Source organism: Artemia franciscana, chromosome 2 (assembly GCF_032884065.1).
Source record: "Artemia franciscana chromosome 2, ASM3288406v1, whole genome shotgun sequence".
Taxonomy (NCBI): domain Eukaryota; kingdom Metazoa; phylum Arthropoda; class Branchiopoda; order Anostraca; family Artemiidae; genus Artemia; species Artemia franciscana.
Window position 1 is genome coordinate 44,384,257 of NC_088864.1, and position 102,538 is coordinate 44,486,794.

The 102,538-nt window shown below is 34.8% G+C and overlaps 3 protein-coding genes and 1 long non-coding RNA gene across 6 annotated transcripts in view; 2 read left to right on the top strand and 2 right to left on the bottom strand.

Annotated features, from left to right (window-relative positions):
• LOC136042405 (putative inhibitor of apoptosis) overlaps window positions 1–12,131 on the top strand; it is a 96,303-nt gene extending 84,172 nt beyond the window's left edge. For all 3 annotated transcript variants that reach the window (XM_065727388.1, XM_065727383.1, XM_065727395.1), the window contains 2 exons: window positions 8,874–9,137; window positions 10,782–12,131. In XM_065727388.1, coding sequence (XP_065583460.1) covers window positions 8,874–9,137; window positions 10,782–10,995 — 478 coding nt within the window. In that variant the 3' untranslated portion in view covers window positions 10,996–12,131. The remainder of the gene's footprint in view (window positions 1–8,873; window positions 9,138–10,781) is intronic.
• A 19,345-nt stretch (window positions 12,132–31,476) lies between these two features.
• Window positions 31,477–52,524, bottom strand: LOC136042448 (transcription initiation factor TFIID subunit 12-like). Its single transcript, XM_065727415.1, has 4 exons — window positions 52,430–52,524; window positions 36,191–36,356; window positions 33,420–33,653; window positions 31,477–31,794 (listed from the first exon to the last, which is right to left on the bottom strand). Exons 2-4 carry the CDS (start codon window positions 36,354–36,356, stop codon window positions 31,667–31,669), a joined length of 528 nt encoding a protein of 175 aa, XP_065583487.1. The 5' UTR covers window positions 52,430–52,524; the 3' UTR covers window positions 31,477–31,666.
• Window positions 52,525–52,561: 37 nt separating this feature from the next.
• Window positions 52,562–74,212, top strand: LOC136042470 (uncharacterized). Its single transcript, XR_010621317.1, has 2 exons — window positions 52,562–52,658; window positions 73,442–74,212. It is a non-coding gene; the product is annotated as an uncharacterized LOC136042470 (long non-coding RNA).
• Window positions 74,213–74,958: 746 nt separating this feature from the next.
• LOC136042459 (arrestin homolog) lies at window positions 74,959–102,288 on the bottom strand. The gene is made up of 8 exons (XM_065727422.1): window positions 102,138–102,288; window positions 98,887–99,008; window positions 93,393–93,524; window positions 84,286–84,486; window positions 81,393–81,581; window positions 78,514–78,702; window positions 76,942–77,104; window positions 74,959–75,176 (listed from the first exon to the last, which is right to left on the bottom strand). Exons 1-8 carry the CDS (start codon window positions 102,178–102,180, stop codon window positions 75,031–75,033), a joined length of 1,185 nt encoding a protein of 394 aa, XP_065583494.1. The 5' UTR covers window positions 102,181–102,288; the 3' UTR covers window positions 74,959–75,030.
• Window positions 102,289–102,538: the final 250 nt, after the last annotated feature.

Consider the following 102,538-nt stretch of genomic DNA (forward strand, 5'->3'; position numbering starts at 1 on the left):
GATATATATATATATATATATATATATATATATATATATATATATATATATATATATATATATATATATATATATATATATATATATATATATATATATATATATATATATACTGATATATATATATATATATATATATATATATATATATATATATATATATATATATATATATATATATATATATATATATATATATATATATATATATATATATATATACCGCTTGCCCAACAGTAAATAAATTAGATTGCAACAAATCATCCCTAATCGTGGAATAATTGAGGATGTTAGTCCACCTGTTCAGAAAAGAAAAGGGTATTGAAGATGATACCCAGGTGTTGGAATTCTACTGTTACTTCTGCTCTATGATCAAATTTCTATGCTCATAAATCTGTCAGTTAATGGAGGCTACTATTGCCAGAAATGGTTCCAGTTATGATAAATTCAATAAATTAGCATTGGAGAATCAATGTTTGGATATTCGTAAACTCTGTAGTTTTGATGTTGCAAGTGTTAGATCTGGATTTTTTTTTTCTTTTTTGCAAAACTTTCTAATGTGATTTATTTCACAGTAAAAAAGGAAGACAAAAAAGGAACTCCTATTCAGTGGCGTAAATTAAAAATTTTGTCCTGCCAGTTGTTTTTCTATGCATTTGATAGGAAAGGATTTAAAGAAAGAAAATAGTGACTAAAATAAGATGTTACTAAATAATGAAGTTAAATGATGTATCAAAAGTGTTTTTTTTTGTGGATAAATTTCTCTAAAAATAAGTGGGATCTTCGTGTAGACTCTGAAAGTAAAAAGTATCATTTGTGTTTTACTGAAAATAAACAAGTCATTTGCTGAAATTGAAAGTTTGATTTAGCTGACTGGTTTTCTAAATAAGTCGAGGAATGTATTTCAAATGAAGACATCATAGATGAAAATGGATTAGCCTACAAAGTAGACTAAGTTGATTGCTGCAAATATACTAATTTCTAAGAGTTCCCGGAAGTTAGGACAGAATGAAATTTAAATATTACGATAAATGAAAAATTATATTCGAAAAATTGATTTTATTTTTCTCTAAAGCAAAAATGATATTCTATCCAAAAGGCTAAACTGTCACTTGTATGGGCAGCAACAAGTATAAGGGGCAACAACATCACGCTTATTTCTCGTAGTTTATGTTCATCTTAGTCATGGAATGTAACTGTCGGTAAGAACAAGGAACTATACAATTTATACACCCAGTTACCGCAATGTATTTGGCAAATACATTTCCACATATATCCAAAACCTCCATCGTTTATTTATGTTCTTTAAAGACTTTCTGAATAGAAATTGTTTATTTATTCGTAATAGATCAATTTATTTTGCTAGGTAATTTAGAGCGATTAGCAGCAATAAAACCGCCAGTAATAGTTAAGGACCCACGATTAAGAAAGGTCGCTAGAAAATAGTTACCAGGCTTCAACGAGCTAAAGAAGGTCTGAATTGGGAATCCAGGGCAGAAACAGGCACTGAAAACGAATATATGGTAGCGCGTTCAAAATTCCTTGCACTATTGGCAAAAAGGTTGTATCTTCAGAAATAGGAAAAACATAAGATTTGGTAAATAATTTTATTCTGGGGAGTTTTTAACCATTTTTCATTTCATTTCATTCATTTATTTATTAAATACTAAATAAACTATACAGCACATAATATACCATGTAAAAACAAGATCCCATGAATTTAACTTGTTGGGAGATCCATTACACTTAACACACTATATCAAGGATAGATAAACAAATACACATAACAAGGACATAATAAAATTAAATTCAAATGACGTGTTACATTAATTCCATTAATGGAAAAAACGTCGGTAAATAGCCCGCAGTATAAGATGAAGAGGCATATCGGATGGCATTAAATTCCATAAAGAAATAGAATAGTGAATTGGGAATTTCTTAGCAGCTGTGGATGAACACTTTGGAGCAGATAACTTTCGAGAAAGACTATGTAGCGATAAAGGGTATCTACTTGATGATGATGACCTGAGAAAGTACCGCTGGAGAACTTCAGGTAAAAGACCATTGAAACCTGTAAAGGCAAGGCGAAGGTTATTTTTGGCAATAATGGTATCAAGTGTTTCAAGGCGTGTATCTGCACAAAGGTCGGTAGAAGGGTATAGACGAGGAAGGCGAAAAGCAGCCATTAATGCTCTGTTCTGGGCTCTCTGAAGAGAGTGAAGTGCAGATTTGTTGGTATTTCCCCAAACTGAGCAGCAATAAGAAAGGTAAAGAAATAGAAAAGCAAAATAAACATTAAGCAGCTTAATATCAGATGATAAGACTGAGTTGGCACGGTTTAGTATTGAAGTTTGCCTTAAAGGAATGAACGCATGTATGCTATATGGGTTTTAAATGTCAAAAAAGAATCGATGAACACTCCTAGGAACTTAACTGTAGTAACCCGGGGGATTTCATCCTCACCATAAAATAAATGGATCATATCGCTGGGCTCCAACATACGATATGGCATTTTAAACCTCATAACTGCACTTTTTTTTACTGTTAAGCACCATGCCATTAAACACACACCATTTTTTATATTATCAAGAAGATTCTGAGCTTTCCGGACTGCCAAACTAATGTCGGAGTCTACAATGAAGAAGTTACTGTTATCAGCGAATAATACAGGGTGAATAAAAGAATCAAGACCATCCAATAGATCATCAATATAAATAAGAAATAAAAGGGGACCTAACACTGAGCCTCGGGGAACTCCCTTAAAAACTGGTAAAGGTGGAGAACATGTAGTATTAATGGACACATACTGGTATCTTCCTGAAAGATGAGATTTGAACCAATTAAGGGGAACGTCATGCACTCTAAAACGAGTCAATTTAGATGCCAATAGAGAATGGTCAACCATATCAAAAGCCTTTGAAAAATCTAAAAATAAGTCAAGTACACACACTCCTTTATCCAGATTAGTACGCACAAATTCAGTGGCAACATTCAATACTTGCGAAGTAGAAAAGGTTGACCGGAAACCATACTGGTGAGAAGTTATTAAAGGCTTTCTTTCAGTAGTGTTGATGCTAAATAGGAAAGAAGAAAGTTTCTTATGAATAACTTTTTCCGGGATCTTCGAAAAAACAGGAAGGATAGAAATAGGTCTATAGTTAGATATAACATATACATCTCCATGCTTATGCAGTGGGATGACTTTAGCTACTTTAAATATATCAGAAAATGCACCTTAGGAGAAAGACAGATTTGTGAGATGTGCAACTAGAATAGAGATAAACTTTGATATCTTTTTAACAACATTAGTACTTAAGCCAAAATGATCAACTGAGCAAGAATTAGGAAGAAGGAAATAACTTTTTGAATTTCTATTTCACAACAAGGAGTGAGAAAAAAAATCCTGGCAATGGGGGTGTTACTTACGACCTGGTAACCAGGAATGTACTGAAGGCAAGGTAGTGAAGTAGGTGTTGAATTTGCTCGCTGCTGATTCATTATTGATGGGTGAGGTGTCTGTGTTTTTGTAATGAGATGGAGATCGATGTGACTTTCTGCGGGAAAGTACTTCATTAAGGCCTGACCAGACCTTGCATAAGTTATCTTTGCATTCATCAATCCCATTTGCAATATATATTTTTTGCAGTTTTTACGGCAGACGTGAGGACATTTTATATGACTTATACTTTGCTAAATCATCAGGGCACTTACTATTTCATGCATTTCTAAATATCGACGCTTTCTTATATGTGCACCTAACTAGATTTACTGTCATCTACGGGCACTTTGGGGTCAGACATTTTCGCCTTTTTGTACTGGGAAATTCTTATCCACCAATAGTTCCATACGCTTAGTGAAAATTTTGCTAGCAATATTAACATCTTTATCACTAAGTACCTTCGACCAATAATTTACCTGAAGGCACGAGATTAACTTAGAGATATTTGTATCACCGTAATGTATAAATAGGGACTCACCATGCTCATCCACAGACTGCTTTTACTCTAGATATTGGTATAGAAAGACAAATGGGAAAATGATCAGAAAGATCAGAAAAAATAATTCCAGAGGAGAATTTTTAACTAGAAGAAAAAGAAATGCAAATGTTGTCTTATAAGGGTAGCTGAATTTCTAACAGGGTCAACGTGCGAAGGGATATAATATAGTTGGCAGAAGTCCTGATGAAGATAATATATCAAATAAATGGTATGATTCTTTGTCTGCTCCAATTTTTAACAAATTACGGTTCAAGTCACCAATAATACACCCACATTTTTTGGGAGAATTCCCTACCTGAGAAAGCTCATTAAATAGTTCCCGAAACAGGTGTGTAGAGAAAGGAGGGGGCTTATAAAATAAACATAGTGTCTCACACTTTATCATCGGGTTAATTATATCAATAATCAAAAGAGTAAACCATTCTACTATTAGATATTGATGAAAAAAGACCTTCAAGGTCAGGCCTTCTGACAAACTGATGCATTGATTTAATAAACAATGAAACTCCCCCTGAACACTTTGTTAGCATTCTTGAGATATGAATAGCAGTGTAGCCAGATAGGTCATATTCTGCAAGATCATTACTTTCTGAAAGCCATGTTTCAGTTAGTCCCATTACATCAAATGGGCAACATTCATTAGCACACAGGAAAGACAACAGTGGTTCCCATTTATCTCTTAGATCTCGAATATTTACGCAAAATAGGTTAAAAGCACTACTAGAACCAAGAGAGGGCAGAACATTATCACAAAAATCATAAGTAGTATAATATTTACAGCTGGACTTAGTTAGTTAGACATTCAAGAATAGGATCCGCAGTTTCTATATCACTTCTAGCATCACAACTTGGTTTATCAAACACAACTGAATCGAGCATTGAGGAGCCCATCAGAAACGAAAAATCAGAAAAACTCATGAAGTAAGCCTAAAAACATATAAAGAAAAACACCTGAACCGCATTATGGCAAGAGGATTAGAAGAGATTGTCACAAACACACATACACAGCAATCTAAGCTAATCATGTGAGGATCCACTTTTTGTAGCTAGAAGACCATGGAATGTGTCAACTTCATTAGTGCTTTTTAGCTTTATAGTCTTTCCATCAGTTTTGAGAAATATTTATCCACCACTGGACCACACAGATTTCATGCCAAACTTGGCTTTAGCATAGTTCTGAACTTCCAGCCTTGTCTTGGTTAAAGATTCTGACAAGAACACACCATTACCTTTTAGATGTCTGGTAGAATATTCCGCCACGAGTACAATTTCAGATCCAGTTCCACTAATGAGGGATTTCAAGAATAGAGGGGTGTATTATCTATCCACTCTACTTTTCACATTTACCTTACCTTAACTTGCACTTGCAAGCATTAAGAATTTACGAGTTCTTCAAACGATCGACATTTTGTGAAAAGCTATATTCTGTGCAATACTAAGTATTTTTGTTCTCACCCCTCCCCCACCCTAACTCCCCGATGTGACCCAGATCTTTCCACGATCGGACATCCTCTTCGTGCTACACTTATGCAGCTAGCGGAAATTTTACGGGAGTGCTACCTAGCAATGCGGTCTCATTGCTCCAACATCAATGTCATCACTTTGTTGATAATCGAATGTTTTAAAGCCAACGAAGGACTCCAGCACTAACAGCTAATTAGATTTCAGCACCAACAATGGATTGAACAACGTAAAAATATTTTGAGCTTGAACTCGTTTCATATGCTCGTTTAATTTTCTAGCTCAGGGATTCTACGTTGGCGCTTCGATGCGGTGTTAGGTCTACCGTGCTAGACTTTCTGAGAGAGGCCAGTGGCCTAAGTGAATGGCCTGAAAATCGAACTTCGAAGAGGAACGTTGCTTGTATGAGCGTAAAGCCTTTGTTATCGACTTCATGTCACTGGTTCGCCAAAAGGCACCAGCTGAACATGAAACCGTCGAAATCTGTGCCATGCCGTTGCTCAAAGCCGTGTTGAAAGGGATACCTGAAACAGGTTCCTCCTACAGAGGCAATGCTTGTAATTATACGCGTTGTAAATTTTAAGCGTTCTTACTATCAGCTTGCAATCTGGAATGCATCATTGACAGCAAGATCATGTCTGCCAAGCTCTTTGAGTTATGGATGGTACTATTCTGAACAGAGAAGCAAATGTTGAACTCCCTGACGTTCATTCACAGTATGTCCGGGTGTGACACAACGAGTTACTATTTTTCCAAAGGAAAATAAACATTTTTAGCGTCCGGCAAGAAGAGCGGTCTGTACGTGGAGATTCAGTGTGCAATACAGAAGTTGAGAGATGAAACCTTCACTGAAGCCAGTATGTTTTCACTGAAGCCAAGATGTTTCAAGAAAGCTGATAATCAGTGTTCATAGAAGGAATCCTAATCAGTTTTCCCTCTGTGATTTACGAGAACACTTGTACCCTCGTAAGAAGGAGCTGAAAGCGTTGTAAATTGTAAGCGTTCTTACTGTCAGCTTGCAATCTGGAATGCGTCATTGACAACAAGACCATGCCTGCCAAGCCCTTTGAGTTATGGATGGCGATATTCTGGACAAGATGTTGTTTCGAGCGCTTCCTCGCTTCCGTTGGGGTATTTACAACTCTTTTTTGAGTGTAGCAAAAAGTGCACCAAGAACTGTAAATGATTTTGTGAACTGTAAATGCCTTCCTCGATTTTGTGATGTTTTGTGTGCTTGTGCCAGAAATTGTAAATACTATTTCTACAGCTAATTTTTTATTTTGGACATAATTCTGTCGAGGCTAGGATTCAATATCTGTGCACTTTAATTTATTCCAAGTGGTGTCTTTATTCCAAAGGTGCTGTCTCCTTCCTGTGCAGTCCCAATTGCTTTGATCCTCCCCCTTTGAACGTAATTCTAATGCAAATATAGGAAAGTTGGTTTCTGGTGTCACCACTTAGGTATGTTTTAAGAGTATGCAGTTAGGATAATAGATCTGATTATGTTCATCATTTTTCTTTTCTCTATCGGTACCTTATTCTGTTCCACATTCTAAGTTTAAACCTCTCATTTAGGTCGAAAAAAATAGAAAATATAGTTGATGACATCATCGATTATGCAAATTAGGTGATATTTCCTCTGGCACACAACATTTTCGTTGTGCGCTTATATTCGTTTTCAGCAACCAATTCTACCCCTGATAAATACCTCAAACCTTCTTTGAAGCCTGTGATGTTAGAATTTTGTTGGCTGGGTCCCTGACTATATTATAGCCTTCTCAAAGTTGAAGTAAATATGTTTTAAAATTTCAAAAGTGTTTGCTGAGTTATATTGAAAGAGAGTATCAGCAGGGCAAAATATGTTTAATCACAATTTGATCCTCCTTATCTGCATTACCCTACTGATCCTCTCTTTATGAGTAGTTCAGCACAGTTACATTGAAAGAAAGTATCAGCAGGGCAAAATATGTTTAATCATAATTCGATCTTCTTTATCTGCATTACCCTACTGATCCTCTCCTTATGAGTAGTTCAGCATAGTTTCTTGGCAATTACCTTATTAGTGTGAAAATGTCAGATACGACCTTTAGGCGTAACACCGACGTTATATGTTTATGTTTTACTAGAAATAGTTTATATATATATTGATAATAGTAATATTGGCTAATTAGCTAATGCACAAATGACCGTCAATAGTAGACTCATTGCAGTAATAGTCGTGGTAGGAGCGACCACAGTGATTCTATGTTTCTATATTGCAAAATTAGTCTCGAATTTGCAGCCAATAGCCTCTAAAGTTCTTAAATACCAATTTTGGAAAAAATGAAACATTTCTTGTGAATTATTTACTTAGAATGCTTCCGTTTTGGGCCAATGTTGTGCACAATTCGTCTTGGAATCTTATTCACCAAGATAAGAAAAGAACCTTAAAGGTCATTTTTAGTGAAAATCGGGGAGGCTTAGAGTGTCAAAGACCTCGTCTCGAACTCTCACTGTATGAACCCCAAATAGCTTAGTAATTTGTAATTTGTGTATGGCAAGTTCATCAACCTTCAACAGGTGATTTGAAAATTCACCTCTAGTCATTCGCAAAATGTGTCAAAATATAATTAATAATTATTTTTAGACACATATATATATATATATATATATATATATATATATATATATATATATATATATATATGTATATATATATATATATATATATATATATATATATATATATATATATATATATATATATATATATATATATATATATATATATATATATATATATATATCATCTGACTTTTTAGTTCAGAATTTAACCGAGGGTGGATTTGAATCTTCTTTAAATTTTAGTAACTGTTAGTCTGCCTACCAAGCATCTCAATCTTTATAGCTCATATTTTGGCTGAAAGTATCGTTTATCTTGTCACTGGATATGTTAATATTGACATCAAGCTGTAAAAATACGAAGTTCAAGGTTGGTTGTTGAATAAAATTCACTGAATTCACAGTTTTTTGTTATTTTCACAGCTTAGCGTAAGACAAGACAAAGAGAAGTGACAGAATAGATGGACAACATTTAATTTGGGCTTCATTTTTGCAGATTAGGGTGGGGGGAGGGTGGGTTAAATTATTTGCATAGTGTGAAGTTAGAAAAAATTTCTTACTACATAATATGCAAAATGGTTGTACCTAACACATCAGGCATGCAGACCCGCTAAACTTTACCCCCCTCCCTCCCTAATGTGCAAATATATATCCCAAATTTGTTTCTAAAGTATTATATTTTTATCTTACTTTGGTATATTTCCTTAGGATTGAATGTCAGAGAAACATATTTGAAGAATATTAGGTAGGGGGTATATCATACAAGTACCAGAGTTTGATCTCGCCTATTTCATTTGCTTTTTCCCCTTTTAGTGGAACAGAAACGAGTTTGTCTCGCGATGTCTCGGAAATTCTCCAAGAGCTTGGAGAATCGGCACTCCAAGAGCAAGAAGCTTCAGAACCCACCAATTTGCAGCAGCTGCCAGAAGAACCCGCCATTTCAGCCTATCCTCGTTCCAATGCCGAAATTGGTGAGGACGTCTCTCCCCCGTGGTATGGGACTCCCGCTCCAGAGCGAAATGAGATTCCACCTGGTGAACCTCCTGTCATATCAAATGTCGTCTCTCCGAGAAGAAGGTATGAAGAAAGCCTTGCTTAATTGAAAATCAGTTAAATCTACTCTGTATTATCCAAAAATATATTTTATCGAAACCAGGAAGGGTCCCCCAACCCATAGCAGGAATTTAGACTAAAAATAGTACTAACAACGTTCAATTTATATTGCTGTAAATATTGTCAGTTCGCTGAAATCCGTGGAACCATCTCCGTTCTTAGAGCGTTAAAGATTTAGAAATAGTGCTTTTGTTCAAATTTTGATAGTACGAAAAAGTCACAAAATATTAACCCATCTGTTACTTAGCTTATCAATGACGTAATGACTAATAAGTGCCACTGGTGAAAAAATAGAAGTAAGAAGCAAAAAGGAGAAAAAGAAGGGATAAGTGCTTATAACTAGCCTCTTATCATGTGCGGTAACTAATATTCGATTATGGTGAAGACGAACATGGGGCTTTTTAGACCACCTTAATACATATGATAGAAATTTAGAGTTCACTTTAGAAATTGAAAATGTAAATAAAATACTGTTTTTAGATGTGTTAATTATCCATAGCAGTGACAAATTCAGATTTTACTATTTACAGAAAGTCCATAAAAGACATAGATATCTTCATTTTAAATTTAATTATCCCTGACATGTTAAAAGAAGTATTGTTATTTCTTATGGAATTTTTTTTATAAAAACAAAAAATCAAATTATTATAAAAAAATTTCTTATAAAAAAAATTAAATTTTATGAGAGATATTGTTTTTCGAAATGGTTGTCCTATCACTTTTATTAGTAATACAATTAGCCACAGGATGAAAAGACGTTCTTAAAGTCAAAGACCCTTTATCACGCTAAGCTCCTAATAAACTTTTAGATATAATCTACCTTCCGAACATTCCATAAATTACTAGGAATTAAAAAAAATAATTTGCACAGAATGTAATATATATGCAGTCTTTATTAGTATTTTAAAAATCATGAATCTCCTAAACTCTGGTAAAGATAAGAACCCCAATTACTCGCTAAAGAGGGGTTTATCAAATACCATGTGACGGTGGTAATTACTATGTGGGTCAAACCCATCAAAGTTTAAAAAAAAATGCCTGTAATAGCATAAAAACGATATTACCAAGGCATTAAATTCAAATATAAAAAGTTCATTATTCTTGTATCCTGTTCTGAGCAGCCATATTTTTTAAAACTCCAGCCATGAAATTTTTTTTTGGAAACACCTTCTTCATTAGCAATGATTTGGCAATTACACAAATTTTACGTGTGGCAATCGAAGTTAATCTTAAGAAAAATAATAATATTTCTTTATTTAGGGATTTGGGAGACTACTCACTCAATGCTCTATACGCAAATCTAATTAAAATTGACTTAATAAATTATATTAAAAAATCAATAGTTGATGCCTATGAACCAGTTACAAAAAAACCTTTTAGGCTAGTTGCTGAAAAGGCAAGATTACCATTAGAAACATGTTCACAACTTATGCTTGAATAAATTGGCTCATTTTGTATGGTTTCATCTTCAGTCCTTGTTGAATTTTGTCATACTAATGATTCTGGGACTATTGTAATTTTTCAATTTTAATTTTTAACATTCCATATTCTCGGTTGTTTTACATGTTGTTTTTAATGTGCAGCGTCAACAGTTGTTTTTTTTTTCAGTCTTGAAGAAGCAATGGACGTGGACATACAGGACAAGTTTGAGGAAGCAATTGAAGAACGATATAAATGTAAAGTATGTCTGGACAAGCGAATCGAAGTCATATTTTTGCCATGCGGCCACCTCGCATCTTGTTCCAGCTGTACTTCGGCCTTAGCAAACTGCCCACTCTGTCGTCAGGTTATTGGTGGCACGGCGAAAGCATTTCTTCCTTGAGTCAACTTTATTTGGGTATAACCGATTATAATATTAATTACAAATCTGATACTATTGAAAATGCCAGATTTGAATTTTCGTTTTTCAATGTTTTGGCTTGGCTCTCTCAGGTATAGAGCGTGTAGCTGTATAATATTTTCAAATTTACGTTCCGCAATTTGTTTCGAGAATTACGGTTTACAATGTCTATTTCGGTGATCATTCATCGCTTGGTCCGTATTCATTAGTCGAGTCGAGTATCCATATTATTGTAATTTGTTAGTGTTTACCTTACTTCTGCTATATGCTGTATGTTTTCTGTTGTATGTTAGAATTTGTAAAAAAAAATGTATTTTAATTTAGATATAATTGATACATTGTGATACTTAGTGGTTTGATCTAAGTAACTGAATCTCAAAGAAGTAATTGACCAAATCCGTTGAATCTCTAAGCGTAATATTTTTTAATCTGTGCAATGCAATACGATCTCGTTTACTTAGATTTACTTTGTTTTTGAATTCCTAAAAATCCTTTAGCCCGCTGAAAATTTTAAGATGAGAAAAAATTGATTAACTATTTATATTAATATCAATACCTTCTTTTTTGAAAATTTGTCAATGGATTCTTTTTCTGTGGTTTAGTTACTTAGAACAGACCATTTTGGCTCTCCTATTTCATAACGTATTCTCTGTAATGTATTATTTCAGAGAATGCCTTATGAAATAAGACAGCTATTTTGACTTTGTTGGTAGGTACCACGATTCACCTCCGGTCTTGAATACGAATTTTATTACTGTTATCGGCCACGTATCATAGATAACTTTGTATGGTGACGATTTAATTATTTAATAAGTACAAAAATTTCATACTCGAATATTTACGCTAGAGAGGCCGAACCTGTTATTACATTGCTATACTGTATTCTAAGTATCAACAAATAAAACTGTAGCATTTCTCTTTTTTTTTTCGTCACATAAGCTTGTTGCATAATGATTCGAGAGTTTTTTTTTGCAACATTTGAAAAAAAAGTGTTTGATTTTTTCCAATGAAATTAGTTTTCTTTTTTATAGCACCAAATGCTGTTTGTTTGTTTGTCCTTTTTTTTCTATATATTGATAAACAAAATAAAAAACGATTCAAAAGATATTCCAGTAAAACTGTTTTTACTTAAATTGATTATATTTGTTACTCGGCGACAAGAGGGATCTTTCCAATGTGAAAAATAAAGAGCTTTGTGGATTTTTTTTTTCCTAATATATTTATAATTAGAGGAATGTCTATTTATCATACGAATTTTTTTTCTATTGCTGACGATTGCAGTCAATATAAGGAAAGCTTTTTGAAATAAAGTAAGAAAAAGAAATAGGAATGCAAGTGAATATGTTTTGTAAAACTGTTCAGTCCATGCCACATCATCCAATCTGCGTGCCGAAAATTCCAATTTCACAGAAATAATTTTCATTTTCTCTCCAAATTGTGTATACTTGCTTGAATTTTTCGATTGCCAGTTTTCTGAGAAAGAAAAAAAAAAAAAAAACACAGAAAAAAAAGAATCGTAAAAACTGCTCAAAAATTCGTCTTAGCAACAAATTTTATGCCTTGCTAAGGTAGGCTTCAATTCCTTTAAAGGAGGCAATTCATATATATATATATATATATATATATATATATATATATATATATATATATATATGAAAAAAAAAACACAGAAAAAAAAGAATCGTAAAAACTGCTCAAAAATTCGTCTTAGCAACAAATTTTATGCCTTGCTAAGGTAGGCTTCTATTCCTTTAAAGGAGGCAATTCATATGTATATATATATATATATATAACAAGGGCTTAGTATCCAACTTGCTTTTAATTTGGGTTTGTACCCATGGGTATTAATAAGCCCATATACCATGTATCCATGGATTTAGTACACAAACTTGCTTTTCTTTGATCTCACTGCCCGTGTTTGTGGTAAGAAAAGTGTAAATGTCCCTAATTTAGAATACCTCTGTAACACCTAATTGGCAACAAAACAGCAAGGGAACAAAAAATTACTTCAAATCTCGGCAATTTTTCCCAAAATGGAATCTGGTTACGAAAAAGATTAAAAAAAAAAATCTTGTAAAAAATAGCGGAGAATTATTTCCTGCAAAATTGAAGTTTCTAGCAAAATCCTGATTAAGTAATTGAATGTAGATTTACCGGGAAAGCATCATTAAATCATGTGGACTTGGGCTAAAGATATATACAAAAATGTTTTTTAAGCTGGGTCTGTTGACTCCTTTTTGAAGCCAAAGACCGGATAACAAATTAACACCATACTTAAACACATTTCAGAGGCCTATAATTTGAATCAACTTTACTGTTTTCCCCTGAATAACGATGTTGACTTTGTTTCTTTACGGAAGTATTTGTCAATAATATATCTGGCACATCCTAAACCACACATCAAAGACTATGTATGTGTAGTGGGATACTTCTGTGTTTATTTTTTAATGTTGAATGAAATCAACTAGCGGTCCAGTCATTGTTTTCGGAGCTATTTTGCCAAAGCGATCAATTTAAGATATTTAGTGAATTGCTAGGGTTTGTCTATAACAGATAGGCTAATGTGCAGTTTCCAAATTTATCTCGCAAGTTTAAGAAGAACAAAAACTGAGAATTCTAGACCTAAATAATGTTTCCGAAATGTTCTATCTATTTCGTGTTTGTCCCAACTAAATGCTTACTTTGGAGCTGGTAACTGATAGTAGTATTTGGATTGCAAAGTTATGAATATTTGAAAAGATTATATTGGACTTACTAAGTGGGAAAACATTCCTACCTGTGTTTTTATTTTAATTTTTTCGTCTAATTCTACTTTTGCACGAATTGTAAAGAGTGCTATTTGATGATAACTTCTTTTTTATTTATTTAAATTCTGATTCTATTTTATAATCTAATTATATATCGTCAGTTGGGTATCAAAAAGACGTATCTCCGTAATTATAAATTTTCAAAGGAGCAGAAAATAAAGCCTCACAACTTTTTTCGTTTTACCTTTATCGGAGGGGAAATGAAACAGCTGTAAGGCTTTTTTTTCTGCTCTTCTGAAAAATTACTATTATGGAGATATGTCCTTTTGATATCTGACTGACGGTATACTCTTTGCCTCATACATGATTGTATAGAAATGCATATTTCTTTTTAAGCTTTTTGCTGTAAGGTTAAAGGTGTTGGTAAATGTTAAAACTGTAGACCTTGTGCAAACTGATTTTTTGGCGTAGTATGTCGCAACCACTATTATACGATAAATGATTCCTGAGACTCCATTGCCTTTCCGTTTCCAATTGAAACGAAAATATATTAAAAATGGGGAAAAAATCACTGTCATTTAACAAATTTACTGGTTTTTCATATATTTTCACTTCAATATTAAAATAAAGCATATCTGTGGTGCTCATCCAAAATATTTATAAATTTTACAAACTAGGCAGTGTTGACTGGTACTTTTTTTTCATCTGACGCTAAATTGAGCTAATAAATTAATTTGGCCTTGTCATCGTCTATGCTTTGCTGAATTTGTCGTGTTTTGAACTCTACAGTTTTCAAATGTTGCTTTATCGGTTTTTCAAGGATACACAAGGTATAAAGTTGATCTTGTTCGTCCTTTAAATAGGAGTAATATTATCCATGTAATCTTCATTCCCTGATTACTTACGCCTGATGGACATTATCCGTCGTAAGCATTTGTTTCATGGTTTTCAGACCATTTAATTTATCCTTATTTCCCACCTGATTTAATGTTAAATCTAAATAAAAATTATGTCTTTGAATAAATGGGCTATTTTGTCTATGTCTATATAATTTTGCTGGCCTTTTTTTGTTTGTTTTATTCTGGTTTTTCATGAGTCTTTTATTTTGCGACTTCAACACTTTTTTTGTTTTATTCAGTTTTTACTCCGAAGCAAAAAAGCAAAAGATTTACTAAGAATATTCTGGTTTTTGTTAAAAACATTTTTGACTTCCTGTTAAAATAGCCTATTGTCTTTACTCCAAGTACCATTTTCCCTATTTGTTGCTAGGTGTCTAGACTTGTTAGAAGAAATCTGAGTTCTGAAGGGTAAAAAAAAACCGAAGGTATATATGCTGAGCGCTCTCCTAAATGTTCGTGTTATATTGCTTATTTTTGTTCTTTGCTGATATCATAATTATACACTGAGGTTAAATTCAAGATTACAATTGTGTTTAAAATTTAATAGAAATTGATGAAGAATAGTAATAAATCCATTATCCTGCAAAATATGAAAATAAATGCTTCTGGTAAATAATTATCAAAAGTTAATAATTATGGTATGCCGACTATGGGGAAAATGTCCTCTGTATTTACTATTCTAGGGTTGTAAAAAATAGGCTTTTATCCGGTGTGTCGGATCAAAAGTTTCTCAAAATTATGTTTCTTTTGTATCTTAATAGCCTTAAAATACTGGGACATATTTTTAGCAAAGAAAATTTCTAAATAGGCATCGCTTAGGTACCTCGTATCAGTGTTACCACTCTTATATGTTCAAGGCCCCATCCAGTTTTCAGTAATATTCTGATCAGCCACATCTTCATTGACACTTTCAGGCGAAAGTTGGCCAAGTGCCACCAGGCAAATCAGTGCTTGGGATAACACCCTTTTTAAGTGCATCCTTTGCACCCTGATTGGTTACTTATTTTTACGTAACAGCCCTATTCGCCCGAAAAAGCCAAGTCAAGACAAGCTATAGTTTTGTATCCCGTTTATAATAATGTGAAAAATTAATATATACGAGTTTCTTTTTTCATATTCTGGTTGAGTTGAACCATCTAGATTGGCGGTTGAGTCTGGTTGAGTTAAGAAAAACCTAGATTGTCAATCTCAAGTCAATCTAGGCTATGAAACAAATAGCCTAGATAGCGCGATTTAATTTCTCTTCACTATATATATATATATATATATATATATATATATATATATATATATATATATATATATATATATATATATATATATATATATATATATATATATATATAATTGTCGAAAACCAGTATGCATAAAATATTCAGATTGGTGAAACTCCCGTCTACGACGGACTAATTTAATCCAAAGACAAAATTTTGTTGTTCACTTTTGTATATTCTGTTCTTATTTGAATTTAAATTCAGACTGTTAACGTGTAAAGTTGAATGTAAATATTTGTTCATTTGTTGAATTACTTTTATTTGTACGTATTTGTTTTTGATAAATTACCGTTTTTGTTTTTTCGTTTTCCCTAACCGACAAGTAATGATTTTTTAGCATTGGAGAAAAGGAATATATTGTCTGGTATGTGTAGGCCTATGTTACTCCATTAGACTGTTTTCTGAATATTATAACTGAATATTTCAAATAAAAAATTCCAAGGTATTTTATTTTGCTAATATAGTGCAAGTCCATAATGAGAGTTTTTGGTAAAAAAAACGAACCATCGGAAACTGTCTGTCGAATTTGCGTTTTATAAAGAATAACAAAGAAAGAAAAAAGAAAACTTCAAAACAAACTAGTCAGAAGCATGGTGAAATCACCAACGATATCCACCCTAATGTAAAAAAGGAAAAACAAGCTTCAAAGAGAAAGTCGAAACGCTAAAATTGGGTAAAAATAAAACAAATAGGGACGAAAAACCAAACATGGGAAACCACGACGACTACAAAAGGGTAACCGAAACAAAAGAAATTGGAAGGGGCGAGATTGACTCTTAATCAACTTCTGATGAAGCTTATCGATGAATCTAGGGTTTTGCTTGATTATGATGCATGGGAAAACTTCTCGATTTCAGTAATTAACTAAAGCAGTATTTTGTGAAATTTTAGCCAATAACTGCTCCATCCTTTTGTGTGCATTACTGAGTGTTTTTTTAAGATTTTCTAACCTTTTTAAGGTATTTTGATGTGCCAAGATGTCCGACAGGACAGGTAACCTAAAACAGAATAATGATGTAATAAATGATGTGTAAATATCCACTGTAAACGAAGTTAGTGGAAATTATACGAATGCAATATCCTACTTTATTAATCGTTGCCACCTAAATCAAAAGCCATTTTGCATGTCGCAAAAATAAGAATCAGCCAAGCAAAATTAAAATGGATCCTGTTCAGTAAAAATAACCTAGTTGATAAAAGATTTTTGATAACGGGTAGCTTTCGATCGAGCTTAGCTCCCTATTGGCTTTAATCGGATATCTGTGTTTGCTTGTTTTGTGTGGTGTGTCTAAGGACAGTTATACATTCCCGTTTGACTGTCCATGTGTCAAACAAAAAGCTTTGCCGAAAACTCAGTTCTATCTACTTTGTAGTTGTGTAACGAAAGAAAGGTTATGATAGATCACGTTTCACAAATGAAAGATGACAAATTGCCAAAAATTCTTTTCTTCGGCAATCCATCCGGATCCAAACGAAAAGCAGGCCTTCCCCTGATGGGGCGAGGAGAAGTCATATGGAAGGATTTAAAGTAAATAGGAATTTATGGGGAGGGGGTAAAGAGTAAGGCTTTGAATAGATTGGGATGGATGAGGAATGTGCAGAGCTGTGCTGGCTTCAGGCGGCTTGATGCTGCAGTGAGGTTTTCAAGGAGGCACACTCGTGCCTCTTTAAAGAGGCGAACCACGACAATGTTAAGCGATCTTCGGTTCCAGTGGTCGCAGAGGGATGGGGAGGGATGCATTTCGTAGCCCGAGCTCCAACTAAGAAACCTGCCAAATTTCATCCCCCTCCGACTTTTCCTTCATGGGGAAAATCTGGCCGAAAGTTTCGACCCACCAACCCCACCCCCTCTTTAACGTTGTCCGATCGGGCTGAAATTCACAAGTTAAGGTCCCCTAGGGCCCAGGAGCTTATCCGCGAAATTTCAGCTCGATCCGATAACTCCTTCCCTGTTTTCCAGAAACCACGCATAGCCACATAATGTTCATGTTCTCCTTTTGTTTTTTTTCTGCCACGCCTACAGGTCACAGCCGACATCGGATCTGGGTGTACGAAGACTCATTCGACGCGGAATTCTCCGAGTAATTTTCCTGGAAAGTTTCGTCGGAAAATCTTAACCCCCCGATTTTCTAGCTTAGAAAAAACCCATTTCCCCATAAGAGCCCATGTTAATTTTTGAAATTCTTAAAAGTTATATTTATACACATGCAGGTATTTCGACTTCAAACATGCCCCGTTAGCTCTGTCGGTAGAGCGCGGGACTTTTAATCCTAAGGTCAAGGGTTCAAGTCCCTTATCGGGCAGTTTTTTTTCACAAAATATGAAAAAAACTTCGTTTTCTTAAGGAGTTAAAGAGGCTGCGTCCCAAAGTCGAACCTTAAAACGTACAGGAATTAGGAGAGGCAGTCCTAATTCCTGTACGGGGAGTACAGGAATTATTAAATTACATCCACCATGGATTGTAGAAAAACGTACAGAAATAATATGAAAATAACTTCGTTTTCTTAAAGAGTTAAAGAGGCTGCGTCCCAAAGTCGAACCTTAAAACGTACAGGAATTAGGAGAGGCAGTTGGGGGGCTGCCGCCCCCCAAACCCCCCGCTTTTAAAGACTTTTGTACAGGTTTTTTGTTTTTTTAATTAAAAGAGGGCCTTTCCGAAGCCGAAAAACCTGAAAAACCAAAAAAAACCTGTACAAAAGAGTCTTTAAAAGCGGGGGGTTGGGGGGCGGCAGCCCCCCAACTGCCTCTCCTAATTCCTGTACGTTTTAAGGTTCGACTTTGGGACGCAGCCTCTTTAAGTCTTTAAGAAAACGAAGTTTTTTTCATATTATTGTAATAAAAGAAGGATGTTAAATTAAAAACCTTTAGTTAGGTGAGTAATCGTTGGTTTTGAAAAATTGTATGAAAAATGACGCCAAATATAGTATTTTAGACATAAAAAAGAAGATATTTACCGGCTCCTCAGACGCCATCAATCGATGGAGCAGGATTAACTACCATATGTATGGTGCATTCAACTATGCACCCGTTTTTTGTAGGGAATGCCCTAATTTTAGACGGATTAACGTTTACTTTTTTTCCTTGTTATACATTGTATATGCTGAAGAAATAAGCTAAACAAAGAAGAAGGGAAAAAAATAGTTTTAACTTTCATGTTTGTGATTTTTTCCTTTGTTTTTTCAATGCTACTTACTGCAACTTGCGGTCAAGAGAAACTAGAAATCAATTTTAATTGTAAATTAATTGATAAAAAGGGACCAACCTTTTTTTTTTCAATTGAGTGTCAGGACAGGTACAAGTTCAAATCGCAGAGTTGGCCTTGAATTTATTTTGTACCTAGTTGCAGCCAGGTAATTTTATTTCCTAAAGTTTCTCGCAATATTTTAATTTCCTATAAAAAAGTCTAACAAAGATCAGGTTAATCCCACCAATAGTAAAAAGAGATCTAATTGCACTTAAATTAGCAGTAAGACCTTGCTTTGGGGGAGTTCCTTGTCCTTTCAGCAGTCGAGTCTTGAAAACGCAAACTTTGAAGAATTCAAATTCCTTAATGATTAGAATTTTTCGTTTTTCTTGAATCTCATAAAAAATATTGCCCGACATTAAAGTAATATCTCTTAAAATCAGTGGCGTAATTTCGCCAAAATCCTGGAGGGGGGGAGTTGGAGCCAATTTTCCCATATCAAGTGGAAAAGACAGAAAAAACTAAAAAATAAGCCATCTGGTACCATAAAGGTACTTTTTAGTACTATAAAAGTAATATAAAGGTACTTTATAGTACTATAGAGATAAATTTGTAATAAAAAAAACTGATCTGTTTCTGTTGATGCTTGAATTATGCAGGTTTACCATAGTTTTAACGAGATTTGGAAAGAAGCTAAATTTTAGATGGGGGAAGAGGGGGCGAACCGATGTCTGAGAGGGGCAGGTGCCCCTCTGCCCCATAACAAATTACGTCCCTGTTTAAGATACCTTTTATTTGAGCCTTCTTCAATTCGTTTTTACCAGCTAGGATTCTTGGGTATCAGCAAAAGGCATTCTTCAATTCGGCATTCTTCATTCTTCAGCCTTCTTCAATTCGTTTTTACCAGCTAGGATTCTTGGGTATCAGCAAAATGCATCCAGAGCGTTTTCCTCAATATCTCCGAAACTGAAAATCTTTTTGAGATATTCTAAAAACTCCTTGTCATCGGTAAGTTCATTGGTCTTTTTTGTGAAAACCAAAGTAAGATTCAAAAGACAGTAAGTAAGATTAAGAAGACCAAAATCCTGATGAATGGAATCGATGTTAGATTCGATTTATACTTCACTAGTTTTCCTAGACCAAGAGGTGCATCTTGATAACATTCCTTAGGTTGACATAACATGACATTGGAGATTCGAAATTTACCATTGTTGGCCTGGTGAGTCATTAACGAATGATCTGGTGACAAATGATTTAGTAACGGTTAAGTTTTTAAAAAAGGACCCTGAAATGTGTAATCATGCATATGTTCTCAGGACCTTTGCACGGAACTTAGATCACGTTCCTTGAATTTTCATGGAATAGAAAGTTTTACAATTTTGGACCCATATTATCCAACTTGGGGAACGCCACCCCTTCCTTGAGTGCGTGTATATTTTTACTGGTGCCGAATTAAAAATCTAGGGGTTTCTTTTAATCGGTTGTTAAGTGGATAACGAGGGACATAGAATTCCTACTTGCAAATGTTGTCTCATTACTTTGTAAGAACATCTATTTATAAGTATATCCTTAAATTCATTCCATCAATCTACACTGGATAAACAATTTAAGTTTTTATTCTTTGTTGTAGACTTGTATCGTCTTCGTCCTCTGGGCGAAAGGTATGATCTGATATTCCATCGTCTGCTTCATTTTTCCTTGAGCTGAAGAGAATTTCAAGGATTAGACTCATTATCAAAAGGTGATATGCGTCGTCTATATAAATAATATTGAATGTATGTTTGTGTGTCCTGTATGCATTACCACATTTGACAGCCAAGAAACTTCAAGAAGCTAAGGAGTGCGTTTTTAAAAACGTTTTCGGTGTAGACATCCCCCCTCCATCAAGGCCTTCTTAATACTTTCCGTGCTGACTGAAATTAGAGATCCCTGAGCACAAATATTTAACAGCTGCTCCCGTTTACATTTTCATATTTTCTGGATGTTACTCATCCAACAATGCCTGACGAGTAAGCTAATGAACCTGACCTTTTTTAAAATTAGAAATGTAATCGGTATTTTAAATGTGGGAAAAATTTTTCGAGGGGAGTGAATCTCCGCGGAGGATTTTTCAGCAGAGGTGAATTTTAAATAGTTTAAGATTTGAAGATACGATCGTTATTAGCACACGGGGGAATTTTTTTTCGAATCCTTTTTCATTCAAGATCCCAGTAACGCGCGAAGATTATGCGAGGTTCTATATCAAATGACCTGAGATAGAGCTCAGGATATTTCAGAACGAGCAATCGACTGGTATTAATGTCCTGTGGTGGCGTAGTGGGATTGATCACTGCTTGGTAATACGGCACCCTCAGATCCAGGAACCCACCGCAGTGACTGGAATTTGGTTCTGGTGATGAGATTATGCAAAAGCGTTTCCATATTAAACTGAACAAGAAAAAGAGTCGTCTAATTAAAGTATTTCTGAAACTTTGTGCAAATTGGTTTGTGCACTTTTAGTTGATAGCCAGAATCTTTTTTCTTGTGATTTTGTCATATAATCTGTCAAAAAGTGCCCTTTGATTAATTTTCAAGTTAAGACAACCATCCTCCTAAATTTCTGCCATCCAAGATTTTAGTCTGTTTGTGACAGCGCTTTTGAGTTACTCGACTTTGACCAATTGTCAATATTAATCCAAAGAACTTTTTTTCTGTCTGTATTAAGGGATGATAACCACTGATATCTGTGGAAGATGGAACATTCACTTGAACTGTTTCAGCAGTTCCTTTCTCGCACTTTTTAAGTGTAGTCAATCTGCCATCTCTGAATAAGTTTTACTTGTACAAGTTCCAATTTATGTGTGCTTTTAATTTTGTTTTCTTAAATAAAAGCCCATACTTTAAAAAAAAAGCTTTCTCTGCAGTCAGCGCAAATTTTCATGATCAACGACTCAGTGGCGACTGCAAGGAATTTTATTCGCAAAACTGAATTCTAAAACTCACAGCACATCTGATGGAGATTGTTAACTGCATCCCATATTTAGAACATTACTATGGATGAACGAAGCATGGGTATGCATTTAGTTGTACTTTATCAAACGTGCAGCTATATGGCTTTAAGGGATGATTCTCGCTGTCACAAGAGAAATCCCGCTATTCGCAGTACTTTTTGCGCTGCACATAAACGGATCTTATTTACAAATAAATGAATGAAAATTCAAATGGGACATTTGGGCTAATAACTTTCTGCTCTTAACAAGGAATGACTTGTCTGTATTGTTTACCATACCACTAGGGCCAGATTTTAAAACTTTGACGGTCATAGGGCTAAGTGTTTTTGCCGATCTGTTTTTGCGATATTTTAGGGGAAGTCCCTGATGATTCATGTATAGCGGAAGCACTGAACAGAACGCAACTAACGAGCCAAAAGTAATGAAAGAGAGAGGTGATACCGAACTTTCAGCTGCTGTTCTTGGGAAAAATCCGACAATTTTTAAGTGGCCATGGAATTACTGTCTTATTTTAAAGTCACTTTTTGGTGAATAAGCTGCATGGCAGCGGACTGCACCTGGCACTTTGACGATAAATAACACTGGTCCAGGTTTTGTTAAAAAAAAAAAATCACTCAGTGATAATTTAATGCGCCCCTTGGCCCGGGCCTGGAGGGCCTATTGGTAAATCCAGGCCTGCTTACAGATTTTTATAGATAGCACTGATCTAAATATTTGCTTTAGCATGTGCGTCTTTACAATAACTAGATATTTTTTGAAGTCAGTCAACATTGTTGAAGTTCAACAAAACATTTGAAAAGAGATTTTCGATACTTTTTATTCTCAGAAGGGCAGATCGACAGTAATTATAGGATGTCAGTCAGTGAATTTCAAAAGCAAGACTTGAGCAGTTTTCCATTTGAGTTTTTTCTCTGAAATTTCATATGGAATAGTTTGTGCAAGCTTAGGAGCGATATTGAGTAGATAAGTATATTTAGTAGAAATGAACCAGACTTTCCTGGAAATATATTTGAAATATAAAAAAGCTCCAAAAAACAAAAATAGTAGCCCTGGATAGAATCTTGACAGTGCCACCAATAGGTAGGAGGTCATTTGTCACTTATATTTTTCCCCTCCCCCTAAATTTCAAAAAATACTTTTACCCAATTGTCTTCAAAGTCCTGTAGAGATGGTCAGTCACAAATCTTTGGAAACCTTTTACTTGGGGTCTCCAATTTGCTCATAGAAACACATACGACTATTTGAATTACCCTTATTTTATGACCGTCTACCTTAGTTATGTCCCAGGATGGATGGATGGATGATAGACTATCTATCAACCAATTCCTTGAATAATAAAAAAAACAAATTGTCACCCCTCCTAGATTTTGAAATCTGCTTTGCCATAGAATTATACAGCTAGCTTTAAATGGTAGTAGTTTCCCAGCACTACTACTAGTGGTAGTAGTTACCCAGTAAACAAGTGGCAGCCAAAAGACAAAGCAAAATTTTACTACGATAGATTTTCTTCTTGAATTCTGTGAAGGGTTATATTAAACCATTTTCCTCTATATAGTATTTTAGGAAACTGTTTAGTTGTCATTTTATAAGTTTTGTATGCTTTTAAAGCAATGATTTTTGAGGCAACCCCCAATAATTTGTATTAATTATCTTCCACTACAGGGATTGGAAATCACACACATGCTTTATTTCAAATATATTCTTTAACAGTCAGTCTGATCTGAGAAAGAATATAACTCTAGCAAAAGGGGAAATTCTGAAAAAAATAATTATGAAGAATCTTGTAAAAAATACAAAACAAAATATGAAAAGTACAAAATATTACGAGAAAATCAGAAATCATAGATCAAGCCTTGCAATTTCTGTGTTTTAAAATCTGTACAAGAGGGGGAAGGGTCTAAAATTAAACCTTTCCTCCTGAGGAACCACAGATTTTAGGGTTGTATTTATAATATCATTTTTACGACATTAAAAGGGAGGGGTGACAGTTGTAGAAAATCGATTTTTACGCAAAAACACGAGTAAAAATAGAGCAAAAGAAAAGTTAAACTGGAGTGAACCAAGGACAAAACCTTTTGGAACGCCTGAGCTAATTCACACGAAAACGAAAAATATTTTAATAGTGAACTTTCCTCCTGTTGGGCTTGAATAATTTCCATACACAAAAGTTTGAGTGGTTATTTAGGTTTATGAATTTATTTTTATTTCTGTGTTTTACCGTTTATCATTTTTCTACTATTACTTTTTTTTAGCATCACAAAATCAATGGATATGGAGTTGATTGAGCAAGAGTTCTACAAATGAGAAATTGGAAATCTCTCCTGACAGAGCAAAATTAAATTTTCACCAAAATTTGCAACAACTAGGTCCAAATCAAAGGAACAAATTTACAACAAAGTTCCTAAAGTTCATTATTGAGTGCCATTGCTTCGTACTTGACCTAGTAGAATTCTAAAAGCCCTTTAAAGAAAGAAAATTTGTCTAAGAACTGAATGCATCCGCACTAAACTTTTTGTTTCAACTGCAATTTTTTGCATTTTGTTTTACTGTTCTCCTACGGTTTCCATAGATCAATAAAGAATGACAATTTTGGTATCATTCTATAACTGGAATTCAACTATATTCATCTGTCAAATATAGTTTTGAAACTCGGCTTATGGTCTGTAGAATGAAAATTGGTTAAAACCATTAAAATAAAGACGATTTTCCATTTTTTTTTAAAGCAAGTTTAAATCCTTTCACAAGAGAAGTCTTAAGTAATATGATAATTTTGGTGCCGATAATTTTGGCATTCCGCTGTCTTATAGAAAATTTTCCCTATTGTTCTACTTAAATTTTGTTGTTTGTGATGGAAAGGCAGCGTGGTCTTCGTCGCTAAGTATGTAAGACCACTTGTTTCAGAGTAAACCTCAAGCAAGTAAGTAAATAATACTTTCTCTCACCGCGAATTAGCCAAAGGATGCAGCCAGTTTAATACTATAAACCCAATCACAATAAATTAGCCCCTAATGTACCCCCACAATTCATCCCTTAAAAAATAAGTTACTGGTTATGTGCCTGATCGTAAAAGAGATATGACCCAAAAATCTCTACACACCTCTGAAAGATCCAACTTACTTCCTTTTGAACTATAGTTTTCAATTCATTTCACTTTTACTATTATTTCTAAAAATCTCCCAATATTCGTCATAAAAATAATCATACACTTCTCAAGTTCTGCCGTATCGATCAAGTATCTATAGTCCCTTTTTTATCACTACCATCTTCACAATACATGTCGAGTACCTAACGTATTTTATTCCGGTGCATTAACTAATAATTTAAAAAAGCAGGACTTTCCATCTCATCGACCCAGACAAGGTTCAAATCTGAGTTGCGCTGTTAAGCATTCTTTCAACTACTGTGACCAGGACCATTGATTTGATATTGACTTTGGCGATCTTGGTTTGATTTACTTAGTACACGATGTTCTGTTTATTAGTTCGAGCTTTTCCACCTTACAGGCAGACACTGACTCGGTAAATTCTGGCTATAAACTTATATGACTTTGACCTCAGTTTCTGACAGAAAAAACTAATTATGAGGGTTTAAAAACGCCAAGAGACGCCAAACTCTAGATGGCGCAGATTTTGGCGCTCTAATAATTTTCCCACATTCTTCGGTCTATAGTACGAAAATTGAATATCTTATGCCCGCGACAAACCTCATCATTATCTATTGTAGCTGCAAATTACAGCAATTATCTACTTCGCTAACGTATCTCGACTTCGTATATCGTCCAGATAAACATAGTACTCGTGTACTTATGGTAGGAAACTTTAAAGCAGATTTCCACGCTAGGTAAGCACAACTTGCTGCGCTTAAGTACAATTATAATGCGGGTGTGCCCAGTAGATTGTTCCCTGTGTCTACTACATGCTAGGTATATGTCGCCGTTTTGGGATTCGCTATCTAAAAAAGAGCAGCTGAAGTCTGTTCGGTGTTTTGAAGGGAACTATACAGAGCGTGACTACCATTCTAAATTGTTTGTTTCATCTTCTGCTATTTAACATTATTAACGAGTGGTGTTTTTGTTTGTTTAGAAGTTATTTTTTTTTTCATTTCCTTTTTTTCCTTACTACTCTCCTTTTTTTTAAACATTGCAATTAATTAAAAAAAATCAATAAAATAAACAAAAACAAAGTAAAAATAAAACAATAATAAATAGAAATAAAATAAATAACCTCAATTAAATAAAACAAATAACTGATTTTATTCACCTATGCGTGCGTTTGCATTTGCTAGAGCCGTCGGAAAGCCATGTGCATGAAAGAATCGAACTTAATCAGCTGTTTGGTATATTTTGAAGTGCTGGTCAGCATTAAAGATGGCACCTAATATGAAAAAGGCATCGAAGCTTATGGCAAATATGACAAGAATGCTGTCTCACTAAAAACAATCTCAATGGGTTGTTTATTTTTCATAAGATCGACTTGTTGGGTATTTTTCAGTCAGCTTGTCAAATGCTTGACCGACTCAAAAGTGCCAAAGCTCTGGGGGAGGTCGATGTTGGAAACTTTGAAAAATAAAATTCCATACCTGATAAAAACAAGAGCTAAGAACTCATATGGCACTTGTGACGAGGTTGGAAGAGCGAAGAGCTAGTATGGTATGAGCTCTAGCAAAATTCTAAAAATCAATAGATTGCTTTAAAAGGAAAATCAAAGGCTTAATGCCGGTCAGGATTTAAAATAAGAGCTCTGAGTCACGAGGTCCTTCTAAATATTAAAATTCATTAACATCCGATCACACACTAAAGTTGAAATACCTCAATTTTTCCTCTCCCTTCAGCCCCCCCCCCCAGATGGTCGAATCGGGGAAAACGACTATCAAGTCAATTTGTGTACCTCCCTGACACGCGTACCAATTTTCATCGTCCTAGCACGTCCAGAAGCACCAAACTCGCCAAAGCACTGAACCCCACCCCCTAACTCCCCTAAAGAGAGCGGATCCAGTCCGGTTACGTCAATCACGAATCTACGACATATATTATCGTTTTTCAAAATTTCAGTTTCCTCTTCCAACTCCCCCCCAATGTCAACAGATCTGATCGGGATTTGAGATAAGAGCTCTATGATATGAGTTCCTTCTAAATATCAATTTTCATTAAGATCCGGTCACCCATGCTTAAGTTAAAAACACCTCAATTTTTCCAAATTAACAACCCCCAGTTCCTCCAAAGAGAACGGATTCGCTCCAATTATGTCAATCATGTATCTATAACTTGTGCTTATTCTTCCCATCAAGTTTCACCCCGATCTCTCTACTCTAAGCGTTTTCCAAGATTTCCGGTTTCACCCTCAAACTCCCCCCAATGTCACTGGATCTGGTCGAGATTTAAAATAAGAGTTTTAAATCACAAGATACTTCTAAATATCAAATTTCATTAAGTTCTGATCACCCGTTCGTAAGTTACAAATACCTCGTTTTTTCCAATTTTTCCGAATTACCCCTCCCCCCAACTCCACCAAAGAGAGCGGATCTGGTCCAGTTGCGTCAGTCACTTATCTTGGGCTTATGCTTATTCTTCCCATGGAAGTTTCATCCTGATCTCTCCGCTTTAAGTGTTTTCCAAGATTTCAGACCCCCCCCCCAATGAGACTGGATCCGGTCGGGATTTAAAATAAGAGATCTGAGTTACGAGGTCATTCTAAATATGAAACTTAATTAAGATCCGATCACTTGTTCGTAAGTTAAAAAATACCTCATTTTTCTATTTTTTTAGAACGACCCCTCCCCCCTGCAACTCCCCCAAAGAGAGCGGATCCGTTCCAGTTATATCAATCACGTATCTAGGACTTGTGATTACTCTTCCCACCAAGTTTCATCACGATCCCTCCACTCTAAGCATTTTCCAAGATTTTAGGTCCCACCCCCAATGTCACTAAATCGGGATTTAAAATAAGAGCTCTGAGACACGATATCCTTCCAAACAACAAATTGCAATAAGATCCCATCACTCCTTCGTAAGTTAAAAATGCCTCTTTTTTTCTAGTTTCAGAATTAACTCCCCCAAAGAGAGCGGATCCGTTCCGCTTATGTCAATCATGTATCTAGGACTTGTGCTTATTTTTCCCACCAAGTTTCATACCGATCCCTAAGCATTTAAGCGTCTAAGTGTTTTCCAAGATTTTAGGTTTCCCACCCCAACTCCCCCAAATGTCACCTGATCCGGTCGGGATTTAAAATAAGAGCTCTGAGACACGATACCCTTCCAAGCATCAAATTTCATTAAGATCTGATCAACCGTTTGTAAGTTAATTACAAACATAAGTTTCCGAATTAGCGGGCCCTCCCCCCCCCAGATGGTTAAATCGGGGAAACGACTATTTATAATTTAATCTGGTCCAGTCACTGATAGGCCTGTCAAATTTCATCGTCCTAGCTTATCTGGAAGTGCCTAAACTAACAAAACCGGGACAGACAGACCAACAGAATTTGCGATCGCTATATGTCACTTGGTTAATACCAAGTGCCATAAAAACTGCAAATTTCCACATTTCGCGCATCTTTGTATTAATTTTTTTTTGTGAGGCAGAAGGAAGCAATATAATGAAAACGACTATACAAATATATTTAGTTAAATATTTAACTCAATCATGTTTGTCCTTATTTAATATATATTGATGACAATAGCAGGCCGTGGTGCATAAATTATTGATAAAGAAAATGATAGCAGTTAGGTTCAAATTTTATCCGAGGCCATTTCGTCATGGTTGTAGCAGATCTCAAGGGCACAAGAAACAATTAACATTTTGGTGATTTGGACGACTGAGGAAATAAACACGAAACGAGCACTAATATTCTTGCTAAATTTTACTTGCTGCTTGCTTATGGACTAATAATAATGGACTCGTAATAATTTCCTATGAACAGTTCCAGTATCTCGGCGTATAGTTCTGTCCACGGGGGGGGGGATTAAATTTTTTTTCACAATGTCTGGTCAATCCCATTAGGAGGGTACTCGCGTTGGGATAGGAAATAACTATAAAAAATGGCGTTATACACTGTGTTAACGAGCACGTGCACACTCGAGGGGTTGATGCTCGGTCGGGCCCTGACCTTCGCAATGGCACAAGTGGCAAAATTAGCTGGAGTCTTCTTAATTCGTAACTCTTTCCTGTTGAGTACGAATGAGCAAACAATTGACATTTCGGAGTAAAAATAAACCCAACTGGTTCAAATTTGGAGCCATGCTTGATAAATAGCTTCGTTTTGATTGAATTATAAATGAGAAACGAACCTGACTAAGTTAAATTTTTAGACATAGGAGATTTTAGTGTCAAAGCAGTATATTGGCTCTTACCTTTATAAAACCAAGGTTAAATGCCAAAAACAATAGACTTCTTCCCAGACAGACAGGCATTGAATATTTTTTTTTCGACAAGTTAAGCTTAGTTTGCTCTACGGGTTCTTTGTGCCTCTTCTTTCATTAAATAATATGAAAAAAACTTCGTTTTCTTAAAGAGTTAAAGAGGCTGCGTCCCAAAGTCGAACCTTAAAACGTACAGGAATTAGAAGAGGCAGTTGGTGGGCTGCCGCCCCCCAAACCCCCAGCTTTTAAAGACTCTTTTGTACAGGTTTTTTTTTGTGGGGGGACTTCATTGTTACTAATTACTAGTTTCGGCGCAATGGTTCTCCTGTCCTCTTGTGTTTAACATTTTTCGAAGTTATTCCATTATTCATTCATTTCAATGTTTTGTTAATTAAAAGAGGGCCTTTCCCAAGCCAAGAGCGGGGGGTTAGCAAAAAAACAAAAAACCTGTACAAAAGAGTCTTTAAAAGCTGGGGGTTTGGGGGGCGGCAGCCCCCCAACTGCCTCTTCTAATTCCTGTACGTTTTAAGGTTCGACTTTGGGACGCAGCCTCTTTAACTCTTTAAGAAAACGAAGTTTTTTTCATATTATTTCTGTACGTTTTTCTACAATCCATGGTGGATGTAATTTAATAATTCCTGTACTCCTCGTACAGGAATTAGGAGAGGAAACCCCCCCCCCCCCGCTTTTAAATCATTGTATAAAATAGAAAAAAAATAGATAGGATGACCGAAATGTTTCTTTTGCTCATAAGAAGCTAATATTCTGTTATCTCTCAAATGATAAGCTGTCCAGGTTTTATCAAAAATTTTTTGATGTTGTGAAAAAATACCACCCGTAAGGGACTTGAACCCTTGACCCGAGGATTCAAAGTCTCACGCTCTACCAACTGAGCTAATAACTTGCATGTGTGTAAATATAACTTATCAATAAATTTTAAAAATTTCAAATTAACATGGGCTCTTATGGAGAGAAATCCGTTAATTGATAGCTAATGCGTGGTTTCTGGAAAACAGGGAAGGAGTTATCGGATCGAGCTGAAATTTCGCGGATAAGCTCCTGGGCCGTAGGGGACCTTAACTTGTGAATTTCAGCCCGATCGGACAACGTTAAAAGGGGGGGGGGGTTGGAGGGTCGAAACTTTCGGGGGGTTAAGATTTTCCTACGAAACTTTCCAAGAAAATTACTCGGTGAATTCCGCATCGAATGAGTCTTCGTACACCCAGATCCGATGTCGGATGTGACCTGTAGGCGTCTAGGAAAAAAAAAGTAAATTAATTTTAAGTGGCTATGCGTGGTTTCTGGAAAACAGGGAAGGAGTTATCGGATCAAGCTGAAATTTCGCGGATAAGCTCCTGGGCCCTAGGGGACCTTAACTTGTGAATTTCAGCCCGATCGAACAACGTTAAAGGGGGGGCTGGGGTTGACGAGTCGAAACTTTCGGCCAGATTTTCCCCATGAAGGAAAAGTTGGAGGGGGATGAAATTTTGCAGGTTTCTTAGTTGGAGCTCAGGCTACGAAATGCATCCCTCCCCATCCCTCTGCGACCACTGGAACCGAAGATCGCTTAACATTGTCGTGTGTCGCCTCTTTATAGAGGCACGAGTGTGCCTCCTTGATGAATACCAAGAAATTCTAGAATGTTTTTCGTCTATCACGTGATTGGTACATTAAAGCAAAACCATAAAAGGATATTCTTCATGGAATTCCTTAGCTATTTATTAAAGAGCTTGGTTCACGGACAGTTCAGATCTATGGAGGCTTGCTTTGGTTAGAAGTCTAGTAACATTACCCAAAAATGTATGTTCAACTGAAACCCTCGTTTGGTTTTAATAAGATTGACGAGCCCCTTCAGAACTTTTTTCTAGAAAGACCGAGAAAACTACAAAAAAATTATCAGTGGAAGCAATAATTTAAAAACGTTTCCCCCTTAGTTTTACAATTGTTCGTGTATTGTGGAAGTCCCTACTACAGACAGATCACGGTAATTTTTGTAAAAGCATCAAAAGACAACATTTGCATTGATAAAAGTTATTTTAATTTTATTAGGAAACAAGATACAAAAAAGCACAGCTAAGGAATATTTTTAGAAAGACTTTTTGTGTTCAACAAGAAAATAGAGGCATAGCTACTGTTATTCAATTTTTCCATATATAAAATATTTGTCTATGCAAAACAGAATTTGAAATCAACAGCAGTTGCGAATTAGTACTTTTTTAAAGTCTTTCGTATCAGCGCCATGCGCTGTCGGTGGGCTTCCGCTGTTGGGGCTTTCTTGAAAGTCCTAAGCTCATCAGTTCCATAGCCAGGTGTCCACATATTGTAATTTCTCTCTGAAAAACACAAAACTGTTTAAATTCAACGCTATTAGCGCACACTTGTCACAGCCTTTGGTTGGAAGAATTCAGAGAAATCATAATATATTCAAACACGAGGAAAAATAACTGCTAAACACACAACTACCATCCCCACATGAAGTCTTTTCATATAAGTTAATTACGTAATTTTTAGCTGAATGAAAATATATATACAGATAATAGTTTTTCGGATTTTTTTATTACTCATTTATTAGTATTTTTTTTAATATTCTCAAAATAACTTTTGTATTTTATTTCTTATTTATGTTTATATTATATAATAATAATATGTGTAGTCAAAATTAATTGAAAACAATCCCTTCTGTTTATTAATTTGACCAAAGCTCACTCCAAGGATTCTTTACTACAGTACAGTGTAATGCCACTAATACTGTATTTATGAAAATACCGTAAAATAATTGTGATGATTTTATTATTTAACTTTATCAACTTTCTAATACAAAGTTCATTTGGATTCAAACATACCACAATTAAAATGACAATTAACTTCAATATCTTATTTGTACACCTTGCGAAAAGAATATAACCCACGTTGAACATTCTATAAAGCTTGTTGCTGCAACGATGTTATTAATGTACGGATGCAGAAAGGAGTAAAAGTTAGTCAGCGATTTGGAAGCAGAACAAAGAAAATGACAAACGTTCTATTGCCCGAAACGAAGAGAACAAAAATCAAACGAATATTTTGCCCCTATGAAAGAAGACATCTTCAGCGCAGAATTTTTATTCTGCGATAAAATAACATAAATAAAAACGTATATAAAACGGACTAATCATATATATACATATATACTAGCTGGGGCCAGGCGGCAAGCCGCCTGGCCCCATCTAGCGGCACGCTTCTATATATGGATTCTCATTGTCCCTTGAATTCTAACAGCAGACAATGCACATTACTTTTGTAGTACATCAACACGCCTTCTTTTTTACTGTCTCTTTCAGCAGCAAGTCTGGTTTCGCGTTGCTCTGGTGGTTCCTCGACACGTCTTCTTCTTTTACTATCTCTGGCAAATGCAAGTCTGGTTTCGCGCGCTCTGGTGAATCCTTGACAAGCGTTCTTTTTTTTTTACTTTCTCTTTCAACTTTAAGTCTGGTTTCGCGTTGCTCTGTTGGTTCCTCGACCCGTCTTCCTTTTTTACTTTTTCTTTTAACTGCAAGTCTGGTTTTGCGTTGCTCTGGTGGTTCCTCGACGCGCATTCTTTGACATAAATTGGACATTGCTAATATTGCCCTTTCTCTTTGAGCTGCAAGCCTCGTTTTGCGTTTATCTGATGTTTCCTCCCGGTGTGACCTTTATACATATAAAGAGAGAGAGAGAGAGAGAAAGAGAGAGAGAGAGAGAGAGAGAGAGAGAGAGAAGTGAAGAATTTTAACTTCTTAGACCACATTTTTTAGACAACTCCAAGTTCCCATTTATAAACAAAATGAAGTATATAGATATATAAACAACATGTAAAGCTTATAATAAGACAGTGATAAATAAACTAAAATAAACAAATATCCTATTTTCATGTTCAGAAGACACATTTAAGCATTTACGTATTTTCATTTTATTTGCACGTAAAGGAAAGAAGTTTTACCTAAATGAAGCAGTAAATCCTTGGCTTCCAATATATTAGATTTTCTGTGCTTGGCTAGGTGACATGCAGCATTTACACTCGATTCAATAAAATCATCAGCAACAGCAAGAATCAATTCTTCAAGCTCCTCATCCAGCTGCAACGTAGGATCAACTTCTCTAGCTAGTTCTTGTAATTTCTGCTTACTTAAGATCTGGCCATGATCACTAGCACTTTGTGAAGACTGCTGTTGCACTAAAAAAAGGGCAATATATATAAACAAAGCATTAGATGCATTTGATTTAATGCATAGCTAAAAGCTTTAGCTCTTTATACAAATTTAGATAGGAATTTGATTGAAGGGACCTTCCCATATAAGCTTTGGTCTTGTGTTTGGGATGCTTGGAAGTAAATAATACAGATAAATATTGCTGTCTAGTTTGGCCAATCATCCACTAAATACAAGCCTAGTAAGATAGGTTTATGGTTGTTTGTAATGGTATTCTCCTATGTTTTAACAGTCTTGCTTTTCTAGACTATAGGTACTCTCAGCAATAACCATCAACTCCCCATTTATCAATCAATTATTGTTTGGAATTCATCAAGATTGATCTACTCAAGCACAGGCCAAGATTCACAAATAGGCCAACTTTGCCTGGGCTTAGAGGCACACCATACCAGGGGGATGCTACAATAAATTATGAATGAGTGATTCTTTCTTAAAAAAAAACAAAAAAAAAAACATTGCCTATTCACAAAAAAAGTGATTTTAAAGCAATGCAGGAACTCCATGGCAACTTATAAACTGTCAGATGTCTCCTAAGAATGGCAGTTGAGAGTTTGGTATCACCTCTCCTTTCATTACTTTTGGCTCATCAGTTGTGTTCTGTTCAGTGCTTCCGCTATCCCCCGAATTGTCGGGGATTCCCCCCCAAAAATTTCGCAAAACACTTGGGCCTAAAAAGGTTAAAGCCTTAAATCCGGCACTGCCCAAGCACATCTCAACAACAATCCAAGAACTTGTTTTTTCTAAAAGTTTGAAACAAGACTCGTAATGAGTTTTATTGTTGTGATTTTTAGCAAGTTTCTTTCTTGTTTGTCTTTGTTTTGCCCAGTATTTAATACTGTGTGTCTCCCTTTTACTTACTTGCAAGCAATGTTTTGTGGGGCGAAATTTACTGTTTTAAATTTGTAGTGACTTATATTTCAGTACAATGAAATGAATTGAACATTTAAAGCTTCTAAGCGAATGAAAGCAAGGACATCAGTGAAAAAAAAAAAATTACTGTAATTTCAAATGAGGGCTCATTAAAAAGCTCAGCCAAATTTCTTCACATAACACAACAACCTATATAACTAAAGTTGCTTTGGTTCCCAGATTAGTCACTTTTCATGTCAATGCATCAACTGCTCAAACACTATATTAAAGCACTAATATCGAAGTTCGAGGTGGGGTGGTGAACATTTCTTGAAGTTACTGCATGCTTCATTAATCACATTGGAATTGCTTTTCCTTTGAGCTGTTTCTAAATCTCAAAATGAGTAGAAATGGTTGGATACAAACATATCCAATATGGTGGACAAGTTAGTATTTTGGCTATTTAGTGCCCAATTCTTCAATTTGGGACGGGGGTCAGTGGCGTGACTCTGTAAGCTTAGCCAGAGTCGCCCCAGCTCTAAATGGGTACCTGGAGAAATCTGGGGAAGGTAAACAGGAAGGGTGTGCGAAAGCACAGGATGGCTGGCCCCCAACCCCCCATTGCACTTCCTGGCTGAAGGGCCAAGAAACGGAGACCAGAACCGCCGGTAGGACTGTAAAGTCTAATGCCGTATTCTTTACCTTTTTTTTTAATACCTTATCCATGGTAATATAAGCAAAATTAACAAATTCACTTTGTTGAGTGCCTGAAGTTTGTGAAACCACAGCTTCAACATTAGTGTTGATGACGTCAGTAATGCTGCACTCTTCACCTTACACAAAGCTTACTCATTTGAGAAGAGGATGCAGGCGTCCCACAAAAAAACAAGGGTTTTTGCTTCTACAATGACTTTGGCTCATGACCATTCAAAACAATACTAGTTTTTTCTCTAATAATTTTTGGGGGAGTTGCTTCAACCTGACGTTCACTCCAGAGTTAATTATTTCTGCTTATTTACAATATTTTTGGGTTAAATCGTATAAAAGCTTATGTTCAAGGCTGCCTTATCTAGTGATTTATCAACAACTTCACTATGTTTTGTAATAAGACTAGCACGCCCCAAAATAGTAATTTGAAACCATCCCAAACAAAGTTGTTTCAGCCTTTTACAATAAGACTAGCACCTGCAATAAAAAATACACTGGAAACCATCTAAAACGAAAACAAAAGTCAGTGTAAACCTTATGAACGGTTCCTAATTTGTACCAAAAAAAAAGAAAAAAGACAAGCTCAATAGGTTTCCAAGTTTTGTAGCCTTTTCTCTTAAATATATATAATTTTTTACCTGGTAAAAAGTAACAGAATAATATCAAATGGAGCCAGCTATTCAATATATTTTTACAACATATCTTCCCTACTTTTTTTTATTATGGACAGATGAATCTTTCTGTTTCATTTCTCACCTGTAAACTATTCATATTGTGAATATACAAACAATCTAACTATAAGTTAACATATTGGAAGATCTAAACATACAACTGAACAATGTAAAATCATAATTTTCTCAAGACAAAAAGCAGCACAAAACGAAATGAAGTGAGAGTTTACAGATAAAATGTTTAGCTGATCAATATTGCTAGAGTTAATAGAAACCTGGTTGAACAGATGAATTCCATTGCTGCTGGGGTTGAGTCTGTGAAGCACCAACTGGTTGAGGCATCACAGGTCTCTGAAGAGCTGCACCTAGGACTGAAGAGCTTTGAGATCCTTGTATGACCCCATTTTGAAGGCCTCCAATACTTCCATTATTATATGCCATCTAAAAAATGATTTTCTAAGAGAGATACAGGATACTTAAGCATTATACTTGCCCACAGCTTGAAAACCAGAACATTTAAGAACATCTGAATTCGTAAAAGTAAACAATACATAGATTACAGCAATCTGCATACTTAAGCAAAACAAAAAAAAAGAAGGAAAGTTCTTTTTATAACTTCATGAGGCATTTTGGCCTAACCCGGTCCACAAACATCTTACCCAAACTGAAAAAAAAAAAAAAATCTAAACTGAATGCACCAGTACTCAAGCATACATGCGCACAGTTTATACGTGCTTTGGCCAAAACGCCTTGATTTTTGTATATAAAAAAAGAGAAGAAATTAACCTTGGTTAGTTCTTTGCATTGAATACCTATCACAAAGATTATAAATACCTACACAGCATATTACGAAATCACAGGTAAATTCCATGTTAAAGGTATCAAGGTATAGGGCTACCCTTTTTTTAAGTTTTTTTTTTATTTTTTCCTTTCCACTGTCAAGATCTTTGCCACATTAATGTATACAATCTTTTAGTTTCATCACAAGAAAAGAAAAGAGAAGAAAAGTAGGAATGGAGTTTTATAAGGTTAACAAAAATACTGGATACACGTAAGCGGATATTTTGAGAAAACAACTGACTTCCTTCTTCAGTAATATTATAGATAGCTTAGGAAAATCAAGTTCACATTCTTTGGGCGAAAATACAAACAACTAGACCAAAAAACGAAACAAAAAAACATGTAGCTCAAAATGAAACAAAAAACCTAAATTGGAAGAATTTAGAAGGTGACAAGATAGAAGAAAAAAAAAATTCAAAACAATTGGCTAAACTTGAATAAAAAAAAAGTCAGCCACTTACCCAAAATCTAACAACTAATAATGTTCTCCTTTAGAAGCTAGACAAGTTCAAGTGAAATAAAATATCGGAACAGAGAACTAAACAAAACAAATACTTTTTTGCATGCTGACCAACGGTCTGTATTGTGCAGGTACCAATTTCCTGATTCAATGCCTTTGGATGGGAGTGCAATGTGCGGTTGGGGGCAAATCATCTGGTGCTTCCCGTGTTTTCCACCCATATTTCTCTAGGTACCCATTTAGTACTGGGTCAACTCGAGGCTGATTTTACAATCAAAAAAGTCAGCCACTTATCCAAAATCTAACAACTAACAATGTTCTCATTTAAAAGTTAGATAATTGACTAGGATTCTTTCAAGTGTAATAAAATATCAAAGCAGAGAACTAAACAAACAAAAAACTTTTTTGCATGCTGACCAATGGTCTGCATTGTGCAGGTACCAATTTCCTGATTCAATGTTTTTGGCTGGGAATGTGATGTGCGATTGGGAGCTAATCATCTGATGCTTCCCGTGTTTCTCCCCCAGATTTCTCTAGGTACCCATTTAGTACTGGGTCAATTCGTGTCTGAATTTCCAATCAAAAAAGTCAGACACTTACACAAAATCTAACAACTAACAATGTTCTCATTTAGAAGCTAGACAAGTGACTAGGATTCTTTCAAGTAAAATAAAATATCAAAGCAGAGAAAAAAAAAAGCTGTTTTACATGCTGACCAATGGTCTGCATTGTGCAAGTACCGACTTCCTGATTCAATACCTTCGGCTGGGAGTGCAATGTGTGATTGGGGGCAAATCATTTGATGCTTCCCATGTTTTCCCCCAGATTTCTCTGGGTACCCATTTACAACTGGGTCAACTCGTGGCTGAGTTTACACAGTCACATCATTGATCACCATTCCAAACCAAACAACCTGCAAAACCAGGACTTGAGCCCCTGAACTCAGGATTTTAAGTCCAGAGTGCTAACCACTTGGCTAGGATGGCTCTAACACTACATTTGTCTATTTTAAATAAAGTTCCTTTAGCACAAGACCTTTTAGATCTGACGAGTAAGGAATGAACGATTTATGAGATTCTTGCTCAAGGAAATTAAAATAAGAGTCATTTATTTTGAAAGCACCCATATCTCTGTTAAGAGCCAAGCTTAAATTTTGTTATTTATGTATTTCAAATACATCTCTGCATTGGTGGATTAATCACTTGTCATGAGAAATTGAGCTAGCCTGTTCAAATAAAATACTATTATGCAGTTGATCATAGATATATTCAACAAGGATTGACTCATAAATTTTAGGTTTTACCCTCTTTTTGAGGGCACTATCATTGATAGAAGGTGCTGGGATGTTCAGTCTGTAAGGTGTTGTTCTGTCCTTCTAATGTACCACAAACTGAAGGAGCAAGGAGTTCTGTAAACACCAGGATTATTGAGCTTAGAGATAGGGTATTTACCTCTGATAGATTTTTAATCTGACAGTTTTCCCAGTTTTTTTTTAATAAGTAAAAACATTATTTTTCCTTAGATTTCAGGCAATTTGTTCTGAAGCTCCTTGTATGTAAGGAGGACCAAGATAAACTACACTATCCTTTTCATCTGAGCTATCTTCATCTATTTTTGTAAACTTTTTAATATGCTTTTCAATTACCGAATTCATTAAAGAGATTGGGAACCTATTCCCAAGTAAGACTCATCTAGTGTGATTAACGATCAAACTCTGAGTCAAGAAAAAACAGTGAATATATTTATACTGCTCTATTGACTAAGAAAGTCATAACCCCTCTTTTTGCAGCAGAAGAATAATTAGTTGTGTAATTTAAGTACCAGTCACTATGTGTACAAGGGTAGATCTATAGAAAAATATTGGGAGGGGCTGAATATGACAAGGTCGCCAATAAGTAAAATCTAGGGAAGAGGGGCAATGTGACAAGAGTGCTAATAATTGACCAAATTGACAAATTTTATTTTAAAAAAGAGTGAAAAACAGGGAAAAACAAGGAATGAGGGCACCAGAAAAATCTTGAGAGGAGCCCTGTCCCCACACTGAACCCTGGATCCACCACTGTTTCTGTAAGTCTCAAACTCAAAACCTATGATCATTTCAGTGATAGGACATCTAGATAGGACATCTAGAAAAGAAAGATCCCTATTCATCTCTGAATGTTTAGTAAATTTAATTTTCATATCCACAGAATTATGCAAATCATAGAATGATTCTAGAGAATCTTCCCATTGTTCCTGCAAATAAAAAATATTGTCTTTGAAACAACCCAAAGATTTGGCTTATCAAAACTTTGTGGGATAGAATATTCTTCAAAATTTTCCATGATAAGGTGAAAGGGAGACACCCACTGGAAGCCCAAATTTTTATTTGTAAAAAACACCTCTATAATTAAAACAACAAGAAGTTCTGTAATAAAGAATTTAAAGTGAAATAAGAGTCTGATTTGTTATTGTAGATTTATTACAGACAAATAGATTATCATTAAGTTTCTCCTTCAGGATGAGTTTGGCCTTTTGAGGATCATAACTGGTATGCATAGATTCCACATGAACCCTACTAATTCTTCTATCCAGTGCAGTCAAAGCTTGTTTTAATTTTGAAACAAAATTGCTCGACTTTTTTATGTACAATTTTTGAGTTTGAAAAAGTGAACAAAATGGATTAGACAAACATTTTCCCATCCTTGTACCAGGAGTCAAATGAAGAAAAATTGGCCAGAGAGAGGAAATCTTCACAGAGAGAGGAAATACCAGAATCATGGGTGTCAGCTTATGAATTTTAGGAAGGCCATAAAAATAAGGAGCCAATCATTCCCATGGATAAAACCTTTTATAAGGCTGATCTGCAATTTCACCTTTTAGTTTTCAATCAGGAAGCTCTTTTTCTCACTTTTTTTTTGTTCTACTTGTCTGAATCCATCACAACAACAGTGCTGCCTTATCAGCTTCTGTAACAACTTTAGAATGATCCTTGTAAAGTAAATGAAAGGTTAAATGTTCATTTTCGCTGAACTTCTGGAAATTGAGATTATCAAAGGAGGGAGGGTCCCCCAAAGTCTCAACAAACTTTGATCTGACCTCTGCAATCTCTTAAATTTCTGCACAGGTATCATGCATTGTGCTTTCTGTATTGACAATAATTTTGCTATAAGGGATATATAAGGGTATGATACAAAATTTTAGTCCTTTGAATAGGATCTAATTTTCTTCTGTTTTAAGAATTTTAGAGCTAAGATTAATCACAGCCAGACTAGGATATACTTTCAGGATGAAAGGAGGGCTATTAGTGGATTTTAAGAGTCTCAGACAGTAGAATTCCTCAGAAAGCCCTTTTTTTTTAGAAATGTCAAAGTTTCAAAGAAAATTTCAGTAGAAGCCTTAGTTTGGAGAAAGTTAGTGTAAGAAAGTGTGGAAAAAAAAATTCTAGCTCTAATCTGAAAATGACTTGAGTCAAAATATTAAAATTTACACATACTGTAAACTGACATTCATTGCATGTGTTTAAATGAAATGAAGGCTACATTGACATGGATAAAACATGGTTCCTTTTTAAATTGATGGAGAAAATGTTGTTGATTGAGCAAATTAGCTTTCTTTCTAGCAAGAGATATTGATATAATAACAAACTTGGTAGAATTTTCCCCATAAGAATGACAAAGATAACTTTGTAAACCACACTGATCTGCCATCTCAAAAAACAAAAGAGAAAAAAAGCAAGACTGGGGTGTTACAAGGTCAACCAAAATACTTGATGCAACAAAACAGATTATTCAAGAGGAAGACTGCCTTCCTTGATCAGCAATATTAGAGGAAGTCTAAAAATATCAAACAAACATTTTTGGAGCAAAAATATGACTATTTAGACAAAAAAAAAAAAAAAAAAAAAAAAAAAAAAAAAAAAAAAAAAAAAAAAAAAAAAAAAAAAAAAAAAAAAACAGAAAAGATCAGCCACTCCCCAAAGTTTAATGATAAACATTGTTCTCATTTAGAAGCAAGAAAAGCAACTCAGATTCTTGCACATGAAATAAAATAAAGTAGAAAACTAAAATACATTTGTCTAATTTTAAATAAAACTTGCATGCCATAGGATCTAAAAATCTGAGTGCTAGGAATTTAAATGTCTTGTGAATGCGGAAGTGCCATAGAATTTATTTTTGGGATGAATAAACTATCAGGTTCTTGTCTGAGGAGACCAAAATAAGACCTGCCTGTTGAACTTGGAGATAAATTCATAAATATATCTTTCATATTCACAGAACTAATGTGCTCAAATACAAATCCTGCTATTACCTGTAAAGGTACTTGATAGAACTAAAAAATTTAAATTTGGGAAAAAAGTATACAAAAAAAAGTCTATGTCCTCTCTATTTTATAATGAGCATTTACAATTTAAATCAGAGGTTCCAAAACTAAACAAAACAGGAAAAAGATAGCAAGAGCATTTTCATAAAAGCAGAATTTCTCTTTTTAGGCTGTGCAAAATTTCCTTGAGAAAATAATGAGTATCATTGTAAAGTGTATCACATCACTGTAGATCAGAATTCAACATTTTTATTCACCAAGAAATTAAAACTTTAACAACACATTTACCTTAGGTTTGAGGTTTTAATCTTTCCTTATGAACTGGACCAAACATGTTAACATAAACAATATTAAGCTAAGCCTTTTTTGCCCTCATCAAAAAGTGAAACATACCTGACTTAGACTAAAGATAGTTGAACATAATCCACTTTATCATGGGTGCTTTTGGTTTCAGATTTGTCTTTGGGTATGAAAACAATTGAAATGACCTTTGTACAGAATCCAAACTAAATAGGCAAGACTTTTGTCTGTTTTGGGCCTTAGTATTTATGGTAAGATTAGGTCTTCTAAAAGCATCACAAAGTAAGCTGCCTAGAAATGATTTCTTCTTGGCACACAGACACAAAAAATATGAAAGAACTATGATTTGAAATATTAAAGGAGTAGGACATCAAATAACTGACAAAAGTTATAATATTCATCAAAACACCAAGGAAAGAACAACTCTAAGTCCAAAACCCACCACCCCAACCTTGTCAAATGAAAAATGTCATGTCTAGATTAATGTTAGAATCTTTTCAATATATGTTTTGCACTGAAAGTTGGACAAAGCTGAACACTAGATACATAATAATATGGGTTGTGAAAATTTGTTGATACAATACCCAACAAGAATCTAAATTACTCTTCCAACAATGCATAATTTTCATTAATTGTGAACTTGTATTTTTTGGCATATCCTCTTGATATACTTCAAATTCAAACAATCAACACACTAACCAATTCAAAACTGATTATAAAGATGAAATTTTTTCTTTCTATTTCATTTTGTTTAAGCTGATTGATGCTCTATAAGTTTAATTCAGAACAATTTACTCAAAAGAAAATATTTGGTACTTTCTCCAAATTTATCCTGATTTATGCAAATTAGCCATTGTTATAGTTCCAAAACCACATGTCTTCAAAGTGTTCTTGGGATTCATTAAATATCATTACCTCAGACATTTTTTTTTGTGTCTTTTTCTTTAGCCCAGCTCTTTGGACCAGTCTTATCATGTTGGAAGGTTTTAGACTTTCTAACAAAAAAAATTGTCAATAGGATTTTGCATATTGACATTATTTGTCCTGGAATTCTGGACATTTGACTGTAAAGCTTCTACTAGGCATACTTCAAATTTACACTTCCAACACATTAAGCAATTCCAAACTTATAACAAAGGTGACAATGTTTTCCAATCCTTTTAGTTGATTGGTGCTCTGTAAATTTAATTTAAGATTATCAAACTGAAAACAAAGTTCTTTTGCATGCCTACCTAAATTATCCTGGTTTGTGCAAATTAACCACTGTTAAAACTCCAAAACCCTATAAAGAAAAAGAATTTTGCAAAATGTCATCTGCTATGTTATAGGAACATAAGTTCAATACCATGATCCCTAGAAAAACACAAAATTTCGAAAATGTGTGACCTACTCAGATCATTTTTGTCAGACCAGAAAATGTTAGTGTACAAATTTTCAAAACAATAAATGATTGTTTGTTCAAAGATTGAAGCTACAATTAATATATAGCTATAACTTGTGCTATACATTTGTCCATTAGGGGGGGGGAGGGCAAGGGTAAAGTGAAACATTCAGTATCTAGCCCTGAAGTTTTGAGTTTAGAGCAGAGGATATAAAGAATGTACTGACAAATCATCCATTGTGCCAACAAGTACAGACACATAAGCTAAATTAAGATGCCAGGGATCAGCACTGCATGCTGCCACCTTGGAAATTTGGGAAACTCCCTGCCCCCTTAACTGTACCCCTGGCCTAGCCTAAAAGGATTGATCCATAGCCTCAGCCAGAACTTTAAAATATCTGAATGTAGATTCTAGAATTTTATAATGTTTCCTTCAAGAGAATGCGAGCACTAAACTGATAGCTTTCCTTCAAATGGTTGATAAAATTATGTTTAGAAAAACTATTTTTTGCTATGTTTGAAAGGGATTAGATTAGAAAAATGATATTTTTAATGAATCCAGGGGTAAAAACATATCCTGGGCAGATACTAATATGTCAATCATCTAGTAATCCTGATATGTTAACCCTCTTCTGAATTCTATATCTTAGAAATTTGCCTACTTGACAAGTTTATACACATTGAAATTTTGACAAAACAACATTATACCTTAATTTTTAGGGTTCAGTTTTTTTTTCTCTGGTTTTGGTTATAAAAAATGCAATTCCTGTAATTTGAGTAAAATTTTAAGGCTTTTTATTTTATTAATTATTTTCTTATTTAGGAAATGTATTTGTAGATCTTTGAAAACTCATAAATTGGGATTGAACAAAGTAGTGAAGCTGAAAACACTTTTCTTCTACTTCATTTTAGCAGACAATCTATTTTCAAGGTTTTACTTTTATAGCACAAAGATTTTTAAAGGTCATCAAAGGTCAGTGCCTCTAGAGGTAGAAGGAGTGGAGATAGGCACTCCAAGATACCTTCCTGGGACACACTAAGTCTGTAGATCCATCCCTGAAAAATCATTTTCCTAGCCTAGCCCCCTCCCAAGAAAGCAGAAAGGGTAAAATTATGGTTTAGGTACTTCTTGCCATCTTGGAGAGGAGCTAGGTTAGGAAAATAAAACTTCCAGGGATGGGACTATAGACTTGTGTATGTCCTGGGAAGGCCTTTGGAACTAACTACCTCCTCCCCTTCCCCTTCAGGAGGGCAATAACCATCAAGAGGGAGAATCTAAAGCCTTTGCATCATAAAAAATGAAAACTTCTGAAATAGATCTTCTGTTTAAATGAAGTTCAAGAAAACTGTGCTAAGCTTCACAACTTCACTTAATTCCAATTTATGAGGTTTCAAAGATTTACAAGTACATTTCTTAAATTTATAAAAAAAAACCATTGATATGGCTAAAAAGTCTACTCAAATAACAAGAATTATATTTTCAGAACTAAAACCAGAGAGAAAGAAACTGATAACTGGAAATTAAGGTAAAATATTGGGATGGTCAAAATTTTAACAGGTAGGCAACATACCTGTCATCTTGGCAAATTTCTAAGACTAGGAAATCAGAAGAAGGTTAACATGGAAGCTCAGCAATACATTCCCATAGTAAATTTTTGGCCCTGGATTCAGTACTGAAAATTTCATTTTCCTAGCCTAACCCCTTTCTAAGATAGCAAAAGTAGCTAAACTAGAATTTTATAGCAAAAAACAGATTGCCTAGAATTTTAACAAAATGGTACTAAGTCATTAAGTTTAACTAAAACTGGTTATCTTTGTAAGCTAGTGTTAATGATTCCTGTTAAGACTCAACATATGGTAAATATTGAGGAGTTCATATTATTGATCAGTAAATAAAGTGAACGTACCAGTAGATGCCATTATTATCTTCTTATTGAATATAATAATTTTTTTTTGCAAATTCGCTTTTAAGCCTTTTTTTGAATCCTTGAAAATGATAAAATCTCTCTAAAACATTGGTTTCAAACTTACTATTTGATTATAAATATATTTTGTTATAATCTGCAAGCATTGATTTTTCAGAATTGATTTGGGTAAAAAAAAAAAAAAAAAAAACAATTTCTCTATTTAACCATCTGCCATGTTCCTTCTGTTGGCTTGGATATTTTTTGACATATAGGTGAAATGTCAGTTTTAAAGCACCCTAACAGAACAAGAAGAGGTAAAATTCTAGTTAATTGACTTCTTGCTATCTTGGAAAGGGTTTAGGTTAGGAAAGTGAAACTTTCAGGGATAGGTCTACAAGCTAAAGTATGTCCTGGGAAGGTATTTTGAAGTACCCACCTCTACTCCTTCTCTCTCTATAGGACCCTGACATTTTCCTACATGACAGGTTACTTATTGAAATTTTGACAAAACAACATTTTACCTCAATTATCAGTAAATAGTTGCTTTTTCTCTGCCTTTAGTTCTGAAAATGCAATTCCTGTTATTTGAGAAGAGTTTTGAGCCATATCAATCTTTTTTTTCAAAATTTAGGAAATGTATTTGCATATCTTTAAATCCTTATAAAATGGAATTGTGCAAAGTTATGAAGGTGAAAACAATTTTGTTGTACTTCAATTGGTAAAATTCTAGTCCATTGACTTTTTGCTATCTTGGAAAGTTGTTGGGCTAGAGAATTGAAACTTTCAGGGATGTGTCTACAGGCTAAAGTATATCCCGGGAAGTTATTTTGAGGTCCCTAACTATACCCCTTCCCCCCTCCTCTATATAATGCAGCTTTTTGTGCATTACGACTTATATTTTGGTAAAATTTGATCCTATATATTAGTATTAAAAGTGTAAATCCTTGCTTACCTTAGAAAAATTCAACTTTTCACTGTTTTTTAAGCTACTATATTCCATAATTAGTTCACCAGCATTGAAAAACAATTATTACCTTTTATGGTATAGTTCAAAATGGAATGTAGGCATTTAAACACACCCCCTGTTTGAAACGTCTTATCTTTAAATGACTTTTCACAGGGGTAATACAGGTAAGACATTGAACTTTTAAGGGACTTCTCACTCAAAATTATGATTTGTTGCTACAATTGAGTAAGGCTTATATTATATGTGTGTCAATAACATCTATTTTGTAAATAATAATGGCATAGAAAAAGTCAATTTCTTCAAGAAGGCCCAATAATGATTCTTAGAAACCCGAAGAGAGGCGAAACAGAAATTTTGTGGGAAAAATAAGCACAAGTCCTAAACACGTGATTGACATAACCGTAACGGATACGCTCTCTTTGGGGGAGTTTGGGGGGGGGGATAATTCGAAAAATTAGAAACAAGTATTTGTAACTTACAAATGGGTGATCAGATCTTAATGAAGTTTATATTTAGAAGGATCTTGTGCTTCAGAGCTCTTGTTTTATATCCCGACCAGATCCAGTGACATTGAGGGGAGTTGGATGGGGATACTGGATATCTTGGAAGACGTGAAAATTGAGGTATCTTTATCTTGCAAATGGGTGGTCGGATCTTAATGAAACTTGATATATAAAAAGATATTATGTCTGAGATGCTTAATATAGATGCTTATACAGAAGTTACTCTGTATATGAAAGGGGTTTTTCCTCCTGAACGCCCTGCTTTTTACGCTAAAGTTTGACTCTTTCTGTTAACTTTACTTTTTAAAACAGTAAAAAACTTTAGCGTAAAGAAAGGGGTGTTGAGGAGGAAAAGGCCCTTTCATATACGGAGTAATTTCTGTTCATTCTTAGTTGTAATGTAGCTCCTTACTTTCAATTAAAAGCACTTGTTTTTTTATTTAATTTATACTATAGTTTTATAAATATATATTTGAAATTACCAAAGTAAACCAAAAATAAGCCCTTAATAAACACTAATAACAACACAACTATCCAGATAAGAAGTTTTACAAAGGAAAGTAAAGAACCATACTAAACTTAAGACAAGCTTCAACACATTCCTATAATATTTAAAGCTCAATGTTTTGTGAGAACCCAGGAAAGGAAAATATGTAATTAATGAAAAAAGTCATATAGTTGAGAAAATGAGAATTTTGTCAACCAGTAGCAAAATATGAAGACGAAAATCAAGCAAATGCTTCGACAAGGACCTCCAAATAATGGAAGTGTTTTCAAACAAAATGAAGTGGTGAGGGTTATTGTGCACGTTTGGGCCAAGGCAGAATCAAAATTCTTGGGCCTTTGGTGCAAATTATGACTTTGTTGATTGAATATTTGCGTTTCAACAGTCCCTTCTCCCAATTGTTGGCATTTTACCAATATAGAAGATTTAGAAATTTTAAACACCCCTTAAAATTTGAAAACTAGTTTTTTTCACATTTCTAAATCTCTTTCTTAGGGTGGTATCCAGGAAATTTCCAGGGGGAAGGGGTATTAAAGATTTTTTTGAGGAATGTTTATAAAAAAAACTATGAAACACATGAAACTCCCCAAACTCCCATTTCGTTACGTTTTTACGAGTCGGAGAAAGGTTTCATACCCTTTAGCTCTCCTGGATACGGCTTGTTTTTTCCTAGCCTATTTGAATTTAACGGGAAAAGATTGCATTAATTTTCTCACAACCTCCCACATTTTTACATTCTCATTAAAACAAACGGTCTTCTCAACATTTGAACTCCACATTAATTACTCTTTTGAATACCGGATGACACATGGAAAGGTAATTACAAGTGACATAACAATTCCCCCGGAAGCCAGAACAGCTTTCCAGGATTTGAAAGGAGCTTTTGATGAAGTTATAACTTATTCTCACTTTAAGGAGTGGTAGATTGGTTAAAATGGTGAAATATTGGAAGAAAATATTAGACTACATAGAGTTTGGCTTCTTAGGTCAGCGTATTTGGAGAGTTTGAAGGACTGTAGACGGGATTCATGGGCAAATCAAGTCAAGAAAATACTGGACATTTTGGGCCTTTCAGAGATGTGGAATGAAGGTAAAAGACCAGTGGATGGAAGCGTTTCAGTATGGAAGGAAGTTCAGCAAATCCTAAACGACCAAGAAATCCAAGAGTGGCAAACTCAAAAGGACCAATCGGTGTCTTTGAGGTTTTACTCCCAAGCTAAAGAGTGTTGGGGAGAGGAAGTTTATTTTAAATTTGAGTTGGGTAGGGAGGACTTGAAGAATTTGTTGTTGCTAAGAGGAAATAGTTTAGATTTAGGTATCAGAACGAAATAGTTGGGAAAGTTTAGGCAGGAGACAGGCCCCTACTTTTGCCCTATGTGTGGCGGGGGGAATGAAAATTTAGTTCATTTTGTATCCAAGTGTGAAGAGCTGTCTGAGTTGCGGAAGGAATGTTTTGGACAAGTGTTGGGGAGTGAATGCTGGTTAAAGGAGCAAATGGCTGAGAGGAATGGATATGCTATTAAACACTTGTGTAAGTTTCTTTGTTTAGGGATTAAGCATAGGGAATCATGCTTGAGGAGTTAGCTTGGCAAGAGTTTATTTATGGGTGTTTCTGAATTCATAAAGTGTTTGCAAGTTTGTTTGCTTGTTTAAGTTGTTTGCAAGTTTGTTTGCTTGTTTAAGTTGTTAACCAACTTAGTTATTAGGTGTTTGTTTAAAGTTGTATGTGTTTGCTATGGCCTGAAGGCTTTTTTGCAAATAAAATCTTATCTTATCTATCTAAGATAATTTAGCATTCTTATTTTTAATATATTTGTGAAAAATGATATCCAATTTTGAGTTTAATATTTTCGGAATTGTTCTGTAAACCTAATTGACCTGTGGATTGGTCTAGATCTATTTTAGTTCCATTTTATAAAAAAAGGTGATAGGGCATTGCACAGTAGTTATAGAGGAATTAATTTGGGTTAAAGCGTAAGTAAGCTTTTTAGCAAGGAATTGTGTTCTAGGTTAGACAAATGGTTAGATTCACAAAGTAATATGATAGATATTCAGGCAGGGCTCAGGAAGGATTATATTTCAATAAATCAACTATTTATATTGCAAGTGTTGTTTGGAAAATATACAAAAGGCATGACAAATAGGTTACATCCAGCTTTCCAGGATGTGAAAGGAGCTTTTAATGAAGTTGTAAGGTATTTTAGCATTCTTATTTTTAATATATTTGTGAGAAATAAAAAAAAAATTAACGTTACTTCTTTGTTTTCACTTGAATAATCCATTTTATGGCACTTGATATTAACCAAATGACATATAGCAATTGCCAATTCTGTCATTCTGTTGATTGCACTCAATAATTATTCTTAAAAACCTGAAGAGAGGCAAAACAGAAATCTGAGACCAGTGGTGTCAATTACAGGAGGGACAAGGGAACAGCCCCATACTCCCCCCTCTAAATTTTTTTTATATTTTCATTGAAAATGCCTTTATTTATGTTTTCTTTGAAAAAGAACAACACATTTCCCCCCTTCCTCCTGGTATATTTTCAAAACACATTTTACACCTCCTAAATTTTGTGATTCAACACTGCCTTAGATGAGATCTCTCAACTCAACAAACACAAAGAAGACTTATGAACAACTTACAGATTTGTTAGCAGTCTTTAACAATATTTCCATCATTATAAATTTTTCACAAATATATTAAAAATAAGAATGCTAAATTACCTTATAACTTCATCAAAAGCTCCTTTCAGATCCTGGAAAGCTGTTCTGGCTTCCAGGGGTATTGTTATGTCACTCATAATTACCTTTCCATGTGTCATCCAGTATTCAAAAGAGTAATTAATGTGGAGTTCTAATATTGAGAAGACTGTTTGTTTAAATGAGAATGTAAATATGTGGGAGGTTGTGAGAAAATTAATACAATCTTTTCCCATTAAATTCAAATAGGCTAGGAAAAAACAAGCTGCATTCAGGAGAGCTAAAGGGTATGAAACCTTTCTCTGACTTGTAAAAATGTAAGAAAATGGGAGTTTGGGGAGTTTCATGCATTTCATATTTTTTTTTTATAAATATTCCTCAAAAAAATCTTTAATACCCCTTCCCCCTGAATATTTCCTGGATACCACCCTATGAAAGAGATTTAGAAATGTGAAAAATACCAGTTATCAAATTTTAAGGGGTGTGTAAATTTCTAAATCTCTCCATATTGGTAAAACCCCAACAATTGAGAGAAGGAATTGTTGAAACACAAATATTCAATCAACAAAGTCATAGTTTGCACCAAAGACCCAAGAATTTTGAATCTGCCTTGGCCCATATGTGCACAATAACCCTCACCACTTAATTTTGTTTGAAAACACTTCCATTATTTGGAGGTCCTTGTCAAAATATTTGCTTGATTTTTGTCTTCATATTTTGCTACTGGCTGACAAAATTCTCATTTTTTCAACTATTTGACTTTTTTCATTAATTACATATTTTCCTTTCCTGGTTTCTCACAAAACATTGAGCTTTCAATATTATAGGAATGTGTTGAAGCTTGTCTTAAGTTTAATATGGTTCTTTACTTTCCTTTGTAAAACTTCTTTTCTGGATAGTTGTATTGTAATTAATGTTTATTAAGGGCTTATTTTTGGTTTACTTTGATAATTTTAAATATATATTTATAAACTATAGTATAAATTAAATAAAAAAAACAAGTGATTTTAACTGAAAGTAAGGAGCAACATTAAAACTTAAAATGAACAGAAATTACTCTGTATATGAAAGGGCCTTTTCCTCCTCAACACCCACTCTTTATGCTAAATTTTTTTTACTGTTTTAAAGTTTTTACTGTTCAGGAGGAATAACCTCTTTCATATACAGAATAATTTCTGTATAAGCATCTATATTAAGCATCTCAGACATAATATCTTTCTATATATCAAGTTTCATTAAGATCTGACCACTCATTTGCAAGATAAAGATACCTCAATTTTCACATCTTCCAAGATATCTGGTTTCCCTATTCAAATCCCCTCAATGTCACTGGATTTAAAATAAGAGCTCTGAAGCACAAGATCCTTCTAAATATAAACTTCATTAAGATCTGATCACCCATTCATAAGTTACAAATACATCTTTCTAATTTTTTTGATTAACCCCCCCCCCCCAAAGAGAATGTATCCATTATGGTTATGTCAATCACATATTTAGGACTTGTGCTTATTTTACCTCTCTTCAGGTTTCTAATAATCATTATTGTGCCTACTTAAAGAAATTGACTTTTTCCATGCTGTTATGATTTGCAAAATAGATGTTATTGACACACATATAATATAAGCCTTACCCAATTGTAGCTACAAATCATAATTTTGAGTGAGAAGCCCCTTAAAAGTTCAATGTCTTACCTGTATTACCCCTGTGAAAAGCTATTTAAAGATAAGATGTTTCAAACAGGGGGTGTGTTTAAATGCCTGCATTCCATTTTGAACTATACCATAAAAGATAATAATTATTTTTCAATGCTGGTGGACTAATTATGGAATATAGTAGCTTAAAAACAGTGAAAAGTTGAATTTTTCTAAGGTAAGCAAGGATTTACACTTTTAATAGAAATATAGGATCAAATTTGACCAAAAATATAAGCTGTAATGCACAAAAAGCTGCATTATATAGAGGAGGGGGGAAGGGGTATAGTTAAGGACCTCAAATTAACTTCCCTGGGATATACTTTAGCCTGTAGACACATCCCTGAAAGTTTCAATTTTCTAGCCCAACAACCTTCCAAGATAGCAGGAAGTCAATGGACTAGAATTTTACCCTTCAATTAAGCAGAAGATCTATTTTGCAAGGTTTCACTTTTATAACACACATATTTTAAAAGTCATCAAAGGTCAGGGCCCTCTAGAGGGAGAAAGAGTAGAGGTAGTTTCTTCAAAATACCTTCCCATGACATACTTTAGTCTGTAGATTCATCCCTGAAAGTTTCATTTTCCTAACCTAAACCCTTCTGAGATAGCAAGAAGTCAATTAGAATTTTTCCAAAACAAGTGTTAAAACCTATTTTTACATAATAAATATAGTGAAATTATTATTTTCAAGGATTCTATAAGGGCTTAAAATTGAGTGAAAAGCGATTATTATATTCAGAAAGAGCATAAACATGGCATCTTGTGGTAAATTCACTTTATTTGTAGGTTGATAGGCCTAATATGAACTGTTCAACACTTACCCAACATATTTCTGAAGCTTTAGTTGGAGAATAGATAAAAAAAGGTCTTATTCAAACAACTTAATTCACTACTCCTTTTTAGGTAGAGCTGAACTTTGTCTAAGCTATATAAATAAAAATAAATCTACAAACATCAAATATTTCCAACTTTTTTTTATTTATTTCTTCTTTATCTCGGCATACGCATGAAGGAATCGGATCAAAACTCGACAAATTCCTGTCGGGGTTGCCAAAGCAACACTTTTGCCGTTTTTTGACTCATTTAAGCGCGAAAATTCAAACGTGGTTGAAGTATGTGACCTGCTCAAGAGAGTTAGAAAATATTTTTTGATAAGAAACTGAAGCAAGCATATAACTGCTGGTAAGTAAAAGCTTAAGGTGTTTATGACTTGTAGTCTACAGAAGTATACAGAGGTGCGGCCTGGATAGTAGTTAGTAGCAAACTATTTGATCCTGATCTTATTTGCTGCTGTTTAATCATTTTTTGGATGAGGGTGAACCTCAGTTGATATCCTGAATTAAGACATTAGGCTTTTGGTAAATATGCAGTTTAGGTCATGCATTTGAGAGGGTAGACCCTGTCCCATATGGGTACAGTCTAACCCACTAGAAAAATTTCTGGTAACTGTCAAGAACATGTAGGCTTATACTGTCATAGACTGAAAATCACATCCAGTGTACCAAGCACTAACTAAAAAAAAGTGCTTTTTGTCTATAATGATGAAAGGATGCAAGAACAGCAGTGAAAACTGTTTTGCTTTACATGCTGTAAGCTGTAGCCTACAACTAATCTTAGCTGTACTCCAACTTTTTTTTACGTTCCTGTAACATCATAAACCAGCACAAATTATTCAGAATCTTCTGCATTTCCAGTTCCAAAAATTTTAGGGAGGTATATGGACTAACAACAAGTCCTTTCACCTCTTTGACTTCTTCTCCAGAATAACTAGCCACTGAAAGCACTATTCTGCTCCAGTCTGCAAACTATGAATATATGCAATTATGAACAATAATACACTGTTATTGATTGTGGGAAGTGCAATACCTGAGCTACCCGTCCCCAGCAGTTTAAGGCCACTAGGCCCAGCCAGTACTAATATGGCTCTTCCTACTCATTCCTGCTCTCTTCTGCAAAATCAAAACTGTAGATAAATCATGTCCTTTTAAAATTGACTTCTTCAAGCTTTAATCTTTATTAAACAATATTTCTCTTCTTTAAGATATCAATTGCTGCCTTAAATATCTTACGGTCAATTTCCCATGGCAGGTTAAAATCCAGGATAACTGTATAAGTATTTGGAATCTTAGCCAAGGAGCATAAACACTTGAGAGTAACAGTCTCCTCACTCTGAGCCTGGCAATCAAACAATATATGCTGGATTGTTTCCTCTGCTGAAAAGCAGATTTAGCATAAAGGGGAATGATATAGCTTCTAATTAAATAACAAATTACTTAGAAGTAGGGCACCTGATTTCAGCTGGTAATATAGCACTGTATTTAATCTTGTAGGAAATGGAGATAACATTAATTTACTATGATTAACTTTGGATCTTTGCCTGATAATATCTTGTGAATTGAGGTCAGAGGAAGGACTAGGAAATAACATGGAAGCCTTTGCTGCTAGAGAATCAGCCATATCATCATATTTGATGCCTTTATGACTAGGAACATGTTGAAAATAAACTTCATTTTCTTTGATCTTAAGATTAAGAAGCTGTCTTCTAATATTATATAAATCCTTGTCATTAGCAATTCTATTAATATTTTGGATCAATAGTAATGCTGATTTAGAGTTGGAGAGACAGAGTATATTTTCAGATTCCATGTTATAATTTGTAAGTGCATCCAAGGCCAGGTGGATGGCACATAATTCAGCAGACAAGATAGAAGATCCCAATGGGAGAGGAGAATATATGTTCAAATTCAGGGATGGGATACATGCTCCTGCTCCAGCTCTTTCCCTCTGGACAGACCCATCTGTATATAGTTTTCTATAGTTGGGGTAAGCCTTTGAGATGTGTTCAGCCAAAATAGTCTGGATCTCGTAATTAGGAATGAAATCTTTACTAATAGATATAAGTTCTACTTGACAGCTTGGAGGACTCATTTCCCATGGGGGGAGGGACTCAGTTAAGGGATATGCATAAAGCAAATGTTGATTCCAGTTTGGGACCTCCAGTTGAAACTGATTCCATGACGAATGGGCATTGGGACAGGCTGACTTCTCAGCAAAGGTATGTGCATATACAGCATGCTTGGCTCCATAAGCCTGGATTTGCGAGAAATATTTTATCCTTAGACTGGATGCTTTTTCACTTAAAGACAACAATCCCGACAGTATTCTTAACTTTGACAGAGGAGTATGCTTATGCACACCCAAAGCTATTCAAATAGCAGAATTTTGTAAAGATTCAAGGATTTTGAATGAGGATGGAGGACGAGGTGAAAAAATTTGACTCCCATATTCTACATTTGAACAAACATATAATTTGTAAAAATCCAAAATAATTTTTGGGTGACATCCCCACTTACTTCCAGCAAGTCTCTTTAAAATACAAAGTCTCAGAGATTTGAAACAATAAATATGTTCATGCCACTGCATTTTAGAATCCATTAATAAACCAAGTAACTTCACTGAATTGCAATATGGGATCTCCCTTGAGAAAATTGTCAGTGGATTAGGAGGATCTTCAGTACTATTAGTAAATATAATGGCTTTTGTTTTATTGATTGAGATTGGGAAGCCAAATGCTAAAGAGAATCTCTGGACTAAACTTATATCCTGTTGAATAAGGCTTTGAAGAAGGCCAATATCCCTTCCTGACTTCCAAATAATCAAATCATCTGCATAAAGGCCAAATGATGCATGAGATACATGAAATTCAGAAACTTACAAGTTGAATAGAAGAGGGCTCAATATTGCACCTTGAGGAAGTACTCTTGTAATGGGACATTGCTCACCTCTAGACTGATTTACTTGAATGTAAAAATATCTATAAGTTAGAAAAGACTTTATAAAACTTATAAAAGAATACGGGAAGTCAAGATTTATTAGGATTTCCAATAATTTATTGTGGACTACGTTTCCATAGGCATCCGACCAGTCAAACAGAACAGCCATTGTGACATGTCTTATTTTAAGAGAGTTACAAACATCAATTTCTAGCTGGGTAATGTTGTTTAAAGAGCTATGTCCTTTTCTGAAACTTGTTTGTTCACTAGGAAAGAGATTGTTGACTTCAGCAAACCACTCAATTCTTGAATGCAGTTCCTGAAATAAGACTGCACCTTTGAATTCTTTGCCAAAAATGACAAAAATGAAAACTGTCCTCCAAAAAGCAGCAAAGCCAGCTCTGGTGCTGGAAAATGCCATAATAAAACAGGGCTTTAATGAGTTTTCAAAAGAAGAATAACTAGTACAGACAAAGGTTCAATATAACCTGAGAAATTGTACTGAATTCTTTTTCTTCTTTGCGCATTAGGTAATTTGAGGTTTTACATGGGATTTTACTTATTTAAAGAACCGCTTTTCTTTTACTTTAAAAAGAAGAACATAAATCTGGCCCTGGAATTGTGAGAAAACCATTTAAAACCTTTTTTTTTTACTTTTTAAACATTTAAAATTTTAAAGTATATTGGCTAATTTTCTAGGAGGACACTAAAAGTGTCCCTTTTTTGCAGAATTTGACACTTTAGTCACAAAAAGTTTTGGCAATCCTGATTTTTGTTGTAGAACATTGGGAAAATTGAATTAAAATAGATTGTTCCTCCTCTCTTCCTGCAAGGATTCAGGAGGCTTCTTATACTATAATCACTTTAACACTTGGTTTATATAAGATCTATCCAATTGATATCCTTTAAAAACTTGCATATCAACTTAAGTCCATCAGCACAAACCCTGTTCACTGTTCAACTCTGCTCCACTTAGTATGTCACTATTCTGTTGAATTCTTTTTTCCCTGATAGATTGCCTAATATCCTTCCTTCTGTCTTCTGTTCCTTCACATTCAAATAAAAGATGTTCTACCATTTCCTCATTTCCACAAAATGCACATCTCAGATCTTCATTATAAAAACAGGCTCTATATGTCTGAATTCCTGCATGACCTGACTTTAGTTTAAATATCACCCTGGCTTCAGATTTACATAGTGCTCCATATATTTTCTCTTCAAATTGTCTTTCTTTCTTTTGTATGATTAGTTTATTTGTTGAGAAGGCACGAGTGTCCTCAAATGTCCCTGTTTTCAATTTTTTCATCACTTCTCCAATTTGATTAACCATCCTGGGTGTAACACTTGCAAATGGTTGCCCATCTTTTATGGATGCTGGTTTTACTGCAGTGTCAGCCATTTCATTTCCACTAATGTTTGCATGTCCAGGTGCCCAATCCAATGTGATGGTTACTCCTTTTTCCAGTAGTTTCTGTAATTCTTCATGGCAATAAATCACTTCGGGAGTTACTTTATTTTCTACATAAATATTCTTGATTGCTTCTAAACCACTCTTTGAATCCAAATAGATTCTGTAATTTTCACCTATAGATTCAGAATCTATTAAGTATCTCACTGCTTGTACTATTGCAACTACTTCTGTTTTTGAAAAACCATAGTTATATCATTAGTTTGACCAGTTTAACTATATTTTTAGAGAGGATTACAAAAGCAGCCACCACTTTATTGCCCACTTTGGATACATCCATGAAGATATCTACAATGTCAAGATATTGCATCTCTTTTGTCATCTTGAATGATTGATCACAATCTAGATTATCCCACTTTTCAAATTCAGTATTGCACTGGTATAAAATGGATTCCCAGTGAGGGGTTATGAACATATTGGGCACTCTCAACATTGATGTCAGCTGACAATCCGTTTGAAACTCTTCCATTATCTCCTTTGCCCTCACAATACTAAAATGTTTTTTCCATGAACACCACAATCTTTTAGCATTCTTGATTTAATTGGGTTTGACTGGTCAGCTATCCATGTCTTCCACAAAAACTTTAATTTTGTTGTGTATCTCTTGCTGCCAATTCCACTCTTTGACTTGAGAAAGCTCCATGGAGTTATCTTGCTTGCTCCAAAAGCTGTCCTTAAAGCACTATATTGAATAGTTTCCAGCTCCTTTAACAAAAACTTTGACGCTACCATATAAATTATTCCTCTGTATTCCAATTTCGCTCTTATGTATTTTATATAAAATTCTATAAAAAATTTAGGTTTTGGGCCAAAATTTGCTCCACATAACATTTTCATAATATTTAATCTTTTGGCACACTCTCTCTTTAACTGTCTTATATGAGTTTTAAACGTCGAATTTCTATCAATTGTAATTCCAAGCCATTTAAATTCATTCACGTTTTCGATTTCCTCCCCATCTAGAAAAAGGAGAGGAGCCGAGTACTTTTTTCTTCATGTGATTACCATTGCTTTTTTTATGGACTGAAAACTGCGCACAATTTATCTTGTCCTCATTTCCGCTAATTTTATTTTCTCCTGGGCCACCCGTTGTCCCTCTTCAATACTATCACACACTATCCACATTCCATTATCATCAGTAAAAATTTCAGCTCTATCCTCTTCTGTATCCAGTGGTATATCAAATTCATTTATGTTTTAATAATTGGGCCCCAATGAGGAGCCTTGTGGAACACTGTGTCTTCTCAGTACCTTTCTTTCCAAATATGTTTTGCCCAATTTTACTGTCACTTCTCGCTCTTGTAGATAATCATAATCCTTCAATCCTTCTAGTATATGTTGATGAACCATACTATCAAAAGCACTACTCACATCAAAGAAAGCTGCTAAATAGATTTTCTTATTTTCCAAACAATATACTGCGTCATTTACACATATTTGTAACACTTCTATAGTAGATCTATTCTTTCTAAAACCTCATTGAACATCTTTCAAAGTGTTTGTTTTTTCCATTTTCCATGTAAGCCTCTCCTTAACCATTCTTTCATAAACTTTTCCTAAGACAGGTAGTAGAGTAATCATCCTTAAGTTTTCAATTTTGAATTATCTTTGCCTTGTTTAGGAATCATAGTCACTAACCCATCCTTCCATATTTTTGGAAATTTTCCATCTTCCCAGGCCTTGTTAATAATTTATAACAATGTTTTTATTCATTTGTCACTTAAATGTTTGATATATGGTACTGTGGTTAAATCATGTTTAAACCTGGAGCTGTTCATGGTAACTTTCGAATCACTTTCTTTATCTCCTCTACTGTAAAATGTCTATTTGTGTGCAATCAAATCTCCTATAGTCAATAGTTTCTCCCCTCCAGGCACTGCATCTATAATTTTTTCTTGACCACGATCACTTAAGAGTAAGTTACCGTCTGGTATATAAACATTGAATATATTAAGCTTTATTTTTAAGATGTAGTTTACATCCAACAACCTCAATTTGATAATCCTCCTGCATTGACAAACAATTTGGGATATAATTGATTCCTTTATTAATTCCAATAATCACTCCACCTCTCTCTTTATTCGATCTATCTAATATCACCATTTTATAATCTCTGAATGGTGGATTTAAATATGGTTTCAAATAAGTCTCTTGAATGCAAAACATATCTATATTATTCTTAATGCAATAGTCTAGTACTAGATCCTTATTCACTTTAACCAATGATCTTGCATTCCAAGACATAATTGTTATGTTTGATTTAACAGTCATTTATTTATACACTGATTCAAAATAAGACTGGTATTCATAGGCATGATTCCCAAACTTTCAATAAAATTACAGAGTTTATCTACTTTTCTCTGATAGGCAGGTTCTCTATGCATAAAATTTCTTGTGACGACACTAGACCAATCATAACCTTATTTAGTATATTACTCATTATTCTTTGCTGCATCTGACTATTTTCATTATCCCTAAAAGACACGTTTATTTTTGCTTGTTCTTTATATACCTGTTTGTTAGTCACTTCAGCATATGACCTATAAACTATTTCAGCTCTTCTAAAACTCATTTGATGACTTTATGCAACTATTAGAATCTTAGTATTGTCTGACAATATTGATATAAACGGGGAGTTGACACGTCTGCCATTCATGCTTTTTTACGATATGTATAACCATCTTGCTGTTGTAATCAAGCTACCTGATGGGACCATAACACGTTTCGTTATTCCAGTCCGTCGAGGCGTCAGAAAGGGTGCCCTTACCTCTCCAGTTGCCTTTAATAACTGTATCCTGAACGCCCAATCCAGCGCAGTTCCTTCGTGTATTTTAAAAGGGATTGATGTGTCACTAATCGCTTATGCAGATGATATTTTTAACCCCAGTCGAACAGTACAGTCGTTCGAAAGAAATTTTGCTATTTTAAGTAAAGAATATGCTAAGATTAACCTTACATTCAATAGAGAAAAATCGGACGTGGTTCTGTTCAACTGGGTTGAAACTCGAGCAGGATTTACTATTAATCTCGACGGCGCGCCAGTTTTCCCAAAATCACAAATGAAATATTTAGGACTTCCTATTGGTGACACTCTTAAAGCAACTAGAAGGCTCTTGATCCTTCATTTCCAACGTCGAACAGCAACTGCATACGGAAGCTTGGTAGCAAACAAACCGCGACTCAACCGCAAACTGCTAGCGAAACCTTACAATGCTTCTGCACTCCCGAATTTCCTATACCTTGCACCTTTTTGGCGTACGTTTACGATAACCGAGACGAAGGAACTTCTGCGAATCTATTTCCGGTATGCCAAATACCTGCTTGCCCTTCCACCATGGTCAAGCAACTCCTGGGTCATTCAAAGATACGGCATCATAGACCCGAATGCTTCAATCAGAAAAAGCATAGAAGCTTATAATAGTAGAATCGGTCGGCACCCATGGAGCGCTATTTTGATTCAATGAATGTTTCGCTTTTGTATGTTTTAATTGTTTTTAAGTAAGGTGAAGTGTTGCAAAGTTTTTTGTGTAGTTTTTTAGGTCATTTCCGTTTTCCTCTTTTCTTTTATTCACATTATACTCCGTTTTTCATGTGTATTATAATGGGTTATAAATAAATTCGATTCAATTCAATAATAATGTTTTATTTTCTAGATTGTTGTTCTTCATTTGACACAGTCCAGATGCATGCTTTCCAGCACATTGTAGGCAAATTTCTTCTTTAGCTGGGCAATATTTCTTTTCATGTCCATATCTTTAGCACTTTTGACATTGTAGCAATTGCCTCTTACGTTCATGCACAATCCGCCTCCCCCCCCCATCCAGACCACTAGAGGAAGCAAGTTATTTTCAAATGTTATCAATATTGCTAGACTGTCTTCCATTTTTCTAGTCTCTCAGTTAAATCTTTTTTGCCTTGTGGCCCCAATTATTGTAATTAGGCTATCTAAACTATCTAAAATATCATCTTCTGAAACATCAAGGGGTATTCCCTTAATTATCTCTCTTACTGTCCCTCCTCTTCTTTGGCTTTTATTGCAAAACCACACATTTGACTTTGCTTCAAAATTTTCTCAGCTGCCACCTCATTTTTCACAAAAACAACCATTTTCCTTCTTTCATCAAAAACTTCAAACTCAAACTTGTTTTCTTTTAATAGTTCTTCACCGACGGAGGGACCTTAGTAGTCAAGAAGCGTCGTTAATCTGATACAATAATAGTTCTTCATGCACTTTGAGAGTCTGAAATCTTCTGGGAATCTTCTTGATTCCTCTTCCTCCTTTACTTCAATGACCATTCCAATCTTGAAAAGTTCTTCTTCTGGTATTTCAAAATATTGTTTACTATTAGTCAAGAAGCGTCGTTAATCTGATACAATAATTGTTTTTCATGCAATTTGAGAGTCTGAAATCTTCTGGGAATCTTCTTGATTCCTCTTCCTCCTTTACTTCAATGACCATTCCAATCTTGAAAAGTTCTTCTTCTGGTATTTCAAATTATTGTTTACTATTTAATTTTGTTGACACCCACTGTCTCTGGTTTGGCTCCATATTCACCCCTTCCTTTCCATCTTTTGGAATCTGGGATTAGAGTACAACCTTGTTCACTAAATTATACTTTTTTGATTGAGGTTGTTGATACTCAGTATCCATAGCTCTTCTTTTTGTAGCTAATTTGTTATCTATTTTAGTGTTCACACCTTCTAGAACATGAAACATGTCTATTTCCTGTTCAGCATTTGCTTCTCTGCTTCTTGGTAAGGGTGGATACTCCTGATCAAGTAATGGGCTGTATCTGTTTTGTGTGGTTACCATTGGTACATAGGATGATAAACTGGGCAAGCACATGTTATTAGGGCTATTAGAAGATTGGGTTGGTATAAAAATTTGCCCATACTGGTTAACTACAGGTACAGTTGTTAATCCTTGCATATTTTGGTAGCCATAGGGGATTTTGACTGGAGCCCCTGATGGGTCCATTATTGTCCACTTTCCTCTTCTTGCAAAATATATTCTTTAAGTCTTTCCAAATTAACAATATTTTATCTCCTTTCACACTAAAACTCTAGTCCGTCCTTTTCAACTCTGTGACGATTGAATTGGATAACTTTGAAGTCTCTAAAATTCACATTCAATAATTTTCTTGTCTGTTGGGAAAATTTCACTGTTTATTCCAGATTTTCAAACTTTTCCAAGGGCGCCGGTAGAAAATATTCCAGGGGGGTAGACACCAAAATAGGAGTATTGGTTGGGTGACAGATTAAGTGGCTTAGGGCACCAAACTGCGACTTTAGCCTCAAGAAGACGAACTTGCGATCTATTTAAAATCTTGAGAGGCCAATTAATTTAAAATCATCAGTAACTATATTTAAGATTTTACAGTTTTTTGGGGCAATTTTCCCATTCAGGTGATTTCTTCTAATTTCTTATAATAAGAATTTAGGAAAAATTATCATTGAAAAAATGAGAACAGTGATTCAAACCGGTCAAAACGTTTGTATAGCTATGTGTTGACATACCTGTCAAGCATTATGAAGAACACAAAACTCTTTTACTTCCTCACAATCAATCATTGCCTGCAATTTGAATGCTGTCTTATTACTAAAGACTTTAATCAATTCTATACAGAGACAATTTACCAGATAAGAGGGGGGATAGGGTTAAATTAATGAAGATAGGCTGTAGTATAGGGCAGAAATGATGCAGGAATATGTACCAGTAAATTATATTTTGATCAAGATTTTATCTTTTTTAAACAGGGACAGCAGACTCGCAATCTTGGACTTGATGTGACTGTCCATGGGTTTTGATAAGTAGGACTAAGTTAGTTGGGATAGGTTGGCTACAATCTTGAAGACATTGTTCTTGACATTTAAATTTTGGCAAAAATTAGGCCTATCCTTACAGCCAAGCCTAAGATTTAATTTCAATTATTTTGCTCCACAATAACTGTCTTAGATCAAACCTGCCCAAGATTTTGTTGTTTTCTTTTTAAGGATTAGGGCAGTATCTTTTGGAGGGTGGGAAGGGATGATTTATTTATTCATCCAATAGCTTATAAGCTAAAAGGCTTGTAAGCATAGCATACAAAATGAAAATCAAAACCGGCAACTGCTAGAATATTTAACAAAAGTCAATGGTAAACTTATGTTTGACAATATAAATCCTGTAAAAAGTGGTATTTTCTAACTCAATTTTAAAACTAGGAACAGTACAAGCAGTGACATGACTATCAGGTAATGAGTTCCAAAGTTTTATTAATCTACTTACAAAAGACATCTCACCTATTTTGAATTTTGGTGCGGGGGAGGGGGGTTAAATTTCAATGCGTTTTGCCTGGTTGATGTATAATGGCTTCTTTGAAAGAAATTTCTGAATCCAAATTTACAATGCCGTTTGTAATACTGTGGACATTGAAAAGATCAAAACGCTTCCGATGGAAGTGAAGACATGGCAATCTTGACGCCTCTAAACGTTGTGAATACGACAAATGCCACGGGTAGGGAATTAGCTTTGTTGCAGATCTTTGTACTGATTCAATTTTCTTCCTATCAACTTTATCTATAGGGTAGCATACCAGAGAGCAATATCATGTGACAGGAAGCTGCCACATCTAGTGCCATTTCTAATAACAAATGTATTTAAAATATTATTTTTTTACAAAAAACTGCATTTTCATGTACAAGCTTTTTCTATTTATAACAGATGAGACAATGCATCGATTTTCCTGTTTTCTAGCCCACTTTGACTACAAATGTCGAAGTGGTACTCTTGGAGTGCCAGGAACCAGCGTGTTAAGCAAGCGTTGTTGCTCCGAGCCATATTAAACAGTTGAAATGGGTTATGATCAGTTTCGACGATGAACTTCTGGCCTTCGAGGTAGTACCAAAAACTTTCCACACCCGATTTTAACGCCAAAGCATCACGCTCCACTGTCGAATAGCACTGTTCCGCTGGTGATAGATTCTTACTTTTATAGGCAATGGGGTGCTCGTCTCCGTTGCCTTGAGTCATGACTGCTCCAACCCCCATGTTCGAAGTATCCATTTGAAGCACAAACTCTTTGGCAAAATCTGTACTGCTCAGGACAGGGGCGGTCGTGAGTGCGGTTTCGAGGCCTCGAAGGCTACTCTCTGCTCCCAAGACAGCATAAAGTGGTTTGTATTTCGTTTCTGAAGAAGATCTGTCAGCGGCAACACAACAGGAGAGAAATTTGCGGACAAGCCTCTGGCAATATGCAGCGATGCTAAGAGATGATCTTACTTCACTTTTGGTGGCAGGCTCCAGAAAGTCTTCACAGCTTCTATCTTGCTTTCAAGCGGTGTGATTTTGCCATTTCCCATTTTGTGGCCCAAATACTGAGCTTCATCCAGTCCAAACTTGCATTTGTCAGGATGAATGTGAAGACCAGTAGCTGCTATCCTTCCCAAGACCTCCTTTAGATGCTACTCGTGATCTTCCTAATATTATAATATTAACTATTAGCGTTTACCTTCTAAGCTTATATTTCTTTGTTCTTCAATTTGATTTTGACTTGTTGTAATTGTCGTTTTCGTAAAAATTCTAGCCCCACATTTCTTTGTTCTTCATTTTTGTTTCGCACTACTTCAGACATTTTTCGATGCCCTTTACCATAGCTATTTGGTTCTATCTCGATGAGCGTAAAACCAACAAAAATGGAAAGAACCCTTTAAAGAACTGGTAAGTAAGAAAAATTGCCATTGGTTGCTGATTTGGGAATGGTAAACCTTGTATAAACAAATCTTAATAGTAAAATGTTATTTTGAATACAAATTAAATGGAATTTCAAAAAATATCAAAAACCCCGAATGGTTCCATTCCTTTTAATTAACACTTACGTAGTTTAATGGACCTTTATAGGTCTGTACTGGGTTGTGTGCCACAGTTTGTTGGCGTCGAAGATCACTTCTGGATTTTGCGCCTAATTTAGTTGGCGTCGAAGATTCCGATGGCGTTGTTCTAATCTATATATATAAAAATAAGTTGTCTGTGTGTGTGTGTGTGTCGAGTGACGTCATGTTTGTGTGTCGACTGACGTCATGTTTGTGTGTCGACTGACGTCATGTTTGTTGACTGACGAAATTACAGACCGGGACATTAGGACACAAATGACGACCGGGACATAGGGAATATAAATGACGACTGGGACACTCAAAGAGAAAGCGACCGGGACACAAGGAATGTTCAATTAGCAATCACCATCAACAAAGCACCGGGACACAAATGACGACCGGGACACAGGGAATATAAATGACGACCAGGACACTCAAAGAGAAATTACAGACCGGGACACCGGAACACAAATGACGACCGGGACAAAAATGACGACCGGGAAACAGGGAATATAAATGACGACCGCGGCACTCAAAGAGAAATTATAGACTGGGACACAGGGAAACAACAACAACGGGGACGCCAGGGGGCACAGGGGGATATATAAATGACGACGGGGACACAGGGAATGTTCGATTAGCAATCACCATCAACAAAGCTCAAGGGCAATCATTAGAATAATGAGGTATAGATCTGAATACAGATTGTTTTTCCCATGGACAATTATATGTTGCATGTTCAAGAGTCGGTAAACCTGACAATCTATTTATATGCACAGACAATGGGACAGCCAAGAATGTTGTATATTCGCAAGTTTTACGTAGTTAAATATATATATATATATATATATATATATATATATATATATATATATATATATATATATATATATATATATATATCTATCTATCTATATTCACAGGTGGGACACAGGGACACAACTACAATGGCGCGTAACTAATATGGCGCGTAACGACTTACGCGCGCGGGGGGGCTTAGGGGGGCGCTAAGCGCCCCCACCAACTAGGTGTTGGGGTGGCTCGAAGCGTTACCCCAATAGCTAGTAGTGTAATATTTCTATCTACTTCACTTTCCTTTTGATTTTTTTCTGAGTCTTGCTCTCGCTTGTCTTCTAACAGCACAGTTTTTTCGTTCTTCATTATCATTTTTGACTCGTTCTGATACTCGCTTTCTTGTATCTGCTAACCGCACACTTCTTTGTTCTTCACTTTTATTTTGACACGTTCTGGTTCTCGCTGTCACTTGTAATTCTTGCTCTCACTTATCTTCTAGCTGGCTTATTTTTTGTCCTTGCTGATTCCAACCTTCTAACCAGTTGTTATGGCGTTGTTCTTCTAACCTAATATTTCTTTCTACTTCACTTTTATTATTGATAAAAGTGGATATAACATTGACTTTTAAAATTTTCAGATATTTGTCTAGTTTCAATTAATAAAATTAATTTTTTGGTGACACCATAAATATTTTGAAGCTCAGATAATAGCTTTAGAGATTCGGAACTTAGAACTAAGATAAAATAACATTTATTCAAAAACAAAATTAACATACTTTTAAGTACAATTCAAAATTACATTGACACTTGATTTCATTACAATACTGGTGTACACAAAAATGATGTCATTGACATGAATTTTGTTCTTTCAAAATTCAGTCTCTTAACAAATTTTCTCAAACTTCTAACCCATGTAGATGGTTCTTGTAGGCTAGAATATCTTAGTGTCTCAAGTTCTTCAGCGCACATGTCTTTGCTAGTCGTTTTCAAATTTGACACGTTTTGATACATACTGTCGTATATATTCTAACTGCACCGGTCTTTCCTCTTTGGAGTATGAGTGCTTCATGTAATTTAGCAATACCCTTTACTTTTGCTGCCCATATTGGTCTTGTCACAATTGATGGTCCATGTTGTTGATTTTCACTCATTATGAATTTAAATTGTTTGGACTGTTCTCGTGATCTTATCACGTATGATAGTTCAGGTGGTGGTTCCAAAGAATCATCATTTGTAACAACTGCAAATGTTTGTTTTTTGAGTCTTCCTACTGACATTATATAAATATCTTTTCAATATGTAACGTTCTACTCATAAAATCATGCATTGAGTAGATTAAAATCTAAAAACTGTTTTAAGATTTTTGGCATTTTTCTAGTTTGAATTAAAAAACTAAAATTATTGCAGTAACCATAAATTATATTTTTGCAATTTACATAATAACTTTAGCGATTCTGAACTTAAAACGAAAATAAAATATTTTTTTTATGGAAATATATCACAACATTGTAGAGATTACATGATAGAGATGTCAGTATAGAGATATCTCTGGAAGCGCAAATGAATAAATACAAAAAAATTTGACTTTACTAAGTAGATTCACTAAAGAACAATTTCCAGAAAATGCATAAGATTCTCAGAGTAGAATTTTCTAATTTTTGTATTCTACAAATTCGGTCAGTGTTATCACTAATTTCTCATTTCATAAAAATTTTCCACTCGTTTTAATGAGATTTTTTTCACATTTAGGGAGAGATAGTTTATTTCATAAAGAATGAAATTCTTTGTTATCTCTTTTATTTTGTTATTATGTTTCGCTAGAAATACTTTTGGGCTTACACCAACTCCTTCAGAAAAGGAAAATGACACATTTTTCTCATTTTTCTCTAAAAAATTATATTGGCAAAGTCCTTTTCAAGCAGAAAACTGCACAATAAGATCTAAGCCAAAGCACCATTTCTGTATGATTGATAATGACGTGGAAGGCACTTCAAAACGAGAATGTGGTCTATTTTTACCAAGACAACAACACCCTCGAGGGGGGCTAATGAGCATATTTGATATCCGGGGTGAAGGGAATGTCAAAGCCGTTTTTGTAAGTTCTAACGGGGCAGAGCTCTTTGAAATATCTCTAAGAAATAATACTAATCCTGGATACTCCTCTATTTCTTACATTGATAACTATGGCAATACAAATTTTCTTGTAACCTCTAAAATAAGCCATCGAATGTTTGAAAGGCAAAGGTTCACAAGAATAATCTTTAGCGTTAGAAAAATTTATAACCAACTTACGGTAGAATTGGAATCTGCAGTGGACCCAGTCTTGAAATTCAAGTATGTTGACCCTGTAGTTATGCCTAGGCTACCGTTCGGAAAATTTGAGCGGCGAAAACTGTTTTTCCAGGATGTAAAAAACGAATTTAAATATCTGAAAATTAGGTGTGGTCACATAGAACTGTTCTGGGACTCCCCTTTTATTCAGGTAAGAACCTGTGGAGATGAAGACAACCCCTCTGCTGATTGCGATCGGAGTGATAAATACTTCAAATTTATAGAAGAAAAAAGACAAAGGGAGTTCAACAAAAAAGGGGAAACGAAAGAGATGATTTCGAAGACTACACTACCTTTCCACAACGATAATTAAAAGTTCAAATAGGGATAAAATCCTTTTAATAGACAGCAATAAATATATTACTGTCTATTAAAGCATTTTTTTAAATTTTATTTATCGTAAATGAAAAGAAAGTGTTAGTCCTGTGGTGGCGCAGTGGATTTGACCTTAGCTTGGTAATACGGGACCCAGAGATCGAATCACGCTACAGGAATGCACTGCAGGGACCATAGGAGTCAAGAAGCGTCGTTAATTCTTATAATAATAACTAGCTGTTGGGGTGGCGCTTCGCGCCACCCCAACACCTAGTTGGTGGGGGCGCTTCGCGCCCCCCAAGCCCCTCCGCGCGCGTAAGTCGTTACGTGCCATATTAGTTACGCGCCATTGTAGTTGTGTCCCTGTGTCCCACCTGTGAATATAGATAGATGTGTCCCCGTCGTCATTTATATATCCCCTTGTGCCCCCCCGGCGTCCCCGCTGTAGTTGTATATTCCCTGTGTCCCGGTCGTCATTTTAGTCCCGGTGTCCCGGTCTGTAGTGTCATCTTATAATGACGTCATATACAAAGCCTTATATACTTATAATGACGTCATATGCAAACCCACAAACAAACGACCATGCCTACAAACAACTTATTTTTATATACATATAGATAAAGTTTCTTTTTTAGTTTTTCTCTTTTTTAGTTTTGCAGCTTTTTTTATTTTTTATAGCTTTTTTTTCTTTTCAGTTTTTTACCTTTTTTATTTTTTTGCTTTTTTTAAAGTTTTTTCTTTTTAGGTTTTTTCTTTTTTTAGCTTTTTTCGCGCCATATTAGTTACGCACCATTGTAGTTGTGTCCCTGTGCCCCACCTGTGAATATAGATATATATATATATATAAAAATAAGTTGTCTGTGGATGGATGGATGGATGGATGTGTGGATGGATGTGTCAGGTGACGTCACCTGAAAAAACTGGATTAGGTGACGTCAAAACTGAAAAAACTAAAAAAAGGCAAAAACTACAAAAAAAACTAAAAACTAATAAAAAAAATAAAAAAGCTAAAAAACTAAAAAAACTATAAAGGTAAAAACCAATAAAAAACTAAAAAAAAAACTGAAAAAAAAACTGAAAAAACTAAAAAAAGGCAAAAACTACAAAAAAAAACTAAAAACTAATAAAAAAAGTAAAAAAGCTAAAAAACTAAAAAAACTAAAAAAACTAAAAAAAGGTAAAAAACTAAAAAAAATAAAAAATAAAAAAAAACTAAAAAAAAGGAAAAAACTGAAAAATAAGCTAAAATAAAGGTAAAAACCAATAAAAAACTAAAAAAAAAAAGGAAAAAACTAATAAATGACGACACTCAAAGAGAAAGCGACCAGGACAAAAAACTAAAAAAAAAGGCAAAAACTACAAAAAAACTAAAAACTAATAAAAAAAATAAAAAAGCTAAAAAACTAAAAAAACTAAAAAAAGGTAAAAAACTAAAAAAACTAAAAACTAAAAAAAAACTAAAAAAGGTAAAAACTAAAAGAACTAAAAAAGAAAAAAATAAATGACGACACTCAAAGAGAAAGCGACCAGGACAAAAGGAATGTTCGATTAGCAATCAACAAAGCACCGGGACACAGGGAGTATAAATGACGACCAGGACACAAGTAAAAAAAAAAATTAACAAAACTAAAAAGAAGGTAAAAACTACAAAAAAACTAAAAAGAAAAAAAAACTAAAAACTAATAAAAAAACTAAAAAATCTAAAAATCTAAATAAACTAAAAAAGAAAAAAAAGGAAAAAAATAAAGGAGAAAAACAAAACTAAAAAACGAATGTATATACAGACCGGTACACCGGGATACAAATGACGACCGGGACACAGGGAATATAAATAACGACCGGGACACAGGGACACAACTACAACGGGGACACCGGGGGAAACAGGGGGATATAAATGACGACCGGGACAAAAAAACTAAAAAGAAATAAAAACTAAAAACTAATAAAAAAAACTAAAAAATCTAAAAATCTAAATAAGCTAAAAAAGAAAAAAAAAGGAAAAAAATAAAGGAGAAAAACAAAACTAAAAAACGAATGTATATACAGACCGGGACACCGGGATACAAATGATGACCGGGACCCGGGACACAGGGAATATAAATGACGACCGGGACACAGGGACACAACTACAACGGGGACACCGGGGGAAACAGGGGGATAACCTGACAATCTATTTATATGCAAAGACAATGGGACAGCAAAGAATGTTGTATATTCGCAAGTTTTACGTAGTTAAAACCATATATATATATATATATCTATATTCACAGGTGGGACATAGGGACACAACTACAATGGCGCGTAACTATTATGGCGCGTAACGACTTACGCGCGCGGGGGGGCTTGGGGGGGGCGCGAAGCGCCCCCACCAACTAGGTGTTGGGGTGGCGCGAAGCGCCACCCCAACAGCTAGTATATATATATATATATATATATATATATATATATATATATATATATATATATATATATATATATATATATATATATATATATATATATATATTTAACTACGTAAAACTTGCGAATATACAACATTCTTTGCTGTCCCATTGTCTGTTTATATAAAGAGATTGTCAGGTTTACCAACTCTTGAACATGCAACATAATAATTGTCCATGGGATAACAATCCGTATTCAGATCTATACCGCATTTTTCTAACGATTGCCCTTGAGCTTTGTTGATGATGATGGCTGATCGAACATTCCCTGTGTCCCGGTTGTTATTTATATATCCTCCCTGTGCCCCCCGGCGTCCCCGTTGTAGTTGTGTCCCTGTGTCACAGTCGTTATTTATATTCCCTGTGTCCTGGTCGTTATTTGTGTCCCGGTGTCCCAGTCTGTAATTTCTCTTTGAGTGTCCCGTTCGTCATTTATATTCCCTGTTTCCTGGTCGTCCTTTGTGTCCCGGTGTCCTAGTCTGAAATTTCGTCAGTCGACAAACATGACGTCGGTCGACAAACAACTTCATGACGGAATAATGCTCAATCCTCATAAAGACGTCAGTCGACAAACATGACATCAGTCGACACACAAACATGACGTCAGTCAACAGACATGCAACTTATTTTTATATATATAGATATAGTTTCTTTTTTAGTTTTAATTTTTTTTAGTTTTGCAGCTTTTTTAGTTTTTTTAGCTTTTTTTTCTTTTTAGTTTTTTACCTTTTTATGGCACTTGGTGTTAACCAAGTGACATATAGCAATCGCAAATTCTGTCGTTCAATGTTTATTCTAACATTGACAGTTGGAAAAATATTCACGTGCCAAGCATGCTAAAGCTCAACAATTTATAATAAACCTCAAATTTTAAGTATCTGTTTTAAGGTTTTCGAATTACTTTAATCTATTGTCAAAATATTTTGACATATTTATGCAATTCCCAGTTTTTACATTTTTAGTTTCAGTTTTCTTTTTCTTCTTTATTTTTCAGACGTAAATACATATCACCGAACCTTTGATTTTTTTAACTAAAATCTGGTAGGCATTGATAACCTTATCCAAGTCAAAATCCCAAACCCAATCATCATCGCTATCATTTTCAGTTTTGATACGTTTTGACTCTCGCTGTCCAGGTTGATCTTCATCTAATTGCGTGGTTTTGCGTTCTTTAGCCGCAAGCCTTTTGGCATTAGCTCTTTGAGCAGCTTCCTCGGCTGTTTCTTCTGTTGTAGGATTTGGTAACATTCTATCTTTTTCAATGTTTTTCAATTTGTCAATTTTCATTCTAACATTGACAGTTAAAAAAATCTTCACGTACCAAGCTTGATAAACTCAACAATTTATAATAAACCTCAGATTTTAAGTATCTTTTTTAAGCTTTTCAAATTACATTAATATATTGACAAAATATTTCGAAATATTTATGCAATACCCAGTTTTTACTTTTAAACCCTCAACACAAAAATACATACAACTTATTTTTATATATATAGAAGATATAATCTGGCGTAACAGACATAGTGTAACAGACATAACAGACAGACAACTTATTTATATATATATAAGATAATAAAAAAGAAAATGTTAACTAATAATACTGGAATTTTGTATATAACCGATGAAATTTCGTAGTTTAAAAAATAAACCGAACGAAAATGAAATGTGTCTCTCCGTTGAGTAAATAGGTAAAATATTTGAGAGAAAAATTAAAATTCTTTATTTTAGACTAGGAATCATTACACAAAACAGGCTAATAGGATTCTAATTTACTTTATAGACTTTTATGGTATAACACGCATCCGTGCTCTGTCTTCTGGCAAAAAATGCGAAATTCCACATTTGTAGATAGGAGCTTGAAACTTCTACAATTAGGTTCTCTGATACGCTGAATCTGATGGTTGAATTTTCGTTAAGATTGTATCGCTTTTAGGGGATGTTTCCCCCTACTTTCTAAAATGAGGCGAATTTTCTCAGGCTCGTAACTTTTGATGGGTATAACTGATCTTGATGAATCTTGTATATTTAATATCAGCATTAAAATGTGATTCTTTTGATGTAACTATTGGTATATAAAATTCCATTTTTTAGAGTTTCGGTTACTATTGAGCCGGATCGCTCCTTACTACAGTTCGTTCCCACGAACTGTTTGATTTTTTCATCATGAAGTGCCTGATGGTACTATAAACGGCACTTTTGATTCCAGGTCTCGAGTGGAAAAGCTGGGGCTACTGGGCTACGAAAACTTCTTGGAGAGATGTCTAATGGGTCATTTGAAAACCATTGCTCATATCTACATGCTTTTTATGAATTCTACCATCCGTAGGTGCCATATAACACTAAAAATGGCACCTTTGGTACCATTTCTTAAGTGAAAAGCTTAAAAGTATATAACGGTAGCATCGTAATAATTATGGCCCAAAACCCTAACTGGATGTCTACAAGAGCCACTCCTATATATTCTCCCTCCCAGCTCTCTTAGTAAGTTTCAGTAATCAATCAGGAGAAATTGCTACGAACTGTCTGTCTGTAACACGGTCAGCCGATGTCAATTAAGGCTCGCAAAATTACTACTAAGATATTTAATGTTCTTAAGAGGAAGAAATTCATAGAATAACAAACAATTGGATTTTGAAATTCCAAATAACAAACAGAAATATAATTAGTTGGTTTATTTGCACTATCTTTATTGATATATGTTAGATTTACTGTGAAACAATAATTTTTTGTCGTTTTAAGTTTCAACTTCGCTCTTACTGCTCTCAGAAAAAAACTTTATTTTTTGAATCCTTTAAAGACGCTGAAATAACACGTTCCTTTTTCAATTAAATTTGATAATTAAGCCACACTCTGTAGTGGCATAATTATCGCGTTATTCTTTAGTTTTCGGTCAAATTTTTGTTTGCAATCCAATTTGATTTGTGGCTGTTTCTTGTTTATGTTTTTTTTAGGTATTAAGAGTTCATGACCTATCTAGATTTTTTTTTTTCAGGCCAGAAAATTCCAGCCAGCCAAGTTTCAAAAACAAATATGGAGAGTACAATTCAAAAAAAAATATGGAAAGTTCAAAATTTTCAAAAACAAATATGGAGAGCATATAATGTAAAGAGAGTAGAATATGTTAATCCAACGTAAGATATGCACATATGAATGTTTATTTGACTACGGCCAAGTTTTCTGTGTGTGTGGGAGGGCATGTTCTTAAAAACAGCAAGCACAGACAAACTACAGAAAGATTGTTTGAAAATAGGACCTCAGCCGCGTCATTATTAGGTGTGTCAAAATTCAAATAAGTTTGTTTAATCAAGACCTGTCCTGGGAAAGTTTTTCTTAAAAAATCCAACCCATAGCATAAAAACCATAGCTAAGGTGAACTTAAGCATCATTTTCATCTGATAAGTGACAAAGCTATTTGAATATCCAATTCTAATTATGTTATTAAATTTACCTGATAGCAGATAAAAAGTGCTAAATGAAGTCACCACCTCATTCTAAATGAGTGTTTATCAACATTAGAGGTGTTTTCGTGACTTGTGCGGCATAGGTCTTTGCGTCAAAACATAGAACATCTTGTATAAATTGGGTCGTTCATTTTCTTTTTCTTTCAGAGGCATATAATCAGTGCACCTGTTTGAAAACCAGAAGATATGGACGTTGTGATTATCGAAGAAAAAGTTGCAGCTATATCCAACTGAAACATTTTTAAAAACATTTTATGTACATAGGCAATAGCTGTCTCAAATCTATTCAAATCTTTCTACGATTTCTTAAGTTCAACATGAAAGATTAAATCGCAATTAAATGAACTTGAGAGATCCAAGTTATTCTTGGATACGATAAAATCCTGAACAGCCACGTGCATGGATTTTTTACAGTCACAGTTTCCTTTCCATTTTTTGTACAGTTTGCTTTCTAATTTTTACAGTTACTGGAGTGATCCTGTTAACCCTAAAAAAAAAACAACTTATCAGTCCCCAAAATTCTTAGGAAAAAATGAAAATTGTATAGCTTTGCTTCTATGAATTTGAAATCTCCAAAAAAACTTCTTGATACATTCCAAATTTGCTGGTGCAATTTCAAAAGGATCCCTGCAATCTTTTACGATGGATATTAGAACATATCCTGCGATTTCCATAAAATGCAACATTTGTTTGCAATAGCAAAGGATCAGGCGGAGACGCTTTACTTTAGTTATTTGGAAGATTATAATGCTCGCGTTATGTCAAGTGAGAAGCCAGTAAGATGCTCTGGCCTGATTTCAACTGTGGCCCGCATTAACAGTTTCTAAAATGAATCTCTTTGTGCATACGTTACATTCATCATCTTTGGCGCCAGTTTGAGTTTATAAAAGGATGACAACAGATACCCTCATGGAATGGGGGGCTGATAATTTAAAAATCTTGAGATCCTATACTCAAACCAGTAAAAATAGTTTTTTGTTTTATAAGGCTCAACACGAAATATGGCTAAACATTCATTGGAGATACTGTATTCAAGCTAAAACTAAAATATATATAATCTGCTATATTTCAAAATAGATAAGGATCAAAAATTTAATAAGAGACCGAATGGAGCATCTTTCTATTCGGGCTCGTTCATTCTAAGCCTGGCGAAATCTTCGAAAATGATGTTTTCATCTTCATCTTTGGCATAGCTGTTGTTGTCGTAGCGACTTATCACTTTGTTATCAGGGGCTCCTTTTCCTCTTCCGTACTTGTCTGAGGTACCTGCAAAATTTATCGAGGGTTCAAATCTTATGCTTTCAGTGGTTCTTAGAAATACTCTATTATGCTTTTAGTGGTTTTTACACATTCTATTTCTCTAGAATGTATCCTTTAGAATATATTTAGAATTCTGCTTTCGGTTTGTTTTTACAGACTCTAATTCCTTAGAATTTATCTTAGGGGTAATAACTCGACTTAATTCTTCTCTCAACTTGGTATCAGCATCGAGAGAGCAGACACCATCCTTCTCCAGTAAACCCGGTCTTGAGCTGCCGCGGGTGCATCTTTAGGTCTTATTCTTGCTTTGCTTTGGAAATAATATAGAATATCGTTTTCTTTATATCTTTTCATATCTTTTTGGGCGACCACGCGCTTTCCAATCAGCGGACCTGAATTTCTAATCACAGAGGGTTGGTGGTAAGGAAGGGGAAAAGCTAAAAAGAAGTTTGGCACAAAAAAGAAACACGCGAATCTAGGAATTCGTTATTGTTATTTAGGAATATGTTTTGTTATTTGTTATGTTTTCACAAAACAGTTGTCGTTTCCATACCACAAAAAGATTATCTTTTATGATGACACTTAACGGCAAGCTTGAAGCCAGTTGGCAAGCTTGAACTCCTCAATAGTGTTCATAGTGTCAAACGCTTAATACAAAAAAGGTAAGGCTTCGACCTCCTCGATGTGCCTCTGTTACAGACTACTCAAGTCATTGCAGTATAATTAGAGCAATTCTCTCCCTTGGCCTTACCCTTTTAATTTCATCTATATCATATATGCCAATACCGTCCACATTTCCCAGTTCTTACTTTGTTGTGAAACTTTTATTTTTCATATCAAAAATTTATCTTAAAATTAGGGAAATTTAAGTCTGATTAGTCTAATTAGACGAAATTTCTTTTATAAAAACTATTTTGTACTTTATATTTTCTACATGACATTTCGTCAGTTTTAACCCCAAAATACACAATAATCCTCATTTTTTTTGCCCTACATTAGCGATGTATTATTTGGCATTAAAAATTTTCTACAAATTTTAGCTTATTCCCAGTTGAAATTTAACCTTGAAAAAATATTTCAAGCTGAATCTTGAAACTTCCTAAACTTAAATATCGAACAAAATTATTTTTGATCTTATTTTTCCAGACGCAAAATGATTCTTCGGAGTTATAATGATATAAGTACATTAAGGCTTTAAAGGATAATAGAAGGATACCAAAATAGAATGCTAAAAAAAAAACTTGAAAAAATGTTTTCAGCCCCTAATTCTCCAAGAATTAAAAAATTCTTATCTGCTTACTCGAAAAATTGAATTATTTGAAGACTAATCTCCGATTGGCATTATGATACCATTTTGTAGATAAGATGAAAACTAGGAACAGCAACTTTCCTATCTATTTGATGAAACTATTTTATTATCATGCTAATTTTCCGCTTTCGTAGTAGAGTAGGGATGTTAAAATCAAGAGAACACAAATAAAGTATAGTCAATGCAGTGTGGCCTTCAAAAGGCATTTGACCTTGTTAACATAAATATACTAGATGAGAAACATATCAATGTATTCAATATTCACATTTTACTTGTGAAATTGGTTGCCTCCTTCTCATGAAATACATCAAAGCAGTCAAATATTTGAATCATTATTTCAATCCTTTCCCTATCCACAATGGAGTACCCCAAGGTTCATAGGTCCCCTTCTTTTTTTCAATTATGTTCAACAGACTCGCTAAATTAGTAAATTGTGTTATTATGTCAGAAGTATTCCTTTACCTGGCATCGGGTGCATGAGCTTCATAGGAACATCAGCAACAAGTTCACCAGATATGGCACCCAAGTTCAGCTGTACTCGTACTGTATAGGTTATAATGAATCCAGTTGCGTCGTTGGAGCCTCGTTCACTAAGGGTCGATGAAGCCAAGTTAACATCTTCATCCTAAAAAATTAAAAATAACATGAGATGCCCTATCTCATAGGGAGCATGAAAAAAAAATGAAATTTCTACATTTTTCTTAAATAAGAGCTAGAAACCTCTATAGTGGAGTTCTCTGATATTCTGAAACTGATGGTGTAATTGTCAATAAGATCACTTGACTTTTTGGGATGCTTCCCCACTTATTCGAAAATCAGAAAAAGTTTCTCAGGCACACAGCTTTTGATTGGTAACACCAATCTTACTGAGTTTTCGGAATCAGCATTAAAAGCCAATTCTTTTAATGTATCAATTGTTATTTGAAATTCGGTTACTATTGGGCCATGTTCTTACTTACAGTTTGTTACCATGAACTGTTTAAATTGAACAGACACTAGTCAGCTCTAAGATCTTTGCACTTTGACAATATGGGGGGGGGGGGTAAATTTTCTATCACATTAAATTCTTTCAATGAAAATACCCAAAAAGAGGTATTTTCAACGAGGATGTCCCCACCCCACCCAAAAAGGTGTTAGTCAAAATTCAGGGTAGACAAAAAGTTTTAGAGGCATATGCCGTCTACCCTGAAAAAAAAAGGTTGTGTCATCTCCTATAAGGTAAACAATTGTTTTCGAGACGAACTTTCTATGATAATACAAAGACATTAGCAGAGCCAGATAAACAAAAGTTCTAGAGATTAGCTGACATATAAATTCTTGATAGTCTTTGGAACTCTTATTACCCAAGTGCCCAAACTTTTCTTCAATTTATTAAGAATTTTTTTCTGGATGGAATTGTTTAACGCTGCTATTTAATTGGTTTTATGTTTTGCGGGCTCATTTGTATATTTCAAACCTAATTAGAAGTCCACTAATATCAACCAGTAACTTTTTGTGTATCTATGCTTCGTATGAAAAGACGTGATTTCTGAAGCACTATGGGGCCAATACTCACAATATGATATCGAATTTTCCCGAGATTATACTCAAGACTGCCTTGATAGAGGCAGTCTTAATCGAGGTAATCGGTTTAATCAAAAATACGATTTTGGAAGCACTACGGGGCCAACTCATAATATGATATAAACTTTTTCCAAGATTACATTCAAGATTACCTCAAAAATTTCTATTGACAAGCAACAAATTTTAATGGCACACTTTTAATTCTAAATTGAAAGCTTTATTATGAACATTTTTTTTACTTCACCAGTCTCTGGGTGCCGAAATATTTGAAGATTGAATGTCTCTGGTTCTAAAATATTTAAATCGGAAGAGGAAAAGCTATATATATTATATAAAAGAGTTTTAGTCCCCATTATTTAGTAACAAATTATTAAAATATGAACGCTCTTCAAGGTTTTCCTGTTTAAGCTGATAAAATTTGAATTGGTGCTTTTATCATATGAATTTTTGAGACGAATAAAAGTACCTTACCCTCATGTATCCGTCCAGAGCAATTCCTTGTTTTTCTTTAACGGAAGTAGCAACAGGCGTCACCATAAAAGTCTTAGTCAAGGAGGAGCCAGGGGTGATAGGACAGCCTTCTCGAGATTCCAGATGGGACACACGTTTGGAAAAATGGGAATTTACTATTGTGATTTCAACATTTTGAAGAATAGATACCTGTAATCAGAGGTAAAATGCTGAGAGGGGTAGAAGTGTTTAAAAGTCTAAATACAATCATCTAAGCTAAAATAAAAATTCTAGTCATTGTCATAATATAAAATTAGCAATTTTTTACTGATGGCTTGGTAATACAGCAAAATTGAGGATGTAATAATTCAGTGTCGAACATTCAAGTTAATATCTCAATACAGATTGGCCATTTTATTTTAGAGGAGGCTCGGTAACATAGCCAAACTAAAAATCTAAGTATTAATTCTAATATTAAACAAATTGAATGCAGCGGAATAATTTCTACTTCTGCTAATTTCACTGTCGTTTATTTTTTTCCAGTTACTTTTTAAATATAAATCTTTTCACCAAGAAGGTGGAATATGCAAGAAGATTAGTTCATATTACTGTTTAATTTACAGTAAAAAAATTATACGTATATGCCCGTGAAATTTAACCATCCATTATGTCGGTAAGGAATTCTAAGTCTCTAGTTAGACAAGTTATTTATTTATCAGCTTTCTAAGTTGTTGCACCAACAAGTTGGAATATCTAGTTTCGAAGTCTGTTTGAGAGATAGATTACTTGATTTGCATGACACTTTACTGCATAAAGATGGTATGCCTTCATCAAGATAATGTGTCACATATTCATTTCCGTCTTCTTTGTCAACAACTCTGTTACAAAAAATAATAAAAATAAAATGGAACAAAATATCCACCCCGGAGAGTATCATCTTGTTTAGATAAGATATTTAGATACTTGTATGATATCCTCCCTACCTTATATTCTTCATCTAATTAGAACCTTGGATTTTCCCTAACATTGGCGTTTCGGGATCAAAATATGATGAATATATAATATTTTATTAACAAAATTTGGGAAATTCTAAAATTATGCAATACCCATGTTTCTAATAAGATGAAGAATATTAGGTAGGGGATATATAATACAAGTACCGATATTCATTTCGAAAACTTACTATTATATGCCATGCAAGCAAAAAGAATCGTAAAAAAACTGGCAAAAAAGCCAAAACAACAATAACAGAATGAAAAGTCATTTCCTTAGTCAAAATTTCATAAGTATACTGTCAGATTAAATTAGAAAGGTAAAAAAACTGATAAACCTAAAAAGAACTGGATAGTAAACACAACTGAAAAAATAAAGGGAAACTTACAGAAAAGGGGGAGGGGGGGGGGCAAAACAAGTGAATAAAATACAAAACACTGGGAACACCAGTACAAAATAATAAAAAAGGGAACCTAGTCTCACAACCCTGTCAATGCTCATCTATTGTGCGTTCTTGAGGTTAAGTATTGAAGAGTATGGTACCAAGGACCCCACGTTGAAATTACTCATTTAGGTATAGGGTCTAAAAATGCATTAACCAATATGATTCAGATATGAGAGTACTAAAAGTTTGGATAGTTCTTGAGTGGCAAGCAGCCATGCATTTAATTTTACGGCGTGTGTTTACATCGAAAGAAGGCAACACTTTAAGACGATTTTTCGCTATATACCTTAAAGATAATTAGGATAAAAAAATGGCAATAAAAAGTGTTTAATGCTTTCTAGCATTATTAGCATTTCAATAAGCTCGAAATAAAAAACGAATCAGAATTAGAAAATAAGAAAACTTTTAAAAGCACAGCAGAAACAGGTAAGAACCATGTTAAGAAGCTATCTGAAATCCACGATTAATTCCGAGCTTAAAATTCTGCTTCTCTTTCAGATTCATTAAATGCTCGTGCTATTCCTTACGGCACCAGAGCTCAGCCTATGAGCCCCTCTGATAGTGGCGTAATTTCTTGAAAATCCTGGAAGAGGGGGGGGGGCAAATTTGGAGCCAATTTCCCCAAATCAAGTGTTAATGACAGCAGAAACTGAAAAATAAGCGATAGAGTACCATAAAGAAAAAAAATATACTTAAGAAAACTGATCGTTTCTCCGGATGCTTATATAAAAAAAAATTGTGCGACTTTACTATATTGTTTAATAACTTGTCAATTTCCCGGTATAGCTCTGCTGCGTTTGTAAACCTCCTTCAGGCCTTCCTGCACCCCACAGTTTCAGAAATAGTAAGTCCACATTTCGACAGAGATTACATTTAGATTTCGTCCACTGGTTCTACTGCCTCAAAGATATGAGTTATTTAGGACTATTTTAATTTAAGATGTTATAGTAACTTCAACTAATTAATGTACTGAAGTATTTCAAAACAATATACAAATATGGATCTGATTAGTATTCGAAACATCAGAAACAATACTATGTCTGGAAACATTATTGATGAGAGAATAAAAGCTCAAGTTTTTCACAGTTATTAACTGTCGAAGAAAAAATGAGATTTCTTTGAAAGATCTATTATAAGAACTTTCTGGAGATCAGGCAGGGTCGTATCCCAGAGTTTTATTCGATGGGGGGTGGGTAAAAAACGCATAAATAATGTGTTTTTGTGTATTTTTACTACAATTTTTTTCAGACAAATATTCTTTTCATGGGGGGGGGGGGGGGGGTTCAAACTTCCACTAAATACGATGTTGAGATCAGGCAACCTATATATAAATATTTAAAGAATTACAAACTCTTAAGTCCTCCGTGCTATTTAAGATAAGCTAATTTAGAACAAAAACCTCTGAATGGTTCATCCCCCTTGCCCTTTCTTGGGACCTCTAAACACAGGCCTCTGAACATACCTGTATATTTTTTACCGTCTTCTTTGAATTGTTAGTGACCAGGATGTTCACACCAACGGGCTCATTGTGGTAATATAGTTCTTTGTCTAAAGTTACTTCCATATTGAGTTTGCCAGATGAAAATGTGAAGCCCTTGCTAACAAGAGTGCTTGGCTGTTTTTGACTACGCAATGATGGGGCATATTGGACCTAAAAGTAGAAAAATAAACTTGAAAGCTACAGATGTTTTCAATGACTATTCTACATGGCCAGATGCACAAAAAATATAAGGTCAGAAGATATGAAATGAGCAGAGGAGCGGAATATTGACCTTAATTCCTGCATTTCCCGTAATGCATTAAGTTAAATTGCGGTTATACTGATTTTAAAGACTTAATTTATTCAATGTTATGTAGTTTATTATGGTTTAGCTAATTTTTAAGCCCGTAAAACATAAATATTTAAGTTGTGGGACATGCTCAGTTTCAATTTTGCAGAGCATTGTTCAATGAAGATCAATGTCTTCACATCCCCACTTTTTTACAACCCTACTAAGCATGCGATGCAATTTGTTGTCAGAAAAATAAACTTGCCCAAAGAGGGATAGAGACAGAGTTGGTTAAAAATGAGTTATTTTTTAACTTCAAACTATGTCATCAGTGCACTTCGATTTAAGATCCCTGTCGACACAACACACATTTATACGTTTTATACGTAGTCAGGTGTAAGGGTTAGAATTACCAATAGTTTATTGACGTCAATAATTTATTGAAGTTTATGTCGATTTGACGGCATGACCAAGTATTTTGACGGCTTCTGTCGAAAGATTTAAAACCAAAAACACGAAATTTTGATTTGTTGCATCTACTAGAATATATTTCTCAATCCCATATAAAAAAAAGAACTTAAAGTTTTCCTGAATATGTTGTGACATAAAAAACTTGACAGACAGACATTAAAACTAGATAAAATATGTCTACAACATCGCACAAATATAACACCAGCTCTCTAATTTGCCCATTTTTGCTGTCGATAGGTGCGTTAAGTCGTTGAAAATCTTCGATAACGGCTCAAAAAAAGAAATCATTGCAATCACCGTCGAAAAGCAGAATCGGATATCGGAGACCTTTTTTATTTGCTCTTTCCATCTAAGTATTTGGTTACTTGTTCATGACAAGAGTCAAAAGTTAATAGAAAAGCCATAGGAAATATATTAATTTTGAAGCACTTTTGCAAGATCCGTCAAAAAGCCCATCGTTTAACTTAATCAAATTAAACGAAGCCTCTGAAGACTTTGAATCCTTGTATGCGAAGTGTTTCGGAACCCATTTATCTAAGGGCTATTTGTATTTCCGCTTTTGTATTGATTAAATTACAAAATCCTCGAGAAAATTTATGTTAAAGATACATTTTTCATAGCTCTACGGAAGGGTGTTTTTTAGGTTTCCAATCTCTCTCCCTCTCTGAATTTATTTACTTATTAACATAGGGTTATTAAACCGTTGACTCGTCACTTACTTTGAAGTGTTTCCATAAACTATGACAGGAGTATAGTTGTCAGATGTATGCTGAATATAATTTACCATCAAACTGGAGATGACACCTGTGCAGCTTGGGCTTAGAGTTTGGAGGGGGGATATAGGAAATATGCCGACAAAATAGTCTACTCTGTCGATACATGTGGACACATAACCTAAATTAAACTAAACATAGAAGCTGAATTCCAATGTGTTGGCGCGTAGCGTCGACACCATGGAATTTTGGGGGATTCCCCCCTTAGCTACATCCCTACCTTGAAAGGCTGCTGTGCTAGTAAAATAGGACCTCCATGAATCATTATAAAGCCCAAATTAGCGATGAGAAGGAATTATGAAGTCCATTTGTCCATTTTTTTTCTGCTTAGAGAGCTTTAAGATTTTGTTGGACAGTTTGTGGCACTCCTTTGTTTTCTTTTTCTTATAGATTAACCAAATATGCTATTAGAATTTGATCTGGATTCTAAGCAAGATCTTGTTGGCACTGCCCCTAGATTATGCAAAACAACATTTTTGGGTATTTTCACAGATTAAATGCAACTCCCCTCCCCACCCCCCGTAGAACCAGAAAATATCTTTGTACATCTTCATTTAAAAAAAGGAAGAAGATTTTCGCCCCTCGCCTATTAGTTCAGTGAATTGGCACACCCTGCACTCTAAGCTGCAAACAACTAAATTCTCAAATTAAGATGGCTTGGAGTTATGCCAAATTGTTATGCCGATGTTATGCCAATTTGATAGACATCATTCGATTGCTATAGTAATATAGAAAATTTTGGGAAATCCACGGAAAGGCCTATTCTTAAAATAAATCCCTAATTTCTTATTTCAGCAAGGGTCTTATAAACACATCAACGTAAATGCACGATATATAAAAAAGAAAAGGTAAAGGATGCGGCACTAGACCCTTAAGATCCGAACCGGCGGTGCTGATCTCCGTCTCATGATATACAAACAAAAAAAGGAACTATAGACACACGCATAAAATTGCAACATAAAGAAATATTGGTAAGCACAAAGGTGGTAAACGCTACCAAACAGGCAGGGGGAATTACATTCTCCCAAAGCATGAAACATGGAAGGAGCGGTAGCCTGGTGATGTTAATCAAGATGGAGCAAAAAGAAAATACTTGAATTATACCTTTGTGATACAGAAAAAAGGAACTGAATATCATTTGCAGTTTCACAGGCACAAAACGTGGTTTTATGCCTGTAGAAAATTCAAGCTACATTTTTTTCACAATTTTGTTCCTTGTATTAGGAAAATAAGCTGATGTTTTTTCTGAAAATTGAACTAATTTGCTATAATTTTTAAAGGCTCATACAACGTTACCAGTAAGTTTGGTTTTTACAATAGTTATGAAAAGACAGATGTTAACCTTGCGAATCGCTAGCGAAACACTGGATCTCTTATGTCCTCTGTCATCTTGATTTTCACCAACAAACGCACGCAGGTCATATTCAATTCCCATTGGTTGATCGTTGCTGTTTTCCTGAAGAACAACTGATGTTGGTGCTGTAGTAGGAAGTTGGAAAGTGAATGCATGCGCATCAGAACCAAGTTTTTTCAGAAGTTTTTCCTAAAAATTGGTAGCTTTAATAAATATAGAAATAACGATGATTAAGTGAGTTATGTATTGATGTGGACCAGGTCTAATTTTGTCAGTCCTCAAATTATCAGTGCTTCAAAAACAAAACCAGAGTATTTTTCACCATTTTCATAAAGTATATTTCTGACTTCTGCGTTAATTTTGATATCACTGTATTTGGGGTAGTGTTTTGAAAATGCCCTACTTTACTAATAAGCCACAATGAAACAGAGGTATGTAAGTTATATTAAAGTAGATGGCAAAATCGGTATTGAAGTTAGTCAAGTCTATTTTTAGTCAGTTTTCAGAACACTTGTGCCTCAAAAGAGCATAAACCTTTTCATAATTTATGTACTGAAAGTTTATAGAGGTTCAGATTCCTACAGTAAGCAAGATAATAAACAAGTTTCTGTAGTGCTTAGAAAGCATCTGATTATTACCTCAATGAAATAATTTTTTTTTATTTGATTGGATTTATTATTCACAGCTGTTCTAAAAAATCTCATATATATCTTAGTAAATTAATGTTGGGCTATTTACTCTTCTTGAAAAATTGTGCTTTAGAGTAAGTAATTCAATGCTAGTCACTTCTTTTCAAGAGAACAAGCTTCAAAAATATTTTTTGGAGTGATAGTTTCTCTCAGTGAAAGATCTGAAGTCAATCTGCCCAACCGTGGAAACTGGAAAAAGAACAGGACTTTAGGACTGCAAAATTCAAAAAGAAAAATATCCAACAAATGTTTACCTGGATAAAAAATAAAGTGTCATGGAAGACAAGAATTAATGAATATTTATACAGACAAAACAAAGAAGTCAAACTCAAAAGCACTGAACAAATAAAAACAATAAAAGAAATTAAAGTATTGGCTTAAATTAAAACGAACCCTGGAGGGGGCAAACTCATTTTTACACAAACAGCAGAAAGTGAGATGAGCTAGCGAAATGCAACAAAGGGTAAAATTAAGCCAAATTGACTGGTAATCAATTTATAGTGTACGAGTGACAAGGCAAATATCATAAAAATTGATACAGTCATAATCACAAATTGTTCACGCTAGAAAGTGTTAAATAGGGCGAACGAACAGCTGGGGGCAAAATTAGATCTGGGGCAAAGCCATTCCTAGGGTTGGTGGTGCCCATAGACAAACCAGTTACGATGTCCCCCTCCTGACTCAAATATAAGCAAAAAAGGCCGAATCAAAGTGAAAAATTTTACCAAAGTGGGCGATCAATCCCATCCCTCCCCATGGCGCCCTCCCTCCTTGAAGGCTCTGGTATGGAGACAACAAAACAGAGTTTGGAGAAGGCATCCACCTCTCTGGCCTATAGAAATTTACACCAAGATTTAGAGAAAAAGAAATATATAAAAATAATAAATCTAACTATATAATTAAGTTGTCGCTGTCCAAACCACAGCTTAGATTTACAATGCAGTTATGAAAACACCTATCTTGCCCGTGAGAAGCTATTGGTACAGAGCTCTGAACTTGGCGCCTCCTCGATCGTACTACAGCACCATGGGTGGGAACGCAATTCCCGTCTATTATTGGTATCTAAGCTGTAAATTGCTCCGACATTTAGATTCAGACTGCCAGTTTCCTGTCTCCAGCCGCTAGGATCGCTACGGCGCAATGTGTACCAAAAATAAATCGAGTTTTCATAACTGTATTGCTTTATAAGCTGTGGTCCAAACCACGACGTAACTAGGTTCAAGTTGCGAAGCGAAGAAAACGAACTTGTTAATCCTGCTGTTACATAGTCTATTTTGTTGTACTCATTACGGCCTTGAATTGTTATTCCCCTTACTCACACTCACAACTGGCCTTCATAATTACCTATACTAACCTGAATTCACATATGATCCACCTAAGAGATTTTATGTTAGTGAATACTGTCTTTTCATTTGGTTCATTTATTGGTTTATCTGTTTTTGGGAGGGGGTTTATTTTTTAAAGTAAATATGTTTATTTTGGCTTTCATTCTAGTTAACTGTTTATTTTTGAAGTATCAACATAAACTACCAGCGAAGTATCAAGCTTATTGTATTTCTATTTGATGTAAAATCCGAAAAAAGGGTGTCTTTTTGTTTAACCTCACAAACAAATTGCGCTAGACCTTTATCCCAACAGTAGCTTCCTTAAAATGTACAAAGTAGCCGTGAAAGTTAAAATGATGTTCAGCTAAGAGCAAAATCAAAAGTTTCAGAATCTTTTCTAAAAGTTTTTCCGATTTGATTTAGTGCTCTATAATCAGTCCCTGAAACTGTTGATGGTTGCGGTCAGCGTGAAATTTTTATAAAGGAACAAGAAAACAAGAAGCCGGTGAAGTTGAAAAGATGTTCAGCCAGAGCAAAATCAATAATTTTCAAGAGCTTTTATAATTTGGAAGTTTTTCGATTTAATTTAGGTGTTCTATGAGCAGTCTCTCGAACTGTTGATGGTTCTGGTCAGTGTGAAATTTACTTAAAGCGACAAGGGAACAAGGAACCAGTGAAATTAGAAATATGTTCAACCAGAGCAAAATCGAAACTTCCAAGAGCTTTTATTATTTGATGGTTGCGCTCAATGTGAAATCAACCAGTTCGTGGTAACGTACTTTTAAGTAAGGAGAGACGCGGCTCAATAGTAACCGAAACTTTAAAAAAATGTAATTTTAATATCAATAGATATGTCAAAGGAATTGGCTTATTATGCTGATTCCAAATATATAAGATAGATTCATTAAGTTTAGTGACACAAAAATCTATGAGACGGAGGAAATCTTCCTGATTTCAGAAAAGGGGAGGAAACATTCCCTAAAAGTTGAGGGAATCTGAATGAAAATCTCACCATCCTATTGTAGAAGTTTTAAGCTCACATATGCAAAAATGGGAAATTTTTTTTTTTGGCCAGAAGAAAGATCACGGATGCTTATTTATTTGTTCTTTATTTTAATTTTGTTTTTTTTGTTTTCCCCTGGGGTGGTTACATCGAAACAATAGTCATAGAATATCGGAAAAGGGCTCATTCAAACAGAAACTAAAAGTTCTAATGCCCTTTTATAGTGACCAAAAAGATTGGAGGGCAACTAGCCCCTCTTCCATTCCCCTTTTTTGCTCAAGGTCGTCCGATAAAAATTTAAGATAGCCCTTTTGTTCACCATTGTTGAAAAAATCCAGACAATTATGCCTTTAGGGTAATACGACCCCCGACAGCCTCTGGGGAAAGGCCTGTAAGTCTTGAAATTTGCTGATTTTTTACATATAGTATTTTTTTATTGGGAAGTATACAGACATTTTATTTGGGAGGGGGGCTGTATTTTTGCTGGGAGGATTTTTCACGGGGATAATTTTCCGTGGGGAGAGAAGTTCCCAGGGTTGAGCTTATCAAGGGAAATTTCATACTGGGAGAATCCGCTAGAATTCCTTTACGAAATTCTTTGTATTTGTCTTACTTTCTCTTTGCCAGGTCAATTTTACATGTGGATATGTTAAGAGGAATTGTCTGGGAGAAATTTTTACTGAGTTGCAATTGTCTAGAGTATCTTTCTATAGTGGGGTTCCGTGGGGAAAATTCTGTATGGGGATATTTCACGGGATAATTTCTCCAGAGGGAATTTTCTGCGGGAGCAACTTTTTACCAGCGGAGGGGGATTATTTAGGGGAAGAATCTTTCAAGGAGGGGGCGGGAATTTATGGCATGATCTTAGAAAAAAGCAGACATCAAAATTTTTTCAAATGAAAGTGTGGTAAAATTTTTCAACCGGAACCGTCTGCAAAAAAAAAAAAAAAAAAAATTCGGGGTGGATTTTCAGCCAGAATAGAAATGTCCAGGGGGAGTTTCCCTGGTAGGGTGGGGGGTATTTTACTGGGAAGAACTTTCCATGGATGTATTTTCGACGAATTGGAGGGATTTTCCAGGGAGAGGAGCCAGGTTTCCCGGTATTATTTAAAAACGATAAGAAATTAAAAGTTTTTCTTTCAACTGAAAGGAAGCAGCAGCATCAAAGCTTAAAACGAACAGAAATTATTAGGTACATGAGGGCGGTTGTCTCATCCTTAGCATCTCGCTCTGTACGCTGAAGTTTTTTTTAGAACTTTAAAAAAAGATTATTATTCTAATTAAACGGCCTTTGCGTTTCAGAAGTCATTCTTAAGGAATCGGGACACAAAGTCAAACTATAGCGTAAAGAGCGAGGTGTTGATGATGGGTCAACCGCCTTCATATACGTAATGATTTCTGTTTGTTTTAAGTTTTGATGTTGCTCCCTACTTTCAGTTAAAAACCTGTTTTTTTTAATTCACTTAAAAGAACAAGGAGCCAGTGAAGTAAAAAAGATGTTCAGCCAAAGCAAAATCAAAACTTAAATGAGCTTTTATAATTTAAAAGCTTTTCTATTTAATTTAGGTACTCTGTAAGTAGTCCCTGATATTTTTATGGTTGCTTTTGATGCAAGATTTTCTTCAAGGAGCTTGGTAAAATGGGGTCAGCGAAGTTAAAAAGATATTCAGCCAGAACAAAATCAAAAGCTCAACGAACTTTATCAAATTCGAGAAGTTTACATTTTGGTTCTCAATAAATGGTTTCTGAAATCGATGATGGTTACAGCCGATATAAAATCTTCCAGAAGAACAAGAAGCACTATGTATGACACTTCCCAAGTTTCTACAATTCCCCCCAGAAACTATAGAAACTGGAAGCACCAGAAACTGAGAACAGAGGAATTGTCGACGCTTTAGCAAACTATTAGCCACTAACAGAGCACCCCAGTTCATAAGACCTTGGAAAATGCAAAGAAGCCTAATTTTAATCGGTAAAAGTTTGCGATTCAATATCAGGTCAAATTGTTTTGAGTTGAACGTAAAGTAGATCCTAACTATAATTACATAAAAAAACTAGTTTTTTAACTGAAAGTAAGGAGCGACATTAAAACTTAAAACGAACAGAAATTACTCCGTATATGAAATGGATTGTCCCCTCCGCAATCCCTCGCTCTTTACGCTAAAGCTTTTAATTGTTTTAAAAAGCAGAATTGTGGCAAAGAGTCACACTTAAGTAGAATTAGTAGAGAGTCAAACAAAGAGTCAAACTAGTAGCTTAAAATTTTGGTACTGTTTGAAAACTAACATATAAAATAAGTTAAATGATAGTACCTCTCTGTATAAAATGAAATATAGCAGCCATCGATACTTTCTCATGACTGTATATTTTTGATTCTAGGGTGGAGGGGAGTGTGCAAGTAATATATCGAGGGAGATTTGTCCCCTCTTTTTTCTATCCATACTACTAACCTCTAACGTAACAGTTCTAACAAAATAATGATTTCATTGGTACCCTGTATACACAGAGTCACTATTATGTTATCTGAATTATCTTATTAGTTGTCCTTAACAACGAATTTCTTTCTTCTCTACTTATGCCTTGGTCGAAGGACTTCGCTTGTCCGTTACAACCTCTTCTTCCTGTTGGCGAACGGGCCTCCAAAAATGTTTTCATCACGAGGTTCCAATTCCAGAATTTGTATGAGGATATATCCTTCTTTGTCATCTTCTCCTCCCTTCTGTTTGGTTTGTGGGAAGTGCGAGCACTTGAGCTGCCTGTCCCCAGCAGCCGGCTGGTACCAATATGACTCTTCCTACTCACTCTCATTCTCTTCTGCACAGTAGATCTACATTAATATTAATGTAGATCTGGTAAAATTTAATTTTACCACAAAGGTAGTCAGATTCTTATTATAAAATGATTCTTTATTTGCAATTTTTTTTATTTTGGGCGGTCGATTTATATACTCTCACTATTAATGATTATATTTAGCTATGGTGTTTCTTGTAGTCAAGAGTAAGCATGGGCACTGTTCTGTTTTTTGGAAGAAACAGAAAAAAAAAATAAAAAGGCCTGAATGAAACAAAACAGGTCATTGAAAAAAAAAAAAACAGAAGACCTGCTTCTATTCTGTTTTTTTTTTTTTGTAAAAACAGAAAAATTCTGTTTTCGTTCAAAAAACAGCTGTTTAAACAGCTGTCTTTACAACGCTTAAAGCTTAAAGAAAGAAAACTCTAAGTGATAAGTTTTGGTTTATTATCAAAAAGATAATAATAGCATCATTTGTTCAAGTCTTTAAGCTTGTCACTTAAAAACATACACGTTTCTAGCGTTTTGGACATTGCCCAGGCATACTGCTTTCGCGTGAAAAATTCAGCGACCAAAAATACCGGTTCGTTCGACACACTAGTAGTGGGACGCTAAGATACCTTAGAGCAATCCGGAAAGATTTAATTCGTTTTGAGTCCAGAAAATAAATGGGTCTAATCTGAAAAAATTAGCTTCATTTTCAATAATTATTGTAATTCATTAACTTCTCGTCAGGGTTGCCACTTGCCACGGGTAGTACTTTTCTCTAAAAGTAACACTTTCGTTACTTTTTCCTGTTATTTTTTCCAAAAATGCGCTATTAGGTTTATACAGCATCTCCTCGAATTTCCCAGAAATGCATACTAGTTATTAGACAATTCGATAATAACATAATTGTCGTCATCAATTTATGAAGTCAGCTCAAAATCATTATGCTTAAGCAGAGCCTATAGTTGTTTTGGGAGGGGCCAGTCTCCCCCATTCAGACCATCATTTGCCCCTTCCCCCATTCTGATGTTTGGAAACCATCTTAAACAAAAATATGAAAGAAGAAAAATGCACGGTAAAAAGACGCTTCTTACTGCCAATTCTAAAGATTTTTGTTGCCTCGCGGCTTAAAACAGTCTTTTAAGATTAGGTATGTTCTAGCAAATGTATGTGAGAAACAAATCAAAAGAAAAAGCATACTTTGAGGGTCGTTCGCATATTTTGACGGCGCTTCTTGCCTGAAAATGTTGTTCTAGGCCATCTACTGAATTCATTCATTGATTCAGTTCATTCATTTGGCAAATAAGTAAACACTGAATTTCAAAGGAACTTTGGTTTTTTGCTCCATAATAGTCTATTTTATTTAAGTATTCTCTTTTCTTGGATAAGTTTTCAAAAGTATGAAAATATAAAGACAAATTGCACTTTTTGATAGTTAATTTCAAAATTTCGGGTGCTTTGCGGCAGAAAATACGTTCTCCAACCCATACACTTGCTCTGCTCTAGATTAAATAAATAAAGAATAAGTCTTTTCAGCTGAAGGTAAGGAGTAACATTAAAACTAAAAACGAACAGGAATTATTCTGTATATGAAGGGGTTAACCCCTCCTCAATACCTTGTTTTTCACGCTTAAGTTCTTAGCACTTATAAAAATGTTCCTATGTAATTAAACAGCCCTTGTGTTTCAGAAGCCACTCTTAAAAAGTTGGGAGAAACAGACAAACTTAGCGTAAAGAGCAATGTAGTGAAGAGGGGGAAACCCCTTCACATACGGAATAATTTCTGTTCATATTGACTTTTAATATTAATCCTTACATTTGGTTGAAAAATAACTCGTTTTTTAGTTAGTTTTCGATCGTTTTTAAAATAAATCCGGTAAACCTGGCTCACCCTCCATAAGAAATTCACTCCCTTCACGAGAAATTCCTCCGTGGAAAATTTCCTCCCACATACAATACACCCTCCTAAAATTCCTTCCAGATAATTCCATCCTATCTGAAATCCCCCCTCCGCAAAATTTCTCGCAGAAGGTTCAGCTTGAAAATTTCTCCTAAGCATACTTTCATTTTAAAAAAAAACTTAAGTTCTAATCGTTTTTTCAATTACTCCAGAAATCCCCATTCCCAAGTAAACTATTTCCTGGAAACCCAAAAACGCTGAAAATTCCCCCCAGAGCATCTCCACATGCAAAATTGCTTAGGCAAAGAGAAAGTAATACAAATAAAAACAATTTTGCATAGAAATCAAATCTCCACAGCATAAAATTTCCCTGGAAGTTTCATCCCTGGAAATTTGACTCCGCATGGAAAATTATCCCCATGGAACTCAAACGAAGCACAAAATCCCCCACTGAAAAATTTATGTATGCTTCGCAATGACAAATACTATACGTAAACAGTGGCTAAATTTATCATGATTTTGGGGAAAAATTGACGGGTGGCTAGTTGCCCTCCAATCTTTTTGGACGCTGGAACATTTGATTTTTCCTTCAATTGATTCTGAAGAAAATGATGTTCCAGAACCAGTGGTTTGATATGATCACCCTTGGAAAAAAAAAATCAAAACAGAAAAACAAATGAACACGGGCCTCTTAGCCTTCTTCCGAAAAAAAAAAATGCAAAATTCTATATTTTTGCCGACAGGAGCTTGAAACTTCTGCATTAGGGTTCTCTGATATGCTGAACCTGAAGATGTGATTTTTATGAAGATTCTTCGACTTTTTGGGGATTTTTCCCTTTTCAAAAATCGGGCAAATTTTCTCAGGCTCGTAGCCTTTTATGGGTGACACTAAGCTTAAGGAATCTTATACGTTTTAGTTATAAGTTATAATTTTGATATTATTAACACTTCAAACTTTTGTTTTAAGAATACAAGTGGGCATGCTTTTCATTATTTTTGCCTGTTTTTGTGGTCAATTACCAAATGAAAAGCTGAGCCCTCCCCCCTCACCTCCAGAAACCCTGGATCTACCAATATTTCAAAAACGCTTCTTTTCAATTTCAAATTACAAATCAAAATACTATTTTATAAGTCTGAAATTTGCGAATATTTCATTCTCGTCACACTAAAATAAAATCAGGAACAGAAGAAAACAGAAACAGGACAGAAATAAAAAAGAAACAGGACAAAAAGGCTATTATAAAAACAGAAACGGAACAGAACAGGGAAATCAAAAACAGGTCATCTGTTTTGTTCTGTTTCTGTTTTTTAAACATGTACTTTGAAAACAGAACAGAAACAGAAAACAGAAACAGTGTCCATGCTTAGTCAAGAGCCTTATGTGAGCTTTTCAATCATACCTGCAGGGGCGATAAGTTACTTTTAGTCTTCGAGTCTGGCGCTATTTGTTCTGAAATAAGCACCATTTCCTTACAAAACTGAAGGCCCATAACTTCGTCTCTTTCGCGACCATATCGAATACTTGTGATGACCTAAAAGCGTAAAAGGAATCAAAATTTAATATCACAATATTTACATAAAAAGAAGTTTAGTACACTTGAAACAACGCGTAAGGTGTTTCTTCTTTGTGCAATTTTCTCAAAAATTTTCAAATTTAACAAGTTGCACGGGAGCAGTAGCCATACTGAGCTGAAAAAAATTAGTTTTTCTTTTTTTTAGAAAGAAAGGGTGCATTCATCAACAATAAACATAAAAAAATCTGAAGCAAAGCTTGTTTATGTAAATAATAATCCCACTAGGCCTATATATAAATCAACTTATGAAAAGTGACGACAATTAACCACCAAAAACAAAATAAGAGGCGACAAAAAATCAAATAAACAACCATTTGTTACCTCTCATCATCAATCCATCAAACCATAAGTAAACAATTTGATAAACTTAATAAATAGAGAAACCAGAGAACCCGTCAACCATCATTCTAGTAAACCCTAAAACAATGGTCTTTCAGGAAACTTCGGAACTTACTCGGGTTAGCTTCCTGTACAATATTATGTGACAAAGTATTCCAGGCACTAGGACAAACATAGCGCGCAGGAAACTTTGATCGTATAGTAATTGCTCTAGGATTCCTATACTGACTTGAACTCCTTGTATTATGCTCTTGAACACTTCAAACCGGTAAAAAAGACCTCTGAAGCACTTTGGCAACAAATTATTTTGGTACTAACATAAATGGAGCATTATAAAATTTCACTAAACCAAAAATGGGCAATATCTCAATATCAAGCTCAACATGGCAGAACCTCAGTGAAGAAGGTTTATCTACACTCATCAACACTCTAACCACTTTATTTTGTAGCAATCTCAATGGATGAAGATGAACTGCGAACGTAGAAGACCATGCAGTGATACAGAATGCATTAGCTGTAGTAGTACTAGCTGTGTATGCACAAGAGAGAAATGAAGTCTCCTTATCCGGGATAATATGCTTAAGTTTTCTTATCATTCCGATGCTAGGAGCGATTTTGGCAGAAATGTGACGACATGATTCATAAAATTGAGGCACTCGTCCAGTACAACTCCAAGAAACTTCACTGACTTGGTAGGTAAGATGATGTTTCCACTTAACTGAATCTGCTCAATCCAAGGAAAATAATTACGACTTCTACCATATATCAACAGGGAGCTTTTCTTGTGGTTCAACTTTAGTTTATTCAGTCTCATCCATTTTTTAATGTATAGCACACCACTTTTCAAAAGATTTGGCAGCTCCTTTTCTGTCTTAGCAGCCACAATATAATGGGTATCATCTGCAAAGCTTCGTAAAATAGCCTTAACCTTAGATACTTCACTAGTTAACAGACCACAACTTACCAGGTACTGATCCAAATCGTTTATACAAAAAAAGCAATAGAGGGCCCAGAACTGATCATTGAAGAATGACGCATGTTATAATTTTGTTACTTGATTTAAAATCTCCTATTTTTACGTACTGGGTCCGTTTATTCAGAAAAGAACTTAATAACTGTAAAAAATTGAAATGGAACATACAAGTCTGAGAGATATACTCGAAATATAAACAGAAAAGTAAAGAGGAGGAGGCATCTCCTCCTCCAAAAAGGATTGAGCCCTCCAAAGAAGCGGAGTGGGCCTTTGCTTTTTCAGAGGATGGCCTTCCAAAAAGAGCTAACACAAATTTAGTATGTATTATGCTTTAATCAAGAGTCTCTGTTTTATTTCATTAATATAAAAATTTCCAATTTTTCCTGCGCTCAACACAAGGGTTTATTTTGTATAGACTTTAAACAAATTTTTAGTGCAACCTACCTTCTGAGAAAACGGAACATAATATTTCCCAATCAATGCGTCGCACAAGCAACAATGAAACAGAGTTTTTGTTTTTTGCTCCGAAAATTCTTCAGAGAACTACTAACCAAAGACGGCTATACGTTGCTCGTGTCTGTAAAATTAAAAATCAGACAAGGGAATGGATTTCCAGGATGATTTTAACAACAGGTCTTTTTCAAATGGAAGTGGGCTAAGAATTTTTTTTTACCCGGAGTCGTCTGCAAGAAACTTTCCAGGGGGAATTTTCAGCTAGAATGGTATTGTCTGGGGGAATTTTCCTGGGGGGTATTGCACAAGGGGAAAAATTTCCATAGGGGGGAAGGAATTTTTCATGGAGGGGGTCCAGATTCCCTGGCATTATTAGAAACGATCAGAAATTAAATAAAAAAGTTTTTTCAATTGAAAGTAAAGAGCGACATCAAAACTTAAAACGAAAAGAAATTATTACGTATATGAGTGTGGTTGCCCCCTCCTCAATATCACACTCTTTACGCTAAAGTTTGAATTTTGTCTCAATTCTTAAAAAAGAACTCCTTAAAAACAAGGGCCGTTTAATTAGAATAATAAGCATTTTAAAAATTTCTCAAGACACTTTTTCACTAAGCTTAGTATTACCCACCGAAGGCCTGAGAAAATTTGCCAGATTTTGAAAAATGGGGGTCAATGCCCCCCAAAAGGCCTTAATGAAAACCACACTATCAGATTCAGGGTATCAGAAAACCCTTCTGTAGAGGTTCCAACCTCCTACCTGCAAAATTTTCATCAGAAAAAAGATCACGGATAAAAGTTCTAGTGCCCTTTTAAGTGACTAAAAAGATTGGAGGACAGCTAGCCCCTCCACACCCTGTTCCCCCAAAATCTTCCGATCATAATTTTGAGATAGCCATTTTGTTCAACATAGTTGAAAGCTCCAAAAACTATGCCTTTGGAGATAACATGATCCCAACAGCCCCTGAAGGAGGGTCCTTAAATTATATAACTTGCCCATTATTTACGCATAGTATTTGTTGTTGGGAAGTTTGGATAAATTTTCAGAGTGAGGGAGGGGTGGTGATCTTTTTGATGGGGGTATTTTTCATCGGAGAGGAAGTTTCCGGGGGATGAACTTTTCAGGGAAATTTTACGCTGGGGAATAAGCCAGAATTCCTATACGGAATTCTTTTCATTTGCATTACTTTCTCTTTGCCAAATCAATACGTGTGGAGATGTTAAGGGTAATTCTCTGGGGTATATTTTCACAGATCTTTCTGGGGGGAGCATTTTTTCGTGGAGGTGGAGCCAGATTTCTCGGTATTATTTGAAAAAACTTCAAAATTAAATAAAAAAACAAGTTTTTTCAACCGAAATTAAGGAGAAATATTAAAATTTAAAACGTACAGAAATTATTACGTATATGAAGGAGGTTACCCCCTCCTCAACGCCTTACTGTTTACGCTAATGCTTGATTTTTTTTTCATTTCTTTTATAACAGCTCCTGAAACACAAGAGCCGTTTAATTAGAACATTAAGACTATTTTTTTAAAGTACTAAAAAACTTTAGTGTGAAGAGTGAGGTGTTGAGGAGAGGGGAGCCCCTTTATATATCGGAGAGACCTGTAAGTTTTGAAATCGGCAAATATTGTTTACACATAGTGTTTGTATTTGAAGTGTAGTGTCGAGAGATCACCGGTTCAAACGTTTTGGTCCCTGATTTTAGTCAGGAAAAGGTGAAGAGCTATGACATTGAATTTTAACATAAAGTAAATAAAAATTTTACCAAACTGTTATAAAAAGTGTTTTATCAAACAGCTATATGTATTTTGTATTATTTGAAAAACGATCAGAAATTAAATAAAAAATTAAGTTTTTTAACTGAAAGTAAGGAATGAAAGTAACTGAAATGAACAAAAATTATTCCGTATATGAAAGGGGCTGTCCCCTTCTCAACACCTCGCTCTTTACGCTGAAGTTCGACTCTTTTAATGAAGACACATAAAACAAAACAGCATTCAGCAAACGTATCTAAGACAAGCGAGGGGGAAGGGCGTAGTAGCGACTTGGCTGATTTTTCAAATCTTTTAAAGCCTAGGGGGGAGTGTGTACCCACCAGTGGTCAACCGCAAATATTATGCAGCAGCGCTACATTATTGAGCATGTTTTAAAGGCCAGGGCGTTAATCCAAGGTGAAGAAACTCATTTAACAGTCATAATATTTTGGAGTATTTTCAAATTTTAAGACAAAACTACCATTTTCAAAGAAATAAAAATTATAAACATCGACTATTACGGAAGGGTCATAGGAGAAAACCCAAAATTTTATGATAAAATGCAGGCAATTTAGTCGATTAAATCTTAAACTATAGCTAAGCCTTGAACGGTCGACAAATTTCTGGAAGAAGGGGTGGAGGAAGCAATAGTTTCTTGCGTCTACTTAGATGGAGAGAAAAAAGATGACTTCACAACAGCAAATACTCAACAACCCGAAGGATGTCCGTATGACAATGGTTTTGTATTGAGGGAGTTGCATTTCGAAAGCTCGCTTCGAAACTCTAAATCTGACTTTTGAAACTCAAATTGCAAGGATAGATTGAAAATTCTATGGATACAAAATTAACTACTCCCTTTAACACCTGAATACACTTTTTTTGTTTGCCACCAGAATAAAGTAGCTCTTGAATCGAAAAGGCTCCATAGATTCTGGCCTTGTTTGACATCTTAGTGACATCTCTGCTAACCGGGGTTGTCAAGTTAGTAGCTCTGAATTGATTTTTATTTAGAAATTAATTTGCGAAAAAGGAAAGGAAAATATTAAATTAAACGTTCCCTAAACTGATTAAAGACTGTTGTATTAGTTAACTGTGACGTCCGAATCAGTGGTACTTTTCATTTAGAATTTAGTAGCACTATGGTGCTAGTGCTAGTCCATTGAGCATTGGAGTGATCCAATGCTCAATTAAATTCTTATCTCAGATCGAGCGTGAGACGAATCAGATTTAAACCGACATAAAGTTCCGACGGTAGGAAGTAAAAATACACCCAAAAAAGAAAACAGTCCATCCTATACAAAACCTTTTTGATCTTTGCCTTTTTGTTTGATCATCAATGGTTAACATCAAAGTGATTGTACTGAGCTCAATATCTCAAGATCGAGGAACGAGGGCTCCCCTCTGTGTTGGATGAATTTCACTTTTATGGAGTTTTGACTTGTATTTACGCGAATCTCGTTAACAAAAAAGCGGTCGAATTTTAGCCTACAAATGTTTCAAGTAAGAAAAATAAAAGGTAATTAAAATTTTAGGCAACCCCTTAACCCTTCCAAAATCTTGGATAATACGCTGTACGTGGAAAAGTGTTTCTTCAGGCTTCAAGCCCTATAACGGACTCGCATCTTCTAAACCCTCTGAATAAAAATCATGTATTTTCTAAAGCCTGTTACAGCATTGGATTTCGTTAGTTTGTTCCTATAGGATCATAGTTTTCAGTATATGCTGTCTATTTTGTTGTTAATTTGGAATTGTTAAATTTTTTCTTCAAACCACAAAAGTCTTCCACTCAATTACGTACCTGTCCAAAGACTTTCCGATTTTTCAGATATTCTCCATCCACGACGACGACACCTTCTATAGGATCAACGGAGTCTTGATGATCGACGAAGTCTCTTTTACCAAGATACACTGTCAATTTCCCTTAAATAAAAAAACAAAGAGAAATCACTCGACGAGAAAACCAAACAAAGATTCTAAACCAACTGACCTTAGGTTCAAGCAGGCCCGTGAAAAAATTTTTCCAGAGCTACACCATCGTCACACCTGACGATAGAAAAGCCAAGATTTATGAATAATAAGATGTGTTTTCCCTTGATTTTAATGTCACGCTTGTACTTGGTCATATTAACGTAACAAGGAAAGGGTTTCTCAACTAGTACTGTGTCTGGTATGTTTCGCCGCATTCAACTTACAGATAGGAAAACTGTTGTTCCTAGCATCCATCTTTTGTGATTGCAGAAAATTATTCTTCGATCCTTTATTTTAATTAGTCAATCATAAATTTAAGATTTGGAAGACGAGCTCGATAAATTGCGAACGGATTGAGGGAAGATGTAATGATTGGCTATTTTGATTTTTCTCAAATGTGACTATAATATAACCCTACCATTTGGCTTGCTGTACCGAAATTGTCTCCTTCATGGGGTTAAGACATGAATGTTCACATCAACGAAAGAAAAGATACAAAAAATTTCTGCTGCCATGTGCTCTATATATTTAGTTGGGAGGGACTTACAGTTTTATTTAAGTTTCAGAAAAAAGTTTATAGGCCCTGTATTCGGAGGAACTAATATCTTTTCTATTTCTCCTCCAATTGGGTTCTCCAAGCCCAAGGACTTAAGGATGTGAGTTACGAGCCGGGCAGATGAACAACTTTTTGGCCTTTTCGGGTGTGAATGTTTGATGTTCCGTGCCCCAAACTTTTTCATTTTCTAAATTAGGTTCTCCTTGGCCTAAGGACTTGTGCCTGTAATCTTTGAACTGGCAAAGGACAAAAATAAGTCTGTGGCCTTTGTGTTAATTTTTTGTTCTTACCCTTACTTGAGTTACTTTCTGTTTGCTTTGAGCTAGGTTTGGTCATTGTAATTTTTGTTCATTTTAGAATTCCTCTATTTGAATTCATCCATAGTAGTATCTGTTATCATTATGTTTGACATGGTTGTCCATTTGTTTTAAGCTCAAATCATTAAATGACTTTATTTCTATGCTCGTTTTAGCTTTTAATATGATTCTTTACTATTCCTGAAAAACATACTTTTTTGAAAACAAAAAGAAAAAATCCCAAGGAGTCAAAGGAAAAATCCAAAAAAGCCTTGAAAAAAACTTAAGATATTAATATTAAAAAAATGATTCAAAACGGAATACGAACACGGATGGCAATGCCTTCTATTCGTACATTTTAACGATCGATGCTGCACGAGGCTAGGGTAAGCTTCTCAATTTCTTAATCTGTGACTCCCAATTTCGATTATAGGGAAAATTTCCATTCACCAAATATGATTTTTCAATAAATTCTACAGCAGGTCATAACATGGACGATGTTGTGTGAAAGCGTAATTGTAGGAGCGTAAGAAAGAGATAAAGAGGCCCCTCGCAAATAATCAGGGTTAGGGTATTAGCGAAGTCCATTCCATGCATTTTTTTTTCTCCAGCCACTTGGTATAGTATGAGCCGTCGTAAGAACCCCAAAGGAGAATCTTTCAACTAAAATTGCAAGTTCTAGTTTCTATTTGAGGATCAAAAGTGATTAGAGGGCAACTCGCCGCTTCCCAGACCCCCCCTTTTTTTTACCAAGAGGCACCCATAGCTTTCTGAAAGATCGGATCAACGCTTCCAGATAGCTGTTTTACTCAGAATAACCAATATGTTGAATAAATATGCCTCCGGGAAAGACATAATCCACACATCCCCATCGAGAAGGGCCCAATATCATGCTAATTACCCGCTATTCACCGATTGGTTTATAGTGAAATACAAAGGTGGGAATGTTTGATCTTGGCCGTCTGATTAGCCAGAAACTTCGAAGGATCGTTCCCTGAGCCTAATGCACCATATATTTGAGCGTGTATGCAGGAAGGAGGACTTGCAGAGTTCCTAAATTGGAAAAATCGTATATGTCCAATAAAGTTCACAGCTTGTAGCCGTAAGTCCCTGTGCCAAGGGCAAGTTAACGTACGAAAACACATAATTTCAGACACCAGCCCAAAGAATAGGGCCCAAAACGGCTGATTTATTTTCTTGAAATTTACACCCGTAAGTTCCTGGGCCAATGAGATCCTCATAAAAAAAACAACAAAAACAAGTTTAGGTTTGAGGCAAGGACTTCTCAGAAGAGAACCCAAAAATGAGCAAAAATTTCGTTCGATTGGATTGAAACTTATGTCAGAAAGTCCTTGGAGTAAAAGGAATCCTATTACACAGAAAAAAGTTTGGTAGCGCGGGCTCCCGAAGAACAGCCTGAAAAAGGGCGAGAAACTTTTTTCCAAACAACTTGAAACCCATGCCTTTAAGTTCCTGGACCAGGGGATTTTAATAAATAAAAACAAGGTCGAGGGCATGTGCATCCCCCCAAAAAAAACAATCGGGGCCAATAGCTAAGGTAAAACACTATTTACTAGGTTTGGAATGAATTAAGAAAATATTGGTTCAATTGAAATGGACCCGAGACTTTTTTGTTAATGGTTTGAAGCTTACAAACGGAAGTCACTGAGCATAAGGAACTCTAAAGTACCAAATAAATATTTTGGACCCCCCCCCCCCAAAAAAAAAGAAGAAAATGAGGCCAAAAATAGACCAGAAAACGTCACTTTCCGATCAGCTTGAAACTTAAAGAGATCGTTCGACTAAGCAAAAAGAACCTCAAATTTTGAAGGAGGGGTGATATTAAGGGGCCCAAGAATGGGTCAAAACCTTATGGACTCTGATCGGTTTAAAAATCTCACTGTAAGCCATTAGGAAAAAGGGATTCTAGGCCTGACCTCCCAGAACTGGACCTATATGTTTCTTATCGACTAAAAGTTGGAGGAGGGGGAAAACAAATATTTTGTCTTTGAATACGGATTTAGGAATGTCATTATTATTTCGGTTCATTTAAGTGATCACTTATAAACGTGTCAATGGACATCAATTCGATGTGGTATCCTAAAATTAAAAATGGCGAAGAATTTAGCGAAGTGGCCAAAAAACGGCGAAACTGGCTTTAAGCAGTTGCCAAAGTCCATGAGCTTCCTCGGAACCAAAGTCGCCACTGATAAATAGAAGCAAACTTACCATTGGGAGAAGTTTTCTTGAAAACTTTAACTGTAGCCACCATAGTGAACGATAAATAAAAACACTTGAAACTGAGTTAAACAACAATCGGCAAACTATCGTTCGTAAGTCGATAACTGAACACTGCGCTCCGTGACTCCATTAAAAGATGACTTATATTTTCGGTGGCCTTTAATCCAATTAGAAAGCATATATTGAAAGAAGACATTCTGCTTTAATTAGTAAAAACCTTTCCTTTAGGGAATTATGTAGTTGTGCAGCTTCGTGTTAAGAAAAGTAGTTTTTAGAAGAGCTTTTTTTTACCAATAGCAATTTAAAGACTATTCAAAATTAGACATGACCAAGTCAATTTTCGACAACTTCAAAGAACCAAAACACCCTAAAAGAGCTCAAACTGAAGG

What these genes read in the sequence shown, in the direction of transcription:
- LOC136042459 (XM_065727422.1), bottom strand. Translation starts at nt 102,180, where the DNA reads ATGGTGGCTACAGTTAAAGTTTTCAAGAAAACTTCTCCCAATG. An exon ending in CAAGAAAACTTCTCCCAATG is followed by an intron (nt 99,009 to 102,137) that starts GTAAGTTTGCTT and finishes TTTTTATTTAAG; the next exon opens with GGAAATTGACAGTGTATCTT. An exon ending in ATCGGAAAGTCTTTGGACAG is followed by an intron (nt 93,525 to 98,886) that starts GTACGTAATTGA and finishes TTACGCTTTTAG; the next exon opens with GTCATCACAAGTATTCGATA.
- LOC136042448 (XM_065727415.1), bottom strand. Translation starts at nt 36,356, where the DNA reads ATGGCATATAATAATGGAAGTATTGGAGGCCTTCAAAATGGGGTCATA. An exon ending in GAATTCATCTGTTCAACCAG is followed by an intron (nt 33,654 to 36,190) that starts GTTTCTATTAAC and finishes CCCTTTTTTTAG; the next exon opens with TGCAACAGCAGTCTTCACAA. An exon ending in GGATTTACTGCTTCATTTAG is followed by an intron (nt 31,795 to 33,419) that starts GTAAAACTTCTT and finishes TGTGTTTTTCAG; the next exon opens with AGAGAAATTACAATATGTGG.